Source organism: Manihot esculenta, chromosome 9 (genome assembly GCF_001659605.2).
Source record: "Manihot esculenta cultivar AM560-2 chromosome 9, M.esculenta_v8, whole genome shotgun sequence".
In the NCBI taxonomy this organism is placed as follows: domain Eukaryota; kingdom Viridiplantae; phylum Streptophyta; class Magnoliopsida; order Malpighiales; family Euphorbiaceae; genus Manihot; species Manihot esculenta.
Genome location: NC_035169.2, coordinates 33,972,573 through 34,098,758, shown reverse-complemented (window position 1 = coordinate 34,098,758; position 126,186 = coordinate 33,972,573). Strand labels below are relative to the sequence as shown.

The 126,186-nt window shown below is 35.9% G+C and overlaps 18 protein-coding genes and 1 long non-coding RNA gene across 31 annotated transcripts in view; 7 read left to right on the top strand and 12 right to left on the bottom strand.

Moving 5' to 3' along the window:
• The first annotated feature begins 27,386 nt into the window (after positions 1 to 27,386).
• On the top strand, positions 27,387 to 29,029 carry LOC110622593 (GATA transcription factor 5). Of its 2 annotated transcripts, none has more exons than XM_021767154.2 (3): positions 27,387 to 27,531; positions 27,648 to 27,794; positions 28,123 to 29,029. In XM_021767154.2, exons 2-3 carry the CDS (start codon positions 27,651 to 27,653, stop codon positions 28,855 to 28,857), a joined length of 879 nt encoding a protein of 292 aa, XP_021622846.1. In that variant the 5' UTR covers positions 27,387 to 27,531; positions 27,648 to 27,650; the 3' UTR covers positions 28,858 to 29,029. The 2 variants fall into 2 exon arrangements, with proteins under 2 accessions (XP_021622846.1, XP_021622844.1); XM_021767152.2 differs by having other exon boundaries at positions 27,406 to 27,558.
• A 3,649-nt stretch (positions 29,030 to 32,678) lies between these two features.
• LOC110622592 (glucan endo-1,3-beta-glucosidase 8) lies at positions 32,679 to 36,465 on the bottom strand. Its single transcript, XM_021767151.2, has 2 exons — positions 35,076 to 36,465; positions 32,679 to 33,857 (listed from the first exon to the last, which is right to left on the bottom strand). The coding sequence occupies exons 1-2, from the start codon at positions 35,402 to 35,404 to the stop codon at positions 32,750 to 32,752; spliced, it is 1,437 nt and encodes a 478-aa protein (XP_021622843.1). The 5' UTR covers positions 35,405 to 36,465; the 3' UTR covers positions 32,679 to 32,749.
• A 2,580-nt stretch (positions 36,466 to 39,045) lies between these two features.
• Positions 39,046 to 53,454, bottom strand: LOC110622632 (CCR4-NOT transcription complex subunit 3). 5 transcript variants are annotated; one of them, XM_021767218.2, is made up of 16 exons: positions 53,148 to 53,454; positions 51,446 to 51,577; positions 47,988 to 48,125; positions 47,236 to 47,286; positions 45,865 to 45,954; positions 45,641 to 45,787; positions 45,335 to 45,445; positions 44,560 to 44,634; positions 43,255 to 43,992; positions 42,332 to 42,499; positions 41,485 to 41,665; positions 41,262 to 41,407; positions 40,040 to 40,318; positions 39,816 to 39,950; positions 39,542 to 39,723; positions 39,046 to 39,304 (listed from the first exon to the last, which is right to left on the bottom strand). In XM_021767218.2, exons 1-16 carry the CDS (start codon positions 53,238 to 53,240, stop codon positions 39,238 to 39,240), a joined length of 2,733 nt encoding a protein of 910 aa, XP_021622910.1. In that variant the 5' UTR covers positions 53,241 to 53,454; the 3' UTR covers positions 39,046 to 39,237. The 5 variants fall into 5 exon arrangements, with proteins under 5 accessions (XP_021622910.1, XP_021622912.1, XP_021622911.1 ...); XM_021767220.2 differs by having other exon boundaries at positions 43,255 to 43,950; XM_021767219.2 differs by having other exon boundaries at positions 41,485 to 41,662; positions 53,148 to 53,453.
• A 2,032-nt stretch (positions 53,455 to 55,486) lies between these two features.
• Positions 55,487 to 59,221, bottom strand: LOC110623422 (myb-related protein 2). The gene is made up of 7 exons (XM_021768365.2): positions 58,542 to 59,221; positions 58,241 to 58,457; positions 58,075 to 58,151; positions 57,544 to 57,601; positions 57,363 to 57,447; positions 57,207 to 57,276; positions 55,487 to 56,635 (listed from the first exon to the last, which is right to left on the bottom strand). Exons 2-7 carry the CDS (start codon positions 58,449 to 58,451, stop codon positions 55,874 to 55,876), a joined length of 1,263 nt encoding a protein of 420 aa, XP_021624057.1. The 5' UTR covers positions 58,452 to 58,457; positions 58,542 to 59,221; the 3' UTR covers positions 55,487 to 55,873.
• Positions 59,222 to 59,270: 49 nt separating this feature from the next.
• Positions 59,271 to 62,524, top strand: LOC110623423. Of its 2 annotated transcripts, XR_006352063.1 has the most exons (3): positions 59,271 to 59,659; positions 60,987 to 61,211; positions 62,089 to 62,524. It is a non-coding gene; the product is annotated as an uncharacterized LOC110623423 (long non-coding RNA). The 2 variants fall into 2 exon arrangements; XR_006352062.1 differs by lacking the exon at positions 60,987 to 61,211.
• A 3,791-nt stretch (positions 62,525 to 66,315) lies between these two features.
• On the bottom strand, positions 66,316 to 68,435 carry LOC110622094 (NADPH-dependent aldehyde reductase-like protein, chloroplastic). The gene is made up of 2 exons (XM_021766476.2): positions 67,982 to 68,435; positions 66,316 to 66,870 (listed from the first exon to the last, which is right to left on the bottom strand). Exons 1-2 carry the CDS (start codon positions 68,377 to 68,379, stop codon positions 66,462 to 66,464), a joined length of 807 nt encoding a protein of 268 aa, XP_021622168.1. The 5' UTR covers positions 68,380 to 68,435; the 3' UTR covers positions 66,316 to 66,461.
• A 4,267-nt stretch (positions 68,436 to 72,702) lies between these two features.
• Positions 72,703 to 76,030, top strand: LOC110623026 (protein SINE1). Of its 2 annotated transcripts, XM_021767847.2 has the most exons (3): positions 72,703 to 73,025; positions 73,575 to 74,892; positions 75,367 to 76,030. In XM_021767847.2, coding segments are annotated over exons 1-3 (1,800 nt in total). In that variant the 5' UTR covers positions 72,703 to 73,023; the 3' UTR covers positions 75,847 to 76,030. The 2 variants fall into 2 exon arrangements, with proteins under 2 accessions (XP_021623539.1, XP_021623538.1); XM_021767846.2 differs by lacking the exon at positions 72,703 to 73,025 and having other exon boundaries at positions 73,033 to 74,892.
• A 125-nt stretch (positions 76,031 to 76,155) lies between these two features.
• LOC110623027 (protein NDH-DEPENDENT CYCLIC ELECTRON FLOW 5) lies at positions 76,156 to 77,951 on the bottom strand. 2 transcript variants are annotated; one of them, XM_021767848.2, is made up of 3 exons: positions 77,385 to 77,949; positions 76,836 to 77,312; positions 76,156 to 76,502 (listed from the first exon to the last, which is right to left on the bottom strand). In XM_021767848.2, the coding sequence occupies exons 1-3, from the start codon at positions 77,889 to 77,891 to the stop codon at positions 76,308 to 76,310; spliced, it is 1,179 nt and encodes a 392-aa protein (XP_021623540.1). In that variant the 5' UTR covers positions 77,892 to 77,949; the 3' UTR covers positions 76,156 to 76,307. The 2 variants fall into 2 exon arrangements, with proteins under 2 accessions (XP_021623540.1, XP_021623541.1); XM_021767849.2 differs by lacking the exon at positions 76,156 to 76,502 and adding an exon at positions 76,556 to 76,734 and having other exon boundaries at positions 76,766 to 77,312; positions 77,385 to 77,951.
• Positions 77,952 to 78,481: 530 nt separating this feature from the next.
• Positions 78,482 to 80,160, bottom strand: LOC110623028 (photosynthetic NDH subunit of subcomplex B 2, chloroplastic). The gene is made up of 3 exons (XM_021767850.2): positions 79,679 to 80,160; positions 78,888 to 79,328; positions 78,482 to 78,787 (listed from the first exon to the last, which is right to left on the bottom strand). Exons 1-3 carry the CDS (start codon positions 80,102 to 80,104, stop codon positions 78,593 to 78,595), a joined length of 1,062 nt encoding a protein of 353 aa, XP_021623542.1. The 5' UTR covers positions 80,105 to 80,160; the 3' UTR covers positions 78,482 to 78,592.
• A 558-nt stretch (positions 80,161 to 80,718) lies between these two features.
• Positions 80,719 to 85,838, bottom strand: LOC110623409 (T-complex protein 1 subunit theta). The gene is made up of 13 exons (XM_021768347.2): positions 85,499 to 85,838; positions 84,489 to 84,751; positions 84,239 to 84,385; positions 83,981 to 84,142; positions 83,635 to 83,712; positions 83,333 to 83,466; positions 83,018 to 83,090; positions 82,863 to 82,940; positions 82,628 to 82,750; positions 82,316 to 82,410; positions 81,961 to 82,170; positions 81,339 to 81,396; positions 80,719 to 81,030 (listed from the first exon to the last, which is right to left on the bottom strand). The coding sequence occupies exons 1-13, from the start codon at positions 85,644 to 85,646 to the stop codon at positions 80,965 to 80,967; spliced, it is 1,635 nt and encodes a 544-aa protein (XP_021624039.1). The 5' UTR covers positions 85,647 to 85,838; the 3' UTR covers positions 80,719 to 80,964.
• Positions 85,839 to 87,423: 1,585 nt separating this feature from the next.
• LOC110623142 (YTH domain-containing protein ECT1-like) lies at positions 87,424 to 92,144 on the bottom strand. Its single transcript, XM_043960021.1, is given in 8 exon segments — positions 87,424 to 87,867; positions 88,080 to 88,223; positions 88,340 to 88,552; positions 88,637 to 89,197; positions 89,199 to 89,210; positions 89,549 to 90,094; positions 91,148 to 91,224; positions 91,836 to 92,144. Coding segments are annotated over 8 exon segments (1,869 nt in total). The 5' UTR covers positions 91,891 to 92,144; the 3' UTR covers positions 87,424 to 87,606.
• Positions 92,145 to 92,902: 758 nt separating this feature from the next.
• Positions 92,903 to 95,329, bottom strand: LOC110622183 (ADP-glucose phosphorylase). Its single transcript, XM_021766605.2, has 3 exons — positions 94,727 to 95,329; positions 93,893 to 94,183; positions 92,903 to 93,495 (listed from the first exon to the last, which is right to left on the bottom strand). Exons 1-3 carry the CDS (start codon positions 95,210 to 95,212, stop codon positions 93,229 to 93,231), a joined length of 1,044 nt encoding a protein of 347 aa, XP_021622297.1. The 5' UTR covers positions 95,213 to 95,329; the 3' UTR covers positions 92,903 to 93,228.
• Positions 95,330 to 99,035: 3,706 nt separating this feature from the next.
• LOC110621920 (glutamate dehydrogenase 1) lies at positions 99,036 to 102,107 on the top strand. The gene is made up of 9 exons (XM_021766220.2): positions 99,036 to 99,686; positions 99,769 to 99,882; positions 99,996 to 100,217; positions 100,376 to 100,450; positions 100,655 to 100,771; positions 100,886 to 101,136; positions 101,268 to 101,343; positions 101,428 to 101,514; positions 101,615 to 102,107. Exons 1-9 carry the CDS (start codon positions 99,579 to 99,581, stop codon positions 101,798 to 101,800), a joined length of 1,236 nt encoding a protein of 411 aa, XP_021621912.1. The 5' UTR covers positions 99,036 to 99,578; the 3' UTR covers positions 101,801 to 102,107.
• Positions 102,108 to 102,682: 575 nt separating this feature from the next.
• Positions 102,683 to 104,566, bottom strand: LOC110622385 (putative H/ACA ribonucleoprotein complex subunit 1-like protein 1). Its single transcript, XM_021766869.2, has 4 exons — positions 104,378 to 104,566; positions 104,058 to 104,206; positions 103,841 to 103,956; positions 102,683 to 102,983 (listed from the first exon to the last, which is right to left on the bottom strand). Exons 1-4 carry the CDS (start codon positions 104,511 to 104,513, stop codon positions 102,812 to 102,814), a joined length of 573 nt encoding a protein of 190 aa, XP_021622561.1. The 5' UTR covers positions 104,514 to 104,566; the 3' UTR covers positions 102,683 to 102,811.
• A 1,186-nt stretch (positions 104,567 to 105,752) lies between these two features.
• On the top strand, positions 105,753 to 106,531 carry LOC110623431. The gene is made up of 2 exons (XM_021768373.2): positions 105,753 to 106,137; positions 106,243 to 106,531. The coding sequence occupies exons 1-2, from the start codon at positions 105,973 to 105,975 to the stop codon at positions 106,345 to 106,347; spliced, it is 270 nt and encodes an 89-aa protein (XP_021624065.1). The 5' UTR covers positions 105,753 to 105,972; the 3' UTR covers positions 106,348 to 106,531.
• A 424-nt stretch (positions 106,532 to 106,955) lies between these two features.
• Positions 106,956 to 109,734, bottom strand: LOC110623430. Its single transcript, XM_021768371.2, has 3 exons — positions 109,352 to 109,734; positions 108,231 to 108,299; positions 106,956 to 107,816 (listed from the first exon to the last, which is right to left on the bottom strand). Exons 1-3 carry the CDS (start codon positions 109,649 to 109,651, stop codon positions 107,199 to 107,201), a joined length of 987 nt encoding a protein of 328 aa, XP_021624063.1. The 5' UTR covers positions 109,652 to 109,734; the 3' UTR covers positions 106,956 to 107,198.
• Positions 109,735 to 112,511: 2,777 nt separating this feature from the next.
• On the top strand, positions 112,512 to 117,630 carry LOC110623571 (adenylyl-sulfate kinase 3). Of its 4 annotated transcripts, none has more exons than XM_021768564.2 (7): positions 112,514 to 112,722; positions 113,390 to 113,541; positions 114,453 to 114,641; positions 115,625 to 115,743; positions 115,828 to 115,912; positions 116,977 to 117,023; positions 117,160 to 117,630. In XM_021768564.2, the coding sequence occupies exons 2-7, from the start codon at positions 113,418 to 113,420 to the stop codon at positions 117,259 to 117,261; spliced, it is 666 nt and encodes a 221-aa protein (XP_021624256.1). In that variant the 5' UTR covers positions 112,514 to 112,722; positions 113,390 to 113,417; the 3' UTR covers positions 117,262 to 117,630. The 4 variants fall into 4 exon arrangements, with proteins under 4 accessions (XP_043816380.1, XP_021624256.1, XP_043816381.1 ...); XM_021768566.2 differs by having other exon boundaries at positions 112,516 to 112,722; positions 114,492 to 114,641; XM_043960445.1 differs by having other exon boundaries at positions 112,512 to 112,722; positions 115,625 to 115,912.
• A 1,157-nt stretch (positions 117,631 to 118,787) lies between these two features.
• LOC110622297 lies at positions 118,788 to 124,026 on the top strand. Of its 2 annotated transcripts, none has more exons than XM_021766764.2 (13): positions 118,788 to 119,154; positions 119,359 to 119,421; positions 119,546 to 119,632; positions 120,287 to 120,382; positions 120,702 to 120,797; positions 120,936 to 121,001; positions 121,103 to 121,193; positions 121,523 to 121,590; positions 121,691 to 121,756; positions 121,842 to 121,892; positions 122,125 to 122,189; positions 122,618 to 122,704; positions 123,723 to 124,026. In XM_021766764.2, the coding sequence occupies exons 1-12, from the start codon at positions 118,993 to 118,995 to the stop codon at positions 122,676 to 122,678; spliced, it is 972 nt and encodes a 323-aa protein (XP_021622456.1). In that variant the 5' UTR covers positions 118,788 to 118,992; the 3' UTR covers positions 122,679 to 122,704; positions 123,723 to 124,026. The 2 variants fall into 2 exon arrangements, with proteins under 2 accessions (XP_021622456.1, XP_021622455.1); XM_021766763.2 differs by having other exon boundaries at positions 118,789 to 119,154; positions 120,284 to 120,382.
• Positions 124,027 to 124,502: 476 nt separating this feature from the next.
• The window catches only part of LOC110622298, a 2,396-nt gene continuing 712 nt past the window's right edge, over positions 124,503 to 126,186 (bottom strand). The window contains exons 2-5 of the mRNA XM_021766765.2: positions 126,055 to 126,186; positions 125,264 to 125,549; positions 124,894 to 124,971; positions 124,503 to 124,783 (exon numbers count right to left, since the gene is read on the bottom strand). The exon at positions 126,055 to 126,186 is cut by the window's right edge and continues 100 nt beyond it. Of these exons, the coding sequence (XP_021622457.1) occupies positions 124,724 to 124,783; positions 124,894 to 124,971; positions 125,264 to 125,549; positions 126,055 to 126,186 (556 nt within the window). The 3' untranslated portion in view covers positions 124,503 to 124,723. The remainder of the gene's footprint in view (positions 124,784 to 124,893; positions 124,972 to 125,263; positions 125,550 to 126,054) is intronic.

The following is a 126,186-nucleotide window of genomic DNA, read 5'->3' as shown; positions in this document are numbered from 1 at the left end:
GAAAGCAATAAAAATAAGGCAAATAATAAAAATAAAGAGAGATAAATAATAAGAAAGATCTAGTTGAATAATTGGATCCACTTTAGTTGTTGGGATTGATCATTGACACTTAGTTTCCTTTGGGTTGATTTAATAGATTAGTTATGGAGATGGAAGACGCTTCTCACCATCATTATCTCTCCTTATGATTAAACCAATTAGGGAACGTCCTCTAATTAATTACTAATTAATAAATTATCAAGGAACGTCCTTGGGCCTTAGGCATCAAAACAATTGTCAATTGCATTAAGAAATAGAGAGATCCAATCCTAGCTACCCAAACGTATGGAGATAACGCTAGATCATACAATTTCCTTGGGTTTTATCCCAAGTATTCTCATGTAAGAATAATCTAAGCAATTACGGACTTAAATCATCCAAACTAACATATTATTACTTTGCAATCAAGAATCAATGTAGATCTAAACAACAAAGCAATATTGAAATCAAGCATGAAATTGCATAAATATTGAACAACCAAAAGTTAAACAATGTTTGATCAAGTCTCCCAATCCATAAAACAACCAAAGTATCACCTAATCTTCAACTAGAATAAAATATTTCAGCCTCTCATGGCTGAAACAAAACCAAAAATAAAAGAAAAGAAGAAAAGTAGAAGAAGAGATGTGAATTTCGTAGGTGTCTCCCAAGGGGAGCTTAAGGGACCTGTAGAGGCTCCTTATGTGGCTTTTTATAGTTGAAAAGTGTTGCCCAAGGTCATACTTACTGCCCAAGAGGTATTTTCTGCCCAAGTTATATCTGAAAAGGAAAGAATCGCGTTTTTCGGCTTTAGAAGGAAGGCTGCGCGCGAATGCTTTGCGGAAGAAAGTTGGTGCGCGCGGTTTGGTCTCAGAAAGGGAAAGAGGCGCAGATTGTGCTTCCTAAATAAGTTTAGATGCTGACCTTACTTCCTAATTAGTGTAGAGGCTGCCCAAGATGCTGCCCATACTCAACTTGTTGCCCAAGTTGTTACAGAAAAGGAAGGTGGCGTGCAGATGGCTTTCAGAAGAGGAAAGCGCGCAGATTGTTTCTGAATAGGAAGGATGCACGAATTTTGATCTTCAAAGGGGAAGATATGCTGTCCATACATTCCTTTTTAGGTGGAGCCTCTTTTGAAATTTGAATGTTGAACGCAGAAGAGGAAGAGCATCTCTTTGAGATCTTGTTGCCTAAATAGGAAGATATGACTGCTGCAGTGTGTGCACATCTTTGAATAAGGAAAGAAAGATCTGCACTTTGAATTTCAAATAATCTTCTGACTGAGCTTTCCTTGTTTGCTTTTGCTTTTGCACTTTCCTCATTTGGAAACTTTCCTTTTCTGAAAACTTTCCTTATTTGGAAACTTTCCTTTTTTGGCACTTTTTGGCAGTTTTAAGAGCATTTTCTCCAGATTGTCTCTTTACAACTAATATCTGCAAAACATAATTAAAACCACAAAATTAAGCAGAAAAGATGTAAATAAATATCAAGAATATAATAATAAAATGGACTAAAATATGCTCTATCAAATACTCCCACACCTAGCCTTTTGCTTGTCCTCAAGCAAATAAACATAGTCAAATAAGCTTTCTTTGCTACTTGATCCTTATTTCCACTTAAGCTCTTACTCAAGACACCTATTTTGAAGCATTGCAGTGAAGAATATATGCATGAAGATTACTCACCTTTCTCCTTGTTTCCTTTTATTTACCATGGTTAGGATTTATTTTCCTCAAGAGAGACCATACATGCACATTTTTGTTAAGACTTTTTCTAGCTTTCAGAGTGACTTGCCCTTACCTTGAAGTACTTTATTCAGGCCTTTGCACTTTAGATCTTGCTTGAAAAAGTCACCAACCTTTTTACGTGAAGGTACATATTTGTGATACCCACCCCCAGTTACTTAGTTGGTCACCTTTCCAAGTGGCTACTAGCTCTGTTCATAGTTGTAATACCCGGCTAGAATCCGGCATCGGGATTCCTGCCTTCCGGCGGAATCTAGGGTGTTGGATCTCTCTAGAAGGGTAGAATGTGTTTTCTAAAATGTTTTCACATGATTTCATGTTTTTAAATGAAAATGAATTGAGTTTTGAAGAGAAGAAGGCCAAGGAGGAAGAACCCAGGTTCGGCCGCCGAAGGTGATGTTCGGCCGCCGAACATGAGATGGTTTCGGATGGACTTTTGGCTTCCGAAAGTTGAGTTGGGCAGAAACCAGGTTCGGCTGCCGAACCTCAAGTTCGGCCGCCGAACATGGGGGACTTTAGGGTGCTGGTTTGGCCGCCGAATGTGCCTCAGCCGGTCGCCTATAAAAGGCCTCAGACCGAAAATGGGCGAGTTTTCCTCCCCATTCTCGTGCCCAGGTGAGTTCATGTCCTCCCTTGGTCGATTTCACGTTTCCCTTCAATCTTCTATGGTTTTTATGAGTTTCATTCTTGGTTTTGAAGAGTTTTAAGCTTGGATCAAGGATTTGGAGCTTGGAGACCCCGGAGCTAGTTTCCTCCACATCTCCAAGGTTCGGGTCACACCAACCCTCGATCTCCAAGAGGTTAGTGTAGATCCTTGCTTTTCCTTATGTTTAATGAAGTTTTAAGTAAGTTTTATAGAGTTTGATGGTTGAGTTTGGGTAGAAATGCATGTTTAAGGTTTATGTGGGTTTTATACCCAATGTATGTTATGTGATGTTTGTGTTGAGGAGTTTATGTTAGTTTATGCTCCTTTATGCTTGTGGGAGTGAGTATGCATGATTGGGAGAGAGTATGTGAGGATTTGGGTATATTTGAGTTTGGTTTTTGGCTTGGCAGAATCGGACCTGTCGTCCAGAGGGGACCAGGTTCGGCCGCCGAAAGGAGTTTCGGCCGCCGAACCTGCATGGGAGGCAGTCTTTAGGCTGCCGAACGTGCCCCCGAAGGAGGGACTTTCGTTTCTGTCCAGGGGTTTCGGCCGCCGAACCTGCCGCCGAACTTACCCGAGTTTCGTCTCTGGAAGGGACTTTCGGCCGCCGAAGGTGCCGCCGAAAGTGCCCTGTCCAGCCGTTTCTTGGGTGTTTCCTATGCATGTTTTAGTGATGTTTAGAGGGGTTTTTGGGGGTATGTTTATGAGTTGTTTAGAGTATGTTTGGCACCTCATTCGAGTCCACCTGTGTAGGATCGGACCCGAGGGACCGAGGAGGCCAGTAGTGCTAGCAGTTGCAGAGTCTGTCAGCGTCTGCCAGGAGGTGAGCAGAACTAAACCTAATCTTTTATTTTTAAGAAATCAAATGTCTAATGCATCTTTTATTTTAAGGAATTCACATGCCTAAAGCATATGCATGCATCATGTTTATATGTAATAGGATGATTGCACTAGTTTCACGAATATGACGCATTGCATAAATTGTTGTGTATATGATGTGATGGGTGGACCAAGGCGACCTCAATAGCCCACAAGTCTGTCAATGAGTCTTTGTCAGTCGGGCAAGTACATGTAGGAAAGCCCTATGAGAGCTCCTTCGGGGCCAAGTTTTTGACAGAGGGAATGTTGGGGTCATGTCTAACCCTGAGGGGAAGGACGTTTCGAGAACCCTCTAAAATCACCCGCAAGAGGAAGAGATTGCTAGCGTGAACTCAAGCGGGGAAGAAATGTTTGATGTGTATTCGTTGTGATGTGACGCATTTCATGAAAGCATGAAATAAAAGAAAGAATAAAATAAAATAAATAATGAATAATAAAATGAAATCATAATTAATGAACTGTTTTCTCTGTTTCTACTCACTGGGCTCTTGTAGCTCACCCCATTCCCTTAACCCCAGTTTTGCAGGGCCAGAGTAAGTAAGCCAGAGTAAGTCAGATAGAGCTATGGGAAAGAAGAGGTTCAAGCATGGGTTGCCATGTTTGGTTGTAATAGCTTAGCTATGTTTTGTTTATGTTTGAGTAAGGCTTGATGTGTATGTTTATGGTTATAGTGGATGTTATGTAAGGAAGTTGTTAAAGAGATGATATGTTATGTAATGCTATGTATGTTTTGTATGCTTGTTTAGCTTAGTAATGGACATGATAGATGGACTTGATGTATGGTCCTTATGTATATAAAGAATATGATGAATGGAAAGAGTAATGAGTATGTTATAAGAGATAGAGCCAAGCTAAGAAAAGTATGTGAGATGTATAGTATAGAGTTGTGTTTTGCCTAGTGTTGGTAAATCCCTTGGTTTTGCAGGATCAATATGAAAGTTAAAGAAATGTTTTAAGAATGTTTTCAAGTTATATGAAATGTTTTATGTAATACCCGGCTAGACTCTGGTATCGGAATTCCTACCGTCTGGTGGAAACTCGGATGTCGGAAGCCTCTAGTAGGGTAGAAACATGTTTTCATAAAATGTTTTAAAGCATTTCATGGTTTTAAGTATGAAAATTAAATGAGTTTTTGCATGAAAAGTCTTTGGAGGAAAACCCAGGTTCGGCCGCCGAAAGTCAAGTTCGGCCGCCGAACATGCATGCGTTTTGGAGGTACGTTAGGCCCCCGAAAGCATGAGTTAGGGAAGTCCAGGTTCGGCCGCCGAAAGTCAAGTTCGGCCGCCGAACATTGCATGGATGCGGAGGCACATTCGGCCCCCGAACGTGGCCTGGCCAGCCACCTATAAAAGGGGCACTTAGCCGAAATGGGCGAGCTTTCTCCCATTTTCGGCCACAGCAAGCTTCCGACCTTCCCTTTGCAAATCTTGTGTTCTTCCTCCAAATCTCTTCCATTTTCCTTGAGTTTTAAACTCACATTGCAAGTTTTGAGCATTTAAAACAAGTTTTGGAGCTTTGGGAACTCAGGAGCTCATTTTCGTGGATCTCCAAGTTTAGGTCGTCTTCCTCTCGATCTTCAAGAGGTAAGGGCCGATCTTAAGCTCCTCATGTGTTTTAAGTAAGTTTTAAGTTGTTTTATGGGTAGAAATGCATGTTAGGCTTTAAGTGGAGTTTATGGGTTTTGATGATGATTTGATCAATGTATGTTGATTTTGTGTGTTTGAAGTGTTGTAGTTGGGGTATTTGATAGTGTGAGACCCCTAGGTGTGATATATGGTGTTTATGCATGTTTTAGAACAAGTTTATGCATGATTTGAGAGTTGGGAGGCAAATGTGCATAGAGGAGCCAAAGTTTCTGCCCTTTGGCATAAACCAGGTTCGGCAGCCGAAGGCACTTTCGGCCGCCGAACATGGCTGGGAAGGCAGGCCTTTCGGCTGCCGAAGTTGCCCCCGAAAAGAGACTTTCGTCTCTGTCTGGGACTTTCGGCCGCCGAAGGTGCCGCCGAACATGCATGAGTTTCGCCTCTGTCTGGGAGTTTCGGCCGCCGAAGGTGCCGCCGAACCTGCCTGACTTTCGGCTCTGGAGGGACTTCCGGCCGCCGAAGGTGCCGCCGAAAGTGCCCTGTCCAGCCTTTTCTTGCATGCTTCCTAGGAGTGTTTTGAGGTGTTTTTAGGAGGTTTTTGGGGGTATGTTTAGAGTTATGTTCTTGTTGTTTGGTGCCTCATTTGAGTCCACCTGTGTAGGTTCGGACCCGAGGAACCGAGACCCCCGGTTGTGAGATAGTCGTTCAGAGTTCGTTGTTAAAGCTTCAGTCACCAGGTGAGTGGAACAACCCCTTAAGTTTTAAAGTAAAGTAAATGAATAAATGAATGAATCATAAAGCATTACCCATGCATCATTATGCCATGCAATATTTCAGGATGTTTGCATTAGAATTCACGAATATGCTGCATTGCATAAATTGATGTTGATGTGGATGGTTGTTGGGTGATCCATAGTCCTCTGATGTTATGTTATGATGATATGTTATGGAAGACCAGCGAGGCCCATTCTACGCCCCTGGCACTATGTAAGAGAAAGACCAGCGAGGCCCATTCTACGCCCCTGGCACTTTGGAATGTTATGTTATGTAAGAGAAAGACCAGTGAGGCCCATTCTACGCCCCTGGCATTTGGAGATGTTGAGGACTAATGGTGACAATACCATCCTTTATGTGATTAGCTGTGATGTGTTGCATTTCATGAAAGCATGAATAAGAAAAAGAAAGAAAAAAGTTAAATAATATAATGAAATAAAATAATAATAATAATAATAAAATGAATAATAATATACCTAAAAATGGAGGAATTAAAGCAAATGTTTTTTTTAGTTTCTGCTCATTGGGCTTTATAGCTCACCCCCTCTCCCCTAACCCCAGTCTTGCAGGTGCAGAGTAGATAGAGAAGTCAGCAGAGTAAGAGAAGTTTATGTAATAGCTTAGCTGTGGACATGGTTTGTTGGTAATGTAAAAGTATGAGATGTAATGTAATATAAGTTTGATAATGTGCTTGACTAGAGTCTGTTGTATTCCCTGTACACATGGTCTTGTATGAGATATAATGTTTTTTATGATGCCTATGTATTCCAAGCCTATGTTATGTTATGTTACCCCATTGGAGTATTTGATGAGGACTCCAATGAGAGGTTTATGTTATGTTTGTGCATGCACCGGCTAGGCTTGGCAAAGAAATGTTTGAATGAAAGAAAAGTTTTTAAATTTTATGTATGTTGTTGACCATGTATGGGATTAAACAGGTTCACAGGATGTATGTTTGGCTTGCTACGGGTTCTGGCGGCCTTAAGCCGACCTGAATCCTAGCGCCGGTAGCGGTCCGGTTTTCGGGTCGTTACAGAGTGGTATCAGAGCCCTAGGTTCATATGGTCGGACCTAGAGTGTCGGGCTCATAGATGTGATAGAAAGTCAAGCACAATAGGAAATCATGTCCACTAGGATAGGATGTAGAGTCCTGTCTAGAATGAAAGTATGATATGCCATGAGATATGCTATGTATATGATGTGGGTTCATGTGTTTCCACGTGAACCATTGGATGCTAATGTTTTGTTATCTGTGCTGTTTTCAGTAAACAGAATGCGAGGAACTCGTCGATCAGCTAGATTGACCAGAGTACCACCGGAGGATGAGGGCACGAGCGCCCGTCCTCCAGCATTGCCAAGGGCAATGTCAAGTAGGTCCAACAGGGACAGAGCAGTGGGAGACCCTAGAAGATCTCTGGATCTGGGTAGAAACAGATCAGTAAGAGGAACGGTTCAAGGAGGCAGGTCAGTGGATGTGGGAGAAGAGATGGATGTGGACCAGAGGAGGGATGGTAGTCTTGGTGTGAGCATGCCAGAAGAGGGCATGGGTGAGTCTCAGGGAGGCACTCAGGCCTCGGGGTTTGTTCCACCACCCCAATACCCACCTTTTTCACCATACCCCGGGTATTCGATGGGAGGTACATCGGATTACCCCAGTTTTAATCCTTACCCTTCTCACATGCCATACCCACCTTTCTACCCACAGTATCCACAGTACCCTATGTACCCACCTCCATCCTTCCATCCAGACACAACAAACCCTATCCCAGGGGATGCCGCACCTCCACCACCAGCAGAAACCGCAGTTACAGAGACCCAAAGACCTCAACCTACCTCATCTGGAGGGAGCAAGGCCAAGATGACCGACTATATGAAGTTGGGTGCTCCCCAGTTTGATACCGGTGATGATCCGTTTGTGTACCTGGAGAAGGTCAAAACAATTACAGATGAGATAGGGGCTGATGACAGTAGAGCCATTCAGATGGCTGGTTTCACACTGAAATGCAAGAAGGCACGAGAATAGTTCAAGAACTATGTGAAACCAAAGGTGGACAGTCTGTCATGGGAGGAGTTTGCGAATGAGTTCGCAGGATGGGCTTTCCCTGACAGTTCCAGGGAGCTGAAGGTGATTGAGTTTGAACAGCTGAAGCAGACAGATGAGATGGGTGTCGATGAGTACACCGATAGATTCTTAGAGTTGTTGCCGTTTGCTGGGCAACATCTGGACACAGATCCGAAGAAGTCGAGGAGGTATATCATGAGGCTCAATTCCAGGTATTCCTCTTTGATTCAGTCAGCTGATAGAGAAAGTTTCCATGCCATTATAGACATGGCCAGGAGAATGGAGGCTAGTGCCGTAATAGAGGGAAAAGTCAAGCAGTCAGTGGCACAGCCTTCTGGTTCTAAGACCCCAGGTGGGGGAAGGATAGACCCTTCATCCTTGAGTTCAGCTAGTAAGAAGTGGGGCAGTACCACTAAGAAACCAAAGAAGAATAAGTTCTGGAGCAAGATCAAATCAGGTCTGGGATTAGGAGGTGGCTCAAGCTCTGGTGCTGATAATGCAGTGTGTGCAAGGTGTGGTAAGCTACACAGGGGGGTATGCCGGTTTGGGACGACAGCCTGCTACAGGTGTGGGCAAGAGGGACACATGTCTTGGGAATGTCCGAGAGCAGTTCCTACGGCACAGCCCCAGCAGACAACTTCGGGTAGCGTAGCACAGCCAGCAGCTTCAGCCGCAACACAGGCTAGTGGCAGAGGCCGAGGGAGAGGGTCAGCCTCTTCTTCATCAGTCTACAGAGGAGAAGGTCCGTCAGCTCCAGCACGGATCTTCACAATGACGCAGCAGGAGGCAAACGCATCCAACACCGTGGTGTCAGGTAATATCATCATTGATTGTTCAGATGTTTATGCCTTAATGGACCCGGGTGCATCCCATTCTTTTGTTTCTCCGAGAGCGGTCGAGAGGTTGGGCTTGATGGTCTCTGGGTTAGAGTGTCCCCTATGGGTCAGCGGACCCAAATGTGACCCGTCAGTGGCAGAGTCAGTCTGCCAGTACAGTCCAGTTTTCATAGAGGGAAGATGCCTATCCGCCGACCTAGTGGTTCTAGACTTGACAGATTTTGACGTCATTCTAGGGATGGATTGGCTATCTACCCATGGTGCCACCTTGGATTGCAGAGACAAGGTAGTTAAGTTCAGATGTCAGGATGGGTCAGAGGTTGTCTTTAGAGGAGACAGGGGGAGTACACCTAGAGGTTTGATATCAGCCCTACAGGCTCGTAGGCTGCTCAGGAGGGGTTGTCAGGGTTATCTAGCTCATGTGAGAGAGCTAGACAGAGATGTCAGAGAGCCCGCCTCGGTGCCTGTGGTTAGAGAGTTCTTAGATGTTTTCCCAGACGAGCTGCCAGGTTTACCGCCTCCTAGGGAGATAGAGTTCGAAATAGAATTGATGCCAGGAACCAGACCGATCTCTATCCCTCCCTACAGGATGGCGCCAGCAGAGCTGAAGGAGCTTAAAGAACAGTTGCAAGAGCTGGTAGACAAGGGTTTCATCCGACCGAGTGCCTCACCTTGGGGTGCTCCAGTGTTGTTCGTGAAAAAGAAGGATGGATCTCTCAGACTTTGTATCGACTATAGACAGTTGAACAAGGTTACTACCAAGAACAAGTACCTGTTGCCTAGGATCGATGATCTATTCGACCAGCTAGCAGGAGCAGGTTGTTTCTCCAAAATAGATCTGAGATCTGGGTATCATCAGCTGAGGATCAGAGATGAAGATGTGCCAAAGACAGCATTCAGGACCAGATATGGGCATTTTGAGTTCCTAGTGATGCCGTTCGGGTTAACAAACGCCTCTGCAGCATTCATGGATCTCATGAACAGAGTATTTAGCCAATACCTGGATCACTTCGTTATTGTCTTCATAGATGATATCTTAGTGTATTCCAGGAATGCAGAAGAGCATGCCCATCATCTGCGGTTGGTCTTGCAGACTTTGAGGGAACATGGCTTGTATGCCAAGTTCTCTAAATGTGAATTCTGGCTGAGGAGCATTTCGTTCTTGGGGCATGTAGTGTCAGAGAATGGTATTGAGGTGGACCCCAAGAAGACAGAAACTGTGGCTAACTGGCCTAGACCCACTTCAGTGACAGAGATTAGAAGTTTCTTGGGTTTGGCAGGTTACTACAGGAGGTTCGTTCAGGACTTCTCAAAGATAGCAGCTCCTCTGACCAGGTTAACCAGGAAGAATCAGAAGTTTCTGTGGACCGACCAGTGCGAAGAGAGTTTTGAAGAGCTTAAGAAGAGGTTGATTTCAGCACCAGTTTTAGCTCTGCCATCTGGTAATGAGGACTTTACAGTCTTTTGTGATGCGTCCCATGTGGGACTGGGTTGTGTACTGATGCAGAATGAGAAGGTGATTGCTTATGCTTCTAGGCAGCTGAAGAAGCATGAGTTGAATTACCCCACACATGACCTGGAGATGGCAGCAGTAATCTTTGCACTCAAGATGTGGAGGCACTACCTCTATGGGGTAAAATGTGAGATCTTTACAGATCATAAGAGCCTGCAGTACATCCTGAGTCAAAGAGATTTGAATTTGAGACAGAGAAGATGGGTAGAACTGCTCAGTGACTACGATTGCAAAATCCAGTATCATCCGGGTAAGGCTAATGTTGTAGCTGATGCCTTAAGCCGGAAATCACTCGGCAGTCTATCCCACATCACAGCAGAATGAAGACCAGTAGTAAAGGAGTTCTACAAGCTCATCGAAGAAGGGCTACAGTTAGAGTTGTCAGGTACAGGTGCCTTGTTGGCTCAGATGAAAGTGACACCCGTGTTCCTTGAGCAAGTCGCTCAGAAACAGCATGAGGACCCCGAGTTAGTGAAGATTGCCAGGACTGTTCAGTCAGGCAAGAATAATGAGTTCAGATTTGACAACAAGGGGATCCTCCGCTATGGGAGTCGATTATGTGTACCAGATGACATAGGGCTAAAAGGAGACATTATGAGAGAGGCTCATAATGCAAGATACAGCATTCACCCTGGAGCCACCAAGATGTATCAAGATTTGAAGAAAGTTTATTGGTGGCCAGCGATGAAGAAAGAAGTGGCACAGTTCGTGTCAGCCTGCGAAGTGTGTCAGAGGGTGAAGCTGGAACATCAGAAGCCAGCTGGAATGCTTAACCCGCTACCGATTCCAGAATGGAAATGGGAAAACATAGCTATGGACTTCGTAGTAGGGTTACCGGCGACGTCCAACAGAGTGGACTCCATATGGGTGATTGTGGACAGACTCACCAAATCTGCTCACTTCATCCCTGTCAGGAGTGGCTACTCTGTGGACAAGTTGGCGCAGGTGTATGTGGATGAGATTGTCAGGCTGCATGGGGTTCCTGTTTCGATAGTGTCAGATAGAGGGCCCCAGTTCACCTCCAGGTTTTGGCGGAGTCTGCAGAATGCCATGGGTACTAGGTTGGATTTCAGTACTGCCTTCCACCCCCAGACTGATGGACAGTCAGAAAGGACCATCCAGACTATAGAGGATATGCTTAGGATGTGTGTGCTGGACTTTGGCGGTTCTTGGAGGCAGCATCTACCTTTGGTGGAGTTTGCCTACAACAACAGCCATCATGCTAGCATCGGGATGGCTCCATATGAAGCTTTGTACGGAAGGAAGTGCAGATCACCTGTTTGCTGGGAGGAAGTTGGAGAGAAGGCCTTGGCAGGGCCTGAGCTAGTAGAGATTACCAGCAGGGTGGTACCCATAATCAGAGAGAGAATCAAGACTGCTGCAAGCAGACAGAAGAGTTATGCAGACATCCGCAGAAGGCAGTTAGAGTTTCAGGAGGGGGACCTGGTATTGCTCAAGGTGTCTCCAATGAAGGGAGTGGTTCGCTTCGGGAAGAAAGGTAAACTAGCCCCACGATACATCGGACCCTTTGAAATCTTGCAAAAGATTGGGAATGTGTCGTACAAGCTGGATTTGCCTGCTTCAATGGAAAGGATCCATCCGGTTTTCCATGTTTCCATGTTGAGGAAGTTTGTGTCAGATCCGAGCAAGGTTCTTAGTGAGCCTGATGTGGAGGTCCAAGAGGATCTCACCTATGTTGAACAGCCAGTACGGATCATAGACACCCAGATTAGAAAGTTAAGAAACAAGGAAATCCCGATGGTGAAAGTCCTGTGGAACCACCACAACTTGGAAGAATGCACTTGGGAGACACGAGAGTCTATGCTCCAGCAGTACCCTCATCTCTTTTAAGGTTAGATCCCTATGTGTTGATGTGCTATATATGTATGTTATATGTTTGCCATGTTATGTGTTGTTTGGTGAACATTCGGGGACGAATGTTCTTAAGGGGGGGAGAATGTAATACCCGGCTAGACTCTGGTATCGGAATTCCTACCGTCTGGTGGAAACTCGGATGTCGGAAGCCTCTAGTAGGGTAGAAACATGTTTTCATAAAATGTTTTAAAGCATTTCATGGTTTTAAGTATGAAAATTAAATGAGTTTTTGCATGAAAAGTCTTTGGAGGAAAACCCAGGTTCGGCCGCCGAAAGTCAAGTTCGGCCGCCGAACATGCATGCGTTTTGGAGGTACGTTAGGCCCCCGAAAGCATGAGTTAGGGAAGTCCAGGTTCGGCCGCCGAAAGTCAAGTTCGGCCGCCGAACATTGCATGGATGCGGAGGCACATTCGGCCCCCGAACGTGGCCTGGCCAGCCACCTATAAAAGGGGCACTTAGCAGAAATGGGCGAGCTTTCTCCCATTTTCGGCCACAGCAAGCTTCCGACCTTCCCTTTGCAAATCTTGTGTTCTTCCTCCAAATCTCTTCCATTTTCCTTGAGTTTTAAACTCACATTGCAAGTTTTGAGCATTTAAAACAAGTTTTGGAGCATTTAAAACAAGTTTTGGAGCTTTGGGAACTCAGGAGCTCATTTTCGTGGATCTCCAAGTTTAGGTCGTCTTCCTCTCGATCTTCAAGAGGTAAGGGCCGATCTTAAGCTCCTCATGTGTTTTAAGTAAGTTTTAAGTTGTTTTATGGGTAGAAATGCATGTTAGGCTTTAAGTGGAGTTTATGGGTTTTGATGATGATTTGATCAATGTATGTTGATTTTGTGTGTTTGAAGTGTTGTAGTTGGGGTATTTGATAGTGTGAGACCCCTAGGTGTGATATATGGTGTTTATGCATGTTTTAGAACAAGTTTATGCATGATTTGAGAGTTGGGAGGCAAATGTGCATAGAGGAGCCAAAGTTTCTGCCCTTTGGCAGAAACCAGGTTCGGCAGCCGAAGGCACTTTCGGCCGCCGAACATGGCTGGGAAGGCAGGCCTTTCGGCTGCCGAAGTTGCCCCCGAAAAGAGACTTTTGTCTCTGTCTGGGACTTTCGGCCGCCGAAGGTGCCGCCGAACATGCATGAGTTTCGCCTCTGTCTGGGAGTTTCGGCCGCCGAAGGTGCCGCCGAACCTGCCTGACTTTCGGCTCTGGAGGGACTTCCGGCCGCCGAAGGTGCCGCCGAAAGTGCCCTGTCCAGCCTTTTCTTGCATGCTTCCTAGGAGTGTTTTGAGGTGTTTTTAGGAGGTTTTTGGGGGTATGTTTAGAGTTATGTTCTTGTTGTTTGGTGCCTCATTTGAGTCCACCTGTGTAGGTTCAGACCCGAGGAACCGAGACCCCCGGTTGTGAGATAGTCGTTCAGAGTTCGTTGTTAAAGCTTCAGTCACCAGGTGAGTGGAACAACCCCTTAAGTTTTAAAGTAAAGTAAATGAATAAATGAATGAATCATAAAGCATTACCCATGCATCATTATGCCATGCAATATTTCAGGATGTTTGCATTAGAATTCACGAATATGCTGCATTGCATAAATTGATGTTGATGTGGATGGTTGTTGGGTGATCCATAGTCCTCTGATGTTATGTTATGATGATATGTTATGGAAGACCAGCGAGGCCCATTCTACGCCCCTGGCACTATGTAAGAGAAAGACCAGCGAGGCCCATTCTACGCCCCTGGCACTTTGGAATGTTATGTTATGTAAGAGAAAGACCAGTGAGGCCCATTCTACGCCCCTGGCATTTGGAGATGTTGAGGACTAATGGTGACAATACCATCCTTTATGTGATTAGCTGTGATGTGTTGCATTTCATGAAAGCATGAATAAGAAAAAGAAAGAAAAAAGTTAAATAATATAATGAAATAAAATAATAATAATAATAATAAAATGAATAATAATATACCTAAAAATGGAGGAATTAAAGCAAATGTTTTTTTTAGTTTCTGCTCATTGGGCTTTATAGCTCACCCCCTCTCCCCTAACCCCAGTCTTGCAGGTGCAGAGTAGATAGAGAAGTCAGCAGAGTAAGAGAAGTTTATGTAATAGCTTAGCTGTGGACATGGTTTGTTGGTAATGTAAAAGTATGAGATGTAATGTAATATAAGTTTGATAATGTGCTTGACTAGAGTCTGTTGTATTCCCTGTACACATGGTCTTGTATGAGATATAATGTTTTTTATGATGCCTATGTTATGTTATGTTACCCCATTGGAGTATTTGATGAGGACTCCAATGAGAGGTTTATGTTATGTTTGTGCATGCACCGGCTAGGCTTGGCAAAGAAATGTTTGAATGAAAGAAAAGTTTTTAAATTTTATGTATGTTGTTGACCATGTATGGGATTAAACAGGTTCACAGGATGTATGTTTGGCTTGCTACGGGTTCTGGCGGCCTTAAGCCGACCTGAATCCTAGCGCCGTAGCGGTCCGGTTTCCGGGTCGTTACATTTTAATGGTTTGAAGTATGTATGGCCGTGAGGGAAGAAAGGGTCTCAATCCCTTGACCCAAAGCGGATATGTTTTTACAGCTAGCTTGATGACTCATCTAGTATGAAGTTCTATGTTTCTATACATAGGTCAAGCTGAAATAAAGAAAAAGTTTAAAGGTTTTCTGAAAAAACATAAGTTTTTATGAAAATGCTGATCATGTATGGGATTATACCTAGAGTTCAGGATGTCTAGAGGCTTACTACGGGTCTCGGCGGCCTTAAGCCGATCTGGATCCTAGTGCCGAGCAGTTTGGGACCGTTACAAGAGGTGTACTGATTTCCGGGCTGTTACAGTTGGTATCAGAGCTTTGGGCCTCATAAGTACGGTGTGTTGAGCAAAGATGCTCAAGGATTAGAGATATCCCACATCGGAAAGAGGTTGGTTTAGATGTCATAGAAGGGCAAGCACAATAAGAAAGATTCAGAGTAAGATCATGTCCACTAGGATCGGGTGGGGAGTCCCGTCTTGTTTGATGATGTGTAATGCCATGTGTGGTGCATGTGCATTTATGTTTGTATTATGGATGTTGATAGTCCCCTAGCTACGAAATGGCATAATATGTACTGATATGAGATGGGCTGAGAGACCAGGTATGGCCTTTGGCACAGTTGGTCAAGGCATGTTCTGCTATGTTGTAGGCTATAGGTGACAGGTTCATCCATGATATATATTGCATGAGGGGTCATGTGTTTGTCACATGGACCATATGATATGATGCATGCTATGTGTTATGATGCCATGCTATGTGATGTGATGCTTATGTGTACCGGTGCGCTTGTTGTGTTTTCAGAAGAGCTGAAGATGCAAGGTGCTAGTCGATCTGTGGAGTCAGATCCGTCTGAGTGGGAAGGTACGGAGACCTTTCCTCCCGTTCTGCCAGGAGTACAGTCAGATATGGTTGACAGTGGGGAAACATCAAGAGACCCTGGAAGGTCTGTTGATGTCAGCAGAGAAGGAGTGGTGCAGAGGAGGGACATAGGTGTGCAAGTGAATATGGATGAGGACTGCATGGGAGAGTCTAAGGATTCTGAGAGTTCAAGTTCAAGGGAAGTTGATCCCTCCATGCTGAGTACAGCCGCCAAGAGAGGTAGAAGGGGGAGAAGAACCCCTAAGCAATGGGGCAGAACTAGGAAGGGTAGGTTGTGGAAGAGGTTTAGGCTAGATGCTGAAGATGGTTCGAGTTCTGGTCGAGACACTACAAGATGTATGAGGTGCGGAGGGCCGCACAAGGGAGTCTGCCGTTATGGGACAACAGCTTGTTATAGGTGCGGACAGGAGGGACACATAGCACGTGAGTGTCCTACTGCACCTAGGATGGTACGATCCCAGCGGTTAACTCCAAGTAATGTGGCTCAGACCAGTGGGCAAGGAAGGGGAGCAGACACATCGAACACGGTGACGCCAGGTACGCTCACTTTTGAATGTTCTGATGTGTGTGTTTTTGTGAACCCTGGAGTTTCTCTTTCTTTAGTTGCTCTAGGAGCCGTCGAGAGGTTGAGTTGATAGCTTCTGGGCTAGAGTGTTCTCTTTGGGTCAGTGGACCCGAGTGTGGTCCATCGGTGGCAGAGTTGGTCTGCCGGTTCAGTTCTGTGTCAGTTGAGGGTAGATGCCTTCCACCCGACTTTGAGGTCCTAGACTTGATTGTCTGGACGTCAGTTTAGGGTTGGACTGGGTTTTTCTACTCGTGGTGCTATCTTGGTCTGCAGAGACGAGGTAGTCAAGTTCAGAGGATAGGATGGGTCAGAGGTAGTTTGTTGAGGGAACACAGTAGGGATGCCTAGAGGTTTGATGTCAGCCTGTCAGGTTCGTAGGGTGCGTAGGAGGGATTGTCAGAGGGTTCTAGCTCTTGTTTGAGAGTTTAGCAGTCAGGTTGGGGAACCAGCCTCAGTGCCAGTTGTTAGAGAGAGAATTCGTAGATGTCTCCCCAGGCGAGTTGTCAGGTTCACCATCTGTTAGGGACATGGAGTCGAGTATAGGAGTGGTGTCTGGACGCAGAACCATTTCTGTCCTTCCCTATAGGATGGCACCTGTAGTTGAGAGTTGTCAGAATAGAGGTGAGGCTTGGTAGATAAGGGTTTTATCCGACCTAGTACCTCACTCTGGAGTGTTCCAGTGTGGTTGTGGGAAAAGAAGGATGGATCCTTGAGACCTTGTAACGACTGTAAGCAGTTAAACAAGGTCACTACCAAGAGCAGGTATTCCCATGCAGGATGGATGATCTATTGGGACAGCTAGTAGGAGCTGTTTGTTTTCCAAGATAGATCTGAAATTCGGGTACTACCTGTGAGAGTTAGAGTTAGTTTGGGTTAGCAGTGAGAAGAAGCCAGTTAGTAAAGATGAGAAGAGAAGAGAAGAGTAAGGATCAGAGTAGCGCAGTGGAAGCGTTGAGTTTCAGAGGAAGTTGGGTATTGCTAGAGGTGTCTCCTATTGGAAGAGTGTTCTTAGGAGAACCGGGAGTTTTGACTCTGGCAGTGCCGTGTCTCTCTTTTAGGAGAGAGGTTTTTAGGTTTTGCTTGCTTGATCGCTTGCTTGTTTATGTATGATTGATGCTATGTTTCAGATGCCTGTTTGTTTGTGGAACATTCGGGGATGAATGTTCTTGAAGGGGGGAAGAATGTAATACCCGACTAGAATCCGGCATCGGGATTCCTGCCTTCCGGCGGAATCTAGGGTATTGGATCTCTCTAGAAGGGTAGAATGTGTTTTCTAAAATGTTTTCACATGATTTCATGTTTTTAAATGAAAATGAATTGAGTTTTGAAGAGAAGAAGGCCAAGGAGGAAGAACCCAGGTTCGGCCGCCGAAGGTGATGTTCGGCCGCCGAACATGAGATGGTTTCGGATGGACTTTTGGCTTCCGAAAGTTGAGTTGGGCAGAAACCAGGTTCGGCTGCCGAACCTCAAGTTCGGCCGCCGAACATGGGGGACTTTAGGGTGCTGGTTTGGCCGCCGAATGTGGCTCAGCCGGTCGCCTATAAAAGGCCTCAGACCGAAAATGGGCAAGTTTTCCTCCCCATTCTCGTGCCCAGGTGAGTTCATGTCCTCCCTTGGTCGATTTCACGTTTCCCTTCAATCTTCTATGGTTTTTATGAGTTTCATTCTTGGTTTTGAAGAGTTTTAAGCTTGGATCAAGGATTTGGAGCTTGGAGACCCCGGAGCTAGTTTCCTCCACATCTCCAAGGTTCGGGTCACACCAACCCTCAATCTCCAAGAGGTTAGTGTAGATCCTTGCTTTTCCTTATGTTTAATGAAGTTTTAAGTAAGTTTTATAGAGTTTGATGGTTGAGTTTGGGTAGAAATGCATGTTTAAGGTTTATGTGGGTTTTATACCCAATGTATGTTATGTGATGTTTGTGTTGAGGAGTTTATGTTAGTTTATGCTCCTTTATGCTTGTGGGAGTGAGTATGCATGATTGGGAGAGAGTATGTGAGGATTTGGGTATATTTGAGTTTGGTTTTTGGCTTGGCAGAATCGGACCTGTCGTCCAGAGGGGACCAGGTTCGGCCGCCGAAAGGAGTTTCGGCCGCCGAAAGGAGTTTCGGCCGCCGAACCTGCATGGGAGGCAGTCTTTAGGCTGCCGAACGTGCCCCCGAAGGAGGGACTTTCGTTTCTGTCCAGGGGTTTCGGCCGCCGAACCTGCCGCCGAACTTACCCGAGTTTCGTCTCTGGAAGGGACTTTCGGCCGCCGAAGGTGCCGCCGAAAGTGCCCTGTCCAGCCGTTTCTTGGGTGTTTCCTATGCATGTTTTAGTGATGTTTAGAGGGGTTTTTGGGGGTATGTTTATGAGTTGTTTAGAGTATGTTTGGCACCTCATTCGAGTCCACCTGTGTAGGATCGGACCCGAGGGACCGAGGAGGCCAGTAGTGCTAGCAGTTGCAGAGTCTATCAGCGTCTGCCAGGAGGTGAGTAGAACTAAACCTAATCTTTTATTTTTAAGAAATCAAATGTCTAATGCATCTTTTATTTTAAGGAATTCAAATGCCTAAAGCATATGCATGCATCATGTTTATATGTAATAGGATGATTGCACTAGTTTCACGAATATGACGCATTGCATAAATTGCTGTGTATATGATGTGATGGGTGGACCAAGGCGACCTCAATAGCCCACAAGTCTGTCAATGAGTCTTTGTCAGTCGGGCAAGTACATGTAGGAAAGCCCTATGAGAGCTCCTTCGGGGCCAAGTTTTTGACAGAGGGAATGTTGGGGTCATGTCTAACCCTGAGGGGAAGGACGTTTCGAGAACCCTCTAAAATCACCCGCAAGAGGAAGAGATTGCTAGCGTGAACTCAAGCGGGGAAGAAATGTTTGATGTGTATTCGTTGTGATGTGACGCATTTCATGAAAGCATGAAATAAAAGAAAGAATAAAATAAAATAAATAATGAATAATAAAATGAAATCATAATTAATGAACTGTTTTCTCTGTTTCTACTCACTGGGCTCTTGTAGCTCACCCCATTCCCTTAACCCCAGTTTTGCAGGGCCAGAGTAAGTAAGCCAGAGTAAGTCAGATAGAGCTATGGGAAAGAAGAGGTTCAAGCATGGGTTGCCATGTTTGGTTGTAATAGCTTATCTATGTTTTGTTTATGTTTGAGTAAGGCTTGATGTGTATGTTTATGGTTATAGTGGATGTTATGTAAGGAAGTTGTTAAAGAGATGATATGTTATGTAATGCTATGTATGTTTTGTATGCTTGTTTAGCTTAGTAATGGACATGATAGATGGACTTGATGTATGGTCCTTATGTATATAAAGAATATGATGAATGGAAAGAGTAATGAGTATGTTATAAGAGATAGAGCCAAGCTAAGAAAAGTATGTGAGATGTATAGTATAGAGTTGTGTTTTGCCTAGTGTTGGTAAATCCCTTGGTTTTGCAGGATCAATATGAAAGTTAAAGAAATGTTTTAAGAATGTTTTCAAGTTATATGAAATGTTTTAATGGTTTGAAGTATGTATGGTCGTGAGGGAAGAAAGGGTCTCAATCCCTTGACCCAAAGCGGATATGTTTTTACAGCTAGCTTGATGACTCATCTAGTATGAAGTTCTATGTTTCTATACATAGGTCAAGCTGAAATAAAAAAAAAGTTTAAAGGTTTTCTGAAAAAACATAAGTTTTTATGAAAATGCTGATCATGTATGGGATTATACCTAGAGTTCAGGATGTCTAGAGGCTTACTACGGGTCCCGGCGGCCTTAAGCCGATCTGGATCCTAGTGCCGAGCAGTTTGGGGCCGTTACAAGAGGTGTACCGGTTTCCGGGCTGTTACAATAGTCTTTTGACCATTGGAACAATCTTAGATTTGTGCTTTTGAGGTCTTTGCCTTTGCTGAATTTTCTTTCTCTCAATGATTTGGGCAAATCAACACCAATTGCTAAATCAAGCCACATTAAGTTCATTCACACAACTTTCAATTTATTCTCATCAATTGAGGGTCATCAATATATTTTTCACCATGGCAAGCTCAAAGATTCAATTCAAAAGACAATTCTCAAACATGAATATAACTCACTGCAATTGATTCAACATAAGTTTAAAGAGTCATAACATCAATGGGGTCATGGAAAGAAAAACTCATCCAACATAGTCTATATGATAAGTAAAGCATCTCAAAAAAAATGGAAACAAAAATAAATAATAAAAAAAACTGTGGCTATCTGTGTGTGTTATTGAAAGCAAAAAAGAAAAAATTTCAACTAATGCAAGCAAACTAAAAATCAAAGCAAAATAACTTAAAAAGTAAAAATTCAGAAATGTGCACCCCCACACCTAAATCATGCATTGTCCTCAATGTATAAGAAACATAAAAGAACAAAGGAAACTGAGTACTCCCCTGGGTGTGGTGTGCATGGTGCGATCCTTTTGATCAAGGCTCAAGTAATAGGGGAAGGGAAAAGAGTCCCAACTGCATTGAGTAGAAAGTGTAGCACTCTTTGTGATTTGGTCATAGCCCATCCTACTTTTTCCATGTACTCATGAAGTAACATGATTAGCTTCTCCTCTTTCAGATGAGGTGTGCCTTTAGCCCTTATGTTTGCATTTTTGAGCACTTCCAACTTCAATTGATATTTCTCCATGGGTGGCTGCAATTTGGCATTAAGTTCAGGCAAAATAAATTCTACCTTATCTGGAGGTTTGGGCAGGCATTGATCTGCATGCTCCTTTGGTTTGGGCCATTGGACTACCATTTGTTCCTCCTGGGCATGGACTGTTTGCATTGGAAGGATGAAAGGAGTTTCAGTTTCCTCCTTCTGCATAGGACCTAACTGAGGTGGAAGACTGATTTGTGTTGGAAGCTGAAAGGACGCGCCTGAGAGGATTTCAGGTACTCCTTCTTGCGCAAGATTGATCTGCAATGGAAGAATGAAAGGGGTTTCATGCGATGGAAGCTGAAGAGGTGCAACTAGAAGAGTTGCAGGACTGTCCTGCGGTCCAAGCTGAGGTGGTTCAGTTGGAGTTCCTTCTGACTGCGCAAGATTGATCTGAAGAGGTGTGATTGGCTCTCCTTTGTTCTGTGCGTGTTCGCAGTCCACCTGTTGGATGTAACAGTTAGTTTCTTTCAGTTCTGGCTCTTTTTGGCTCTCTTCCCTGAAAGGATCATTGTTTAGTATATCATCATGATTTGTATAAAAAATATTTTCACTTAAACAATCAATGATATCTAAATTATCAACAGGTTCTGTTTCACCAGTTTGTTTGGACAAACAGTTTTCTGGTTGTGTTTCTTCAGCAGCTTGTTCTTGAACTTGTGAACTTTCATCATCATCCCATACATCTTGAAGCTCTTCCTCTCTTCTTAACATGATCGCATTTAATGAGGTGGCCATTTGATCCATCTGCTGTTGCATCATTTGCAAAGTCTTTGCCAACTCACTAATGGCGGGGTCTGAACTTGGAGGTGCTGGTTGGGCTTGGTATCCTTGATAGTCCTGGTAGTCATTAGCCTCAGCGTAGCCATAGTTCGGTTGGTCTCCCCAATATGGACTGTATGTGTTATAATATGGATCATGCCTTGGCTGTTCATAGTATCCTCCAAATGTATGTCTAGACTGGTCATACTCATAACGTGTAGAACATTGATTAGTTGGATATCCTACGTATGCATAATTCCCACATGGTGTTGGTAGCTAGGATGCTTGAACCTGTTGCACTATGTCTATGGCAAGGTCTTTCATAAAAGATGTCAGAAAAGAAAAATCAGATCTACTTACCTCATCCATGATTCAGATGTGCAATTGAGATGTTTCAGAAGATGGTTCTGCGCAGAGTGCTCTTTTTTTTTTGTGGAATTTGGTCCTGAAAGAAAAACAAATAAGTTAAATCAATTCCCCGGCAACGGCGCCAATTTTTGACTCGCGGTTGTCGAAGCCGGTCAAAAATAACCTTTCTGGTTATCAACAATTTACAACTGCAGATAGTGGTGAAAGGATCGAATCCACAGGGAATTGAAGACTTACCTATTTTCCTTATCAAGACCAATAAAATAAACTGAAACAAAAATAAATTGCAAAAGAAGAAAACTGAAAACGAGATAAACTGAAACGAGATAAAACTGAAACGAGATAAAACTGAAATGAGATAAAACTGAAACGAGATAAAACTGAAAACGAGATAAACTGAAATGAGATAAAACTAAAATGAGATAAAACTGAAAGAGAAATAAACTGTAAGTAAAATGGGGGGTTTTGAGATTGATTTAATTAATCTAAAATTGAAAGCAATAAAAATAAGGCAAATAATAAAAATAAAGAGAGATAAATAATAAGAAAGATCTAGTTGAATAATTGGATCCACTTTAGTTGTTGGGATTGATCATTGACACTTAGTTTCCTTTGGGTTGATTCAATAGATTAGTTATGGAGATGGAAGACGCTTCTCACCACCATTATCTCTCCTTATGATTAAACCAATTAGGGAATGTCCTCTAATTAATTACTAATTAACAAATTGCCAAGGAACGTCCTTGGGCCTTAGGCATCAAAACAATTGTCAATTGCATTAAGAAATAGAGAGATCCAATCCTAGCTACCCAAACGTATGGAGATAACGCTAGATCATACAATTTCCTTGGGTTTTATCCCAAGTGTTCTCATGTAAGAATAATCTAAGCAATTACGGACTTAAATCATCCAAACTAACATATTATTACTTTGCAATCAAGAATCAATGTAGATCTAAACAACAAAGCAATATTGAAATTAAGCATGAAATTGCATAAATATTGAACAACCAAAAGTTAAACAATGTTTGATCAAGTCTCCCAATCCATAAAACAACCAAAGTATCACCTAATCTTCAACTAGAATAAAATATTTCAGCCTCTCATGGCTGAAACAAAACCAAAAATAAAAGAAAAGAAGAAAGGTAGAAGAAGAGATGTGAATTTCGTAGGTGTCTCCCAAGGGGAGCTTAAGGGACCTGTAGAGGCTCCTTATGTGGCTTTTTATAGTTGAAAAGTGTTGCCCAAGGTCATACTTACTGCCCAAGAGGTATTTTCTGCCCAAGTTATATCTGAAAAGGAAAGAATCGCGTTTTTCGGCTTCAGAAGGAAGGCTGCGCGCGAATGCTTTGCGGAAGAAAGTTGGTGCGTGCGGTTTGGTCTCAGAAAGGGAAAGAGGCGCAGATTGTGCTGCCTAAATAAGTTTAGATGCTGACCTTACTTCCTAATTAGTGTAGAGGCTGCTTAAGATGCTGCCCATGCTCAACTTGTTGCCCAAGTTATTACAGAAAAGGAAGGTGGCGCGCAGATGGCTTTCAGAAGAGGAAAGCGCGCAGATTGTTTCTGAATAGGAAGGATGCACGAATTTTGATCTTCAAAGGGGAAGATATGCTGTCCATACATTCCTTTTTAGGTGGAGCCTCTTTTGAAATTTGAATGTTGAACGCAGAAGAGGAAGAGCATCTCTTTGAGATCTTGTTGCCTAAATAGGAAGATATGACTGCTGCAGTGTGTGCACATCTTTGAATAAGGAAAGAAAGATCTGCACTTTGAATTTCAAATAATCTTCTGACTGAGCTTTCCTTGTTTGCTTTTGCTTTTGCACTTTCCTCATTTGGAAACTTTCCTTTTCTGAAAACTTTCCTTATTTGGAAACTTTCCTTTTTTGGCACTTTTTGGCAGTTTTAAGAGCATTTTCTCCAGATTGTCTCTTTACAACTAATATCTGCAAAACATAATTAAAACCACAAAATTAAGCAGAAAAGATGTAAATAAATATCAAGAACATAATGATAAAATGGACTAAAATATGCTCTATCAGTAGGGCTGCTAAGCGCGCTAGGACCTCAAAACCTGTGGAAGTAGGCCCTTCCCCTCTTATTGTTAAAGGGAAAAAGGTGGTGGAGAACCTGACTTTTGCCCCTAATAACGAGTTGTTGAATGCTGCCGAGGTCGGTGCTGACTCAACACCGGCCTCTAAAACTGAGATGTTGCATAGCAGGATGTTCGGGGGAGTTCTAGATGCCTCTGACCCTCATCTTCTGGCCCTTGTTAGCCATTTGGCCTATGCCACTAAGTAGCAGGCAGCCTTTAGCTCGCACTCCATAAAAGCTCTTGGGGACAATTTGAGAGAGATGCTCCTTATGATAAGTTGTTTGTTTGTCTAATCAGTACTTCTAAATTTGAGGTTTTCCTGAGTTTCTTTTTGTGGTAGTCTTTAGGCATGTATATGGAGATTGATGCCCGGAATCAATCTCTTCAGGTCTCCATGGATAGCCGAGATGAGAATCTGCTTGCTACTACTATGGTCTGTGAGCATATAATTAATCTTAAAGGGAAAGTTGCAAACATCACCAAGCAGCTGGGGGAGTTAAGCGAGGAGGTTGCCAAGTCATCTCAACAAGCCTCTATGGCGGAGTCTCAATGAGATGAAGCTCTCGCACAGTTGTCTGTTCTGGAGGAGACTCGCCGTCAACGAGATGAGGCTTGGACTCAGCGCGATGAGGCTTTGGCTCATGCTACTATTCTTCAACAATAGCTCAATAAATACGTTGACGACCTGAAAAGCATGACTTCGGCAGTAGAGAAATCTCAACTTCAGTAGCAGCGACTCCGCCAAGAGGTCTTTGTTCTAGAAGAGAGGTGTGCTTTTCTATTGTGGGATACCAGGGCCACTGAAGACAGAGTTCAGTAGGCATACGAAGAATGTCTATAGGAGTATAAGGGTTCAGAGGAGTTGCACTTGAAGATTTACAAGGAGGCATTTCAGATGTTTGATTTTGGCTACAATTAGGGCCTCAAGGTTGCCTGTGATGCCCCTTCCGCTTCATTAGCTGACTTGCGAGCTCCCGAAGTTGACTTTGATGGCAAGGAGGTCCGCTATGGAGAGGATGACAACCTCCTCCCTAAGAACTCCCTTCCTTTGCCTTCTACGAAGCAAGAGGCTAACCCTTCTAAGTCCCATGTAAATAACGACTTAGTTAGCTCTGCTCCCCCTTTCCTTACTGCTTCTATAACAAACTCTAATGGTGTAGAGAAATAATGAATAAATTTACTTTTAGTCCGTTTTGCTATTTCACTTTCTTCTTGTCGATTTAAATTTTATTTGCACTTCTGCACTTTGACTGTATGTTATGTATGCTATCTGTGAATGGTACTAAGTGATTTGTTTGATAGCTACTTATTTTTACTGGCTTGGTGTACTTGACTTCTGTTATTGGAAATTATCTGGACTTAATTTTGTTTTAATTTTCATATTGAAAATTGTCTCAATTTTCATGTCCTTAGACATTTTTATTTTTTTACCACCTGGACCTTTTACTAGGATAGGTTTTGAGTTTCTTTAACCGGATTGGTTTAGCATCGAAGGTCGATGCTATTATCTTAGGCCCCCAGCTCCATCAGCAGCTGCTCTTTCAACCTTTCCAGCTTCTGATCTACCTTTGTGTCCTCCCTCTTAGGCCTCTTCTCTAGGCAATAATGACTCCATTCTAGCTCTTTACTTTCGTATCTCTCTGCAAGTTCAGAGAAATAACTCTCTGTTCCATCATTTTCGATGAGCTTCCTTTCTATTCTGCCCCTCATTCGAGCCACTGGTTCATTCCTCCGACTTGCTTTCACATCTCCCTCTCTTGTCCTCCTCCTACTTGGTCGGGGAATCTGGTAGTTCAGCATGGGTTGGGGCTCGCTAAGGTTGAGCCCTTCTCATATGGGTGGCTTGTATAATAAGGTATTGAGCCCCCTTTTTTATAATATCTAGTTGAGCTAGTGGATAGTGCTTTGTAGCTAGAGGGCCATGTTTTGATGTTCTTGGTCTTACAAGAGGTTCGAGGCATGGTCTCGATCGAGCTTGGTGAGGGATTTAATTATGCAGGTGATGGGTTTACTAGTGTTTTTGGGCTGGAAAATGAGAACAATGGACTTTCCTAAGTCGAGCTCAGGTAGTTCTAGGTGATTTCTTTATGGTATTCGCGGGGGTTTGCCATGTGGATTTCAGTGGGTGAATAAGAATGAGAACTTCGGTGACGATAAGATCTCCTTTGTTTCACAGACATCGCCAATTGATGTCTCAGATTCGAGAATGGGTCTGGGCTCAGGTATATTTTTTGTAAGCTTGGTTTTTATTTCTCCTTTGTTCCCTTTTATTCCCTTTCTTTTTTGTCATTGCAGGCATGTAAACATCGTTCTGTATCCGTACTCCTCTACCATATTCATGCTGCCAACATGTACGGACGTACTGTGTCCTTTTCTCTTATCAGGCGACTATTTAATTCCATACGGCGCCACTTGGACAAGATCCCGAGCATCGCGGGGTTTGTTTTCTACGGAGGCTAACGAGTATTTAGGGATAGAATGTCTCGGGACGGTTCAAGTCTTGTCCAGCCTGTGTGGATGGGCCCTAACCCAATATAGGCTCTAGTAGAGCCTTGACCCATTTCTTTTCGCTTGGGTTGCCTCAGGTCTAAGCATTCAAAGTTTGATGACGGGTAGTCATCAGAAAAACTTTCTCAATTGCCTTTCATCACATCATTAGGGCCAAAGGAAAGCAGCTTCCAGAGAGATCAATACCAATGAAAAAAAAAAAAGATATATAAACTCATCGATAACCCTTAAGTGCCAACGAGCTACATATCTACTTTCTACCTTTCTTCTACCAATCATCAAAGGAAAAGCACAAACTAAAATTGTCATTATTTAAAAACTAAAATCAATAAATAAAATAGGCAATTAACATTAGATGAGTATAAGACGTTCTCCCTCTTTAAAAAATCTCCTTTTTTATCATAAAATTTATTAATAATAGATGAATTTTAACTCATTAGTACTGAGAGTTATTTATAAAGCTATCTAATCTATTAAACACAAACAACTTTTTTTTAAAAAAAAAAAAAAAAAAAGGCTAAGACTCCCAAATTCTATGTCACAAAACTAGGATATTAACCAAGAGTTCCTAAAAAAAAACAGTCAAATTAATACTTTGCTTTTATGAGCATATTAAAATCTCTTCCTTCTTTTTTTCTTTCTATTGGAAATCCCATACCGTCATGTTCCATACGCGTAGTCATCCGTTCCCAACTGATCCATTTAATCCTAAGGCCTTCACTTCTCCCCTCCCACTAAAATGCATTCATTATTTTTTCCAATTTACTACAGATATCAATGGCTAAGAGCACAGCACATATAAAAAAAGATTGTCATATTAGCACATTAGTTTAAAATTGATAAATAAAAAATATTGTTATTTAAGTTAATATTTAAAAATTTTATATTATAAATTAAAATTTTACAACAATTACATACTTAATCTAATAATAAATATATTTAAATAAATTTAAGAGATCTACTATTCTATACTCTAATTTTCTATTCCCCTTTCAAAACAGAAAAATTTTACAACAATTGCTTAGGAGAATTTGTAAATTAATTATACTTAAAAATAAAAGTTAAGAATATAGAAGTAGTACAAAATATATATAAAGGAAGCTGTGGTAAACAGATGGGTGAGAGAGAGAGAGATAGGGATGTGAGCTTTTGTCTTCGTGATTGAATATTAACTTTGATCTTTAGCTTTATCTGCCGACAGAAACCCCGGCCATAAGGGTCCAGTGCGACAGCTTCGCAGTTAGCAGCACTGCATATTTTCTTTTGGTTCTTCTTTTCCCTTTTCCCTCACTTTTTCTTGCTTTTTCTCTCATAATTTCCTTTGCTGGTTTGTGGGTTTTCTTCCCTTTCTTCAGGCCATGGATTTTTACCGGAATGTGACAATTTGCGGCGAATATCACCAGCAGGAGCAAGTCCTTCCATCTCCTTCTCCATGCTCTAAGCTTGGTACTGCTATAGCACCTACTAGCCCTCTTGATGACCTTTTCTCTGCTCAGAATACGGTTGGTGCTTGCTTCCCTTCTTTTCATGTTATCTCTGAACTCAGTTTTGGACTTATTCGCCCATAGTTTTTGCAGAGTTCCGGTTACTGTTGCAAGAAATTTCCTTTTCTTTTTGTTTGTTAGTGCTGCGGTGTTCTAGCTAACACAGGAACTAGAGAGTCTTTCTTCTTGTTCTTTTCTTGCTTGCTTGGCTACAGGAATCTTTGCTGGTTTAAATCCAGAAACTTGAAAAAGGAGAAATCTTTTTACTGGGTTTTATCTGTTTCTTGACATGGCAGATGGTTTCAATTTTCTTTTGCTAATGTTTCTCTTGTGGCTTGTAACGCAGGAAGTAGATGTTAGCTTAGAATGGCTGTCAGTGTTTGTGGAGGACTGCTTATCCAGTACAGGAAACTGCCTCCCAGCTCCCACAAGCAGTGTTCAAAACAAAATTATTACTCCAAACCTACCAAAATCCTCGCAACGGAAGCCCCTACAGAACTCGCAAGCTTCCTTGGAGAGATTTGTAATTCCAGGCAAGGCAAGAAGCAAGAGAAAAAGAGTCACAAGTGTGAAGACCAGAAACCCATTATCCAGCTGGTCCCAAATCCTCCATTTTCCGAGTTCAGATCCTCCTTTGCTCCAACAAGCATATTGGTTAGCTGACTCTGAACTCATTATGCCTCAAAAAGAAAGAACCACCAGCAACAGCAGCAATACAAAGACAAGAGATAGTGAAGAAGAAGAAGAAGAAGAAACAAGAGAGGAGGAGCAAGAACAGGTTACTGGTGTGAGTAATAATGGCAAGGAGGGTGTGGCCATTTTGGAAAGTAGCAGTGGGCAGCAGCAGCAGCCAAGGAGGTGCAGCCATTGCCTAGCACAGAGGACCCCACAGTGGAGGGCTGGACCATTGGGTCCAAAGACGCTGTGCAATGCATGTGGAGTGAGGTACAAATCAGGCAGGTTATTGCCTGAGTATAGACCAGCCAAGAGTCCTACCTTTGTGAGCTACCTGCACTCCAATTCTCACAAGAAAGTTATGGAAATGAGAACGGCTGGCTCTGCTGTCTTCAATTCCTATTGAGCAGTCACAATTTTCATTCTCCAATGTATACCAAAAACAAGTTAGTTTAGTTAATTTTCTAATAGAAATTAAAACTTGGCAGAAATTCCAATCCTTGTTAATTTTCTTGGGGCTTAATTATTTAGCTTTTTTTTATATATAATATTAATGGGTTTTCCTTTCATTTTGATTATTGCTGGTTTCTATAAACTTCTCTTCCACTTGCAATTTCTCTTCTCCTTTTAAAATAAAATATAATTTGCAAAATATTTTTAATATTATGAATAATTAAAATGCATATTCCTTGCTTGGAATCCAGGCAAAAAAAGCAAAGGTGTACAGACTACAATATTTGTTTTTAATATCTTTTTCCAATCTGTCAATAACAGTTTAATTTTGTTTTGATTGGTTTTCAAATTTCATTGCATTTTCAAAATAATAATATGGGAACCAGGTCATAGGAATAATTAGGAGGCAGTCACGTGACATTATCAATTCTGCTTTTTTTTTTTTTTTTTTTTTTTCTAATCCTCTTTTTCCTCAATTCAAACTTTCATGCACCACCACCTCCTTCAAATTTTCCCTCCCTCCTGTTTTAGTAGTTATTGATATTTTTAAATTATTTACAGAATAAAAAATTTAAAATTTTAAAATATAATAAAAATTGCTTTAATTTTTAAATTGCAAAGCTGAAGAGTAGCAGTGTAGTTTTCCTTTTATCAATTACTAAGTGCAAATGATGATTTTATGTGATTATATTAAATAATTTATTAAAAAAAATAATGTTATAAATAAGAAGTTATTGATATGTGTGACACAAAAAGTTACCAAACTCAATAATTTAAGTCTCTATCAAAGTTTGGAACATATTTCAATCGATTGGCTCCATGCCCATGTTGTGTCATAATGCGATTTCTAGTTTCAATTGTCAACACAATTCCAATATTATTGCCTTTCATTTCTAACCTATAGCTCACCAAACAAGGAGAAGTGGTCAATGGGATCCAACGCCCTTATTTATTTGCTACTTACGATCTCAACACAATTTCAATAATATTTAAATTTTATTATTTTAATTCATTTAAATTTATACTTAATAAATTTATTGAAGTGCATAAAGTGTTTTTTATTAAATTTTATTAGTGTTTTATATTCTAATTTAAATTTAAAATCACGTATAAATAAATGCAAAGATAAATTTTTCAGATTTATTTACTATAAAATGCTGGTTGTAATTATTTTATTAAAATGTTAAAATTTTAAAATTAAATTAAAAATTAATAGATGATAAAATCCTTTTTAATTAAAAGAATGTATTTATAAAAAATTAAAGAAAAATATCATTATACTCCAACAGGCGATCCACGGAAAATTAGATTGAGCCCTAGCTCCACGTCTTCTTAAAACATATTAGGTGTATTACTTCTTCTTTCCACAAAAATAAGTTTATATAGTTATTATTATATATTAATAAAATATAATTAATATTATTAAAATAATAAATTTGTATATCTTTTTTAACATAACATTCATTATATTATATATAATTTTTTTTTAAAAAATGACTTATTATATTAATAAAATTCTATCATGCAAAAGGGATATAATCCCAAACAGAGAGGCAATTATACCAATAGATTCTTTAACCAAAATATGAATCTAGCCAAAATATGAACAGTTAAAATAGTATTACGACGAACCCATTTAACAGAAATATCAGTTCTAGAGTCTAACAAAAATTTATAATCATTCAAAATCAAACTTTACATAAAATAATTTAATAAAAATGCTTCTCAAATACCTATCTAAAACGTTGTATAAGATAATTTGACAAAAATATCCCTCATTCTTTCTCATTTCTTGAGCATAAATAATTAAAGTCTCCTGAACAAAACCAAGGAATAGAGTTTCTACGAGATAAAACTCGAATAAGGTTCCAAGACTGACGTCGTTCTTATGATTCTGGAAACTCATAATAATTAGTAAACCTCCATTGAACATTACCTTTCGAGACAATCGAATTAATAAAATTTGAAGAAAATATAACCACAGAAATAGAATAATGGCTATTCCACATTAACGAAGAGTCTCCTCTCAATCCTTGTTTATTGATTGAGAAGCAATCATCAAAATATAAAAAATTACGAAAAAATTACATATGAGAACTAAGAGTTTTTATTTTCATCAAAAATAAAATATCCAGCTTGTAATTAGGAACCAAATCTTTTAATGCAATAACTGTCCGAGAATGACTGACGTAAATCTATCAAAAAGGTCTGCATATTCTGAAAATTGATTAGATTATATGTGAGAAATATCCCCACCTCTGGAGCTCTTAATAGGGATAATAACATATTATTTTTTATTGATAGTCAATTCACCCAGATCATCTTTTATGAAAAGAGGAAAGAAGAAATTAGATTTAAAAAAAAAAAAATACGAGAGTATCAAATCACAAAAAGGACGAATTCATTATATTATATGTAAAATTAATAAATTTTATATTTTTAATGCACATTAATAAATGCACATTAGAAAATCAATAAATTAGATTTTTATTTTAAAAAAAAAGCCTATAACTTAGTATGGATAAAATACAATTTATAAATTTATTAAATTATATAATTTAAATTTTGACTCTTCTACATCTATTCTTGCATAGAAAAATATATAGTTAATGTAATTAAAATAAGATTTTTTTTTAAATTTTACTTTACATTATTTTATTAAAAAATTAAATAACTCATATTAATAGATTATTATTTTAACTAATAATTTTCAGTTTTTAACACAGAAAATAGAATGTTATTAATAATACTCTCTTCACCCATTTCTTTTTGAGATAGTAATTTATTAATATTTTCTATTTAATATGTATTGAAAAAGTATAATTTATTAGTTTTAATAATTATTTAGTAATAAGTAATATAAATGAAGAGAATATTAAAAAAGAAAATATAAAAAACTTTTTTAAATTCATGTGAAAGGTAACTTTGTATTTGATGGAAAGAATAATAAATAAATTATTATATAAAAAATAATGTAAGTAATAATTTAATTTTTTTTAGATGAAAATATTGAAGTGGAAACTAAATAATTGAAAATGTCATTAAATAATATGTCATTGGTAAAAATTTAATAATAAATATAATAAATATTTTTTTATTTAATAATATAAAAATATTAAATAATCACTCGCTAGTATTTCTTGATTATATAATACAAGATATTTATAGATAAAAAAAAAGATGTGAATGGAGAGTTTTTAGGGGTGAAAATAGTAATTTCATTAGAAAGGAATAAATCTAATTATTATATATCACATCCAAAAGAGGTAGGGTTTGTTGTGATGTTAGGTTTTGGATGGGCGCATAATTGAGGGAGGGGAAAATCAAATTATTTTTGAAATTTTGGGCCTCTGCCTAGTGAATTGGAGATGGGAGGGGTCCCACAAAAACATGTTAAAGAAAAAGGCTCCTTGAAATTTTGAATGAAAAAGAAAATCACATGTTTGGGTTGGTGGTTCCTACTGTATTTTTAAAATTCAATTATTTAATTATTATAATTTTAAAAAATAATAAATTAATTCATATTATGAGAAAGGTAATTAACCCAAACTGAAATTATAAGCAAACTGAAACAAGCCCAATTCTCGATTTGACGGGCTCAACCTTTGACCCGGCCCACACTTTACACCAAAAGGAACACAGAGAGAGAGAGAGAGAGATTTGTAAATAACAAGAAGCTACAAGAAATAAATTGAATCAAACCAAGAAGCTAGGAAATAAGTAACATTCTCTGAAATTTACTCAAAGAATAGATAATAAAGTAACCCAAATTCATAAAATAAAAAAAAATATATTAAAAAAGAGGCAAGTAAAATAGTACATCCAAGGTATCCGTAAACAATAACCTATAGCATGAAAAGTGTTAATACTGTGACAAATGCTAAACTCAACAGTAAGGAGCGCACAAGAGAGGCAGCTGAAGCAATCTGAATCATAAAATTACATGTCCCCTGTGAAAGATTCTGAGAAGTAACCATGGCCAGACCTTGAAAATTACAGGCCATGGGGTCCTGATTCTGTACCTGGAAGTACATGTTGAACGCATACGACGCATTCCCATTAGCATCCAAGACATTACAAGAGGAGCCATATCCGAGAGCTGTGCAATCTGAAAAAGTGCAAGCATAATTTATGTTATCTGCAAGCTTGCTAAGGTCCTTGGCATTTGGATTGAACATACACCATTTTGATGGTTGATACTGTACATTCTGTGCACCCACAGGAAGCTTGTTCTGACCCTGACCAGTGAAATCTAATGCAAATTTAGGCTGGCCATCATACCGAAAAATTCCCCAATGGCGCTCAAAATTTCCGGGAGCAATGCTCTTTGCATCCTCATCAAGAAGACCAAACAAGTACACTTCTATGAATCCAGGCCGGAGTGGAGTTCCTCTATTGCTTGCGAGTCGTGGTAACAGGCCGTTGTAAAATCTGTAGGCATAGTCTATAGTTGCACTCTTGTCCCCATCAGTCGGCCAACCTACCTCCCCGACTATAATGGGCATCTGTCCAAACCCTACTGCTTTGAGAGCTGAGACCAAGGTGTCGAAGTTGGCATCGAAAACATTGGTGTATTGAATCCCAGTAGCTTTGTCTACAATGGGTTGTGATGCTCCATCAAAGAAAGCATAGTTGATAGGGAAGTTGTCATTTCCATAGAGACTCAGGAAAGGGTAAATGTTCACAGTGAAAGGCGCATTGTTCTTGTTCAGAAACTGAACGATCTGGGTCATGACATCGCTGATATCAGTGCGGAATCTTCCAGCAGAGGGATAAGGCTGGTCATCGGGTGAGTTGTATATGTCGGCATTCAGGGGTACAGTTGCTTTTATAGAGTCTCCTAAATCAGCTTCATTGAGGGCATTTTGAATGTTCTGGAGTGCTGGGAAGGTCAAGTTTACGAATGTTCCATTGTAGGATGTGAGGAAAGGCTCGTTCCCAACTGCTACATACCTGCACCAGTATGTGGAACTCAATTGCAATGTTTCATTCTCAACAATGCCAAAAAAAGAGATCACTTAGAACAATTAGAAGCAAAGAATGTAAATGCTCCATCAGTTTGAATTATGTCATTTGACAGTTAAATCCTGTCGATGAATTATCGGCTCCTGTTTGATTGCTGAGTATATATATATATATATAATCCTGTTTCTCACATCTACAATAGAAGAATCTCCATTTTTACACATTGATGGATCATTGAGATTGAAATTATCTCTTGGAATAAGGAGGTTCATTCTCTTATTGAACCATTCTTTTCTCTGTTCTTTTCAATATGAGGTCCTCAGGAAAATAAATAAATTAACAAACAGCAGAAAAGAATCTAATTCTCTGACCTGTTTCTGAGTATATAAGAAAAGGTATGTGCTCTAAGAATATAGAACAAATATTAATCAAGAGTTAAATCAGAAATAGATTAACATTAAATGGGCCATAGAATGAAATATTAAAAATCACATGCATTGCATTAATGAGCATTAAATTGATAGAATCAATGATTAACTTTTCTAATTAACAAACGCCAACTGCCATCTTACGGCAGATTCAATAAACCAAGTCAAACAAGTTAACCACCTTTACTTGCTTCACAAAACAAATCTGAGATGAACATCTCAACTCCTATTATATTCAATAATAACTTAAAAGAGTGTGCATTTCTCAATAATAATATGGATCATGACATAATAAAATAAGGTTTTCTAACAAATGAAACCAAGAAACAGAGCTAAATGGATAACAATCTATGGAAGTCATTGAACTATTAGATTTTCTAGCACTAGCAATATCTGCAATTTGTATATTCAGACAAAAACCTATTTCATTATCCATCAAAACCCAGAAAAACCCATTACTTAAAACTTGTGAAAACACTTCACTGGAACAAAGAAATCAATCTCTCCAGAAGATCAATTTCTTATATAGGTAGACATGCTTTGGCCATAACAAATAAAGACACAAAAACATAATCAATTCAGATTAAAGATATTAACACAGTAGCTGTCAGCTTTTTCACAACAACTACTTTGGAAATTCAATCAAGTAACACAAGAATAAGAATAACAAACAGAACCATAAATCAGATAAGGAAATTAATTCAACTCAGCGTTAGTTTCATCAACACAGCAAGCTTTATACATAACTGCAAAGCCAATACAAAAAGCTTCAACTTACTTGATGTTAACGCCTCCATTGAAGTTGTAGATTGAGACATTCCTCTTCACAAAATCCTGAGCACGCTTATAATCATTCATCGCAGCGAGTTGGTCATTGGGTATAGCCACCATGACTTCAATGCCACTTCCAGCAAGTGCACTCATGGTGGTTCGGTCTGAATCAAAAAGCTTCACTTTTTGGACCCCATTGTCCTTTAACATTTGCACCACTGTTTTTGGTGGTAATTTGTGAGTGGCCTGGGTTCCCCAATTAACCCCTAGACCATAAACACGAGTTCCCAATAGGCCTAAAAGCAAAATCCACATTAGAAACCAAGAACTACCCATTTTAATGGAGACTTGAAGGAATATAGAGAAAAAAGAGATAGATGATAAAGTTGTGAAATTGTTATTTATTGATCAAACTCCACCCCTTTTCTCCCTTCTAGCTTTTCTGTTTAGGGATGAGAGTTGAGCGTTGTGTCAGAGAGGTTTATGAGAAAGAGAGGGAAAGCAACGGCTTTTGGCATGTGGGAACGCGGAAACAGCGAAAAGTACGAGATTTAATCCCACGGAATTGGCACTTTTGAGATCGAGATGTGTGTTGTTGTGAGAGAGATCAGAAGATCTCGATGAATATCCAAAGGGGGAAAAAATATGTATATTAAAAAGAAAAACAGAAAACAAAGGAGAGAAAAATGAACACCAGCTGAAAGAAGAGTCCTGATGACGTTGTATGGAAAACTAATAAGAGCCACTACCGAGAAACAGCCTTTTATGGTGTTGTAAGAGAGAGAGAGAGAGTAAATACATTAATACAGAACAGAACAGAACTAATCTAGATAAAAAGACACTGATAGAAACTGAAATTTTTAACAAAATTGAATGCTAAAACGGTGAAAATAATCGATTTTCGAAGATGGGTATTGAATTGAAGTTGAGAAGTAAAAGGTATTGAGTTTGAAAAAACAGGGGGTTTATGGACACAGCGGAAAACTGAAATGCTCGTCGGAAGCCCCACAAAGAAAACCGTGTATTTTGTTTGTGGTTTTTGATAAAAGAGAATCGGAAGATTTTCAAATCAAATGGAAATGGACAAGAAAGAGAGAATTTTTTGACAGTGAAAAGGTGAAAACAGGCAGAGAGAGAGGGAAAGGGCAATCACGAAACGACAATAAAACCACCAAGGAAATTGGCGCAAGAGAAAAGAAACCCGAAATTCTGAGACAGGTCAGAGATTTTTAGAAAACCCTTCTTAACGGCTAGATTTGATAAATTTATATCTCAAAATCCAAAAGGTTTAAGCTTAGAAAAGGTTTAAACTTTACTAATCCTCGGAAATGAAAGAATAAAATATATAACACGAAACACAGAGAAGAAAGCTTAGGCAAAGAAGCATTCTATAAATAAAAATGCTAACTTTCAAAGAAAACGAGGATGATGATTTGAAAAGTTCTTTTCTTTCATACTTGGGTTCAAGGATTCAAATCTTTTTTAACAGGAATTTACAATATAATCCTTATAGTATGTGACTCATTGGGTCAATTTTTAATTTTTAAAAATATTTAATAAATGGAAGCAGCCACATATGAAATTCTCACTCTAAATAATTATTAAATAATGGGATGTCCATTTATTTAATTAAGCTTTGAAAAAATAGTAATTAATTAAATTAAATCAAATTAAAGAAGATAATAACAAAACATAATGAGCTTTGAAATTGAAATATTGGGTGCTAATGACGTGGTTCCGACGCTGACAAGACAACTCAGTTTTACTGTTTAAGCAATAAGCAATTGCCCCACCACAAAGGTTATTATTGTCATTTAGACATTTTATTTTATTTTATTTTATTTTATTTTATTTTATTTTTATTTATTATTATTTATATAAGTGATTTTTAAAATTTGTTTTTATCATTTTCCATATGGACGGTGACCGACAGGCAGAATGAGATAAGAGATCCTTTGTATGTGCTGCTTTTTGGATATTGGGTTTGGAGTTTATTATTTTTTAGTAGGACTGAATTTTACATAAAAAATAAATTTAATAATTATGAAATAAAATATTGAATTTAATAATTATTAAGTTTATTGAAACAAAAATGCTTTTTTTTTTTGAATCTTCTAAAAAATATGGGATGGAGAAGTCTCTTTCAGAAGAAGATATGGGAGAGTAGCTTTCATACATGGGCATTGAACCCCAATCCCATGAGGCTTTGTTCACACCTTCCTTTTGGGGGATAAACTCATTATTTTAAGAATTTTTTAACACTTTTTATTTATGGATGTATAATATTTATTATAATAATTAATTAAAATTTAAAGAAAATTATATGCAAAGAAAAAGAGATTAATATAATGAAGATTGTTAGACCGTTCTTTAATGTACAATTAGTATTTCTCTTATGTTATTTTATTGAAAATCCATTCTAATATATACATTTTTTTCAATTTTATATTAAAATAATTTTTAATAATTAGGAAATCAGGGTTTAGCAATCTAAACTACAAGGCAACGAAAAAAAGAAGAAATTAATAAGGGTTCTCCAATTACTGATCTTATCTGCATGATTTGATCCCTCGTCGTTCTCAATATTTTTTAAAATAATATTTTGAAGATATGTGAAAATAGTTGTAAATATAATTTGAATTCTTTTCCTGCTACGTCATTTTTTAATGTCATTTAGGGAAAAAAAATCATAATAACAAAATTGGCACCCAAAAGCCAAGAGATTGGGGAAAGCTTGATAAACAAGACAACATCAATTGGACCGAAAGAGCTTTCCTCGTAGAGTTCTATTTGATTTTTTATTCTACTGTTTAAAATTAGCCGTGGTCTGACTCTGATCCAACATAGGATTAATATTAAAATAATTTTTTTAAAAAACATTAAATCGATATAAAAATAAATCATTTACAATGGTCATAATTCCCAAATGAGAAGGTTAAAGCGCTTATCCGGTTGATTAGAGATATAAATCAAGGTTATAAATTTGATTTCTACCTCATTGCTTTTAATTGAATTTTAAATGCTAGTTGACATGATTTAAAGAAAAAAAAATTCACAGATGAATTTATTCCCAACTTTTATTTATGAGTTTTTAGTTTTTAAATCAAATGACAAATAAAAAAAATTTAATGCATTGAACGAAAAATATAATTTCACTACTTTATGTAAACTCTAAACTGTGATATAATAAAACACTCCTATAACACTAACTTTTAGTGCTCACCAAGGAATTCCATGTGATTACGAGTGAAGATGTACGTCCACTCTTTTTATGATCACATATTTTTTTTGTTATAAAAACCTTTTTTTCCTTTTGTTGCACAGATTTAAAATGGTTATGTTGTTTTCATTAATATTTGAGATTAGGGTCTTTATTTAAAAAAAGAAAAAAAAAAAAACAATGAATTTGCAGATGTTTGACACGTAAATAAATCCCTGAAAGTAACCATCATTATCAGAATGCCACCTGTATGTTTTTTTCTTGTTATGTTGATTCTAAAACGAGTTAGTTTTAGGATTTCGTCATTTCTTATATATAACTAATTACACATTTTGAAACATTCTGTGTTCCAGAAGATATTGAAAGTGACTGCTTCAAAATTCTCTCGTCAAAACCTACCCTTTACTTTGATGAGATCCAGGGGATTACGCGGCTTTAATGTTTGTATGCGTGTTTTTTTTCCCCCCAAAGGACACTTATTTAGTTTAGGAGAGCAAATCTGAATCTGGAGACCCTAGGCCCTAGGGGATTTCTCCTTTTCAAGTCGTTTAGTGTAGGTTGCTTCATTTGTATACTTGCTTTTAACATGGTATTATTTAAATTCTGCTACCAAGATATTGTATATAGTATATTTCGTGTCTACCAAGGTTAATTATAGTTTAACAAATAACTTTGCGAAAAGTGTATTTTCCAAGAGCCTACCCCTGCGTAGTTCAGGTAGCAAGACCCTGCTAGGCTAGACCCGCCCCCTGCCTAATGGGAAAAAAGAGTTTTTTTAAAGAAGACTGGCTAGTTTCTGTTGTACAATGCTGACAAGAATAAATCACAATTTACACAAGTAATACTAACATATCCAACTAAAAACTTCTTGTAACTGTATAAAAAAAAAAAAAAGAGAGATGTGAGCTATGAATCTGATTCGGGTGATTGTTATGGCACGGTGCATCCTCTAGACAATAAGTTCATCTTCAAGATAGTTGTACTCAAAAGTGAACTCAGTCTTGATTCTTTGACACCTGAATAGAGAACAACAATCATTAGAACCACACAGTTTCAAAGGAATCTCTTTTCGTTTTTCATTTTTTTTTTGTCAAATGAAGAGAAAGAGGAGTTGCAATGCTTAAAAGCAGACCTCAGCATTCAAAAACATTATCTGATGTAACAGCTCTTTCATCCTCAAAGACACAAATACATGCAATTTTACCCAACAAAATTAACAGCTATGGATAAATAAATAAACGCAAGCAACGTACCATCCATGTTGGAGGTCATCATTGGCGATATGGAAATCAAAGTAAACATAAGTCCCCTGTTCATATTCATCAGTAGCAACTTTGGGTTCCTCGTGCCGTTGAAACCAGGTGTTGTATTTTCTGTGATATCTCCAGGATTGCTTCTTTAGTTCTTTTGCAGCCAAATATTGCTGATATGTATTCTGCAGAAAATAACCGACTTGAGAACAAGTTCACTGTGACTTTATGCTAGAAATCAATACCACATAAAAAATTAACCTTGTATCCACATCACCTGTTGGTAGTAGAATGCAAAGAATAAAGTATCAGTGCCATAACTATCCATGGTTAATCGTTCCCAGAATCCAGGATTATTTACAATAGGTGCCTGAACTTGAGGATAGCTGGGAGGTGTGGCTGCAGGGTGCTTCTGAAATAAAAAAGTGCAAATAATCTTCTCAGAAGCCATTAACGCCACAATTTAACAGGTCCAAAAGGAAAAGATAATGGGATCCATACCGGAGTATAGCTTCTAGCTCGTTCTGAGTCCTTAGGTTGTGGAAGTTTGTGATAAGCAGACTCAAGCATCTGCAAATTGTACAACTGATCATGCATTGACCCAGAATTCACAGCAGATCCACTGAGATTATCACCAATGGCACCAAGGTCGGAGACACTTCTCCGACCAATAACACCAAGGGCAGTAGAAGGCTGGCTGGATTGTATGGGTTGCCCAGGCGAGAGATCAATATCTCTAGGCACTTGAATAGGCTCTGCCAAAGAAGCAGATGTTCCTGTCTGCAGCAAAAAAAAAAAAAAACGAAAAAAATAAATTTAGACCACATCATCCAAAAAACATTGAAATGATGTTTATACAATATCACCACCACATTTCAAACCAATCATTTCTTGAACAAACAATCATTGTCAAACAAATACAACAAAAAATGCAATTCAATATCTTCAGATAGGCTTTGTTTTGGAAAATTCATTCACAAGAAAGGAATTTAATTAAATTCTTACACAATCCTACAATAATTTCTATTTCCTTTAAAATAAAAATTTTTAATGTTAAAAAGAATTGAATTCGTCAAATCCAAACAAAAAAGATATCAATTGAGTTGAATTCTTGCAAATACCTTAATTTTAAGCAGAAGGACAAAGATTTTGCCAAAGGACATTAAAATGGTAATGAAATATTGGTTTTAGAAATTGGTGTATATAAAAGTTCATAAATCAAGTACCAGGGATCAGCACCAACAGAATCAAAACATAGTCTGATACATTAAGTCTAACAAATTAGCAGCTGCGCCCATCAGCACCAAATATATGCCACTTCCAAATTAGGTAAAAGATTAAAAACATCCTCAACAGTTTCTTTTTCCTAATTGTGATGTGAGAAACACATGATTAATCCCTGAGACATACAGTCCATAACATTTCAAGCCAAGTATTACCTTCAATCCTAAAACAATGTCATGCGAAGCTACCAACATGTGGATTATTATTATTATTATTATTATTTATGCATTTGGCCAATAGCTCTGGAGATTCCAACAACCAAAACAGGAATAAGGTTGAAATTGATTCCATCAGATCCACCAAGGCAATTAAGTAACCCTTCCTGGGAGGATGGACAGGTACCCAAATTGACAAGAAAATTTCCATTGCAAGACTTATGAAAAACATCATTCAGCTTAATTTGGTAAAGCAGGCAAGATTGACAAATTATACTACAGACAGGTGTATCCATTGCATATGTAGCTTTCAGTTCATCCTCATTCACAAGATTTTTGCTCAGCCCAGATGTAGCAGCAGATTCAGGAATTGAATCATCAGGTAAATTCTGAGGTTGCTGCTGCTCCTCAGCTTTCAAATGGCCAACGTCTGTATTATCCATTCACAGCATTAATATAAGCTAATTAAAATAGTGTGCAAATTAATGTAAGCTAATTAAGTAGTACCAGCATCTTTTACACCACTTGACATCACAACTTGAGGACTAGACGGTTGATGGATGGAGTTTTGCTGCTGAATGGATTGCTGCTGAATGGCAGCAGATGTAACAGTACTGAGACCAGGTGCCTGAACTCCTAGTCCCAGACTAGCTTGAGAAGAGATGGATGAACTTTGAGAATTAAACTGCTAACAGTCAGAAAAGCAAGCAAAAAGGTATAAAAAAAAACTGAAGTTGAAATTATACAGGGAAGCTCAAAAGCAAGAATAAATTGGACCATCAAAAGTTGTACAAACAACATATCAACCACAATCATGTGTCAACAAGAGGCAGCATGATCAAATAAGTATTAACTACTTGCCTTTATATCATTTGATCAAAACTGTGATATGCCTATAATTTTCATATTCAATTTTATTTTGAAAAGTTAAACTCAATTCATTTCACATGAAACAAGATTATTGATTTGACAAAGAATGAGAAATAAGAAACAGTATTGCGTACGTGTGTGTGTGTGTGTGCGCGTGCAAAATTCTCAATTCAAGACGGATACTTTATAAGAAAAAATATTAATGGCTAAATAGACATATAGACAAGTGCATGGATGTGGTTCTCTGAGAATTATGAACCTCGTTTCCACACAACAAAGCATATTGCAGACACAATTAATCTAACTACACCAAATTTACAAAATGTGTACTTGGAAGAGATGACTGAGCTATGTTATGCAAACACTAGTCGAGCAGTTTGGAAACAACATTATATTCTGCCAGAACAAAGTTATCCACAAATTGTTAGGCTGGAAGAGCACGGATAATGGCAAGGAATTGAAACTCCTGTATAAGAACAAGCACCTGTTGCAATAAGGGGTTTTGTTGGGCAGAAAACTGTTTATGATTTCCACCAGCAAGAGGTGGCATACCAAGAAGGGTGCTATGACCTTGTTGCTGGACTTGCTGAAGGCGTTGCAAAAATTTCTCCCTCTGATCAGGTGCTATTTCAGTTCTTGCACGAAATTGCCCCTGCAATACAAAGTAGAAAATTGGGAAGGCGCGAGTCTAATAATACTCTTTACTAGAGCTTAATATTTTATTCAAAACAAGGAGCACATAACTTTCAGCAAGCTTGCATTCTCCACTTGTTATCTTTATACATTTCTGGTCCTTTGGATAAGCAAAAGATTTTCTTCATTTCTTCAGCTTATTTGCTTTGCACTTCGCACTCTCTGCCTCAGAATATTTTTTTTATCATTTCGATTAGGTTTTGTCTCCTTTCAGTTATTGTCTATTCAAGAACAGTAAAAGCAAATGCAGCATTGTCTATTGATTCAGTCAACAAGATGCTTCCCACTCTCTGCCTCACTATTTTTTTCATCATTTCGATTAGGTTCTGTCTCCTTTCAGTTATCGTCTATTGAAAAAAGCAAATGCAGTATTGGCTCTTGATTCAGTCAACAAGACTACAGGCCATATGGACCTTGTTTCACTTCTATTTTCCAAATAACCGTAAAATGGTAAAAGCTGCAATAATTGAACCCTTATAGTACTGGAAAGGCTTGGAGACACAGAGTGGGTAGAATTTCAGATGGAGTCAAGTTCTACAATGTTTTACATTAGTATATCCCTGCCACACATTTTATGTCTATCCAAAAAATAAATTCTTTCATTTATCAAATGAATTGTTGCTCTTGGGGACAGCATAGATTGAAAAGCATATGGTAACAAGTAAGGGTATAATATGCACTAGAGCAACATGCATAAAAATGAAATTTACTTACTGGCTCATTCTGATTTTGAAATGAACTTCCAGGTCTCCATTGCATGCCAGGGACCAAAGAAGGAGAAAATACTCTTCCACCTATTGCAGCAGCTTCACCAACATTACTAGAATCAACCATACCAGTTGCATCATTATTCTTGCCAGTCTGAGACAAGATCATTCGATTACTTAATGGAGAAGTCAAAGGTTGCACCATTCCACTACTAACAAGTCTATCATCTGTTGATAAAATACTTCTTTTTGCAATGTCAGATGCCGACGTTACTGCACTAAGAGCTCCATTGCTAGGAACTGCACCAGAACTAAGAGGGATACTAGATGAAGGCTGGCTAGGGAGGCTACCTCTAGCAATGCCCCTTGCTAATCCAGGATCAGCAAGAGCTGGTGAAGGCCGATGGACAGGAAAGCCTGCAATTTCTTCCTCCTTCCCAGAATTTCCCAGGGTTGCAGGAGAGGAAGGAATGGCAGAAGCTGCATTTTCCAGCACACCTCTAACGGAAATTGAACTTGGAAGAATTGAAGAGGCTGAAACACTAGAAAATATAGGAGCCGAAACCCCAACTGAAACAGGAGTTGCATGATTCATGGTTGGTGTTGATGCAGCAGAAGAACCAATAATACCACTTTTGGCAGGTGGAGTTCTGGCAACAATATCAGAATTACTATCCTGCGAAGCTGTATCATCAGCTTGCTCCTGAACAGAAGTAGCCTGTTGATGAGCAGAAGTGGCAATAGCCTGGACAGAATCATTAATTCAATGATTACAAGTTTTCTCAATGTCATGTGCAGACAAAACAGAGTTGAAGAAAAATTAGTGGAATCAATACTAAGCAATTAAACTAGAATATAATCTGGAAACTTAAATCCAAATTGAAATACAGAACATCGATCAATATACAAAAGAAAGAAAAGGCTCTCATAATTGTGAAACAGCTTCTGTTAAAAAGCAAGTGCATAGAACCATTAGCAATAACCTTCATGGCACACTTAATAGTTAACATATAAGACTAATGGAACAGAAAAATCTGAACCCCAACACAATGTTTTTGTTAAATAATAAAATAATAAAATAATAAATTAGAACAACAAAAAGAAAGGGCATAGTATGTGATTTAAGAAACTTTCTTTTTTCAATCCACAATAAAAAAACAACGGAGGTATGCGAGGCATATAAGTTACAAGCAGCTCTAATTTTATAATCAATAAATCTCAAGACACTCACAATCAAAGCTTTGATTTTCTCCACATTGAGAATTAGAAAGCAAAAGATAATAACATTCTCAATTCCACATAAATAACATACAGGCATTTGAGATGTTGATGTCGATGCTGATGCTGGTGCTACTAAATTAGTCTTCAAGCCATGAATTGGTGCACCCTGTGGAAAAAGAAAATTACAATTTGAGAAGTCAAGAAAAATAAGAAAAAGAAGTGGGATATATACATTTAGGGATGAAGAAAAAAATATTATGATTATTGACACAGCCCAAAAATAATTATAGAACAATATAATCATATTTCACTAGAACACTTGTTTCCTAACAGAGCAGACCAGCAAGTCTGAATGATATGATAAGAAGATGCTAGGGCTAAGGTTCCAGGATAACCACCAGCTTAAATGGTGAATGAATTGATTTTTTTAGATACTCAACTATAAATTGGACAGGATAGACGAATGGATCTATCTTTCTATTCATATATATTACTAAACTGGAGGATGGATGAGCTGGTTTAAATGCAATTTGATGAGAGTTTAAACATTCCAAATGGCTGGCCATCTTGATGACGTAAAATCCAACCATCTCTTTCTTTTTCTTTTAGCAAGCAGTGATTCAAGAAGCTATCAAAACCTGTTAATCACAATTATGTCGTTCTCTAGTTTGTATGCTAGAGGTAAACACAGTATATGTAATGTACGTCAAAACCAATGTACTGATGGGCCAGGACAGAGATGGGTGGGAGAGGGGTGGGCATGGAGCCTCTTCCTAATAGAAGGATGTAATGTAGTGTAGCATATCCCTCAGGATCACCAGCATGATAAAAGAGTTGGAAGAATCAACTGCATGTCATATGTTTACCTTGACAAGCCCAGGAGGACCAACTGTAACAAGATCTTCAAGAGACTCCACCTTGTCTAGTGGCAATGAGCTGTAAAGCTCGTCAACGTCACTAAATTCCTCAAAATCCTCCTATTGGGGAAGAGATTTTTTTGGGAATGGGGGGAGAACAGCTAATGGAGGTTAGACAAAAGCAAGCACATGAAAATATTTTGCACCAATAATAACAATAATTAAACAAAAACTGTTCAATAGATGTAAAACAAACTGTATGTTGCCAGAGATACAGTTCGTGTGCATCCATCGAACAAATTGAGAAATGCAGACCTGATTACGTTCCACATAGTCATCAAGAAAGTCTTTGACATCATTGACCTGCTCAGGACTCAATTCATCATTATCCAGTAGCCTCAAGATCAATTCTAACTTCATTATATGAGACTTGTGTCGTACAATAGACGCCTCCAAATGTGTCTGAAAGGTCAAAATGAACAAATGACTACAGAAAGAAACACCAATTTCAAAAATGCATGAGTGGCTTTCAGTAATACCAGTCTAGGCGGCCTTGTTTTTCCTTTCTTAACAGAGAGTCCCTCAATCTCAGATTCAAAGCTATCAATCTGAGATTCCAACTCCCCAACCTAATCAAGGAAAAATAATTACTTACACTGTCACTAAAAAATATAGCTGCTATAAGAACTATAAGAGATGTTAATTTGGTTTTGTAAACTGTAATTATGAGCTGAATAACAACCATAAAACAGATGAAGCTGACAATCCAAAAGAGTCCTTTAATATAATAAATTCTAAAGGGAGAAAAATTGTTACTCGTCAAATTTTTATACCATCCTGCCACTTGAATAACTTTGTTATAGTTGCAAATACAATGTGATGTTAGGGGTGAGCATTAATCCGTTTTCACAGTAATTTGGGTTGGTTGTTTCAAGAAAGTTTTCGGTTTATTTCAGTTGATTCAGTAAAAAAAGCAAAATAACTGCCAGTTTTCCTCCCCATGTAATCCACTGCTGTTTAAGCTAGGTATAAAACCCTTTCCCTTTCAGGAATCAGAAGGCATCTTCCCTTCCAGGGTCTGCCATCTCACTCTCATGCACCACTCTCAAACTCACCAACCTCTCTTTTAACATTTCTTCTCTTCTTCTCATTTTTACTCTACCACAGAATATGGAACTAAGTTACAGCCGACAGAGCCATTTGGCTTTCCTGCTCCAGGGGCTTTACTTTCCTATTTGGCTCTCATCTTCTGCAAGGGTTGCCCTCTCATTTCTGGAACATCTATTATGACATAGAGAACATCAACAACTCCAGATTTGTGCTGGGAGTTGAAGCCCAGATCTGTGGCAAACATCAAAAGCTCCTGTGGCGATGATCTGTTTGGCTCTCGTCTTCTATGTTGAAGATATGTGGCTCCTGTGCTGATAAGAACATCTCCAAATCCGTGGCCAACAAGCTTGCATTGTTCTTCAAACTGTAATTGTGATGTTGGGTTAGCTTGAAAAAATTGACTTGCTTATCTCTCGTCCCCAATCTGCTATTTATTGTGACAATATTGTTATTCTCATATCTCCAATCTAGTGTGCCTTGTATTATTATTGTTTTGATCTGTAAACTTTGATTGTGATGTTAGATTTGTTCAGAAAAATTTATGTACTTTGGTCATTGAAATTTGAAGAACTGATGGATCAAACCAAATCAAACTGATGTTTTTCAGTTTGGTTTCTCAAAAAATATGACTCGGTGGTTCCATTTGTTCATTTGAACCGATTGCACACCCCCTACATTAGTCAACAAATAGACTGAATACACAAATTACTATACTGCTACTAGATATTGAAAATTTCATGCTATCAGCTGAAACAAATGAGTTTTAAAAAAAGGGGGCTGTGATTTCAAATTTTCTATACCACATTGTTTAACCAATCCCTTGTCTCTGATTTAGCCTTCTCCTTTGGATCCTATCAAAAGAAGATTCAATTATTAGAATTTGACTACAACAATATTTTGACTACAACAATATATTTTCCAGAGGTCAAAAGTAATAAATTTACTTGATCTCAGAAATAACAGAGAAAGATGATGAGTAGAATCACCATGAAAATCACCCCACATTCAAAAGCCAATTTTTTAGAATTGAAAAAAAAAAACTACTCATTGAAAAAAATTAAAGAAAGAAAGCCAAGGCCAATAATCAACTAACAATTCTTTGGCAAATACCAAGACAATGATACTCACCAATCATACAAATCAAAAGAAAAAAAAATGCTTCACCCAGTTCTATGCAGTATGCCCTCAACATTGCCTGCTGATAAGTCATAACTCAATATCTCTTAAGTTCTGCTTCCTCTTCTTCCCATCAAAACCATAGGAAGACAGTGCCGAGTGACGGAGTGAGAGCCGATAAACCATATTTAGAAAAGACATTGAACAGAAAAAACCAAAAAAAAAAAATACTGTATACAAGAAAAGTCCTAAACTCTTTGAGTGGATCAGATTAAGTACCAACAGTCAAGGCAATAACATGAAATTAAGAGAATGTTATAATAAGTAGCAATTCCTGAAATGAACAAGGAACAAATCTGAGGCTTAGTCAACCTCATAATTACCATTCACATTGTAGCACTTTGATTAACAAAACAGTAAACTGTCCAATGCTTACAGTTTTTGGTTGTTGGCCCAGCCCTTCCTTAGAAAATGCCTTTGTTTTTGTTTCCTTCTCACAGATCTTAAATCTCTCCATTTCACGCTCAATAAGCTTTCGAGCATCCACTAAAGCCTGCTCGTAAGAGGCACTAACCTGCATGAACATGAACCAAATAAAAAAATAGTTGTCAACTTCAGAATCAGTAAAACACAGATCAAAAGAATGAAAAGCAGCCATCATATTTCATGATAATCAAAGTTGACAAAAGAACCAGACAAGTTCCTTGTATATTAACACTTGAGCAATTTAGTGCACATATAACAGGAAAACAAACAAAAATGTCATCGCCACCAGAAGTATCATTTTTTTAGAGGAAAAGAATATTCAGAGAAAAGGGTAAAAATTATAAGAAGAGAAAATTAATAATGCTAATTATAAAAACAATAGACAGCTGTGAATCTACTAATTAAATAATGAACTTCTAAATCATAAAAAAATAATCCATCTAGAGCTTGCTTCACAAACAGGCAGTTAACCAACAAATAACCATGTTCTTCCTTCAAATGAGTAAGTTTGAAAACTGGAATGAAGGGATGTCAAGAGTAAATAAAGATAGAAATAATCAACTATATTAGGCAAAAGACTCATATTGGCCCTTAAAGTATAGACAAATAGTCATATAAGCACCTAAACATTTTTTAGGATCAAATAAGCCTTTCAACTATTAAAATAGATAAATAAGTTTTCTAAATTTAAAAATAGACCAACAAGCCCTCGGTGGAGATATAAACCCTTTGAATTCTAAAATGGAACAATTAAACCCTTGAACTTTAAAAAATGAATCAAAAGAGATTGGACTATGACTTGCTTTCAATTCGAATCCAGGCATATATGAAAATTTTCTAAGGCATGGTCATCATCAATTATCTTGTGTATCTGATTTGCAATATCATGGTAGGCATCTTTTGCATCCTAGAGCAGATTGATGAAATGTTTTTTGTCAAATGGTTCAGATGGCTTATCTATGGGTTCATTGTCTTTGTTACCATGTTATTTGGACTTGGGTACAGGTGTCGGATATGAATACAAATCTATGTGTTGTGTACCCATATGGAAATGAATAAACATCTGTGTCTGAGTTGTTAAACTTTCCACACAGAAATACAAGGATATGGATCCAAATCTAGACACGAGTGCTCAGATAAGTTATGCAAATAAAATAAAAAATAATAATCATAGTCTAGATAAATTAATATGTTTATTAAAAATTTAATTAATATGATAATTTTTAACATAATGCAAAAATAATTTAAGATTTAACATGACATTATATTTTAAATAATTAAAATTAATAATATTCAAATTTTATAATGATGATAAGTTAATTATTTATTACATATTTTTTTAAAACATGATTGATTGCCACTCAACATATTAAAATAGAAAAAATAAATAAAGTTTCATGACCCATTAAAATTTTAAAGAAAAACAAAGAGTTACTTTCCACATTTTTTGTCCACAAGGAACCCTAGTGCCTTTGTAATTTCCCAAACCTCATTTAAGCCTGTACCTCTCCTCCCCTCCCCTTTCTTCCTCTTCATCTTTTTTCTTTCTTTTTTTCTATTTCTTTCTTTCTCCTACTAAGTCGCTAGTTTTGCTATCAAACTTCATAGAAGTTTATTGTACATATATTCCATGTTGCATCCTGTAAGGGTGACCACTTATCAGTTTAAACAGAAAAACTAAACAAAATCAATTTAATTTGACATTTTGGTAAATCGGTTTGGTTTTGTTTGTTATTTTGAAGACAGTTTTTCCTTTCGGTAAGATTATTAAGGTTAAAAAACCAAACTGAATCATTCTTGCTCCTTGATGCAATTGTCCTTCTAAACCCTATGTATTTAAGGCTTATTATTTGCATTTTTGTATTCTCAGCCAACTACCATTTCCTTTTTCTCCCCTTCTTCTTCTTCTTCTTCTTCTTCTCCTTCTTCAAGCTCTCCTAAACTGCCATGAAAAACTCTTCTTTTTTCATTCCTCCTAAAGAACTACCAACACCCAACAGAACCGCTTCTCTTCTTTGGTTCCTCTCTTTCCTCTGCAAAACGACTGCCAACAGAACCCACATGCCATTAATCACGACTCATGAGCGGATCCAACAATCTACTCGATCTACAACATCTCACCACAGTGATGCACCAATCAATTTATAGATGAAAAGTTCGATTTCGTTTACATTGGTCCGATTCTTCTTCTTCTGAACTTGTCAGGCTGTAACCTCGTAGGGTGTGGCATGGCTATTCAGCGAGTCCAAATACCAAAGCTTCGTTATAGTCAATACATCAATTTGAAATAATCTAATGAAACCTAATTTTGATTATTAGGTTGAGAGGTGCGCAGATAACTTAAACTTGCATACATCACCAAAAGGATGTTACTCATAAATGGATAAGGTAAAATATAAAAAATGATATGAATTGGAAGAAAGGGTTTATTTGATATATGTTTAAAATTTAAAGGGTTTATTTGATATATTTTAAAAAATTGAGGGGCTTATATATCTCATAATAGCTTGATCTTTTTAAAATTTAAGTCTTATTTGATCTATTTTAAATAGTTGAACGACTTATTTGGACCTGAAACTAAGTTTTAGGGCTTATATGATTTTGGCTAAATAGGTGGTTTACCAATTACAGCATCCTCAAATTAAAAAGATTTCAACTTAGGCTTCATTTATACCATGGCTTATATATGTATACATATTCACTCAAAGAAATTGCTAGCATTTTGGAGCACTTAGAAAATTAATTCAAAAGGACACTGTTTTCATGGTCAAAAAGAAAGCTAGGCTACTTTCAAAGAAAATAACCTCCTTTTTTAAAAATAGTAAAAGATTTTCTAAATTTTGACAAACTCATTAAAAAGCACAGACCTATAAAAGAACCATAGAAACATATAATATTTAGTGTCCTAAATATTGTTGGCCATCCATGGCCATTAATATATCTCCATTATCAGTCACTCTTACTCATGACAACCACCATTTACCTTCTCCTTTTCTCATGTTTTCTTTCTTGCATTCAACAATAAATAGCAATAAATTCTATGAAGCTTTTATATTTCTAAACATTTCCATAGTTTTATATATTGAAAGAAAATAATATTTTTGCATGCATCCAAACATCTAATTTCTAATTGATTTCATTATAGCAACCATATAAAAGAAATTATGTTATGCATTCTCCACAAACAAGATATTTCTGCAAACAAGAAAAGCCTAAATAAAAAAATCTCAATAATAAGCACATGACATCTAGTGTAAAGATCAAATTAACTGTCATTATTGACATATAAATAAGACTAAATCATAGAATTACACCCAAATATATCTCATGAATTCAGGAGTTCCTTTCACATTATGCTTTGCATGCTTCAAACACATTGGACAAGATACTGAAACAAAGAGGACTGACCTTCTTATCCTTGATCTCACTAGATTGAATCCATGTTTTTATTTGATCCCTGTATCTCTGTAGCTTTTTTATCTCCTTTTTCAAATCTGCCTCAAATTTCTCTTTCTGATTTGCATTGTCCGTATCATAAACCTAAAGTAACAATAGGCATTCATAAACAACCACAGTTTGAAAGAAATAACCAACAAAGTCTAATTTATTTTGATGTGGAAATAAACAGAATGCCTAGCAGTTAGAAGTAAAAAGAGAACATCATCAACAAATTGACAATGACGATAACATGAGTATCATGGGCCAAAGGTAATAATGCATGTTCATAAACAATAAAATTTTGAAAATATAACCAGAAAACCCTCAAGTTGAGTAACTGAAAAGTAATATAAAACCTCAATCATAAAAATAGCAACAACAATGCTACTGACAAAGAAAACTAATTCATTGTGTAATAATTTCCCTAACAAAACTAGATGGTTTTTGCTAATTACAAATTGAGCATGCAACTTTAAAATTTCAACACAAGTTTTTCTTTCTTTCCTTTAGATATACATCACAATATTTTGTTAGCACTAAATTCAAATATAAAGTGCTAAGATCATATGCCAAGGCAAATAAAATTTTTACTTAATTTGTTCAGCTAATAGTTATTTTCTCAATTACCACAATTTTGTTAGCACTAAATTCAAATATAAAGTGCCAAGATCATCTGCCAAGGCAAATAAAATTTTTACTTAATTTGTTCAGCTAACAGTTATTTTCTCAATTACCACAAAAACCACTACTACGATTATTATCTATCAATAGTACCATTGCACTGCTGGCGTCATTTCCATCAAGATGGCTGGTTAACTACCACTGGAATCATCATTTTACAAAAGACTATCAATCTATCATGCAGCAACACCACCCCAATCCTACACCACTCTCACCAGTCAATACTAGTGCAGCCTTCATTTACTCTGCCACCACACCAGCTCCATAATCACAGACTTAATAATTACCATAATCACTGTGACCAGCACAGTCGCTATAGCATCATCATAACCAATTTGCTGACAAATTTTCTTTCATTCCCTTTTCAAACTCAATAAATCACAAGTTTTTCACCAGTTGTAGATTTTAGAGCTTAATCTTTCGGTACGAAAATAATTTAAGCTATTAAATACCAATTTTACCAATCACGACCTGAGAGATAAAACAAAAGACATCTAAAAAATAGTGAAGCGAGCCTCTACTGTTCCACACTAAATAAATTGAACAAGGCAAAGAAAATGAAGGAAAACAAGAATTTGCATAAGCAATGACTTCAAAACCCAGAAAGAAAGATCAAAATAAAAATTCACGTTGCATTGCATGCACATCGCTTTCTCTAGGTAATAAAAAAAAAAGGTTAATTGATATTAAAATGGGGAAAACAGACATTAGACATCCTAATTCGAGCAAATGCTTACTTTAAGGGTAAGAACTAAATTTAGATACAAAATTGTTCATTATAGTCTGATTTCCAGCATTTTCTAAGCGACCAAACAGATGTTCAAAACAAATTAAAAATATAACAAAAATGCTAAAGCAAGACATTTGCCAGAGTCACAACTACTAAGAGAAGTGATTTTGGATGCTTGGATCGATGATTTTCTGGAAAATTCTATTCAGCCAAAACATAACCAGAAAAGGAAAAAAAAAAAGAGAGAGAGAGAATGATTACCTTGTTCCAGATGCTGTCGAAAACATCGACGCCTTCTTGGACCTTCTTCAGAACGCGATCAATCTCGCCTTGTAGCTTGCGGCTTGCTCCCATTGTGGAAATATAAAATGTTTAAGAGAAAAAGCGGGTTTTATCATCCAAAAAGAGAAGACGTCCAGTGGTTTGCTCTTCTTATTTCCGATCAGCTTGCACAGTACTGTGTTCTAGGGTTTCTTATCTCCGGCTGGGTGTGACTATTAACAAAAGACGGATATGGAGATGCACGTAGAAGCAGTTGGAAGAGAGATGGGAGTGCTAGGCTTGTGACTGTGAGTTGCGACGGTGCTCCTTGGGCTTTTTACGATATTTGGGCTTCCGGCTTTCTGGGCTCTTCCGTTATTGGATTTTGATTTTGGATTTAGTGGAACTTTTTAAATTCATGGGTTCAGATTAATTTCACTTACCGTGTCTCTATTTTATAATTATATCAATAATGTTTTTCAACTTTAAATTGTATTATTATTATTTTTATTAGAAAACCTTATGAAGTTTCATTTGAATATTAGTAGTATTTGCTATCACCGGTTTTACTAAAATATTTCTCTTTCACTGTGGATTCCTCCTTCCGCCCTTTCTTTTTAGTTTTGTTTTGCAGATCCGACATTTTTTAGAAAGTTTTTTTTAGGTTATTTACATGTTAGATTTCTTTGATTATAGGTCTAAAAAGTATGTTTAGAGGGTATTGCATGTGGTGGTTGAAACCTCCATAGAACTGTCTCTCTTTGATCTATCACAAAGAATGACGAATCTTCTTTACTTTATTTTTATTTTACCAAACGATAAAAATCCCTCCTATCTTTTTTATTGAATTTATATCTTAATGTTTTCTATGCTTATATGTTATTGAAATCTCTAAATCTTTATTCTCTATGTCTTATCTCCAACTAAGACTAGTTAACGTTTAAATCATAAGATTTAAAGAGTTACATAAATGAGCACTTCAAGACTTAGTCTGGTGGAAAGTGCATCCTGTAGTTTTGAAAGGTCTAAGATTCGACGAGTCACATAAATGAGACACTAAAGAACAACCTCGTTTAGACTATCTTACGCTAGGTTTAATTTATTTGAATTTTTTGGCCTGTTTTAACTTATATGAGCTAAATTAGGTTTTGGGTCCTAATGTTTAAAACCTTTCATCTTTATATATAGGCCGAAACTTTTTATCAGTGCAAACTTTATCATTTGATAGAATATATATTATTTATTTTTATAACTTTTGTTCATTTTATTTTTAATATGTATTAAGAAAGATAATTATTTTAAAAATATTAAATTTTATTAAATACTAAAAAAAATAAAAAAATTTCTTAAAATTAATTAAAATTATAATAATGAAAAGTGAATAATAATTTTAAAATAATTAAAAATAAAAATTGGATAAAAATGATGACAGAAATGGATGCTATATTATATATAATTTTCAATAATATTATTAATTTAGATTTGCAATCACCCGTGACTATGACTTTCAAGGGATAGGAACGGATGTAGAAATTATTAGAGGGATCAATTTTATTTTTGGAGGGATAATTTCAATTTTATTTAATTCATAAAAAATATTTATTTATATGTATAAAGTTTTTAAAGTAAAATTTAATTTTAAATAGAGAAAAAAATATTACAGGTATAAAATTTTATAAATTAAATTAATTTACTCACTATTAAATATTAGCTTTTAAAATGTTTTAATATGAGTTGTCTAAATTATTATCTATTCAAAAATACTATGTGATTTTAATATTTTGATCTATATTTAATTGAATAATTTTTAAAAAGAATAAATTAATAAATCATTTTAAAAGTTTAAAAATCGAATAATATTTTTTAATTAATAAAAATTATATAAATACTATTAAATTTTTAAAAAGTTTAAGGGGTTATGGCCCTTTTGGGTCCGTTGTTGATAAGGTAGCTGTACTGATTTGTTTTTACAAAGATTATTAATTTTAAAAAAAGTAATAAAATGAAAACCATTTTTTTTCCCAAAATATGGAAAATGAATATCAGAAATTTGTATCAGAAGAAATCATCGTGCTCACTTGAAAATCTGTAATCCTTCTCCTTGGTCATCCAACAGCCTTATTCTTCTAAAAATAAAGGCTTCGATCAAAATGAGAGATGTAGCTAAGCATGCGTGTGCATTAATCCTTTTCCAGGTAGATGTATTTCTAATCGTTTTGCATCATCTTTTAAGCTGCCCATTCATCCCTAGCAGAATTTCATCGCTCATTTGCTTACCTTCAAGGGTACGCGTCCTCCATACTTTCCACTACCATGCATCACAGACAATAAGCGATTCATAAGAGAGAAGAAATTTCTGAGCATTTATTTTATGAACAATGAACTAGGATTACTGGATCAATTTGAATGTGAACTTTTGATGATGAAATAAGCATTTGGGCAGCTGTTTTTTTTTTTTTTTTTGGCTATTCATTAACTCTCAGTGACATATAAGATAGCATAAGTACATATGTTGGATCCATTCACACAACATGGTTCTAAAATGCACTCTACTTCTGTCCAACTTATTTCATCGAAATTGAATCGATTGTTTCCAGGCGGCTTGGTTTGGACAAGCACACAGCAGGTTTTCATGTTGACCTTCCTCCTGCTCTGATGTAAATGCAGAATTAGATGCCTCATCTTCTGAAATATTCTCATTAAGTGTAATCTTCCAGTGGACCACCTCAGTTCCAGCTAAAACCATTCAAGTCAAGCTGCTTGCAATTTGAAGCAGCATCAATTTCATCGTGGGAATTGAGATCTAGTTTTGTTGCAAAGTAAGGCAGTCTATATCCTGTTGAGATATTATCATGCTGTAACTTAACTGAATCTGTCCTCTTGTTAGTCTGGTCGGGGAAATTGTCATCATCATTCCTTCCCTTGTATCTTTCCTCAGTAAAGCTAGTACTTGCCTTGCCGCTTTCTCCTTGGAGTCCAACTCTCATGGCCAAATTACTGGAGCTTCTTTCTGTAGAAAAAATTCTGCTTTCTGTATTGTTTCCCATTGGGGAAAGGAACATTTTGCTATCTCTTAGGTTTTCAACCCACTTGAGTTCAGTTGGATGTAGCATGTGATCTTCTGCCATTTCTTTTGACTCCAAGAAAGCGTTGCCGTTATAGGGTCTCAAACCCATTCCAGTATTGTGTGTTTCTTGTTCCTTTTGGGATCCTTCACAGGAGGTCAGGCAGCTGTCAATTGAACAATCTGTGGGTGGCGTTGTTTGTGTTTGCTGGGGGCAGAGACCCTGCAGTTCTTTCAGCTCTGAAAATGCTGAATTCAGGCACTGAGCGGATACCTTGGATACTAGTTCAGACAGTTGAACTTTGGCAGCTTCAAGTCCCACCGTACCTAAATTCTGCCTTCCAAGAGTTTCCTGTGCTTTCTCTAGCACTGCTTGTAGGTATTTTCCTTGAGCCTCTATCCGAAGCTGCAGATGTCGTTGTACCTGGTTCCGCCCAGAAAAATTATCAGAATGTGTAAATCGTATGCCACAGAGATAGATCATTGATGATGAATTAATTGATCAGACAACGTAGTAACAAAACAGGTTAAGGAAAATTTTTATATCTAGAAATACTAAGTTTCTTTAGGATTTCTAAGGAAAAGAAACTTGTGAACTGCTAAATCTACGCCCATCTTTGTTGCATGTTTGACTATACTAGGTTTCTGATTTACACACACACACACACACATATATATATATTATATACGTTTCTAAGGAAATGAAACTTGAGTAATCTACTCCCACCTTTGTGGCTGTTTGACTATATTTCTGATATATATATATATATATATATATATATATATATATGAGATGGTTCTTGGGGGATTACTATGAGGATATAGTAGCTTTCTTCAGTTTAAATGGAAAGCATAGAAGCAGCTATGCTTCAACTCAGCTATGTTTCTGAGAATTATGTTATTGTGCTTTTAACATCTGAGAAAAGTGAGAAATTGCTCATAATGAATAATTGGCTTTCTTTTGTTTTCAGCATTTTGAGCAGTGAGCGCTGTACCTCAAGCTGCTCTTGTAGTCTTCTCTGCACTTCTATTTGCATTTGCAGTGCTTCACTGATGTGTAAGTTTCTGTATTTAAATAAGCATAATCGTTAAAATGTTTTGCAATGTGAGAAAATAAATGAATGATTATAAGTCAAACCAAGTCTCCATACTTGTTTGTTTGGGTTCCAATGCTTAAATTGTTTAAATGAGTAACATTTGCTTCAGACATTCTATCAACTGCCACAGCATTAGCACCTGTATCAAGTGAGTTATATTTTAATGTTAACCAGTAAATTATTGAAAACATGAAATATTTTAAGATAACTTTATGACATTTGCAACTTTACTTACCGATTTTGCTGCTCCTACTAACAGCTTGTCCATGGAGATTCTTGCTGAGTCTGTACTTCTGTGGACCCAAAGGAGGAGTTAGCAATGTATATATGTGAATTACAACTAATAAATCAAGACTAAATTATGCTAGAATTATTTAATGAAATTATTAAAAAGAAAGGGTGCATTTGGCTGCTATCTCTGTCTTCTTGATGATTAGGCTTCCTGGCTTCCTACTAATTACAAATGAATCTCCAAGGCACAAGATTTAGCTGCCTCTTCTTTATTTTTTCCCATTTCTTGTAATAGTAATAGAAAATGAGACACTGTGTACATTACAACAATAGAAAACAGTAAATTCACCTGGCTGTTTTGCTTCCTATCCTATAATAACAGAAAGGCCATTTTCCTTTATTTATTTTTATTTTTACTTGATTGGCCAAATGACCAAATATTGTAGGACTTGAATCTGGACAATGAGATTTGAAAGCTATATCAGCTGTTACTGATAATATTTCCAAGTAGATACTGTAGAAGGTATTCAATTACCTGTAGATGACTCTTTAGATGATACAAGGTAAGTCCTGGAATCCCCATAAGTTTCATAACTGTTTTTGGAGTAGCTTCTGCAAGGAGAAAAAGCAATAGTTGAATATGTGGAGCTTACCATTATTTACTTGTGTTTAGGATTTTTTAGTTTTTGTAGTGTACTCACTGTCTGCTCCTCCAAGCTGATTGACTGCTTCTATGAACCGCTCATGGAGATCTGGTGTCCATTTTAGTCGAGGCTTTGCATCAGTTGAAAGGACAAGTCCAGAATCTCCAGGGCCATTGCCACCTTGCAGCAATAAATGCCTTTCAGGAGGGATTGGCATTCTTGAGGAGGAGTGGATGCTCTTTCCTTGGTGTTGGTGATGATGATACATCTCTATCTATTAAAATCCCACTTCAAGTTTAGCTTGAAGTGGAAGCAGTAAAAGTGTACTAATTGTGATAAAGATCAGTGGTGTTTTTACCTGATTTTCTCTCTCTCTCTCTCTTGATCCAATCTGCTACTCCCTAAAATGCTGCACTTGATTATGCAATGTTCTTGGAGGACAATCCCACGTCCTAATACTTGTAGGCAAAATTTTCTTCAACTTCCCTTGCCTCTCTCCTCTCTTTTCTCCTTTGGTTTATGCTCACAAGCCAAATATGCTGAAGCTGGCTTTTATAAAGCCAAATGGGGCTGGGAAGCCAGTGAGGCATAGAATCTTGGATAGGTTTGATGGAAGACCTGACCCAATCTAATATTCACAGTGACTTGAAAAGAGAGATTGCTTCCTACTTTGCTTAATTGTGGGGCCTCTCCTCAAACTCCACTTTCTGTTATAAGTGCTACCTACTTGAATTCCTCATCACATTAACTCTTCAAATGCATTCACAGTTTGCATTTATTGATCCCCCTGAGTTTTTTAAGTTGTTTGCATTCGGATTTGTCCGTGGAGCAAAAGCAAGAATCTTATTCCAGGATATGAGAGGAATTTTTCTGACTTGGATTAGAGGAATCCACTATCTCGGGTGTTGAGACCTTCACCCTCTCATTCTCATGGAAGATTCTCAGATTTATTATATCTCTGTTTCTCTCCTTGGTCTCAGAGGTGGTTTTTCAGTTGTCAATAGTGAAACTAATCTTATTATATACTGGGTTTTAATTGAATGTTAACTATACCACATGTAGCAGATGGGTTGTTTTAACTGGTTATATTGAAGAATGTAGAAGATGATTCTGTTGACTGGAGCACCTGGAAACTTTGGAATTAGATACAAAACAAGAAAAAGGGAAAACAATGGTGAAAAGATGCTTGTCCTTGGAAATTGTTTGAAGGCAAAGAATGGAATAAGGAATACATTCTCTTTTGTCTCCTTCAGTAAGTTTGGTACTTATTCAGCCCACATAGTATAAAATAAGATGGGCCAAGTTCTTTTTCTTCTTCAATTGGCATAGGGCAGCCGGCGCTGCACCTACAAATCCTAAGCATCTGGGACCCAATCAAAAGAAAAGAGAAGTATTGTACTTGCTTCCATACTAACATTTGATGAAGGAAAGACAATTCTCGCCCTTGACTCCTGCCTCAATTGGCCAGATTCTCTTGTATGAATCTATACACTCATATTTCCCTACTTGATTATTGTTTTATGTTCTTCTGATTCCATATTTTCTTTTTGTCAAGACTTCTTAAGCATTGCTATAACTTGTCATTGAATGACTCTATGAATTATGAGCTGATTTGTGTTGTTTTTTATAATTTTGCATGGATTTACTCAGAACATATGGAGAATATATGCATCACACTCGCCTAATAATTTTGCATGCATTAAACACACTCGGTGTTTCACATTCACTTGTACATCTGAAATGTTTTTGAACAGATACACCTTTGATTTACAAACCTATATCCCTGCATGATGTTCATTTTACTAAAAGGCGTGCTGCTTATACGAAGTATTAGTCTTTAGCCTCTAGAGGATCTGATATATCAGCATACCTCATATATTATGAAATGCTATGTTGGAATGGTGTGTAATTAATTTTTTGGACTTACATTTCCAAAACCCATGCTTGCATTAACAGCAGGTTCTTGATACTTATGCTGTTGTATTAAATTTCAAAGAAGGATATGTTCTTGTGGTGATCAGGAATTATACACTGCCCATTTAAATACACAGAATATTATCCATATGATCAACAGCTAATGCAGAATACATTCGTGCTTTAAGCAAAGGAGAAAAAAATCTTTAATCTTACATAATTCCTCACAACACAAATAATATTTTTTGACAAATGAGGACATATTTGATATGGATATAACTGTTTATTGGGTGCTTGAGAAACATTTGAAACAACCATACCAGTATTCATAGAAATTATAAGATCTTATTAAACGACAGAGCAAGAAAAAAAAATCTCACTACTTGAACAAAATCTTAGTTCTAATCGGCCTTTTAGGAAGATCAGTTGGAATCTGATTTATCAGGATAGCTTATGCAGTTCAGGAGAATCTATGAAAAAAGCCTCTGGGTATAGTATTAAAGTGGCATTCCTAAACAGTTCGCTGGCATGTGGATAGGAATAAATTGCAAGAGGCATGATTGGGTACCTTGCAGGTTACAAAAATCAAACTACTTGTGCTAAATGAAACAACTGTGACCGCTTGCGAATTCAGCTAGAATCTTGATGATATTGTAAATTGCTAAGCTAAGATATAACAGGTGATGGTGTATATCTGCATAAGCCAAGTAAATGGATTAACATTATTTGATGATCTTTCCATCACAGGGACATAGTGTATGAAATTTTCAATGTCATATGAGTAACTAAAAGCTACTATTTTTTTTTTAATCTCCTGTATAGACAAAGAATTTAAAATGTAAGAATCCATTAAGGTAAACGTTATTTAATTGTGTTAAATTTGGGTCAGGCCTAACTCACCCCAAAAGCTAGCTCAAGGGAGGATTGCCTATGACTCATATAAGGGGCACATTACCCTTTTTCACAACCGACGTGGGATTCAACGCACCTCTCACGCCCAGACTTTTTTACTGGTGCGTGGCACATTTATGGGGCGCCTAACATTAGATGGGAGGCTCTGATACCATGAAACTTTGATGAAAGTATATATACTACTTACAAGAGTACACACTAGGTAAGAAAATAAATTAATTCCCTAATTATAGCCTAATCATATCTCAATCATATCACACAATCATATCCCTAATCATCACTACAAATCTAGGCTATTTACAGAAATAATCTCAACAAATTGGATAGGCACTGTGTTAAAAAGTCATTAGTTGTTTTTCTCATATGTATGATTTACTTTGTCAGAAACTAGTTTAAGTTAAATACTCCATGTTTCATCATGTTTTACACTATATATAATTGTTGATGAATGTGATACACATTGCAAAATCTGTATGCCTAGCTGTAAATAGTATAAACATGGGTGTTTTTAACTTTCATTTCATGTCTCTCAAGGACTCAAATGATCTTGGCAATGGTACATGCAAAGTACTCATCTTTCCCTTGATGTGGCCAAAGTGCCCTTACTTGTGTTTCTTACTGACAAGTCTCTCTCTCTCTCTCTCTCTCTCTCTCTCTCTCTCTCTCTCTCTCTATGTATGTGTGTGTGTGTGTATGCACGCGCAGACATGCATGTGCATGTGCACTTTTGCTCGTACAATACAAAAAAATACTTAACATTTAACTTTCTGTTATCACCTTCCTCTTTCTAGTATGATATTCTCCACTTTGGAGGTGAGGACTTGGTTTTTTGTTCTTCGTTGTACTTATATTTCCTTTTATGGATTCTTTGTTATTATAATTTGTAATTTAACTTTGAGGAAGAGAGGAAGCTCTGAAAAGAGAAACACATCATATGTTAGAGAATCATGTTAAGGACTAGTCAATCATAAGCAATGATACATGTTAGACATTTACTGGTTGCATTTTTTTGACCATGCATGCTATGGCATTGGATGAAATAGAAAGTGAGAAATGACCACGGAATGTATTCCTTGTAGGAAAAAATAAAGGTAGCAGTGGAAGAAAAGCTGTTATAGATTCTAAGAATGGGAATCTTAGAATCTAACTCAAAGTGAGGCCAAGGAGTCATTCTCAAGTCAAGAATTTTGTTATTCCTCTCTACCCAAAGCCACAAAAAATGGGTTCCCAGTTCCCACCCATCTTTTTTTTTTTTGCCCCTTTAGCTTAATATAGTGAGATGCTCTACAGGCATTCATGATTAGTGTTGTGTCCCTATAAGTTGAGAATATTTTCCCTGTTTACAGATTGCTTAGGTTCATTTGAGATGGGGTTTGCAACGAGTAGGTACCATTTTGCAACTGTGTTCTGCCACTAACTAGTACTCTGTTCCTAGTACTCTGTTCTGTATTATTATCTATCCCACTTGTAAACTAAGTTCTGATTTTTGTCCTCTTACACTTTATTAGGCATTAATACCAGCCAAGTGAACTGCTCAATCTAAAGCATCCAACGACATGGATGCTTTAAAATGTTCCTCTGTTTTGAATGTGAGGATAAGCATGTCTAAATATTATATTAGTGAATCACTTAATTCATAACCACTTGAATAGATACTAAGGTTTTATTCTCTAACATGCCTCACATGAGAAGAAGTAATTCAATTTGAATTGTAAATTCTGTTTGATGAATATTTTGCAATATAATTATTATAGAAAATGAAATGATACATATCATTTGAAGCAAAATGATTGAAATAGTAAATGTAGACAAAAATTTCGAATCAAAATATTCAAGTGGGAAGAGAAGCAAAGAATATCATAAATATATATAAGAAAAGAAAGCAAGATTTGTTTCCATGCGTAACAATTTTCATACAAATAGAAAATCATGATTTGCGAAGAATATGATTCGAAAAGGGATAGGCTTTGGAGGCTGAGCTACCTAATTAAGCTAGGATTACCTCCTCTAGATGCCGCCTTTCTTCTCCCTGTCCTCTAATAATTCTATGTCATTTTTAGCAACTTAAGAGGAAAAGGAAATGCCTCCCCTTCTATGATTCACTTTTACTATTAATTTTTTAAATTTTTAAAAAATTTACTAGTTCATTTTCATTTCATAATCTATAAAATATATAAACCGATAACCGTTGGATCTCATACCCGCTTAGACTGAGTCAGGACCCATAAAAGTAGATCAGTCACCGAGCTCGGAACGCCCTTAGGCAGGCCTGTCCAGCGGTTTCGGCCTGGGCTCTGACATGCATACCAGATCGGGTCGTCCACGAATCCAAGCCCGATAAGAAGGAAGCCGGTCCGATGATGGGACATGAGGAGAAACGAGCAGGCACCGTCCCTTCGCAGCCCTATTCGCATGCATACTGGGGAAAATTAAATGGTCGTCTGATATAAGTAAGGTCAGGTCGTCCACGAGTCCAAGCTCGGTAAGAAGGAAGCCGGTCCGATGATGGGACATGAGGAGAAACGAGCAGGCATCGTCCCTTCGCAGCCTTATTCGCATGTATACTGGGAAAAATTAAATGGTCGTCTGATATAAATAAGATGACTGACAATACTGTACATACGAGTCTGTCCGACAGAGATGGGTGTCACAGAGAGGCCGTGAGTCGTCATTAGCAAGTTAGAAGAAAAGAATAAAAAGGAAGGAAAAGGGACCCTTTGCTTAATTTTTAAGTTGACACATACATACCGTAAACTCTATTATCTAGATTTCAGAACATCATAAACGATTTAATTGAATGATTTTAAATTAAAGATAAACTAATTAATTGGATAAGAATTTAGGGGTTTGAAAGTAATTAAATCTTACTAATGATGTTGGATAGAAGATTGTTTTTGTGATGAAGTGAAGATGAATATGCTGCTTTTATGCACTTCACCTTTGCTTTACAAGTTCATGTATTCCAAAATCATCTTTTTTCAGGTGGAGCAATTTGGCACTCTTTTTCTAATAGAATTTTTTTGACATTTTCCCTCAAACATTCTCCTCTTGTTTTACCCAATTAGAAGGGTAACAAGTCAATGGCAAATCAAAACTAACCACAAAAAAGTTTTTACTGTTTGATTTGATTTGATTTGGTTAAGATAAATTATTGTAATTTGTTGAAATCAAATAATTTATTATTCAAGCCAAATGTCCATTAAACTTTTTTTTTTTGTGATTTACCCTTTACTTTTTCAAGAATATTTCTTCAAAACCACTAACTTTAGAACATTTTCTTTTACCTTTTAGGAAATGTTCCTCTATACTGAAAAAAAAAAAATTAATCTCATTAAAGAATATTTGGGATTACTAAATAGAATTAATGTCATTAAAGAATATTTGGGATTACTAAATAGAATTACTCCAAGTAATAAGTTTTAAGAGTTTCCTTTCTTTGAGAATCAGGTTCTGACTCTAAATATTTTATATTATTTATTGTGCATATATCTAAAACTAATGCAGGAAAATGTGATTTTTAGATCGTTCAGAAATAATATTTAATTTTAGTTTGAAAAACAATTTTTGGGATACATTGCACTAATAAATGTGATTAATATTATATTTTTATATAACTCAAACTTAAACTTTTAAAATCTGGCCAAATTGGATTCTTTTACACCCTAATGCACAGTGAAGTGGGTCCCATAATGAATTGTTGATATCTCCAAATATAAGAATAGAATTTCAAGGAAAAGTAGAGCATAATTCCTTCCTTGTACATATGCGAGTGCCTGCACAGTGCTTTTTGGCAGAAAAGTAGATTCCAATTCCACAAAACAGACTACTATAACTACTACTATACATATATATAGCATTAGAGGAACTAAGTTGCATTATTAACCATGAGCCTGTTCAATAAAAAATCTAAGAATTCATATCATATCATACCATCTCCTGCATAAAATATATAAGTTGCAGAAGCAGATCCCATGTTAGTTTTGTGGTTCACTTTAATGGGTACCTAGGACTATAAGGCCTTCCTTTATAAAAGTCACCCTCTTCCCAAACCATCCATTTCATGTTATCATTCCAACTATAGTTCCAATTGGTGAGTAAACATAAAGGGTTCTCATGTTCTAACACACTCTCTTTCTCTCTCATAAACTTTCTTCAATAGTCAAGCTTGGAGATGTCCATTTCCTGCATATATTCTCACCCATTTTCTTTTGTTGGCAAGCGGGAGGTGTTGACATAAAAATGGTAGAGCCAGTGCACTCAAGTTCTTTTTCTGGTCCAACTGCATCTTCCTGTTCTTTTTCTAAAATAATAATAACAATAATAATAATTTTTCCTTCATCTGAATTTGAAATTTGCTGCCTCCATACATCATCCTTTTCTTTAATGCTAAAAAAGAGATGTACAACATTAAAGTTCTCAATTCCATTTCAGTTAAATAAAAGAGAAGTGCAAGTGGAACCAATATCATTGGTGTGCTTACCCTCGCCAGGCCAGAATATCCAGGGACCAAAAGGGTGCTCATAAAAAAACTTTTCATTCCTCCGAAATAATAAAAAGCTATAAAAATTTAAGAACTATGGAAACCTTATTTATAATATTTTAAAAAATCTTTAAAAAAAAACCCTTACTTTACCGTATCTCATAACAAACAACGAATTAGTTGCCTGACGAGTGAAGAACACATACAGATCTGTGGTAAGAGAAGGGATCTGCATTAATTGAGACCCAATGAACAAAAACAAGCCCTGGAAGCAGGTCCGCACCTGTTGTTATTTGGACATTGAACCTAGCTTGGCAAAGGCAATATCAAGTTATGCAAAAGGCACGACATTTCATTTCTATAATTTTCTACTAAAATAGCCAAAGTTAAGCATATATGGACAGATGGGTAAATACAGGGAACCCATTGATAAATGCTATCCCCTGTGTTGGCACAGAGCATATGTGCATGGAATAGCTGTTGGAAGACTCAGATTCCTGTCAATCACCAGGGTGTGTCCACATTATCCACCTCAAGAACCCAGAGAAACAGGCATATTTCAAAGAGTTAAATGAGTTCGAACTTGCTAAATCCATTATAAGACAGTTTGCTTCCTTCCATTGGCTAACAGAAGGCAACAGAGCTGGACCAATTCAGCGCTACATTCTTAGAACCTGTTTCCAATGGCTCACATGCTTTCTAGCAAGCAAATGCATGTAGTGGTGATACAGATTCAAATTTGAATCCTTATTCCATTGATCTTTTCATGAAAAAGATTATTCAACAGATATAAAAACTACCATTACACGAGAAGACTTGAGAAAACTAACAGGAAATAATATCTTCATTGAAACTGCTACAAAAACAAGATGGATTACGATAACCGGTGGAATTACATTTGTAATGAAATTTTCGAATCTCAAAGCTATTTTCCAGGCTAGTGCAGTATTTAGTATGGCGGCATAGTTTGTCCTAAACATAGCCGCCATTGACACGAATAACCTGTCCGTTAACCCACTCACTAGCATCAGTAGCCAAGAACCCAACAATAGGTACAATGTCCTTGGTCTCACCAAGCCGGCCTAGTGGACACTCCTCTATGTTCTTCTGAATTTGCTCCTCAGTCTTCCCAGAAAAATACATCTCTGTAGCAATAGGACCTGGAGCAATGCAATTTGCCGTAATCCCTGTTCCCTTGAGTTCCTTTGCTAATATCTTTACCATTGTCTCTACTGCTGCTTTTGAAGCTGCATATATCCCAAACCCTGGCTTCAATCCACCCACCATAGATGATGTTAACAATATAATTCGGCCACCACCACCGCGCTTGAGCCGATTTGCTGCCTCTTTACAGCACAAGAATGCACCTTTAGTGTTAACACTGAAGATAAGGACATTATTAGAGTTTGCAGTAAAATGAAAAACAAGTAGATATTTGAATTGGCTCAGTAAAGAGTTTTAATTTGGTAGTTACTGATTACATAGCAAGTCCTACGAAAATCAACTCTTCTCTATGTCCTCACATTCAAAACCTTTCTAGTTCCACCTTCATCTGTCCATTGAAATTGAAAATTCCCACCTCTATTCTTCCCTGATGATGAAATTGTTTCTCTGAAAAATTATTTAGAGGGGGTTACTCTTCAGGGCTTATTATTTTGACAACTATGCAAAAATATGACTATATTCAATCTTCCTAGGTTAAGGCTACAAAAAGCTCAAGGTCATTCTGTTTTATCTCTATGCTGAATGAGAACAAATTCAAACTGTTAATCAATCACACTTGAGTCTATAAATTATTAACAGTTGAAAAAGCAGCTTTATCTAAAATTCAGTTTCTTTTTGCATTTACCACCTTCCCAAGGCCATAACTTGGCTCAATTTAACAACCAAAGGACACGCATGAGAACTTGGTTTCTATAATTCAAAATGCAAAAATATTGTAAATCATCAATTAAATCAGCTAGCTACAATATGCTTGGTTGTTGAAACTAAGGCTGTATTTCGTTAAAATGAATTCCATGTTTTATATGTTTTGTTTGAATTTTTTTTAAAAATAATTTTAGGAATTAAATTCTATGAGATTGTTTTAACTAAAACCAAATTCCACCAAAAAAGGTGTAATTTCAAATGAATTCCCCAAAACTAAAACACTAACATTTTTCTAAAATCCCATGTCTTCCACAGCTCTCCCCCACCCCCTCTCCTACCTTTCAAATAAAATTCTAACTAGAATGACTTCTGCATCTCTAGTTTACTTGAACTAAATAGGGTATAAACTTTCATTTCTCAAGAATAAAAAAAAAATAACAATAATAACAATATATCCTATTTCTTCATTTTTCACTCTCCAGTTTCTATCCATGTTTAATTAGTGACGATCCAATTCCTGACTTTCAAAACAAACCCATACTCATCAATCAAAGTACACCCAACCGCAAATCCAAACAAAAAAAAGAATAGACATAATTTTGATGGTTGGTTCACTGGATTACCTGAAAGTAAGGTCAAAAACCTCCAAGGGAGTGTTAGCGATGGATGGATACTTGGGATCCAACACTCCAGCTGAGTTCACCAAGACATGGGCTGGTGCGCCAAAAACCCTCTCAGCCACATCGAAAAGTGTCTTGACATGGGTTGGATCGGAGACATTAGCTTGAACTGTTATGGCACGAAGGGAATCGCTGTGAGGAGAAGAAGAATTGATCTCTTGGGCTAAAAGCTCAGCCTGGTCCCCGTTGGTAGAGTAATTAATGACAATTTTCGCTCCCAGTGAGGCCAAGTGGACTGCTATGGCTTTCCCAATGCCACGGGATGAGCCAGTGACTATGGCGACCCGGTCTTGGAGCGGCAGAGACGATGGGGCTGTTGGATGGGAACTCGAGGCGTCCATTGACAGTGAGATTGAAATTTTTATGGACCGATCGTTTCAAAAATCTTAAGTTTTGTTTGGTTATCTTGTATAAAAAAAGAGAGATTTATCGTTAAGTATTATAATAAGTCATTATATTAATAATAAGTCACTTCCCACGTTTTCAGAAATATATCAGAACGTATTTTTTTTTTTTTTATCATTCAAATAATCTTTTCATTTTTTTATTAAAAATAAATAAAAAAAAATAAAATAAATTCAATTTTATTTTTAATAAATTATTTTATTTAATTTTTAAATATTATAATTATTAATAAATTAATTTTTACATTTTTAAAATTTTATTAAATCATTTTTATCATTCCTCCTGAAATAATTATTTTTTATTATTTTTTAATAAAAAATAATAATTTAACTTTTTACTATAATTTTAATAATAAAAATAGACTAAATTAAATAAAAAAATTATTTTATTAATAAAAAATAAAAATATTGTAATAGATTTTTTTAAATTAAGTGACTGAATTATTAATAATTATAATATTTAAATATTAAATAATAAATTTTATAAAAAAATATTTTTTTTTCTTTTTATGAAAATCAATAAAAACATATTGTTGATTTTTGTAGGAAATATTTTCTTCAATTTTAGTATTTGTTTGGCGTGAATTCCGTAATTTATTCTTTTATATATTTGTCGTAAATTTCTATATACTATTAACGCCGACTCCTACAGTCATTTTTTAAGGATTATATCACAATATAAATTATTAAACTTTGTAATTATATATTTAGTTGGTGATAAATTTATCTAAATAAATTTAAAAAATTTTAATTTTATTTTTTTAATTAATTGTATTATAAAAAATATATAATCTTAATGAAAAATAATAATAATTTAAAAACAAAATTTTAAATTTTTATAGAAATTAAAATGTATAATATTTATGTTTATATTTTATAAATTATTAAAGAATGATATATATTTTTATAAAGCAATTATCTTTTAAAAAGTAGTATTAAATTAACCAAAAAATACTACTTCAAAAATTAATGCTTTATAACGTACTTGTGTAAGTAATAGATTATTTTTAATTAATAATTGTGTTATTAATTTAATATAGTATATTGTATTAATTTAACAAAATTTCTGTAAAATAATTACTTGACAAACATAATTACCACTTTATATAAATTTATAATATAAAATATACAATTTCTATAAATTTTAATTCATTTCCCCAACAAAATAAGTTTATTTTTATTTTTAAATCAAGTAACAATAGAATTTTCAGTAATTAAATAAAAATATTAAATATATTAATTTAGTTAATTAATTAAAAATAATATTTAAAAATAGAATCCAGCTTTATTTTGAATAAATAATTTGAAGATTTTATTTTTTTTAAAATTACTATTAATCTCTATGTTTTATCAATTTTAAAAAATATATTAAAATAATTTTAAAATTTTAAAAAATATACTAATTAATCTCTCTATAATTTTTAACAATTAAATATTAATAAAAAAATTAAAATATTCTGATAAATTAATTAGCATATATTTTACAAATTAAATAATTATTTAATAAATTTTGTCATATCATAATAACAAAAACATAAATATTTAATAGATAAAACTAATAAATTTTTTAATATTTTAATAAATTTTAATATATTTTTTAAAATTAAAATATCAACTAATAATATAAAAATTAAATAATAAAATTTTCTATTTTTTTAGCTCATAATTGTGTCATAATTAATAAATATAATCTTTTATATATTTAATCTCTAAACTTTCTTAGGACCAAATTTAGAAGTCTTCTAAAATTGTGTAAGCATGATATAACCATAATTTGATTAACATTAGAAATTCCTAAAACACTTACTTCTCTAAGGCATTTCATCAAACAATACATGTAATATAATCATGGATAAAAGAAATAGCAATGAGCGAAATTAAAATCTCAATACAACCTAATAAGTGAACAACTCAGAAAACTGTCTTTGTCAATACAATCCAATAAACCTCAACTTCAGCGACAGAAAGAAAATAAATTTAACAAAGAAGTGAGGATTGATTGAACTCATAAGCTAAAATAGCACGATAACGAATCAAAAGCAGTCATGGTCGTACCTCAAGGCACTAAAACCATTTTGTCACGCTTGCCAAGCCAATGGCACTTTATCAGTGAAACTCTTCATGACGACCCAAACTAACTCTTCGGTCATCGGTTTCTCGCTTATGGGAACCGCTCTCTTCTTGGATCAGATAGAGGCACAAGAAATGTGGGGACATCAAAGCAGTAGACTCCATGTAAGGATAGGATTGAGTTGTGAAACGTGCTGGGTGAAGGAAGATGATTTAAGCGTGGAGAGTTGCAACGAGTGTGGTGATAGATTCAGTGGCATTTCTCACTGCCTTTTGCAGAAACAAGAGTTTGCGATTAATGCTATGTTTGGATAACTTTAGGCATAAAAGCGAAAATAATATTTATTTGTTGAAAAAAAATTACACTTTTCCATGCAAAATCTCTTTCTCTTCTATTTTTTTTCTTATCATTTAGATAGACAAATATGAATAAAGGATTTGAACTTGTTATCAATTAGATTATTAACTTTTAAAAATAAAATAAAACACCGGTTAATTTAGAGACTAAATAAAATTTTTAATAAATTAATATATAAAAATATTTTGAGATATTTATGATACTCCTTATAATAAATTATTAAAATTATGAATCAGTAAAATATTTTTTAATTGTTAAATAATAAATTTGATTATGTAAATAAATAAGGAGTTGAAAATATTTTAATTATTTTGAAATTATTTTAATGATGCAATACAATAGTTGATTTAAAAAAAATATTTCCTAAACGTACAATTAATATTTAAGGAGGGAGGGACAGGAAAATTAGCCAATTTTTTTTATTCACCTGCCATAATATAATTAATAAAAACCTACCTCTCATCATATGTTATCAGGTTATACTCCCATATCATATGATTTTTCTACAATTCAAACTCATAGGAGCGAGTTAATCTCATGAATGTTACTGCAGAAATAAGTTAAAGATTGTGATTTTTTATATCAGAGTGGACGAAAATGAAAAAAAAAAATGAATTAAATTATATTAACTTTTAAAATTTTAAATTAAATTATAAAATAACGTAAATTTCTCTCTGTAATTTCTTTGTATTTCGATACTTTCGTATTTTTCACTTTCTTAAACTTAATTTATTCTTTTCCCTTTCGATAAAGAAAAATATGTTGTTGTCCCTATTAAGAGTTACAGATATATTCTGATCGTTATTTATGATTTTTATACGGTGGAATGTTTCTCGCATACAATCTAATCAATTTTCAAAATATGCAGATCTTTTTGACAAATCTAAGACGGCAATTATCAGACAGTTATTAGATTGAATGATTTGATTTCTAGTGACAAGCGGAATATTTTATTTTTGATGGAAATAAAAACTCTTAATTTTAGTATGAAAATTTTTCACAATTTTTTACATTTTAATAGTTGTTTCTCAGTTAATAGATAAGGTTTGGGAGGAAACTTTCGTGAATGTGGAATGGTCTGTTTCTGTGGTTGGCTTTTTTTCAAATTTTATTGATTCAGTTGTTTCGGAAGATAATATTCAATGGAAATTTATTGGTTATTATGAGTTTCCAGAATCGTAACCACAACGTCAATTTTGAAATATCATTCGAGTTTTATCTAGTAAAAACTCTTTTCCGTAACTCTATTCAAAAGATTTTAATGATTTATGCTCGAAAAATAAAAAAAAAGTATTTTTACTAAATTATTTTATGCAGGGTTTGATTTTAAATAATTGTAAATTTTTGTTAGACTACTCTAATTGCTCATATTTTAGTTAGAAAATCTATTAAGTATAATCGTTTTTCTATTTGAAATGATATTTTTTTATTTGGAATCATATCCCTATTTGATAAAATTTTATTAATATAATCACTAATTTTACTTTAAAAAAAATTATTCAATAACTATTAAATTTTTTTATTACTAACATTTATATGTAATAAAATAATATATATCATATTATTATATCATCAATACACGGTATCCTTAAATATGATTGCAATAAACTTTTAAAATTTTAAATTAAATTATAAAATAACAAAAATTTTGGATTTTCGTATAAATAGACCTAACTTTTAGAGAGAAAAAAATATTTCAAGGGTAAAATTGTCCAAGCATACAAATATGGGTGGAGCCTACTGAGAAGGGATAGCGGCGGAATTACAGAGAAAGATTTGAATTCCAACGTACTCCCACTGCATAAAAACAAGAAAGCCGGGAAAAGAAAATCGCTTAGGACAGCCCCTAAAATTACGGGATTTAAAATTTCCTTTTTAGATCCTTCCCACTAAACCCTACACAGTGCGTCACACACTGTTACAGTCAAGAAGCACAATTTAGTTTAGGTTTTCTTCCAAATTCTTCATCTTTTTGTCGCTTGTTCCTGTTTTCAAGTTCTTGAATCTAGAATCCCCTGTTTCTTGGTTTCACTAAACAAAGATCACAGAGGAGTAAACAGAGCATTTCCTGGAAGAATAAGAAAAAGCAAGAGGCGGGTCTGTGTAATTGTGTGCTTTACTTTTGATTTTTCTTCCATTGCTTTGAGACAAAAATGTAAGTTACTCATCTGCTACGTTTGAGTTCTGTGTGCTGCGGTTCTTTAATTATTGTTCCTATTCTTGTACATACTAAATTCATTTATGTTAGTATTTGCCGCATGAAATTTCGATAAACCCATATGCTAATATGATCCTCAGATTTTTTAACTTCAACTCACGGAAAGGAAGATTCTTCTGAGCTTGAATTTGTTTTTGTCTTTTGATACTTATGTCTGTTGATTTAACTACCAATGTTGAGATAAATTTTCCTACTTTTCTCTTCTGTTAGCTTTCTGTGATTTCTGTCAGATAGAGGTCCTTTATTTTTGGGTTCTTCTCATTGAATATTCTTGTTGTTTGCCATCTGTTTGGTTCTAAGAAAATGAGTTGGAAAGATTAAATCTTGCATTTAGATTTTCCATGTTGAAAATTCCCAACTTTTACTGAATTTGGCATTAATTTGTTAATGTAACCCGAGTTAACTAATGGAGTAATCCCCACTTCAGTAACTCAGATGTAGAGACTACATGTTATCTGAATAACCCATTGGGATGTTTGTTCTCAGGCAAAAGATGGGTAGAAATCTCAGTCCAGTTCTTCGGCGAGAACTGGCAAACCTGGACAAAGACGCTGATAGTCGTAGATCGGCAATGAGAGCACTGAAATCATACGTAAAGGGCTTGGATTCTAAGGCAATTCCAGTGTTTCTTGCCCAAGTTTCTGAAACCAAAGAAACGGGTTCTTTGTCTGGGGAATACACTATCTCACTCTACGAAGTTCTTGCCCGTGTCCATGGAGTCAACATCGTTCCTCAGATTGATAGCATCATGACTACCATTATCAAGACTTTAGCTTCTAGTGCAGGGTCTTTTCCTCTTCAACAAGCATGCTCAAAAGTGGTACCAGCAATTGCAAGATATGGCATTGACCCAACAATGGGGGAGGACAAGAAGAGGCATATAATTCACTCTCTTTGTAAGCCTCTTTCACAAGCTCTCTTGGGTTCACAGGAAAGCCTAACTTCTGGGGCTGCCCTTTGCTTAAAGGCTCTTGTGGATTCAGATAATTGGCGGTTTGCTGCAGATGAGATGGTAAATAGGGTGTGCCAGAATGCAGCTGTTGCTTTGGAGGACAAATGCACTCAGACTAACTCACATATGGGCTTAGTCATGGCTTTGGCTAAGCATAATGCTTTAACAGTTGAAGCATATGCAAGATTGTTGATACAATCTGGATTGCGTATTTTGAATGCTGGTGTTGTAGAGAATAATTCTCAGAAAAGGTTTTCGGCTATTCAAATGGTCAACTTTTTGATGAAATCTTTGGATCCAAGAAACATTTTTTCAGAGGTTGACTTGATAATTAAGGAGATGGAGAATTGCCAGTCTGATCAGATGGCTTATGTAAGTGGGGCTGCTTTTGAAGCTTTGCAAACTGCAAAAAAAATATCCACAGAGAAAGGGTCACAATATGACAGGAGTCCTGGTTCAGTTACTGGTTCAAACTTTGGTAGGAGAGAACACAAAGGAAGGACCGTATCTAGTTCTGGAACTCATTCTCCAGCATCTATATCACCCGAATCACAAACACTTGATTCCTTTATTGAATATGACTCTTTGGCTGAGTCACCCATTTCAACTATGGAGATTTCTCACAATATGGAGTTTGACTGTCACAGTGTGAACCGAAAACTTTGGAGACATGAAAATGAAGGGATAGATGTATCTCTAAGAGATGGCTTCTTTTCAGATTTGGTTCATAGGAGTCCAATCCATGGTGCATTTTCTGGTCACTGTGAACTTAGTGAAAACACTGAAGATTTTGCAGGATTCTTGCCAAGAACTCCGAGAAACGGACTAAGGAGTAACACTCCCAGTCCTCAGGTAATTGTTTCTGACATATGTTTTGAGCTGCTTGCTTGCTTCTCATATTTAGTAAGAATCAGATGGAGATGATGAATTTTAAACTGAGTGCATAATATATAAGTGAGTTTCGATGCTAGTTTTTCCATTGAAAAGTAGAAGAAAAAAGATGCTTAAACTTCTAGTAAGGTTTTTTTAAACGCAGTTCTGAAATGATGCTTAGGATTAGTTTCAAGGGTATCCTTTACCTTTCATTTTCTGGGTTTTTTATGAAATGGATGTATTTCTTGCCAAATGCCCTTGGGAGCAGCACAGCTTATAGCTGGAAACGGTTGCCGATATGGAAACAGTATTCATATATTAGAGTTTACAGCTCAGTTGCTTATTTTTACTGCTGATATTTTTCCATAGTAATATAGTATTACTGTTACTGTGTTTCTTCTTGTGCTTCTTATTAGAGTTTACAGCTAATATTTGCTTCTCTGTTTCTTTTAGAGGTCATGTTCTCGTATCGATGTTGACAACATTAACATCTTCGCAACTCCAAGAAAGCTCATTCGCTCTCTTCAGGACCCCAATGATGTGGATTCAGACCTCTCTGAGAAAAAGTTTGGAAGTCCACGCTCGACTAAATTTGATTATAGTCCAAATATGAAGTTCAATGAAAATGGATTTCAGCATAATGGGGGATATGAGGTTGAAGATAGTAGAAACTCATATGTTGGTGAGGAGCAATTCCAATGCACTACTGAGTCAGTGTCATCAACAGATGATGTTCTAGTTGATAGTGACATGAAAGAGTCTTCCGAATTGGTTAATGCATATAAAGATAATACTCCAATGTTTCCCAACAGAAAGGCCAATCAGAAGAAATCTTGTACGTTGATTTTTGGCCTGTTATTTGCTCTTGCAGTTTTTACCTCATTGATGTGGATTGATGGTAAAAGAGAAGGCCAATATCTTGTTCCAACATAGTTAAGTCCTTGTTGTCTCCGAATCTTCTAGTACTGCATTAGTTCAATGCTGAGAATCCTATGTTTTTGTACAAAATCGAGGAAGTTCCAACAATTAGTTGGATATCTATATGCTTCACTTTGAAAATTTGTTTAGCATGTCTAAACATAATTAGTTCGAATGAATTTGGAGATGTTTTATTCAAGTTTGAATTATTGCTACAGGGTGAAGGGGAGAAATGCACAAGCATCTGCACAAAAATAAATTGACTAAGGGATGGTTGAGAAGAGAGCACTATTTAAAAATTTGATGAGTACTTTCAAATATCAATGGAAGAAATAGAACTCTCTTATCATGATATTAGCTGCAAAATTTTCATTCTATATAAGATGTTTCTGTACATCAGCAGGTTCATGTTGCATTATTTCTCATTACAAACAAGCCCAGTCACTATTCTCTATCATATTGAGATACATTATTATTCAGAGATTAGGATTATGTAAATGTTGCTCACCTGTCCAAACATCTCCAGGATGCAAGACTATTGGCTTAAGCATGGCTGATTGTCCTACACATATGAATGAGTACCTGCCAAAGCTTTCATGGCTTGAGCCGGGACTACACATGTATAGTTCATCGAACCCATTCCTTGCTATGATAACTGAGTTTCTTCTACCCTGTTTAGTAACGAGAAGAGAGAAAAAATTTGTCATATATTTAATGGAAAATAAGATTACATGAACTTTGTTGTGTATATCTGAGCATTTTGATTAACGATTTCAAAGCCTAAACTCTTTTCTGGATGAACTAGTTACAATTCTTAGGTAAGGTAGAAACACAAAATATTTTTCTTGAATGGACATTCCACCTAAATGAACCCTCAACAAAAGTCAGAGTTGAGATTGAAAATTTTATGAACTGGGAATGTCAATGTTTTGACTTTTAGTTTCAAGCACTTGTCACCTAATGAAAAAAAAGGAAATGAGCTCTTGAGTGATTAAGAAGAATACCCTGTCAATGATTGTGAAATCCCGTGGAGCACTGGTGTAAATCCTGCTCATCTTCCCAGTTAAATGCTTGTAGTTATCAGTCTCTTCACACTCTATTTCTTCTTCACTCTCTATTTGGCTGCTGTTCCTTTTATCGAAGTCCTTTTGATTTCTTGCACCCCAGCTAGATCCTTTGAGCCTCATAATATCTCTTAGTTTCCCAAAACTATCTGCACTCTCTTGGTCACTGTCAGGAGGAACTATGCTCAAGTTTGACAAGAACATTGGCCTGTCAAAGATATTTGATCCCTCTAACCCATATGCATAAGTCGCTTCTGGAGAGCTTACTGTTAGATGGCTTAAAAGGGATCCCATCAACTGGATCGACCAAGATTTTGAGTTCGAAACTATGAGCTTAGAGCTTAAGGTGTCTACTGCAAGATTCATAATGTGTCTTATTTCAACCATATTCTCTGCATCTGTGCTTATCAGTTCAACCTGCATTCCACATAACTACAAGCATAAGAGAATAACCTTTCAAAGAATTGACAAGATTATATATAGACAGACCTGAATAGATTCTTGAGGAGAACCTCTAATAGAATGAACAGTCCAAGTGCTTGGAGACCATGAAGTTCCACAATCACTTTCAAAGTTGAAGGCTAAAGATACTCCGCCTTGTATGAGAGGATTGCCATCTTCCCCCTCCGAGACAGTGGTCTGCAGAAGTTCAATTGTGCCCCCATGCCACATATGTGCCTTGTATGATGTGATTAGGCCACTTGGAAGCATCAGGGTGGCTGCACTACCATTCTCCAGTCTCATCTTGGCAATGCAGCTATCGCCGATTTCTTCGAAATTGACTCCATGCCCACTAAATTCTTCCTCCAAGTAGTCCACATTGATTGGTTGGTATGGGATTGAAGCTACAGAAGTAAGTGGGAATTCTCTCTTCTTGTTACTGTATTGAAGAGAACGAGAAGGAAGGTGAGAATGAAAGCAAAATGGATGTTTAGTGGGAGGACTTGCGTAGGGGATAGATGTAAAGTTCAGTGAAAATAGAGAACTGGAAGCCATAGTTAACTCTTCTTTTCAATTGTGCATTAAATTAGGCATAAGCAGAAGATAGAACTGCATACCTTATGCACATAATATAATAAAAAGAAAAGGAAGAACTGGGGCCCACTTATCCAAGCCTTTCCTGCATTTGGATAACTCAGCTAGTTCTTTTGGTTGGTTGTAATTGAAAACTACTTAGATATTTTGCATGTATATTTTTCTATTTTTTCTTTGAATTTTTTTGAAAATTACTTGTCTTCATTTCCAATTTTGTTGGCCAAGCACTCAACCTTATCCTGTCAGATAATAGAAAGAAATTACTTGTGTTTTCTTTTACCTTTTCATTTTTACACATTTTGTTGCCATTTCTTTCTGTGTATTACAAATAATAAATACACCATTGATGCTGATCATGCCTGCAAAACCAATTTATTGATTTCTAATTGGTTTTCAACTACAAATATGTTGCAGCTAAATTCAGGCCTTCTCTTTCCAAGCAACCATGGAACTTGAATAAACTATTACGTGTACAAATCTCCAGCCTTCTAGTTCAACTTGGGATTGGATCAAAATGGCCATTAAGGAGCAATGAACTATAATCACATCTCTTCAGAAAAACTAACTCTGTGATTTTATTATTTATTTTGAGATGAAGAAACCAATCAGACAACCAAGGAAACTTTAAAAAAAAAAGATGAATATTTAAGATTGTTATATAATTACAAATTATCATGCTCAATAACCTGAGCCCCTCTCCAATCTTCACCTGGTTCCACAACAACAGGCACCAGCATTGCAGCAGGGCCAGTGCAAACAAAATACTCCTGACCATACTTCTCCGATAAGGAACCTGGGCTGCCTATGTATGTGTCTTGAAAACCCATTCGAATCACCCTGAAGAAAAGCTCAAGTCCCTGAAACAGACGAAAAGGGTCACAAATTCTCGTTGTATAATATCTGATCGCTTAAACATCAACAGAATGAATGGTTTTGATATTAATGTCGAAATCATACCTGATCAAGTGTTTCATATTTTGAAGGTGGGGTGTTATAGATTGCTTTTAGTCTCTCTTGTGGTGGAGCAGCATAAACTCTACTGAACTTATTCTTCAAAATTGTAAAGGGTACATCTTGAACTGTCCATGTGCCTGGTTTGTCCTCATTCTCAGAACCAAAATCAAACAATCCTGAGGACTCAGATTTCATGGCTTCACCAGGAGATAAAATTTCAAAAGGAGAAGATAAAGGAGGGAGTGGACAATAGGAGCAACCCTTGAATCCTTGGATTGCTGCCTTTCCTCTCTTCTTGAATTTGAGATGACTTAGTATAGCACTAGTTAGAGTCACAGGTTTCCGGCCATCGTTTTTTACTATCACTGCTGTAGCAAAGCTCACTGGATATAGTGAGACAATGTATGTTATATCAAGAGTTCCACTGGTACAGCTCAATTCCACCTGCAACAAACCAACAAGACAAGGCATGAACCAAATTGGATATTCATCCTATTACTTACTTGGCGACTAAAACAAAGAATTCATCCATTAATGAGGGTTTCATCCACAATCATAGGTTGAGTCTACTGTGAATGTCAATTGATTAAGGCTCATGTTTCTGAGAATTCGGTAGGATGCATAAGGGGATAAGAGCCTCAAATTGTAGTTTCCTGAAGTTTTGGCCACCAATTAACACAAAAATTAATGGCATCAAACTCTCAACATCCTCCCCAAAAAGAACCAATCAATACGAGGGAGTGGACTGATTCCAAGAACAGTGAATGGAATGAACAGAGAAAAAAATCAAATACCTGGAGAGCATCAATGGCATCGGAATCAACATCCTTAACAGACCACTCTGAATTAGTAATGAGTGAGCCTTTAGAACCAGCTTCAGAGGCATCATTGATGACTAAACCAACCCCACCTCTTGCCTTTCTAGAATCTTTCCCAGGAATAGTGTAAAGAAGCTCCTCAAAACCTTCATCTTTCCAATAAACTTTTGGCTTGTAAGAAGTGACATGAGCATCAGGTATCTGTAACCTTAAAGAGCTGCCATTTCTGACAGTTAGCTCAACAACAGGAACGTTGTTGGATTCGGAGAATTTGATACCTTTTCTGCCGAACTTTTCTTGAAGAATCTCCGGCGAAGGGAGAGTAGTGGCGGTTGCAGTAGATGATGTAGCTGCTTTTACTATGGTGGGGCTGGGGAGAGAGAAGGAAAAAAGAGAAGCCATGGAAGAGAAAGAAGCACTCTTTAACAGCTTCCACACACAGGTAAGCTCATCCTTACTTCATATATATATGTTCAGTGACTCTTTTTAAATTGGATCTACCAAAATTCTATTCAAAACGGTACAATCTACTTATGAAATCATCATATTCGATATTAATATTTAAATACATTATAAATTCCATTAAAATTTAGTTTAATTTAATAATTTTTATTTTAAAAAATTAATATATATATATATATATATATATATATATTCGAAATTTCTTCAATATCACCGCCAAGGATTTTGATTTTAGTGTTGCAATATCTTTTATTAACCAATTGAATCTCAATACCACCAGAAAATATTAACATAAATCTATTTATTTTTCACATATAGTAAAAATATAATTAATTTAGTTAAAAAAATTTATATTATTTTCATGTATTTTTTATTCTTAAAAACTAATGAATCTCCTTAAACTACAAGAACATGGCAAAATTTTAAATACATATCATTTTATGCTCCGAATTTAAGTACACGTCAGGTTTTCTCATAAAAATCAGCCGTAATAACAACTTAGACAGACCTGATTGGTGTGCTGCTACAAGAAAGTAAAATTCATCAGCAAAAAATGGCTCAAACTCAAAGCACCCACTCAAACAAATTGTTCTTTTGAAACAACAGTGCTCATACAAGTAACTTCCAGCCTACCATCTCAACCGATCATCAAATGAAGTTGGATTAGAAGTAGCATATACAAAGGCAATGATGTCAACATTTCTTTGTAGTAAACAAAATTGTAGCAAAAGACACAAGAACGAAATTCTGCCCATAAAAAGATACAAGCAAAGACCAAAGTGTTATGGCTAAGCGTAAAACTAGTCTTCATCCATCCCTGCAGCTGGATCTCTCTTTGGACCACCAGCTGGTTTTGCCATTATAATCTGTAGACAGAACGGAAGAACTATTAAACTTAAGTTTCCAATTCACATTCATGATCAATCTCATATATGAATTCAAAGTCATTGGCAACAAAATTAACCAATGAAAGCTCCCAGCAACAACAAAAAAAAAGTCTCAGTTAAAAAGAAGGTTAACAATCAGATGCTGGTTGAAAAACCAAAAGAATTGGTTCGAAATTCCCATTTTTTTAAAACCAAGTAAAACAAAACTTACCAAGAACCAACAATATTAGGAATAAAAATGTAATGTGAAAGAAAATATGTAATAATTATAAAAAAAAATAATATACCTGGTCTACTCGCAATACAGTACAGGCAGCATCTGCAGCATATTTGAGAGCAAAAAACCTGAAAATTTTTTTTATCCAATTAGACATGGTATCAACACCAGAAAACTAATAATTATCACAAACCTAGAATTTAAATAGCCTATATGGATTACAAAATTGAAACATGCTAATGATTTAGTGGGCAGACCCCATCCCAAAATATGTTTCAGAATTCTTATTGCTAAAGAAATAGCCAAGCCCTCCAACTGAGGGTTCAATGGCACACTTCCTGCACCCAAGTAATATCCATACAGAGCATGAACCCATTTAATTTAATATATTTTAGTTAATATATCTATATAAAAATATATTCTAAATCACCGTACTTGTACCAAACCCGATATTAAATGGGTTCAGGTAATGAGTACCCAATATATAATATCTGAAACCAATCCAAACTCACCATGGCTATTAATTTCTATACCCGAACATGTTCTATTAGGGTCAGTCGGATCGGGAACCCAAAAATACCCGATCCGCAGCCATCCTTCATAAGCAATGGATCATAGAAATAATAAAGCGAACAGAACATTGAAACATTTTGTAGGAATTTGTGATATATGAAAGGTAAAAAGAAACATACTTTGTGACGTAAAGGTCCCAGATATTCATGGTTGACATATCCTTGCAAACACCTTCTTCCAAGTCTATACCTACTTTGGTATTTCCAGATGCATGTTCAGCATAAAGAGACGATATGATCTCCATTGCATTGAGGCCAGCATTCTCAGCCAGTGTTTTAGGCACCATCTCAAAGCTCTCAGCAAATTTTGCAATAGCGTACTGATCCAATCTGCAAGGTGAATGTAATACCTTATCAACAAGAAGGCCAAGCATTGTCCTCTACAGTATAATGAGAATCTTAATGCCCCAAAACATTTGGAGAAAGACCACATTTCCATGTCCAACAATACAAATAAGTGGAGGAGACATATTACCCTGTTTCTTTAAAAGAGAATTCCTTGAGTCTTCTAGCCAATTCAATTTCAGTAGCTGCAGCTCCAGGTACTATACGACTGTCCCTACACATAGCCTGACAATAACAGGAATAAGGCATGATTAGTAACTTCCCTAAGTTAAATAAAAAAGAACAAATGGAATTCCTGGAATTTGAACACAAAATGGAGTAGAAACTTCTTAAAAGTTAAAAACAATAAAGAACAGATGAAACCATATTCAAGGTTCAGAAACATGCAAATTGAACTCAGAGAAATGGAGAATTGTTGGGTTAAATGTCAAGTAACAACTACCTTATAGGTGTTAACTCCATCATCAACAGCTCTTTCAAGGTCCTCTAGTATACTATCAGTGCTTCCCCGTAAAACCACAGTGCATACAGAGTTCCCACCCGCTTCATTTTTTACAATAGCGACCTACATACAATCATCATGATTGAGAAAATGCAATAAAGAAGCAACAAGAAAAGAAAAAGAAGCCTGCTAAAAAAACATGCTATGATTAAAAGGAGGGCATGTGCATACATACCCTAGCTCCACCAATTTCCTCAATGGAAATGGAATCTACATATCCCAAGTCATCTGGGTTTGGCTGGCTCAGTTTCAACTGTCCCAGAATCAACGACGTATTAGGGTACATCAAAAAGTACAGACAAATAAATATAAATTTGAAATTAAGCTTACAATAGCAACAGCACCCGTGGTGCGGCAAAAGCGTCTCAATTCAAATTTTGAGCTAATCTTCAAAACCATGAGTCTGAAATTGAGGATGCAGGAGATCAGAATAATCAAAATAGAATATTATGGAAGTGGCAAACAAATAATTGAGCAACCAAACAATGACACCATTTATAGTTGAATCGGATGAGTAAGAATGGGGCTTCGATTTGGCCAATTAGCAGTCCCATAATACATGCAAAGCGATCAAAAGGATCATGCAGACAACTGGAAGGAGAAATAGGAAAGCAGAACACAGAAGTGCAAAGAAATTTGACAAACTTGTAACGTTCACAAAAATGCAAAGCCATTTCGCCAACAGCTGCTCCACTAACAATTACTTTGGCACCAGAATCTGCAACAGCTTTAATGAGCTCCTCGACTTTAGCTTCTTCAGTTTTGGCATAATTCTCTAGCTGCAAGAAAAAGACAGGACAGGAACTTATTAACACATTGTAGTTGCCACTAAATTTATTAATTTGTTTACTAAATGCATATCCTCCTAAGAATATTAAACAAAAAGCAAACAAATGGCAAAGCAAATAGAAGGACAAAAACTATATGTCAATTTCCTCAACATATACCTGCTCAGCAGAGTGAATTAGAACAGTTCCCTTGGTTTCAGTTGCTGAGGTATCAACACCGCCAGCAAAAACAGCAACCTATGCAAGTACAATATAAAAATTAAAATTTAGAATTAATATTAAATCCTTTAAAAGCATTGGTGTCACAGTGTCTTGACATCAAGTCCAGAAGAAAATTTTAACAGTGACAACTTGAAGAGTACATAACTAAAGCAGAGAATCTATAGAATCTGAGAATCACAAACCTGCAGTTGACCCATTTTATGGTTAAAGAAACTCATGAGGAGTTTCACCTAGAGGTTAACAGCAAAAAATGTAAATAGAAAAATAGCTACTCAGTACTCACCTTTGCTTTCTCCACTCTCTTTATAGTACCCACAGTGTCATTCTTCAATATCATTCCACGAACTATTGTACAATCATGCAAACCTCCTCCCACAAGCTTTGCAACCCGGACATTATCCACATTAAAGTTTGCTGGGTTCTTGGGACATACTTGGATGCATGCCTGTAATACAAGATAAACAGGTGTAGAGACAGAATATTATTTCAAACGTATAAGACAAACACTTGAATTTGAGCAAGGACTGTGCCATATACTTACATCAGCAATAAGATTACTTAAAGTGTCTTCTTGTCCAAATTGCTTGCTAGCAACTGCAGCCTTCATCCTAGAAATGACCTGTTCCTTATTCCTTACATCCATTGTGTCCGAACCTTTCTCCACCAGTTCATCCAGGATTTCAATTGTCTACAGTATTTAATTTAAAAAAAAAAAAGAGGAGTTAAGCCAGGTACCTTTATACACAGATTCATCAACATAGTAAACCGATCATATAAAGTACTTAGCAAACCTTGTTGATTCCTTTGTTGTATCCACTGATGATCTCACTTGGGTGCAGGCCCATCCTGATAAGCTCCTCTGCATTTTGAAGGAGCTCACCGGCAAAAGAAATTGTCAAGTTAGCTCCATCACCAATCTCCTCTTGTTGAGCCTTGCCAGCTAAGACCAAAATTTTGGCAGCAGGATGCTGAACCTCAAGCTCATTCACAATAGTGGCAGCATCATTGGTGACAAAAAGCTTGTCCAAGTGATTAATAACCATCTTATTCATGCCTTCATACAAAAACATTAAGAAAAACCTCAAAACCATTCCTACTAAGGGATTTTTACAACAAAAGAAGAGGATTTCATCCAGGAGCACTCACCAAAGTTTAGAAAAACATATAAATGGAAAGGAAATATAGAAATTAAAAAAACACCCTGGATTCTCCTTGGTCCCAAAATGTGTTGATTTAAATCTTGAATCCAACTCCCCTTCCCCGCTTCTTTTTAATTGTTCTTTAGGATGCAAGGGAGGGTATTGAAGCAGTGACCCTTTCAGCTAAGATTTTCATAAGTCTACCCACCTATACAACAACCCTGTTTGGCACCTCTCAATCAGAGATTGGAAGGAAATGCCACATTGTTCACTAAAACTAATAATTTTTTACAAAAATAAAGATTCACTAATTTTCCATCTTTTATTTTCATAAATATGACCATATAAAACAGCTTAATATCAGAATGCCTTTCTACTTGATTTAGAAGTCCATTTATCCCAAATATCTCAGAATACGATACATAAACAAGATTTAGCAAAATAGACTCGTATACTTCAGAATATAGACTATAAGTTTCTCGAGAAAAAAAAAAGCATTCACTAGTATTCACTGAATCAGCATAACCCAAAAAAGGAATTAAGGGAAATTTTCTCGATCCAGATTTGAAGCAAATAGCAGTTCAAACCCAAAATCCACTTCAAAAAGAACTAATAAAAATATCTCTTAAGGGAAGACTGAAGATGGAGGGAATAGAAAGTACCGTTAGGGCCAAGAGAGGTGCGAGTGATAGTGGAGAGCTGCTTGCAGGCATCGATATTTTTTAGGACAGCTTCGTCAAGCCCCGAAAGATGCTTGTGTCCCTCTTTGAGCATGGATTGTATACCATACGGCTGCATTGAGAACCCCATTTTCACAATCTCTTCCTCTGTAAAACTTGATCAGGCTCTGATTGCTTCTTCTTGTTCTTCTTATTCTTCAAACTTGCAGGATTAAGAGGGATAATCTTAGAAATGAGTCCCTTGCCACTGTCACTGTGGCTCTCTGTATAAAGAAACCAAGGAAGTGCTAACCCAGAATACCCTAGAAGGCTAGAAATCTGGCTTCCTCATTATGCTGTTTTAAGGTCGTAAATGCAACGACGTCGTTCTGCTCGGCATAAATAATAATTTTTAATATGTTTTTTATTTAATAGGCATTGAAATGCTATATAAAATTTAGTATTTCAATTATATTAATTATATTTTTTTAATTTATATAAAAAAATATTTAATGATAATATATATATTTACAATTACAACTGCCGAAAAAAAAAAAATATTTCCAAACAATATCACAATTAAATTTAAATTTAATTACACGACATTCACTAAATATTTTCTATTAATATAAAGTAATATTAACTATTTGAAAGATTTTAAATTAAAGGAAAAAAACCATTGAATGTGTTTTTAGAAATATATAAATTAATTAATAAATTTAATTTAATCGAATCACAAGAATAAAATAATAATTTTCAGAATTACAAATGAATGAGAAAGAGTCTTGAAACTACAATCCACATGGGAGGGGCAATGGCCCCTCACAACTATGTAAAATTTTTATTTATGTTCATATAATTTTTTAATTTTTTTTAAAAAAAATATAATTTTGACCCTCCAATTTTATAAAATTTATACACATATCTTTATATTTTTGTTAGAAATATATATTTTATTTTTTAAAATTTTGAAAATGTTGTTATGGGCATTATATTTACTTTTAATCCTTTTAAATTTAATTTCAATAAACTGCTATAATTTTTACTTTTTTTAAATATTAAAATTATTTGTGATTTTTAAAATTAAAAAGCTTTCTTTGAACTTTAAATTATGTAAGTTCTTTTACTGCCACTACTATTTTTAATCAATAATTCATAATTCTCTTATTTTAAAATAAAAATTCAAAAATTTTAATTAAATATAATAATGTAAATGGATTTATTTTATTTTTGTAAAACAAATCAATCCAAACAAATAATTATATTAAAAAATAAAATAAATTTTAGTAAACAGTTTTAAAAAATAAAATTTAATAAATAGTTTTTCTTCTTGAGGTCCAGATCCACAATTTTTTAACAGGGAAGATCATATGGCTAACAATATTATGAATCAAATTAATTTTTTTTAACACTTGTTCAATTTTCTTTTCCTCCACTTCTTAAACTAAAAATTTTATTTTATTTATATTTATAGAAATTAAAAAGAAAAAAATTTGTTGCAATATTCCAGTCCCAATTGACTTTTTTTGTTTAGATATTATCATTAATATTTCAAAAATACATATAATGCTTACATTTAGTACAAAATTTTATTATAATTTGTATTATTTTATTTTAATTTTTTTTATTATGATTGATCCCCATGAATTTCCTGCGGCCGATTTTTCCTTTTTCCATTTTTTATTCTCAATAAAAAATAACTGGTTTTAACACATTCAAATATACTGGAAATGATGAATAGCAATTAAAGCCACTGCCCACAAGCATACAATTAAGGATTTTCCCCACCATGACAGAAACATAGCTCTGCACAACAACTATGCACAATTATATATATGTATAAGAGCAAACAAAGAGGCAAATGCTATTTAGGAGAGAATTGCTTAAAATTTACTCCAACCCAAAAGGAAGAACAAGAAGAGAGAAGGTGGTTTAAATATTTAGAGGTTCTGAAATGCCATTTTGCCTTAACAAAGCTATAGAATAGCACACAAGTCATTCTGATACACAGCATGAATCCATCCAAAAAGGTATAGCTAACCCATGTGAGTGCTGACAGGAATTAGCAAACTCAACACAACTAAAAATCTACCCTAAAAATCAAATGGCAATTAGCAGGCACTTGCAACCACATGAGGAGCAACTCTTTTTTCAGATGACGCATCAGACTCGGCAGAGTTCCCAATTGCTACATGCAATCCATCTTCTTGTAGCAGCTTCACATCCCCATTCAACTTCCCTAGTTCGATTGCTGCTGCACCCACTGGTTCCTTCAATACACTATTGAAAGATTTTTGTGGACTCTCTTTTTCCATTATTATAAGCCTCGCTTTATTGGCAACCGAGTCATCGCCAGGTTTCCCCTCAACAACCTTTTTTTTTAAGAAGAATCAGTTGCAGGTTATCAAAACGAATATTCGGGGATCAAATTTGGTGGAGAAAGAAATGTAAGTAAAAAGGTTTGACATCTTAATTTGCCAACTATGGGCTATTTATTCAACGGAGAACGAGAATAAACCAACATACTTGAAGGAAGGAATAAATTAAAAAGACTCCAAATTTAAGGGAGATCAGAACATGCTACCTGTTTTTGAATCTTTTGCTTTGCCCTTTTCTCCTGCATAATCCTTTCACGAGCCGCATAAAACCCAAAATCATCCAGGATGGATGTCTTGCCTTTATGACCTTTGAAAATTTTAAGTATCTGAATACCTTTGTCCAACATAACCTACAGAATCCAGCAGTCATGCACAATTAGAGAATAATACTGAAACAATTAAAACAAACTAGAAAAAAAAAAAAGAGAAAAACTGCACCAAAGAACAGAGGAGAGGAACCAATCACCTCTTGTGTGTCCCTACTATTAGTGACAGGCTTGTTCTCATTATTTTCAAGAGTTATGTGCCTCAAAGAACTATTTGGTACATCCTTAATAAAATGCCACTTGACAGGAAAGCAGCCAATCCACTTCTCCTGTTGCCAATACCCGACTGTTTTGTTAAAATCAACTGCCCCTATCATCTCTGCCAAACCAACAAATTGCCCACTGGCATTGACCTGGAAGTACAAAAAGTAAATAAATAAAGCTCAGAGGAATGACAAAACATACATGGTAGGTAATTCTAAAATACTCATACTTACAGAGAATAGTAGAAATACAGGACAGCTGCCAGGAGTTTCTTTGGCTTCATGGTAAGCTGCATCCAGCTTCTTATTTCCGTTAGGTGTGCTTGCCCACACACCATACTTGATACATTTATGAACATCATCCTCACTGTATGACTTAATAATAAAAAATTTTGCATCAGAGTAATCCTCAGGAAAATCCTCCCTGTTGTACTGCTCCTTGTCTGGCATTTGATGCAAACCATCCTCCTTGTTATCCTCAGTAAGTGACAGGTTTTGCCCCTGGACTGATTGAGGAACAGGCCCCAACTCTGTTTGGTTATTAAAGCCCTTGGCCCTAGGTCCTCTGTTCAACTCACTTAAACCTTCCAAATTCTCATTGCCATAGCCACGGCCCCTAGGTTTGTACTTATTATCAACAACCACCCATCCATGTCCATTTGTCCATGAATTACCACCAAAGGATCTAAAACCTGCACCAGCTCTGTATCCATATTGGCCATACATTCTGTTGTTTGGGTACACGTTCATGAGTCCAGAAGCTTGGCCCAAATCAGACATTGGTCTTGTAGCCTGTAGGGTGCAAATTCTGAGATTACATCAATAAAACAACCTTAATGAAATGGTATTAGAAGATATAGAATGAGAAATAACAACCACCATCAAATATCAAGGTCAAGGAAAAAACTGTTAATACAAGCAGGAGAATGCATAGAACACAATCAAATTGGCAAAACTTGTGATGATAATGATGATATATCAAAAGCTATAAGCCTCTTCATTATTTTACAGGCTCAAGTTGAATGGTTTTACTTCAACAGAGAATTAAAAAGATTGAATAGCTATACGAAAAAATTTCAAACATGGATCAAAAACAAAATGAATATTTGATAAGTTGACTTACTAAAGCCAACTGTTGATACATACCAGTGGTGAAGAGAACCCAGTGCTAATTGCATGTCCAGGAGATCCATTAGGAAACAAAGAGGCATCTAACCATGGGAATGGTGACTGAAACACATCGCATCCATACCTTGGGTCTTGATATTGATAACCAAGAGAAGGAAATCCTGTTGGTAAACCTCCCCTATTATAGGGAACATTTAAACTTGAAGATGAATTTTGATTACTTGATCTGAACGGTTTTGGTCCATTAATTCTATTTACACTCCCAGTATTCACTGTATTATTGGTGTTTGCTGCAGCAGTCCCAACAGACAAAACCCCTTTATCAGCTGCAGCAGAAGTTGGAACCTCTGCTTGGGAAGCACTAGCTGAGTTAGGCGAATAAAGTGTGCCAGTTGAAGTTGGCGCCTGGTAAAAAGGAATAGGGTATGAATACTGTTCTGTTCCATATGGCTGGCCATCATTTCCTGCTGCAGGTACAGTAGAACTTGGTGAAGGATATGCTCCAAAAGGAGCATAACCATAGCCTTGATGGGATATAACAGCTTCATTAATGCCATACATGCGCTGCCCAATGGACAAGAAACCCATCAGATGCAATCTCTGACATATGAATATCAATAATAGTCCTTCAATGCTTTGCTAAATGCTCTTGCCACACACATGTACCGTTTATGTGCGCACGTGAAGCAAGAGAGAGGTGGGGGAGAAGGGAGATGACCACATTATCAATTGAAACACAGTTACAACCCAATAGTAAACTTTACAAAAATATAAAAGATAAATATCATCAAAAGACAAAAGTCACATATGCTTAAGAGTGAGCACTGCAAGAGCATAAATGTTACTGAAACATCACCAACTTTAAAACTTCAAGCACAATTAACACTCCATTCTTAAGTGCAGGAGAAGATAATCACTGCTGTGTATGAAAAATGATGATGTACTTGAGACTAAAAGCACTAGAAGAAGAAAAAAATCTAATTCAATCTAGTATATCAATACATCACATTCAACTCAACCACCAAAGAGAAAAATAGTGTGAAAAATACTACTACAACCTTTTCAGAGAACAAGGTCAATTCTTCCTTAAAGCACTCATGGTCTATGGACAATCTAAGCATTAATAAACATGCATAAACAAGAGGCAGAAATGAGGAGAGACATCTCAACCTCATCTAGAGTAACATATCTAGAGTACTTGTTCTACCCATTATCATGCGAACATAACCTGAAGAAGGATGAACAATTTGCACCAGAATGTTACTTGGCCAAAAAAAAAAAAAGCAAATTGCCTAATTAATCAGTTTCATGAACTTAAAATTTTAGTTTTTCCCATTTTGAAGAGACCTTGTTCATTGTTGGGAAATAACCTTAAACCCAATACACGGCTTACCTCCATACTATTACACAAGCAATGTGTACCCATTAGAAGAATAGTAGGCATTTAGGTCCACATGAAGAGGGGTCGTAGACTAATATAATGGCTTGGCTGTATTAGTAGCCAAGTCACTTGATCCATATTGACTGGTAGAGAGCTATACCAATCAATTTACCATGTAATCAGACAATTGATTAAGGTGGGGAAATTGGTTAATAATCATAAAATAACCTAGTTACCTTCTTTGTAGGTTCAGGAATTTCAGCAGTGTTGGTCTGAGAATCTAATGACAAATTCTCCATCACATCTGCAACCTCTGTAACAGTAACAGTGAAGGATACAACAAACCACAAATCAATCAATTCGATTCATAATTCCTTATTTATTTAAATCCATACGCAATTACTTGTTATCCATGTTTAGCAGAATGGCACACAACAACCAAAACCTTAATCACAAAACGTAAGTCTCCATCTACTGAAAGCAATCTTAGCATGATCAGTAACAAGTAGCCATCCAAAACTATAAAAAACCCAACTGAAAAACAACATCAGTCAAAATGTAGCCCACAAGACCAGCGAACATATTTGGATCAACCAAAACACCATTAAGCAATTAGCATGGAAAAAAAAAATCTCTACACGCGTATGCATATATTTTGCATCTACTAACACATAAAAATGTTGAATTTGAAAATATATAATCAAATTCTAAGAATATGCATTAATTTTATTTATCTAAACAAAATAACAAAACCCATATTCCTGAAAACAATCCACAAAACAATTCTCAATCAATCCCCATAAATACAAAAAAATAAAAGGTCAAGAACCTTGACATACACACCCCACGAGTGCATATAAGTTATACACAATACATATACGTATAAGATAATGAAAATCGAGATTCCAAAAAAGCAAAGAACACCTAGAAGAAGGAAGTTAGTAAGGATACGATCAGAAGGAGAAGAAACAGCTGCCATGAAGATGTCGATGAGCTGCAGATAGAGAAAGGCAAAGAAAAAAGAAAGAGAAAATCTAGAATTTAAAGCAGGAGGAGAATTTAAGAGGTGGGGATTTTGGGGGAAAGATCAAGAAAAAAGGTGGGGGCAGGAGAGCTAGAGGGTGCTTGGAGAAAGGGTAGCCGCCAAAACCCAAGGCCTGGGGTTTTAGAGACAAGCATCAAACAGTTTACTTATATGGAGGAAACACAGCGTTTTGAATTGCGCCACGAAGCTCCACTTCCAAATGTGGATTTTTTTTCAAATAAAATCTATTTATGAAAAACTCTAGTTTCTTCCATCTAGACCTGGCCAAAGGCCCCTTTCGGTTCGGGCCAGTGATTCGATTTGATTTATGATTTAAAAATAATTTCAGCTTTTTTTCAATTTTAATATGATTTTATAGCCATTTTCAGAGCTGAAGGGACCATCACCACGTTCAAAAGCCTATGAATATTTTAGTATTGGGCCTCGGCCTCATATGTGGACATGTTTTTAAGCGAGTTGAAATTTTCAAATTACTGCAATAATCACAAATTTAGTTTTTGATCAACGGCATTTAAGTTGTATCAAAAAGCTATGATTCAAATAGTCTCCATGATTTCTCTCAATTAAAATCAATTATATTAAAACGTTTGTTATTAGTGCCAGGCAGTTTATGCTATGTGGTCACAATTGCTGAAATTGTTCTATTCATTATCAATTATGCAAAGGTTGAAAATGAATGAAAATTATAACTAAACCATAGATGTTGGTCTTTCTGTAAAAAACAAAATTTATGGATGAATCTTAACAATACTGAAATTATTTATAAATTGTAAAAGCTCAGCAAAAAATAAGTAAATAACACAGAGAAGGCACTTTCTGTGCTGTGATGAGGAAAAAGGAGAAAAAAAAAAAAATGCTGCCCTCGTTCCATTTTTCATTTTTTCTTTTAAAATAGTGAGAAAAAATTGACTTGTAAAGTAAAAAAAAGATCAAACAAAAAAAGAAATTAAAAGAGAAAGGGGGATTATAAAATGTATAGATACCAGTATACCACATTGTTTCGACAGATTTCACCTTCTATTCAGATACTGATGGTCAGATTTTAATGATGCTCAGGTATTCTCCACTTAGATTTTTCTCTATCTTGCATTTATCCTAATATTCTGATGCTCTCGCCGGAAAGAAGGTATCCCCACGCAGGGGAAAGCTCCGCCACGGTGCAATCTTTTAATCACTGTGCCTAAACTTCTGTTGCAAAACATGACAAAAAAATGTTTTCAATTTATTCTACATTGACATCGGATGCAACTGGTGGAATCAAGAGTTGTTGGTTCAACCCCCATTTGGAAGATCAACTTCTCTCAGAAGTTTTGCTGCATCTTCAGGAAATACAGGATTTATGTAACAACCAGTTCCAAGTTCAAACCCTCCAATACCAGTCAATTGTGGCACTATCTGTAAAAACCAGTGAGTATAAGGTAACTGTGATTCTTTAATCCGAAGTGGAGCTGTCTGGATCATGAAATTGAATGGTGGATTATTCAATTGTAGAGACATTTTTTTAAGCATGAGCTTTAGCAAACCCGCAAGATCAACAGCCTGCAGAATTGTAGAATTACAAGACATGATCGCTAATATTATCAAAAATACTATGACACAGTCAATCAGGAGAAAAGAGATGCAATTTGCAATGATGCACAAAACTAGCACTAAATGAAATACCCTCTTCAAACCAAAAGCAAGTATAAATAACAATAAAATTATTTAACGAAGGACAGTGCAATCTACAACTATCGTCGTGATCTATTCCAGGTTCAACCAAATCATACTTTGTTCTTGTCATGGCAATGTACATGAAACTTAGAAAATTTGAGTTGCAAAATCACATTCCCCCAACCATGTCCAGAATAAAAAACATAGTACCATCTGAGTTCATTTTGAAAAAAATAATCAATGAAGCAATTAGCAGCAACTATAATCAAACACTGATGTTTACCTTTTCACACTTTAATTCATGGAAATGAGAACTATGATCCCGGGGAATGATCCATATCTCAAACGGAAACGTGGCAGCAAACGGAACAATTGAGAAAAAATGAGTTGATTCATCAATTAAAAGCTTTTCAGTGTGAACTACACATAGACTACATTTCCCTGTCTTATCGAAGTATTCCTTTGTACCATCAAGTCGGGCAGAAACAGAAGGAGGTATAACGGGAAGGGCCATTATCTGACTGTGAGAGTGACTCAGTGAGGCACCAGCAGAAGCACCATGATTCTTGAACACCTTAAAGCACAAAACTAAGTACAAAGTCAGTTTGAATTGCTAATTGATGGAAACACAAGATCAAATTGCACATTGATATGAAAATGACAGGAAAGCACCACGCCACTGACACATGCAAGTTTGCACAAGCAGAGAATATCTCATGGGTTTAAGAGAAGTTGGAAACATTTGAATGAAGAAACAGTAAAATATTTCATGGAGTTGCCAAGAACACAGTGAGTGCTGAAATTACAAGGTGTGCTTGGTACAAATTTTCAATTTTCCAGGAAAACATTATAATGAAACACAGGAAATGCAAGATTCCTAAAGTCTACCATTTAACAGTATTTCAGAAACAGAGGTGCATTTTCTAAATTCTTCAGAGGGAGTGAGGGAGAGGAAATTTGCAGTACCCAAGCGTGCTCCCTGCTTCCCCATTATTAATTAGATGTAACTAAAGCCAATATAAGAAGTCCAAATTCATTGATATATATTGCGTGAATCTGAGTTCCTGAATCCAAACAAATTCTCATTTAAAAACACAAGTTCAATAAGTACATAAACCTGAACGTATTTGATGGATTCAAAGCTCATAATCTGCTCAATCCTCTTCTTATACGCGAGCAAAACATCGCCAATCTCTCTTGTTTCCATATCGCGAAGCTGCACAGAGTGAACTGGAACCTCTATCACCACATCATGGAATCCAAACCCGCTCAACATGCGACCGGGAAAATCCAAGCCAAGGCTTTGCTCAGATGAGTTATCAAGGTTTCTGCTCAACGCCGGGTAAAGATTCTCGATGACCCGGACCTTCCATTCTGGGTTTCCCGGGTCGGGAGGAAACCGGAAGATTTCGGGGGCACACTCATGCTCGTTGCCAATGCAGAAAGGGCAGGTATTGTTGCTAGGATTAGGGTTTTCAGGGGTTTTGGATTTGAAATCAGACGGTCGTTTAGCTCGGGCGGGTGAGAAAACGATCCACCGGTTAGTGACAGGATCGTGCCTGAGTTCGGGGCTCCGAGTTTGAGGCGGAGCTGGTGATGCCATGTTTCTGTTGTCTTCAGCTTGGGTGTTAATATCTTCTTGCGATGAGAACCGCTTGCTCTTCGAACTTTGAAGGTAACAACTGATCGTCTGTTTGGTTGGACGGAAAATGTGGAAAATTACAAAATAGTACAGTTAGAACGCAAATAATATCTGGCCCCCGAATTTTGAGGAATTCAATTTTATGCCCCTACTTTTCAATTTCTCCTAGATTTAGGCACATTAGGAAATTGTCAAAATTATTAACATGTGAAATATTACCATGAATGGCTTTAATAAAAAATATTTTTGTAGACTCAGTCCAAACAATTCAATGATGCATAATAACCGTCTATTACAGTATTATTTATTTCAATTACATAAATTTATATCATTTGTTTCTAAGATTGATGGTGCCATTTTGTTTTTGAAGAACTGAATGGTAAAGTTGGAATTTCTCTGGCTAGTGTAGGGTTGCCGGTATTGCTGATTACGAGTTAATGACGATTGCAGTGTTCCTCTTCCGCGAAATCATTTGTTCAGTGCTAAGTGTGTGTTTGGCTTCGTTTATTTATTGAACTTTTTATCTGTGGTGTGTGGGCTTTGTTTTAGACGTGCAATTTTCTTTGAATTGTAATGCATTAATTTTATTTGGGCCTTTTTAATGTATGATGTCTTGCATTGTAAAAAAAACTAATAATCATGCCTTACCTTGGTAATGCTAATGGAATTTTTTAGGGCAAAACATTGACATTACACCCATTAAGGCTTAATTTGTGTCCAAGAAACAACATCATCAGAAGCAAAGACCGTTTCAAGCCAATCACCACTGAAGTTTTCAGTCTCAAACAGCGATGTTCAGTCATAGTCACTGACTTACTGACCACAATACCTTGAAGATCTCGAATCTCTAGCGATAGATTGTCACGGTCCTATTGTGAACAACACACAAACAGTCCCAAATCCGTGAGAATCATGCCGCACTTAGTCTCTCCAACACCAAGTCTTGAACACATAACTACAAAGAGTACTTGAAGATGGAAGCTAAGTAAAAAAAAGGAAGCTGGAGATCACATAGAAATAGAAGGAAGAAAAACTTTGTATTAATTACAGTGAAAATGATTTACAATTGGATTTCGACACTCTCACTCTCTGTATTGAGTTCTTCCCTCTACCCTTGTGATTGTTTAGCTTCTGTTGTGTTATACTTTGAGATGTCAGTTCAACTGTTTTGTTAGACTACTTTGATGTAGTGTAAGGTTGACTTAGCTCTAGAGGAAGACTAAGTGCCACGTAGGTCTTTGAAGATGTACAATTTGACTAGTTCACTTGCAAGGGACGTACAAGTGGTATTGAAGCATGAAAGAAGTAAAGATGGTGGAACCAGTTGAGCAAGCTGTCCATAGAGGCAAAGGTGACTTCATGGATGAGAAGAAGGGAAAGAGAAGGGAGATATTCCTTCTGTCAGATGCTTCTTATATGAAGGCCCACATAGAGTGAGGGATTGCCGGAAGAGAAGTAAGCTCTCTGCTCTTGTGGTGGATGAAGGTGTGAGTTGCGTTGGTGGAGTCTATGAGTTAGTCGTTGGTCTTCATGTAGTGGCCATTAAGGAGGAAGGCCGATCCACCAAAGGAAGCAAAGAGGGGTCAGTTGTTTGTGGACTTGAAGCACGATGATGATGAAGCGGTGGTCCCATGTGTGAGAGGAGATGAGGTTATGCCAAGGCTTCACAAGAGAAGGCAGCGTCGCTCAAGAAGGAGTAGAAAGAGGTGTTGAGTTGAGGGAGGTCGACACACCTGGCCACATCGGAAAGGAGCGTGTTGAGGACATGCTCGGAGGGACCATGTTTTCGTGTGAAGGTGAGTCACCGCTTATGAGTAACAGGTGATGAGTGTTTTGATGGGAGAGCTTAGTGAGGCCAGGAGTGCCAGGAGCTCGGAGAGGCCAAGGAGTGCTGAGGAGCTCGGAGGGACCAGAGAACGCCTAGAAGCTCAGAAGGGCTAGTGTGCCTGGGATGCTCGTAGGGCTGATGGAGCCTGGATGCTCGCAAGGCAGGCCAAGTTGTCCAGAAGTTCAGAATGCCTGAAAGCTCAAGATGTCCGGAAGCTTACAAGGTAGAAAGGAAAGTCCAGAGGCTTGAAGACTCGCCAAGGCTAGAGAGCTCGGAAGCTTGGAAGGCTTGTACGGATGGAGAGCATGAAAGCATGGAAAGCTCACAGGTTGGAGTAGCCCGAAAGCCTAGAGACTCACCAAGGCTGGAGGAGCCCAAATGCCTGGAAGGCTGCGGGGCATGTGTAGCACGGAAGCCCAGAACTTGCAATGCAAAATCAAGCAGGAGCACGGGGTGAGGCGCGCTAAGTGTGAAGACCCCACTGCGACACGAGACAGGTTCGTGTAGTCTCCTGTTTCTCCACGAAGGATCTAGAATGGGCCATTTTCTGAGGACTTCTTGAAGCGTCACTCTCGAAGGAGGCAACTCAGATATCTTGGGGTGATGGAGCAAGTGGAGGAAGCTGATTGGGCCACTTGCCCCTCCACGTATGTGGTTGTAGAATTTTAAATTTTTTAAATTGTTTTCTAGATTTATTACAACCACATGTAAAAGAGGTGGGGATGATTATAAATAAATACCCCACTATCCTCTCCCACTCGAGCCTTAGAAAAGAAGCTTAGACGTTTAGAAGCTCACAGCTAGGGAGGCACGCACTCACACTAGGTGGAGAGAGTGAGAGGCAGTGTGTAGACGAGAGTCCCTTTTCCAAAATTGTCTATATATTCCTTGTAAAATTGTAATGTGATTCTTGTACTTTTATTGGGTGAATGAAAACTCTTCCTTTTTTAACTCTTATATTTTGAGTTTTCTTTCTACCCATTGTAATTGTTTAGCTTCTATTGTGCCATATTTTGAGATTTCAATTCAATTGTTTTGTTGGATTATTTTGGTGTGGTGTAGGCTGACTTAATCTTAGAAAAGGCTAAACATTGCATGAGTCCTTAGAATTGGACAATTTGATTAGCTCAGTTGTAAGTGGCGTAATATGATGCGCAATATTTTTACTTTCATCAAGCAGCCATGCGTTATTAATGTTATTCCCTCACTCAGTATAATATTTATCTATTTTTTCATTTTCAATTATATTAAAATATTATTTAATTTTATATAATTCTATTTAATTTTTATTATTTTCTATACGATTTATTTATTTATACTAATAAAAATTTAAAAAATCTCTCCATATTTAATTATAATAGTGATTTTATTATTTTAATAAAATTTAATATTTTTATTTTATACTAAAAATTAATATAATTAAAATATTAATAGAAAAAATTATATTTTAATTAAATATTATTTATTAAATATGTGAAAATATAGAATGAATAAAAATTAAAAATATATATATTTAATTTTTTAATTAATTTATCTTTAGATTTTATTAGCCTTCCAAATATTTATAAACATTTATGGATTAGGCATAATAAATTTTAATTTTTCACTAACTAGCCTCTTAAATTTTAATTGGTTCATAATAATGTAATTTATTAAAGGATGAGTCTAATATAAGTTCAAACTCATAAGAAATAAATTTAATAATCGTTATATTAAACAATCATATTAAAATTTATGCAAAATTCATTAAAATTATATGTAAAAAGTATATGTATTTATATATAAATATTTAATTTAATTATTATTAATTTCATTTAATATGACCTTATCCATTTGCCTTTCGCTCGGACATGGATCCAGCTCACACCTATCACCTAGAGTTTATCTTTAACTAAACCCACGATTTACATCTGTTTCTCTATATTTAAATTTCCTCAAAAAAATGTTTTCTTTTTCTTACCCAATTAGTTAATCAACATGGATTAGGTTTTTATCAAGTTTCATGTGATATTTATCTTGGAAAAGAAAATAAATTTATTTTCTTAGTGTTCTGGTAGTAATATTTAAGTAAACAGTGTCTGCTTGCCTTATCTTTAATTAATAAAAAATTGCAATTCTTGTTGCCTTGTATCCTTGAGATTCTAACCTTCCATTTTTATTTGTCAAGCTGCAATTTTCCCAATGGAAATTGGCACCACTCTACCCTTAAAATGGCTGATCTCTGCTTTTAGTCCTTAGGTTTTTTATAGCATATTGCAATTTTTTAATGGTGAATAGTTATCTAATGCCTAGGCTTCTTAATTTTAATCATTTGATTATCTCTTCTGCTTCTGTCTCCCACATGTATTCTTTAATTTTAAAAGTTATAATTTATAAATATATATATCACACCATCTCCTGTGTTGGGAAATGTGTTTTTGCCATCTTTATCTACAAAGTAAGAGACCTTAATTACTCTGCTTTAGTTGTTGATACAGCTTTAGGAGCAGCAAATAAAACATGAATGCATTAGCAGCAACCAATAGAAACTTTAAGCTGGCAGCTAGGCTGCTGGGGCTTGACTCCAAGCTTGAGAAGAGTTTGATTATTCCATTCAGAGAAATCAAGGTGATTATACAGAGGAGTTGGGTATTGATTTGATTCATTAATTTGCACCTCTAATATATTTTTGAACAAAATTTTTTTGCAGGTTGAATGCACCATACCCAAAGATGATGGGACTTTGGCATCTTTTGTTGGGTTCAGGGTCCAGCATGATAATGCTAGAGGACCAATGAAGGGTGGAATTAGATATCACCCAGAGGTTGGTAGAACTGGAAAACCTTTTGTCATCTAACCTGATTGCACAGAACTTGTTTGACAAAAGTTCTAGGCACCAGTATTTTTGGCTGTGATATTTATAATGGGTGATTATAGGTTGATCCAGATGAGGTGAATGCATTAGCTCAACTCATGACATGGAAGACAGCAGTAGCAAATATCCCATATGGTGGTGCTAAAGGTGGGATAGGATGTAATCCAGGGGAGTTAAGCGTATCTGAGCTAGAGCGACTTACAAGAGTTTTCACTCAAAAGATCCATGATCTGATTGGAATTCACACTGATGTTCCAGCTCCAGATATGGGAACTGGACCCCAGGTTGAGCTTTCTAGTCTCATCTTAATTGCACATTTTTTAATTCGCTTAATTACCAGAAAGAAAGATATGAATGAAACTAATGTCTATGTTTTAGTTTGAACGACTCGAAAATTGTGCTGGTTCTGATGTTAATATATTGTTACTGTGTGATTGAACAGACAATGGCATGGATACTAGACGAATACTCCAAATTCCATGGCTATTCACCTGCAATTGTGACTGGAAAACCTACTGTAAGTACATAATATATGGCAGAACCAACTCTGTACTATTATGCAATCTTCATTCGTTGTAGCCTTTGGAGTTTTTCCTGCTTGTTATGTGTTAATAAATTGATTTATGCATTTGTTTTCCACTTGATTCAGTGTATTGTCAATGTAACTTGTTGCTCTCTAATTCTATAATCTGAGAGCCCTTTCATTTATTTATTAAATTAGGATCTGGGTGGATCTCTAGGCAGAGATGCTGCCACTGGGAGAGGAGTCCTCTTTGCAACTGAAGCTTTGCTTAATGAGCATGGCAAGTCCATATCTGGACAACGATTTGTCATACAGGTTCACTTTCTATACCATAGTTGGGTCATACACTAAAGAAAGACACATTGTGCTGCAGGCCCTTCAAAGGGTAAAACAAAGTTCCCTTAAGATGACAGGTGTTTTTCTGCTTAGGGTTTTGGTAATGTGGGTTCCTGGGCTGCCCAACTGATCAGTGAACAAGGTGGGAAGATTGTTGCTGTAAGCGATGTCACTGGAGCTATAAAGAACAAAAATGGTATTGATATTCCAAGCCTACTCAAACATGCCCGTGAACGCAAGGGTGTGAAAGGATTTCATGGTGGGGATCCCATAGATCCCAAGTCAGTATTAGTTGAGGACTGTGATATTCTCATCCCAGCAGCTCTTGGCGGTGTCATCAACAGGTTTACATCTCATACCATCAATCTCTTCTTCTCCTTAGAGAAACAGAATGTAACTGAAAAAATTATGAGCAAACCAGTTGCAGCACTTGGACTAATCACGTGCATTTTCCTTTACTTTGGCCTGGTTGAAGGGAAAATGCAAATGAAATAAAAGCCAACATCATTGTTGAAGCTGCCAATCATCCAACTGATCCGGAGGCCGATGAGGTTGGTTCTTGACACGTTGAGTTTGGTATTACAGTCACATACACCAGAATCCTTTAACGCCACAATTATGATCCTCTTTTACAGATTTTATCAAAAAAAGGAGTTGTTATTCTTCCAGACATATATGCAAACTCAGGAGGAGTTACTGTTAGCTACTTTGAGTGGGTGCAGGTATCAAACAACTTCTTTCTATATTAGCTATAACTATCTGAAGCTTATGCCTGTGGTTGCCTAGCCAAATTGTGCCAATAATTCACTCTGTGCATTGCAGAACATCCAAGGATTCATGTGGGACGAGGAGAAAGTGAATAAAGAGCTCAAGACTTACATGACTAAAGGTTTCAAAGATGTGAAGGAGATGTGCAAGACCCACAATTGCGATCTTCGTATGGGAGCCTTCACTCTTGGAGTTAATCGCGTTGCTCGAGCAACTGTTCTTAGAGGTTGGGAGGCCTGAGAATGCTGCTACTCTGAAAAAAAAATGGAGGCTTCAACGTGGCTCCTAATGCTTGTCCAGCAATTTGGTATTCCCTCGTGCTTGCTTGCTTGCTTGCAGGGGAAACTATGACCAAGGTTTTTGCTATATGTATTTTTTTTCCTTTTCCACCTGAGCTCTTACTCATTAGGTGATTCCCATTGCTTGTATTGTCATTCAAAGAATAGAGAGGGATGCCTATTCTACGGTTTAAAAGCATTTGAATTGCTTTGATCATAATGAATCTCGTCTATTTTCAACTTATAACTAAAATGGTTGGACCTTTTAACTGACCTGTGCAGGTCACCAGGACAGAGGACAGACTTTATAGGCAGCAGTGTAATTGAGGGTTGAATTGTTTGACTTCAGTTCAATTTTTCCTTCTGAATATCAATAATCTCAAGCTTCTCACTTAAAAAATAAATCTTTTTTTTTAGCTAAATCTCTAATAACCGTAAATAACTTGACTCATTTATAACTTTAATGATTTTCAAACCGAAAATAATAAGTATAAAACTAAATTAAATAAATATATACACGAGTTAACTTGTAAATATGTTAAACAAACAAGCTCTTGAAGTTTTTATATCTACAAAAGTTAACTTGTAAATATGTTAAACAAACAAGCTCTTGAAGTTTTTATATCTACAAACTTAAATTGAACTTGTTTATTAAATGAATTCAAAATTAAACTTGAACATTGCTCTTCAAAAAATATGGATTGAATCAAGATAAACTTTTATTCTCAAGTTTTTATACACTCTCTCAACTCCTGTCAAATACTTTTAATAGGAAGCGACGAATTGTCATATAACTCTCGAACTATTCATCATTGATCTTTTAGATGTTAGAAAAATACCAATAGAGGTGCAACAAAAATGGCTTCATTAACAACATTCAAATTAGTACCCAAATACAGGTGGCTTTTTGTCTGTTGCACCTTGCATTGAAAACTTCGAAAGAGAAAAGCACCAATAATATAACACAGTTCTCCTAAAACCTCCCTCTGCCCCTAAATCCACCACCACGGCCACCTCTAGGAGGTCTACCTCTGCCACCTCTTGGACCACCCCTGCCTCGAAAGCCACCACCTCCACGGCCCCCACCTCTACCACCGCCTCTGCCTCCCCCACGACCACCTCTTGCAGCAGCTTGTGCCTGTCCCCTGAAACAATACCATAGAATGAAATTTGATTTAAATTTTAATCAACAGGGGACCAAGGTCCAAAAATAACTACAACAAAACAAACCAGATTCCATCACATTGAATGTCAGACATTGTACAAAAGAAGTTAACAACTAATATAGATCATATGATCAGTTGGTCGTGTATGTAGGAGCCTAGGACATGCACAAGGTGAGAGACCACAATTTCAAGAACTGAATAAATATACTAATCAGAAAAAGAATTTGGAAACAGAAGCCATGAGACTGAATACGCTCACTTTAACCAACAATAGAATACTTAAGCAGTGCTTGTAAAATTTCCTCAACTGCCATAATATTAAGGAAATTAGACTACAGACAAAAAAATAAATATAAAAGCTCCCGGATTCATCCTACACAGGAAATACAGTAACATTGACTTGTAGAAAAATTACCAACGAACTCATGATATGGGAAAGTCATGTTTGAACAAAATTCAGCCAACGAATAAAGGGCAGAATTGTTTCCCATCTAATACTACTTGAAGGATATACCAATGCAAAACGGTAACAACCTTCACAAGATGGAGTATACTTTCCAGTACAACTGCTACTAATCATGAATAAGATCATTAAAGGTGTACAAAAGCTAGCAAAATGTCCATTGTTGAGCACGTTAGACTTCAAACTCACAGTTTCATTATTCTCAAGTCGCTTCACTGTTCCTCTAACTGAGGTAACCACTCATATTTCCATTTCACTTCTTACACTCTTGCATATCATGCATAGGTTTGAAGACTAAAAAGGGAACAAAAAGAAAAGAGCAGTAAAGCAAGGAACTCTATTCTGGAGTAATATAAAAGTGAACTGAACATACTTTGGTTGAGGAAGAAATCTGGCAAGAGGTAAGAGCTTATTTGGATCAATGTAGAATTTGTCCCCAGGAGAATACGAAGTTGCTACAATGCCTTCCATCATCTTGATGGAAAAATACTGCAATTAAAGAAGACTTAGGAATAGAAAAACAAAAATCTGCAAACACACAGATAATAGATATTGCAAATATGAACACAAGACACAGGTGAAATACTCACAGATTCGTTGATGGGACCAAAAATTTCGTCGACTTTCCCTATCTGGGTCTTGTTTTGTAGAAAGATTGGGGCATTAAAGTACGGTATTTTCTCATTGGTGAGCTTTGTCACTGCATCACCCTCACAGGCGTGAAGAAATGCAGAAATTTCTGCAATAATAAGTGGGAAAAAAAGCCTTGAAGAAAAAAAGAACAAAAAAAAATTTCACAAAATAGCTTTGTTTGTTAACTTATGGAAGCAACCGTTTGCTCATTTTCTCACCTATGAACTGAAAAAAACAATAAAGTGAACAGGTTATATAAGGTAAAAAAGGAACTAACCGACGACTTCAGAAGGAGGCCCCTCGTCACGGAACCCACCACCCCCACCACGGCCACCGCCACGACCACGGCCACCTCTGCCACCCCGGCCCCCGTCTCTTCCTCCCCTAAAACCGCCACCTCTGGGTGGCCGCATAGTTCACTATTTTTGGCGTGAACTACAATGTAAAAGTAATGCAGGAGTTGCAGCAGAAGTGAGGTGAGTTTTCTCTTTAATGGGAATTAGGGTTTAGTTCAGTTGCTAGGGTTTAGGGTTTCATTCCTGCTCCCAAGATGACCAAAATCTCCCTCCAGTTTCGCTAATTGGGTCGGGTCATTGGATTTTGAACATCGGACCTATTGAAGAAACCCAATTAAGTTTTAAAGTCTAAGCCCATATCATCTTGTGTGATTTTTCTAGGCCCATTATTAATATTTATTACTGCTACTAATTTAATTTTAGATAATAAAAAAAATAAATCTATAAATTTTACTCTTGGAAGGAAAAGATATTCATATTCATGAAAATAAATTAAAAAGTAATAATATTTTTTTAAAAAAATATATAATTCAGTCTTAAATACTAAGAAAATAAAAATTTTTACATATATAAAACGCGAGTAAAATGAGTAAAATTTCGAGTTCGAGTCTTTCCATCAATCTGAGATATTGAACTGAAAAAGAAAAAATTATTTTTTAGTGTAACCGATTAATTTTGTGAGATTTTATAATTTTTTAATTTTTTAAAAATATTTTTTAAAGATTTAAAAAACTGCTCAATTATTGTGCATGTATCAAAGTCATCTAACTAAGAAGATCTAACTAAGAAGCAGAAGAAGAAGGGGAGGAAGAAAATTTTGGTTGAGATTAAGAAATTCCTAGTTGGCTGCTACTCTGTCAACCATTATGTACATTGAAAAAAAAAAAGATTTTGGTTGAGATTAATAAATTCCTAATTGGCTGCAAATTTTTCAAACATTAGTTTATTTATTTAATTCCTTAAGGACAAGTGGAAGTGGCCAGCACTACCATATCCATTTAAAGAAAAAAAAAAAGCAATTAGTTGATTGAGTTTTTAAAAGAATTTATTGCTTTTTCTTATTTTAAATGAATATATCATTATAATTTTGTAAATCAATACTGTTAATTAATTTATTTTAATTTTATGCGAATATTTAATAGAATAATTTATTATTTAGAATAGAAAAACTCACTAAATAGTATTTTAAAAATACATTAAAAACTTTAACAGCTATTAAAAAAATTTATTAATTAATCATTTATTAATTTTATTCTCTTTAAAAAAATTGACCATGTCCATATTTATCTGGGAGAGTAGGTGCAGCTGCCATTTTGACTTGGTAAAGCAATTCTATTGAAGCTTGTATAGCCAAAAACGCGTTTCCTTTTCTATGAGTATTCCAAATTACACAAGGACACCCCATTCTAATTGCTACAGCCTTTTTATCACCTCAATTTAAGCTAAGGCTCTCATTCTTTTTGGCTGTCTTTGTCTTGCTGCCCATCTCCTAAAATACCACTTTTTTTTTCACCATCTCCTTCTCTTTCTTGATTGCTGTGTGAGATAAAACACCAAGATTTCTACAAAGGTAGATATGTGTCCTCTGAGGTTTATCTTGGTGTTTTTCTCTGCAGTTTTGGCCGGATACTTTGCATGGAGATCTGTGCGGTCGTCGCCGGAGATTGATAGCATCAATTCTGATGATTCAACTGTTGAAAGGAAACCATTGAATCATAAACGAGAATTCAATGTCAAGAAGGTATGTTTGTTCAATCTTGCGTTTCAAGATTTTTTCTTTATTCTTTGCTTGAGTTTCCTGGTTTTCTTGAGCTGTTGATTCTAATTTGGATGTTAATTGATCCAGATGATTCAAAATGGATTCTGGGTATTTGTCGATATGGCCAGCGGAAAGTACCTGTGGAGGAATGTCAAGGAGATGAGGAAAGATGAGAAAGTTAAGAGCTGCTAGAATTTGATCATTTGTAATTAAACTCTTTTTCTTTCCTCTTCTTTCTTTTTTTTTTTTTTATTTTTATTTTTTCCCTTTGTTGGAACAGAGAGAAATTGGGCATGATGGGCAGGTACTTGTAATTTTCAGTGCAGATTTCAGAAGATGCAAATGTAGTTATTTCAGTTGAGAATCCTTCTGAGTTCATCAGTTCAAAAAAAAAAAAACTGAAACTTTGTTCATCAATTTATTAATGCTGCAAAAGTTATCCTAGGGCTCAACTGATAATCCCTAGGCACATTCCCCTGCAAATCGATTTCTGAGATAATTTCAAGGAGCTCTATCACTTTTGCGCTGGTACTGTGTTCACCTGTTGATACTCGAATAAAATTGACAAACTAAATCAATTTATAAAAATTTTGTTCTTAGAGGATTTGAATTGAATTTTATTTTCCTTAATAGATTACCATCACAGTGTAAATCTAATTGCAATGTAAACATCTACTGCGATTATGGGCATTACCTGCAAAACCCACTCTTCACATAATTCAATTTTTCAACAACTATCATGTTCACTAAATTGAATCGATAGTTCTGCATTCTTAACCATTTCTTTTTTGTAACAAACAGATTGAACATCTCTTATTTTATTCATTACCACAGCATATGTACAACAGATAGCAGAGAAAAACAAATAGGTAGCCACATTAACACGTCCTCATATATGCACAAGATATCTGTCGCTTGATCATGTTTGTTCATCTGATTTAACATTTGATAATCCTGTGTGCATATGAGGTTGTGCGCACGAGAATCACTTCTAAAAGTAATATAACAACCAGGCGCAGCGGCAGCACCAAACATCAACAGCTTCAGTTCAGGTCAGCCTGCAGCTTCATAGACATATACAATAGTGTAAGAAGAGCACCTTGTGGGAGTGGGGCATACCTCGCAAGATTGGAACCAACCCACATAGCTACCACTATCAGAGCAACCATGCTACTGCTGGTTTTCCCGCAAGCCCAACTTGCAAACTGGAGACATATAATAAGCAAAATCCCACCTCTTCCACCCAAAATCCATGCAATTAAATAGCCAATCTTATACCCAGGATCCAATTTTCGGTCAAATAAAGCCATTAGACTGCTGAAGGCAATAGATATTTGAGAACCAAATAATTGAAGTAGAAACAGAGATATGAAGACAGATCTAAGCAATTCACTGAAGGGGCCTCTTTCTTGATCCAAGTTTCCTTCTTCAGCCACCTCTTCTGTGTCGCTGTCAGAAGAAGAGTTATCTTCACTTGTATTATAACGTTCCCAGTATCTTTCACGCTGCATTTTCCTCCTCAATTCAGCCCATTTGTAGATTCTTAGCCCATCTTCAAATTCATGACTATAGGATTGTTTCCTACCATATGAACTGCCTGCATTTTCTTGAAATTTAAGCATTCGATCATATCGAGTCCTTGATACCTCATGAGAGAGTACCTGTTCCAAAAGAGGAGTTCAATAGAAAAGAAAATATACATTTTTGAAGCATAGTTAATATCCAAAGCCTAAAACGTATTCATTTTAGAGTATCTGTTTCAAAGAAGAGTTTAATGGAAAGGCAAGCACACTGGCTTGATGTGTAGTTAAGGTCCAAATGCAAAACACATTACACGGATGTGTACATAACATTTATAGAATGACCATTCCTGGATATAGTTTACCCCCTTCTTTGTTTGTATTCAAAACATAAATTACCATCTCGCAATGAAATTAAGTTTTCAGTCTAATATTCTTTGTTTGTATTTCCAAACATAAATGGCACCATCTCCCGATCAAATTAGATTTATAGCCTAATAAAGCATTATGTGAAATACACACCAAGAAGATTATTAGGAAATAGGAATTGCTCACTTCATATGCATGACGGATGCTCTTGAACAGCTCACTAGCTCGTGAATGCTTGCTGACATCAGGATGATACTGCAATAAAAAAGCAAGAATACTTGTAACTCGATAAATGAACAAATTAATACTAAATACAAATCACTCATCTCATATCAAACTATCATAGATGTAAAGGAGAGTTGACTACTCAGATATGGGTAGTAATTGAACAATTATCCCTGAAGAATTATCCCATAAGATACAGAGTACAGGCATAGAAGTGGATGATCTCTCAGAAATTATGAACAGGAGGCCAGTTTATGCCATTTTTCATTTGAAGAAACTCGCTTGCTGATTTTCTTTATGCCATCTTGCAATGGCCAATTGGTACCAGTTTTTCTAACATCCAACTTTGATATGATCTCTTATCTTTACTCCCAGTTCAGACAACATATATACATATGTTTGAGTGTAAATGTTGTCAAGTCTCAACATCGATATGTACTCTAGAAAGACAACTCATGAGTACAAAGAAACTCTTAAATTTCAGGTTTCAGCAATTTGACAAATCATGGGGACTTTTCAAATTTCAAAGTATAAACAACATCATACAGTGTCTCAATATATTACATAGATTGATATGTTCAAAGATATTCTCAGTGCCTCTAGAAAGAACTTGTGTAGCTATAATTACCAAAATGCAATATTTCAATTTCAGGCACTCCATTATGAAAACATCATGCAGATCCTCTAATGACCCTAAAACTAATATATTGATCCATTATCTAACAAATGTATTAAAGAAGCCAAAGTCTTAAGATACATCCATAGGGAGTGTGTAGGCTGTCTAGCTCTAGTTTCTTGTATTTCACTCTTGAGATATTTTTTCACACAGCCTTGCGACTAACTAGCTTAATTCCTTAGCTTGATCAGTGGCATGCTACATCCAAATATTCGAATTCAAAGGTTAATAACCAAGCAGAGCACGCAATCATTCATGAAGAATCACAGTGGTATTTTGTTAAAAGACCAGCAAATCTAGAGATACATGAAGTGATGATAAAAACTAAAAAATGAATTTTCTATCAATTTCCAACCTAGACTTGTTAACTCGGCTACCAAACACAGTCCATACAGTTAGAAATTACCTTGCGAGCAAGAAGGCGGTAAGCTCGTTTGATATCTGCGGAGGAGGCGGTTCGAGCAAGGCCGAGCACCGCGTAGTGGTCTTGCTCGCTGTTGAAGGCCGCCCATGACGATGATGCAACCACGACTGAGCCCCACTTACGGAGGCGGGATAAGCGGTTATGACGGTGGGCCCAGCCCCATGCTGGACCAATTAAGGAATTGAAACCTGCAATGAAGGAGGAGGCTGATGATGAAGACGATAAGGCACCGGAGCCGTCGAATGCGGTGGGGATGGGTCCCACCAGGAGCTGCACCTGCATTATAGTTCATGCATAGGATTTTCTCCTTTTTCCAGCTCGTTTCTCTGGAAATCAAGTGACGCACACTCGAGTAAGAGTGTGGGTTAAGCCCATGAAATGGATTGGGCCTCAACAAAAGCCTCAACAAAAGCCTCAACAAAAGCCTACAACTTGTTTTGTTCCTTTTTCATTTATCTCTTAAAAATTAAAAACTTATTTTTTAAAAAAATTACCACCAAAACAAGAGTCATCATTTGGTGGATTTAGTTTAAAATTGAATTAAATTAAATAAATTAAAAATTTAAATTTAAATATTTATTAAATTGAGTTAATTTAATTAAAAATCAAATCGAATTAGTTTGATTCAATTTGATTCAATTTAATTTGATTAGTTTCAATTTTTAATAAACTTTTTTTATACTTTATTTTTAGTATTTTAAAATTTAATTAAAATATTTTAATTTTAATATAATCTAATTTTTTATATTATTAAAAAAATATATTATTATTACTAATTAATTTAATTTAATTTTTTCGATTTTTTTTATTAAAATTGAATCGAATCTAAGTAGATAAAAAATTTAATTAAAATTTTAAATTAATTGATTCGATCGATTTTTTTAATTTAAACTGAATATTGCTGCGTCTGAAGTTTTAATTTATTAAAATTGGATAATACTTTGTAGTTAAAAATATAATTTTTAATTAAAAAAAATTTAATAATGTAATTATAATTTAAAAAATAGATTATAAAATTATATTTATATTTATCATAATTAATGTGTTATGCTTTTTGGATTCAAAAGTTTTATTTTATTTTTATAATATATATTTCTATTAATGGGTTAATTCTTTTATACATGGATTAACTTTTATAGAAACACTTAAAAATAAATTATTAATTTCTATAATTAATTTAAATTTGCAAAATTTATCACCACGTTTTTGTCATGTTCCCTCTCACTCTCTCTAATTCTCACTTTATTTTCTCTTTTTCTCTCTTTTTATCTGTCAAACTTTATCTATATTTCTACCATAATTCTCACTTTCCTTCACGACCACGAATAAAACGCAAACCACAATAATGACGATAAAATTGCAAATAAAATAATTTAAATCATATAAAAAAAATCAAATCTTCAAAATTACAAACAAAAAAAACTCGTTATTGTCAAATGAAGAAGATTAGTTATTGTCAAAATCAAATTTAAATGTTAATTAATTCAAATTTCTAAAATACAAAATTTAAATAATTAATTTTCTAGCACGTGAAAAAAGTTGTATTCAGTTCAATTGAAATAATGAATAAATAATTTTTAAAACAGTGCTGAAAATTATATATATCATACATTTAAAATTAATTATCAAAAAGTTAAATACAAAATTGATAAACAGGAAACAAACTAAAATTAGAATGTGGTCAAAATAGTAAAAGGAAAAATTTTCAAATTAGAAAAAAAAAAGTATATTCTAAAGTGAGAGTGTCATCGTCATCCATCACTACTCTGAGTAATTTGACAATGCGTGCAAATTAAAATATATAAATATATTTTTTTATTTACTAAATGTATATATCCGAGTGCGTGTAAAATTATTTTTATATTTTATATGAAGCTGGAGATTTATTATATAAATTCTCTATAAATCATATGCCACGTACTCCAATTATGCAATTAAAAGTCCATGTCAGCTCCACTTGGTGCATTGGGACCCACTCCTCACCCGAATTTATAATTACAATTATGCAATCCTCCTTATCCCAAATATCGGTCACCTACATGCTTCGAAAACCCAAAAAAAAAAAAAATATTCCACATGAAATTGGAAGGCAATCCAGTCTCATTCATTACAATAATTAATTGAATTGAATACTGTAAAATTATTAAGTATTTATTACAATTAATAATGATAATAAATTAAATAATTAATTAATTTTTTAATAAAATTAACTAAACAGGATATAGATAAATTTGTAATTCATTAAAATAAAAATATGGTAATATTACACACAAATGGAAATTTAATTATTCTAAATTTATTGTTGTTTTTTATTTTTATACTATAATTAATCTATAAATTTACTATTATAATTTTATTTATTTTTATTTTTAATATAATATTTATTAGTTATTATTATTTTTTAAAATGAATTAATATTTAATAAAATCTAATATTATTAAAAATTTAATAAAAAATATTGTCGGTGTGAAAAAGTAAATTGATAAAAATTGTGGGAGGGAGTATAATTTTATTTTTTGTTTATAGATCTGCGAATAGCGATGAGCATTCGGTCGGTTCGGTTTAAAACCCAATCAAACTTAATAAATCGAAAATCGAAATTTTAGTGTTTATGAAAACCGAACCGAACCGATTTTGGTCAGAAACCGAACCGAACCGGTCTGATTCGGTTCGGTTTGATCGGTTTCGATTTTTAATAATTTTTTTATTTTTTACACTTTATTTTTAATATTTTAAAATTTAATTAAAATATTTTAATTTTAATATAATTTAATTTCTCTATATTATTAAAAAAACATATTATTATCACTAATCGGTTCGATTTGATTTTTTCGGTTTTTTTTTGATAAAAACCAAACCGAAATAACCGAAATTTCTAAAATTAAAAACCGAACCGAACCTAAATATATAAAAAATCGAACTAAATTTTTAAATCAGTTCGATTCGGTCGGTTTTTTCGATTTGAATCGAATACTGCTCACCCCTGTCTGTCAATGATATTGCTCATGTTCTAATAACGTCGACTCATTCTACGTATATCTCTCCTAATCATATTGTTTTTTTGTTTTCTTTCGTTTAAATTAATGAAGTTTTCTTCATATTTAAAAAAAAATAAATAAATATAAGAAAAAAGAGATCCAATATAACTGGCGATAGAAACAAAAGGTAGAGAGAGCTTGATGACTCCTGATACTCCGCCTCATTTAGTCATCCGTCTGCTTCGGCGCTTCGGCCTTCTTTCTGTCACATAAAGCACCTCCGTTTCTCTCTCAAGCTCATATACAAGCATATTACGACGCCCTCTCTCTCTCCCTCTCAACCTGAATTACGCGGATTTTTCAACTCTTTCTCTGGTATTTGTTTCTTCCTCTTTTCTTTTTCTTAGTGTTTCGACTTTCGAGGTTGGTTTCCCGTGATGTGTGCAGCTGATTTTGTTCTATTAATGGCTATCTCTTTTTTGGCTCGCAATAGTCTCTCTTATTAACGTACATTTTCTTAATTTTCCAATTTTAATTATGTGATCGTTTTAATTGTTAATGCTCCTTTCTTGATAGTGGGACACTGGGTTCTGCCCAACTCCAAACAATAAGGGTTCTCAATGGGCATTCAGATCATGATCTTATTTAATATTTAATGGGTATTTGAGGTTAACTGCCGACATAGTTGTATTAATATGACAAATTTGTATTGTGAATCCATTTAGAAACCTTTTTTTTCTCTATCTCTCCGAAGTTAACCATTACAGATTGCTTTTGGTTTCGTATTTGATGTGGATTAGAGTGAGTATCACACTTTACTTATGTGGAAGAAGGGAATGTGTCAATTAAAACCAAGAAATGATACATGTAGACCTGAGACTGAAACTTTTATGGTTCCGTTTGAAGTATAACATTTGGGAATAAACTTTCGAGAATTGATATATTTAACATATGTTTTCTTCAAGGCTTGTCATTTTCTTTTTGTTGCTTCATTATTTAGTAAGTTGTTTTCGCTGTTGTTGATTTCATTATTTAATTGTAGAGATTGAACTCAAGAAAAAGCATCTTCTATGTCTTCTTTGGGGAACTCTACAAATATATTTTGGCACGAATGCCCAGTTGGGAAGTCTGAGAGGCAGAAACTACTTAATCAGAAGGGGTGTGTTGTATGGATAACGGGCCTTAGTGGATCAGGTTTATGTGAACTCATTTCTTATTACTCTCTGATACATATTAGTTACCCAGCAGTCGAGAATTAGACTGTTTCATCAATTCAAAATACTTTCTATTTTTCACTAAAAAATATTTTAAAGGTCAGTCAGATAGTTGAATATTTTTTATGGGCTTTGTTTCCAGAATATGTGCATTAAAGTAGTTTTTTTCAATTTCAAAATATAACCTTTGGTTATGTAACCATTAATGTTGTTTCTCATAACTCACAAATTTAACAAGGGCTTACTGTTGCTTGTTTGCTTTAGAAGTGTAGATTACAAGTCACCCTTTCAGCCTTGGTGACTATATTGTTATATAAAAAGAAATGCTCTCATTGACCTAAACCTTGTGGTTCGCTGAATTGGATGCACCTCTCCTGGCTTTTGCTTTCCTGTAATATAGATGTCATGAATAAAGTTGAGCATCTAAAAATCTTCAACATTTGGTGTTGCTATTGGGCCTTATGGGCTGGAATTGGAATTTGAATATATTTGCATCCTGGAGCAGCCAAAGTACCTTGTCAAATAAAGGAGGGGATAGATGAATGAGAAGAAATCCCTAACATCTTAGGCACCACATGCAATGTGAAGTTGTTGAACTCATAAGGTTAAGATGTGGAGTGGGTATACTAACTCAAAATTTCTCCTTCACTATCTTTTGTGTATGTTTTTGTAAATTGTAAATAAATGTTAGCATATTATGGTGGCAATTTGCTAAAAATAAAATTCCTTTGTGAATTAATCATCAATTTTCATAGTCCACATAACTATCAAGGAAGTTGCAGTCTTACTGTGCTCTAAGTAGGTTGACCTGGCTATTATGATTTATGTTTCGCTGAATGTCCTTTATTAGTAGAAAACTTAGTTTCTTCATACTTGTTGTATTTTTTATAGGTGCAGTACCTCTTCACATACCTTTTATCAACTTTTCAGGGAAAAGCACACTGGCATGCTCCCTAAGCAGAGAACTACACTCTAAGGGGAAGCTGTCCTATGTTCTTGATGGAGATAACCTTCGCCATGGACTAAACAAAGGTCTGGGTTTCAGTGCTGAAGATCGAACTGAAAATATTCGCAGGGTTGGTGAGTCTGATTTTATATCATAACAAGATATTTTTGAAGTTTATGGCCATGAAATTTAATTTTATTTAATAGAAGTTTCATTGTCTCCAAGGTAAAGGGCAAATTTAGACATTTATATCAAACTTGGTTTGTGTACATCCATACATAATGGAAACTTTATGCAGCTTTCTGTTGATGGATGACTTACATTTCACTTGGAAGAGACTGATGAAAGTCCTGATTTAACTCAAAGTTGTAAGAATTTGGAAGGTTTTCTTAAATAAACTAGTAAATCAGTTCGAAGTGATCATTCAACTGGATTTATACATGGTTATGAGCACTTCTTCTAGCATAGCTAAGTTCTATTCTCTGTGTCTCAGTCATGGTATTCTATGGAGAATGGAGGCACCTTTGAGTAGCTGTTACAGAGTGGAGGAAGCTAAACATGGCTGGCCATTCCATCAGTTTTCTAAATTTGATTTATGGCGCCTGGATCTATCTTCTAGTTTTTCAAATTACAAATTTCCAATGTTCCATGTTCCATATTTTCAAATTGCAATATTCAAGTAGCAATAAAAGTTGAAATTTGTAATAAGAAGGAAAAATGATTTTTTTTTTTTTTGTCAAAGTAGGATTACATTAACTGACAAACAAGTTCCAAAATCTATTAGCTTTCTATTTGCTCAAGCATTGCAGATGTATGCAAATTGTTGGCTAACAAAATTAATTTCAACTAAACATGTTTTAGTTGTAATGGGAAGAATAAGGTTATGATGAAGTTCCATACTGAATAAATTATTAATGTCTCAGCAAATTTCATCCTAACAGTTAAAAGAATTATATTGGTTGTGAAGAGAATGAATATACCAAAAGTTTATGGTCATAAGAAGGTTAGCATGTGCTTAATTTCACTTTACTACAAGATGTGATAAGCTTAATGCGATTTTTATTCTCTGATGCATTTTTGTGTCAAGTATAATTAATTACATATTTTCTTGTTTTAGGTGAAGTAGCAAAACTCTTTGCAGATGCCGGTTTGATATGCATTGCTAGTCTGATATCACCATACAGAAAAGATCGGGATGCTTGCCGTGCAATGTTGACAGATGCAAACTTCATTGAGGCAAGGTTCCTCATTAATGGCTCTTATTATGACTCAGCAAATTTTCTTAAATATGGAAATGCCAGGTTTTCTTGTTCTGTACAGGTTTTCATGAATATGCCTCTGTCATTGTGCGAGTTGAGAGATGCTAAAGGCCTCTACAAGCTTGCACGTGCTGGAAAGATTAAAGGTGTTATCTTGAAGTATATCTTGATTGTTGCTTTGATATAATGACATGAGATTGTTGCTTGTTTATGCACCTTCCCCTGTAAAACCCACATTAATAAAACTAGAAAGATAAAGATTAATGAAAACTCACCTTAATGAAAGAAAGGATGTAAAACATAAGGCTAGTGTGTCATCTGTGTAACAGCAACTGCATTGTTACTGCACATTTCAGGCAAAAAAAGGAAAGATAAAGAATTAAGTTAAAGTGGAAAATAATTGCAGACTGGCTGAGGCATATTCCCTTCCAAAGTCAAATGATGACACTTTTACTTGTATTTAAGTTTCTTATACTCTCAATTATGAGTAGAAGGAATTCATGAATAGAGGAGGGATTGTGTAAAAGAGTGAAGAATTAGATCCTTTCCTTTTAAGATTTTTTAGCATACTTTAAAACTCCCTGCCTATACACCATCCGATCTCAAGAATTTCCCAACTTAATTTCTGACAAAGATCAGGGTTTCTTGGAGCATGGATTGCCCCAAAAATACATGTGGAAAACAGGAACAAGGTTATATGTCTAGAAATTTGGCACAAAGTAGGACAAGGGTCGGCTTCCTGGGATCACCTAGTTGGAGCAATATATGATATATAGAATATGGATCACTTTTTGGGATGATGTAATGAAGTATATGCTGAAAACTAGAAACGAACTAAGAATAATCACAAGATTTATAGTATTCTGTATGTATAATAAAAATTTAAATTAAATTGCAAGGTTAACTACTTCAATTATCAAAAGCATCCAAGTCTTAAATTTATAGCATGATAATGAAGAAATGATCTGAGATTTGTATAATGTATATGGTTTGGTTCTCTACCTATAATTGTTTGGATGCTAACTTTGATGTTTCAAATCACTGTGATCCATAATTTACATCGTTTGATAAAGATTGCAATTCACCAGGGTTTAAGCAATTTCTGGTGATACTAATCAACAGTTAAAGTGGCTACTAGTATTTCCTTCTGTTATTTGATGAAATGTGTTCTAGATTGCCGCACCTATAATGTAATCATTTTATTTTGCAGGATTTACTGGCATAGATGATCCTTATGAACCACCATTGAATTGCGAGGTATGTAGTAGTTAAACCGCCAGAGCTCCAAAATGTCGCAATAAGCATCTTAAGTGAAAAATAACATGAATTTCACATACCTTACTGTTATGTTACCATGCATGTTGAGCCGAATGTGATTTTCCTTTTCATGCAGATAGAAATACAAGAGAAAAATGGAGTCTGCCCCTCACCATTTGCCATGGCTGGACAAGTAGTGTCCTACTTGGAGGACAAAGGATTTCTACATTATCAGTGATCAACTCCACTAATTTTGCACCATCATTGTCATAATGTCGTCACACAATTAATTTATCATGTGTTTGCTGTCCTATCCATTTTAACACTGCCTGGCTAAGGGTGTCAGCAGGCTCTAACTACTTCACGAGGGATATGTTTGGAATAGATGATACATGTTTCAAATAGTACAGTTTGGTTTTATAGACTGACACTGCACTGTTAATGCTGTTGATTCATAGAGACTTGTTCTCTTCTCTGGGTTCACTGCAAACAACTCATTGTTCTGATCAAAATTTTCTTCTTTAGATATTAACTCATCCAGATGGTTATCAATCGTGTACATTACATTGATTATGAATGTAAGTTACTACATAAATTTCGAATTTAACTGATGCCCTTTTGTCTTTCTGCATTTTTTCCACTTTGTGTTGTATTGCTACCAGCCTGTTAAAAAGCTTGGTAATGCTAATGCATAGCAATTAGATGGTGTTCGCCCAAATGCAAATCCATCTTTAAGGCCTACTTCTTCAATGTTTGAGAGGGATTTTCTTAATAAGAACAAAAAAATCCTTTACTGAATCTTGTTTCTAATAAGAATTTTTTGCTTGAATTAGCGATATAGGATATGGATATTCAACTGTGTCACTAATCATTAATCTCTCTAATAAAAAATCTTACTAACTAAAAAGAGTAAGGCTGAAATGTCAAATTTATTCTTGTGAAATATACTAAATTTTAACTTTCGTCTAAATTTACTCATGAATTGTGGAGCCTTATTTGGCTGTAAATTTGACTTCTTGCTGAGACCAGGTGTGAATTATCAAAACCAGCGAATCAAGACCCGATTAAAAAAGTTCGAATTGCCACGACGAAGTTTCTTGTCTTTATTGATCATGAACGTTGCGTAAAAAACGACCCATCATCATCGATTACGACCTAAATGACTTTTCCTATCCGGTACAGCCAACAGAGAGACCGAAAAACAAAGAGAGTCGGAGACGGAGAGAGATGGTTTTGAACAGCAATTTGGTGGTGAGCATAGCCAATGTTTCGGCCAATCTATGCCAATACATAGCATGCAATCCAGAGCGGCTACGCAGCCACGAAGTCTTGAATCTGCTTTTCTGCTTCCCTCTCCACCATTTGGGTCGTCTCGCTCTCTCTCTGTGGACCTATCTCTGCTACAATCCCAACCCCGCCAATCTCTCTGATTTCGATTTCAACGACGACGATAATGATGATTCGCACTCTGACTGAATTCTTGCATCAGTTTCTTAGATAACCCATTTGTTTTCTTGTAATTTTGTAATGTTCTGAAAGGAGAGTTAAATGATTTTATATGAAGCGATGGGATGTATTGAATCTGGATTTCAGATATGCATTTCTAGTGAAACAGGAATCTTTTTGTTTCTTGGCTTGTCCATGAATGAAACTAGTAATGTGTTTGCCTTTGGGGTTTTGTTATCCTACTCCTGGTTCTGGATCCGAATAACCAGATTCGGGTTAAAAAAGAATTATAATTTATTAATTGAAAAATCAAAATTCATATTTAACCCGACATAAAGGGCAACACATGAAAAACTACAGCTTTTTCCCGTCGCTCATCTGCTCCATTTTCAAACCTTCAGAAGGCAGCTCAGCTCAATTGGAAAAAAAGGTTGGAATAGTAATTGAATTTAATTACTAATATTTAAAGGGTCGTTACGTGGCGTTGTCGTCGGTTGGTTGTCTCCTTTTGTTGCGTGCAGCAATGAGGACTACGGTGGTGCCGTGCTCATTCCCTATTTTTAGCCAATTAAATGTCAATAAAACCCACCTTTCTCTTCCCCTATTACCAATTTGCCACCCCTCTTTCTCTCTCGGTCATCGTCGCTCTCTTGCCATGGCCTCTGCAACTCAGCAACCAACTCAGGTTTTCTAATTTTTGTTCTCTAAGCTTTTTTCTTTTGACATTTGATTGATTGGGTATTAAAATCGGGTTGAGATTTTGGTCTTGTTATATTTAAATTGATTGATTGATTTCTTGATAGTATAAGCTTTAAGCTTTACATTCCAGCAGGTTATGATTTAACGCTTATAAATTAATGGGTTTTTAAGTTGTTCAATTTTTCATCAGGCTGTGTCCCCTGGGGATGTTAATAGTGATGCCAATGTGTTTCAGTTGATCCAAACTCACCAGGTAGGTTCTCTTTCCTTGTAAATGCTTAACAAATTAGTATTGATATATCCATTAATAGTTTTACTCACATGTGAACGTATGTATGTAAATTTCCCTGAGTGGTCTTGAGTTTGGCTGATTGTAGGAAAAGGCTGCTAGACTTCCTCCAGTTGAGGAAATTAGAACTGTGCTTTATCACAGTGTCCGTGGCATGCTTTCAACTTTTTCTCAGGTTTGTTGTGCTTATGCTGGTTTACAGATTTCAACTTATTAATCAAAAACAAAATAATGGGATTCCAAATTTAGCGACATGACTGAAGGGTGATGAACCGATGATCATGATTTAGTACACTAGTTTGATATGTGACAGGAACTATTAATGTCAGTGAAGGGCTAAACCATTTTGGTGATGAGTGAATAGTCAACACAAAGTCAAGAGTGCCAAATTTGGGCCTAAAACATTGCTGAAAGCGAAAGATCACAGATATTTGGATAAGATATGGTCGCACTGTGCATGAACTTATCTAAATTGAAGCCAATATGGACATCGAAGGGGTTGAGTCAGAAAAGTGTACAAGTCATTAATCTAAGGATTGGTATTGTACCATATGGTGGATGTAAATCCTAAAAATATCTGGGTTTGTTGAGTGTTGAAATTTGGGGACTGATGATGTACCAAATGGCAATCCTTTTTTTTTGTGTGCGTGTCTTAAGAGATGCGCATTATTTGGACTGGTAGATACGTTTAAAAGATCTACTTCTACTGGGGATAACTATAATTGTTATAAATTGCACATTGCTTTATACTAGATTGTGGCATTCATTGCTTGGGCTGCTTCTTTTAACTGTTTACTAACTTAAAATAAGTGCTTTTGATGACTAGAAGCTTGAGGGTTATCCATCAGGATCAGTGGTTGATTTTGCATGTGATGTCAATGGAACTCCAATATTAGCAGTGAGCAGCTTGGCGAATCATACAAAGGTTTTCTCTTAATAGCTGTTATACAAAAAATGATACTTGTTGAATGCATTTAAGAAAAAAAGTCTTACAACAAGATTGGTTGATATATTTATGTTTGGTTTCCCGAATTTGTTGAAATATCCCTGGAAAAAGTTCTATTGTGTGTGCGTAATAGATATGCTGGATAACGTAGTTGTCCTAGTCAATTTCTCCCTGTTACCTTTTTTCTTATATTTGTATAACTAAGCAAGCTACTCTTATGAACTTATTATTTTAGCCTTTGATATGGGAAACTTGGTCCTGTAAGATCCTATGACTGTCTGAAACTTGCTTTCCACAGGACCTCTTGGCTAATCCCAAATGCTCATTGCTTGTTGCTAGAGATCTGGAGGATAGGACTGATTTGGTAATCACCCTGCATGGAGATGCTGTTTCTGTAAGTCATTTTTATCTCCATTTCCTCATATGTTTATCATCTTAAACTTGTTTTGGCATGTCTTTTAGTGTCATGCATTTTCTATTTTGTAAGAGGGAATTAATATATTTGAAAATTCCGTTTCGATGAATTATTTAGGTTTCTGAGAAGGACAAAAGTGCCATTCGTACTGCATATCTGGCAAAGCATCCTAATGCATTCTGGGTAACTTGTCTCCTCTTATTCTTCAGAATGCTTTACTTTTTTTTGGCCAACACCCTTGCTTCATATCAAGGTCAGGACTAAATCATCATGTAAATATGAAGGTTGACTTTGGTGACTTCCAATTTATTCGCATTGAACCAAAAGTTGTGCGATATGTGTCAGGAGTTGCAACTGCTTTACTTGGATCTGGAGGTTTGTGTTGTTATGATCATTTCACTAGTTATAGTCCAAAATTTTTCTGGTGTGTTCTTGACAGTGACTTCTAGCATTCTTGAGGTCACTTCACCTAAGATACTCCCTAATGCTTTTGTTCCTGCATTTAAGTGCTATATTTATTTTTTGAGTCCCTTAGATATTACTTTACAGGATTTACCGTGTGTGCCAGGCACATGCACCAAGCTACTCCCAGATGTAGGCAACTGTTTGTGCATCCGGGCACACAATAATTTCTCATTAGTAAATTGTTTTTTACCATCCTTTACCACCTTCCTGTCTTATCTATGTTATTCTAAATGTTGCAGAATTTAGCAAAGAAGAGTATCAAGCTGCTAAAATTGATCCAATAGCTCAGTTTTCTAAACCTGTTGCAGTATGTTTTCCTCATACAATAAATGCATGCATGCTGAATATGTTTATAAATTGTAACTTTTCTCCCCCTTATTTCTTATTGGCTTCTTTTCTTTTATCAGTCTCATATGAATAGAGATCATGCTGAAGATACAAGGCTCATTGTCCAATATTCAACATCAATTCCGGTAATTTGTTATGTTATTAATTATTTGCTTTATTATCTAGGAACCAACAATTAGATGAAAGTCTGGTTTAAATGTTTTTCTTCAGGTGGATTCTGCCTATATACTAGACATTGATAGTCTTGGATTCAATGTTAAGGTATTGCTCATGTTTAACCATCGGTTTGTGTGCCTGCTTTGTGAGTATTTTAATTTGTTTTCTGCTTCCAGCTTATGTATTTCCTTCTCTAATAATCGGCATAATTTGATATGAACTTTGTTTCTTCTAAACTGTTTCACTTCACTACTACTTTGTCATTTGGTCTGAACTCAAATTTAACTGTTCCGTTTCCCCTCTGGTCAATGCTTTGGCCTCATATTGCTTCTTCTAGGCTGTTTATCAAGGAAATACTTACAAGCTTCGGATTCCTTTTCCTAGACGTGCAGAGGAGAGAAAGTAAGCACCTCAACCAGCAATTCTGGTCTCTTGTGAAAGTTGTATAATTTTTTTATGCAAGAAATCACATCAACTGTTCCTCTTTAACTTCTGCCACTCTTCTGCCATATGATATGTGCTGCTAGATTGTCATCTTAATGTTGTACTTCATACGTAGAGCTAATTATTGCCAACTTTGCTGAAGTTAATATGAGGATATTTTTTTCTATTGGATGCTATTATCAGGATTTAATTGACTTCATATGTATATATTGAAATCCTGCAGTAGTTGAAATCCTTGTGCTGCAAACTTATGAAGGGCTTTCTGCCCTACACTTCCTTTGTCAAAATCCTTCTGTCATTTGCAATGACTTTATATTGTGAGTTAATTGTCCTATTTGACTTCGATTTCTTTGTTTCTGATTAGCTTGTTTTCTTTTACTTCTTAGGGATGTGAAGACTCTAATTGTGGAAATGCTTGAAGCTGCTAAGTCTCAACTCTCAAGCTGATACAGTGCTGAAAAAGGGACCAAAAGGTGCACTTATCACTTATCTATATAACCATGCAGGATGATTTTTTTTAAGTATTTTATCAGTTTCTTATCAATAGAGTTTGTCATCTTAACTCTTAAGTTAAAGAACTTGCTATTCTGACTTCCTTATAAGCAAACCATGTGCTCATGTTGGACATTCTAACTTAGCTATTATAGTTTTTCAAGAATAAGGAGTCTTCTCCTTTTCTTTTTCTTTTAGGATAAATTTGTATTAGGTCCATGTATTTTGTTAGAATTAATCAATTGGTTCCTTCTTTAAAAATCGAATTACAACATTGTTATATTTTCTAAAAATTAAATTCTTCAGTTCCATTAGATTTCTATAAAATGAAAAATAGTCACTTATTTTAGCCTTGGTCAAAAAATGTAAATAGTATAAATAGTTAAAATTACAGGGACTAGGTAGCATGAGTAGTTAAAATTAGAAGTACTAAACAAGGTAAAAACAAGTTGATTAATATTTTTTTAATAAAGAAATCAAAGAGTTTGATTTTATAAAATAAAGGGACGTTTTAGTTGAGTTTTTTTTAAAAAATAGTTAATTGTTAATTTCAGCAGACTTCAGGGACTTTATAGTGATTTATTCTTTCCTTTATCTTTCCTTGTTTTTGGGAGAGAGGGAGAAAGAAAGGAGGGGCGGGGGATTGTAGGATATGGATGACAGTATTCTGAAGTTAAACAATTCTATATTTAGAACATCGAACTTAAGTTTATTGCATGGAACAAAAGTAAAACATAAATGAATTGCTTTCTTTTTTCCTTAGAATTTTTTATAATGGTATTCCCTGTGATCTCTTACTTGTGTTCTTGTGCTTGGCTTCCATTCTCCGTAGCATATAGGTCCTGGTTCATTCTGTGGACTACTGTTAATATACAATGCATCTACCTGTTTTAGCCATCATGCCATGTGAAATGAATTGTGATTTGCAGTGACTCATCATACCTATACTCTGAAATGTTATCACTTAGTAGACACTTACTGACTTGTATGTTTCTGTAGGTTTCTGCAGTACATCACAATCCCAGCCTAGTTTATAACTGATATGAACGACTATAGAATTCTGGAAGACAGACAAAATACACATAAACAGTTACCTGGGTCTTGGCGGCATGCTCCTCGTACATACTATGGACATTATACTTGGCCTACTCCATGAAAATGTTTGATTGCAAACTGTTGTAAAAATTTGTATAACCAGAAGACTAATATGCATGTTTCTGCTGCTCTAATTTTTTTTTTCCCAAGGTGAGAATGTACTGTATCCCCTCTGGATTTGCAATAAATGGAGCTGATAATTGAGATACGTGGACTTGTGCTTGGTAATGGTTTCTGTTTTAAGCAAATGGAGTCTGCAGAAAAGTTTTCAGGTGACATGATCATTTTGCTAATTAATCTCGTAGAATGTCAAGGCATGTGACAAGCAAATAATAGACATCGCTTAGCTCATTATATTCACTGGAGATATGATTCCTCTTAGATTCTGCGTGCTTACTCATGCGGCAGACAGCCTTTGCCAGTGCTCGCAGTGCCATTTCCATTTATGCACATCACCTGCATTATAAGGGCGATATAGTTTTGGCTGAACCATCTTATTTGGCTAAATTTGAACCTATTAAAATATGATTTTTATCACGTGCATCTGAGGGTGCATATCCCTGAAATTATGGCCCTGTAAAGAAGCTAGATCGGGTTACTGTATTTGGCATTCACAGACAAAATTTGGCAATTAAATAAGAGGTCGTTTATGGGAATGAGAAAATATAATAGGGAAACAAATAGTAAATGAAAAAAGAAATTATTTTCTCACTGATAAAAATGAAGCTTAGATCTGTACAACAAACAAAAGCAGAGACCTCTTCTTAGTGCTCTCTACCCTCTCTTCTCCGACTCTAAACATCTTCTATTCATCACATTACCAAGATCTCCAAACAAAAAAATTCCAAAAATTTCTAAAAAAAAAATAAGAAAGAAAAGTCTCTGCTCCTGTAATGCAACAATTTTCATTCTGAATCACTTTCCATACTTCCCATGCTTCCCATGGCTTTCAATCCTCTTGGTCTCTGTATCAAATGTCAATAAAAAGGCATCAAAAGAGAACCTAAAAGAGAGAATATTATTTTATTAAAAAAAAATTGATAATTCAGATCCAAGAGAGCATCAGATGAAATACCTTCTTAGAACTCTTCTTCTCTCTCACTTCATACCTCTCTTGGCACATATCAGTCAACCATGCTCCAGGACTCACCAACTGTATCACCCACCAAAAATTCCAAAACAAAAAACAGAGAGAGAAAAAGGTGAAAAATGATTACAACCCAACATCAAGCACGTACAAGGAAAGAAAATAAAAAAACCATTGAATAAAACCCAAAATAAATCAAACCCAAATCAGACCCCCCAAAAAAACCCAAATCACAGAAAACAAAATTCTTCCATTTTTTGCTTGCCCACCCATAAAAATCCTTGTAAAAAACTTTTCTGACAGAGAAGAGAGCCTGGTAACAGAAAGAAAAAGCATTTGTCAATTATCAGAGACTTACAAGCAAGCTTCTTTGGATGATCTTGGCCCTCTTTTTGGGCCGTTGAGGAAGCTTACAACCTTTCATAGCCATGAAATCCTCCTCTTTTTCTTTGCTTGACAGTGTGATATATAGCTTTGGCCAAACATGTCCTTTATCCTCTCCATTGTTACAATCAATTGAAATCTTCCCATTTTCATCCACACCCACTGACCCTCTTGTGGTGTAATACCTATCTTCTTTCTCCGGCGATGTCGATTTGCGGTTCTCAGTTACACTCGACCGGAGTGTTGCTGCCTCAGAATTCCTGTAGCAAACAGATCTGGGATGAGTTAAGATTTCCTATTTCTATCGTTGTTTTTTAGCCATATTTGTTATGATTTGGGATCTGAAAGCAGCACTTTTAAATTTCTCTTGTTTTCTTGTATTTTCCCATCAACCAAACAGGTGATTGCAAGAAAGTTCCGACCTTCGTCACTTTCTATATTCGCGGAATTCTCAACTGTCTGTTTGGTTGCTGAGAACAGGAAAACAAATCAGAATTAGGATATTGAAACGACATAAATCATACATATTGAACTTCATTTTCTCTTTTCTAATTTCCTAAGCAACCAAGCAGAAAAGAAACAAGAAACCTCTGCCAACCTCATCTTCTGAGAGAATTTCCCTCTCTATCTATTTGGTTGCTGAGAAAAAGAAAAGATAAACGAGTCCGAGAAAATAGTGGATTAAGAGAAACACCATTTTCCGAGTCAGAAACTGGCTCTTTTCCCCTCGGCAAGGCAACCAAAGAAACTGAACACCAATCTAACCTGGTAATACGATTGGATTGAGGAAAAGTTTCTTTCTCTGTAACAGGAGAAACGATGCGTCTATCAATCCGAGTTGTGATTTTCCTGTGAAACACACCATCGGATCTCTGTGAGATGATTTGAGGGCCTCTT

Coding starts and splice junctions, on each gene's coding strand:
- LOC110623028 (XM_021767850.2), bottom strand. CDS start 80,104: ATGGCTTCTCTTTTTTCCTTCTCTCTCCCCAGCCCCACCATAGTAAAA. Junction 79,329..79,678: donor ATGCCATTGATGCTCTCCAG/GTATTTGATTTT, acceptor GGTTTGTTGCAG/GTGGAATTGAGCTGTACCAG. Junction 78,788..78,887: donor AATATGAAACACTTGATCAG/GTATGATTTCGA, acceptor CGTCTGTTTCAG/GGACTTGAGCTTTTCTTCAG.
- LOC110622094 (XM_021766476.2), bottom strand. CDS start 68,379: ATGGACGCCTCGAGTTCCCATCCAACAGCCCCATCGTCTCTGCCGCTC. Junction 66,871..67,981: donor GTTTTTGACCTTACTTTCAG/GTAATCCAGTGA, acceptor CCTTATCTTCAG/TGTTAACACTAAAGGTGCAT.
- LOC110623431 (XM_021768373.2), top strand. CDS start 105,973: ATGTGTCCTCTGAGGTTTATCTTGGTGTTTTTCTCTGCAGTTTTGGCC. Junction 106,138..106,242: donor GAGAATTCAATGTCAAGAAG/GTATGTTTGTTC, acceptor TAATTGATCCAG/ATGATTCAAAATGGATTCTG.
- LOC110622592 (XM_021767151.2), bottom strand. CDS start 35,404: ATGGGTAGTTCTTGGTTTCTAATGTGGATTTTGCTTTTAGGCCTATTG. Junction 33,858..35,075: donor AATGGAGGCGTTAACATCAA/GTAAGTTGAAGC, acceptor ATACTGGTGCAG/GTATGTAGCAGTTGGGAACG.
- LOC110623409 (XM_021768347.2), bottom strand. CDS start 85,646: ATGGGGTTCTCAATGCAGCCGTATGGTATACAATCCATGCTCAAAGAG. Junction 84,752..85,498: donor CACCTCTCTTGGCCCTAACG/GTACTTTCTATT, acceptor TTTTGTATGAAG/GCATGAATAAGATGGTTATT. Junction 83,091..83,332: donor CATTTTTGTGAACGTTACAA/GTTTGTCAAATT, acceptor CCTCAATTTCAG/ACTCATGGTTTTGAAGATTA.
- LOC110622297 (XM_021766763.2), top strand. CDS start 118,993: ATGAGGACTACGGTGGTGCCGTGCTCATTCCCTATTTTTAGCCAATTA. Junction 121,893..122,124: donor GTCTTGGATTCAATGTTAAG/GTATTGCTCATG, acceptor TGCTTCTTCTAG/GCTGTTTATCAAGGAAATAC. Junction 122,190..122,617: donor AGACGTGCAGAGGAGAGAAA/GTAAGCACCTCA, acceptor TTTACTTCTTAG/GGATGTGAAGACTCTAATTG.
- LOC110622385 (XM_021766869.2), bottom strand. CDS start 104,513: ATGCGGCCACCCAGAGGTGGCGGTTTTAGGGGAGGAAGAGACGGGGGC. Junction 103,957..104,057: donor TTGGTCCCATCAACGAATCT/GTGAGTATTTCA, acceptor CTTTAATTGCAG/TATTTTTCCATCAAGATGAT. Junction 102,984..103,840: donor AGATTTCTTCCTCAACCAAA/GTATGTTCAGTT, acceptor GTATTGTTTCAG/GGGACAGGCACAAGCTGCTG.
- LOC110621920 (XM_021766220.2), top strand. CDS start 99,579: ATGAATGCATTAGCAGCAACCAATAGAAACTTTAAGCTGGCAGCTAGG. Junction 100,451..100,654: donor TTGTGACTGGAAAACCTACT/GTAAGTACATAA, acceptor TTATTAAATTAG/GATCTGGGTGGATCTCTAGG. Junction 101,137..101,267: donor CTTGGCGGTGTCATCAACAG/GTTTACATCTCA, acceptor GCCTGGTTGAAG/GGAAAATGCAAATGAAATAA.
- LOC110623571 (XM_043960445.1), top strand. CDS start 113,418: ATGTCTTCTTTGGGGAACTCTACAAATATATTTTGGCACGAATGCCCA. Junction 113,542..114,452: donor AACGGGCCTTAGTGGATCAG/GTTTATGTGAAC, acceptor TATTTTTTATAG/GTGCAGTACCTCTTCACATA. Junction 117,024..117,159: donor AACCACCATTGAATTGCGAG/GTATGTAGTAGT, acceptor CTTTTCATGCAG/ATAGAAATACAAGAGAAAAA.
- LOC110622632 (XM_021767218.2), bottom strand. CDS start 53,240: ATGGGAGCAAGCCGCAAGCTACAAGGCGAGATTGATCGCGTTCTGAAG. Junction 45,446..45,640: donor ACTATGTGGAACGTAATCAG/GTCTGCATTTCT, acceptor CTTCCCCAATAG/GAGGATTTTGAGGAATTTAG. Junction 44,635..45,334: donor GTCCTCCTGGGCTTGTCAAG/GTAAACATATGA, acceptor CTTTTTCCACAG/GGTGCACCAATTCATGGCTT.
- LOC110622183 (XM_021766605.2), bottom strand. CDS start 95,212: ATGGCATCACCAGCTCCGCCTCAAACTCGGAGCCCCGAACTCAGGCAC. Junction 94,184..94,726: donor AATCCATCAAATACGTTCAG/GTTTATGTACTT, acceptor TTGTGCTTTAAG/GTGTTCAAGAATCATGGTGC. Junction 93,496..93,892: donor ATGAATTAAAGTGTGAAAAG/GTAAACATCAGT, acceptor ACAATTCTGCAG/GCTGTTGATCTTGCGGGTTT.
- LOC110622593 (XM_021767154.2), top strand. CDS start 27,651: ATGGATTTTTACCGGAATGTGACAATTTGCGGCGAATATCACCAGCAG. Junction 27,795..28,122: donor TTTTCTCTGCTCAGAATACG/GTTGGTGCTTGC, acceptor CTTGTAACGCAG/GAAGTAGATGTTAGCTTAGA.
- LOC110623026 (XM_021767846.2), top strand. CDS start 73,561: ATGTTTGTTCTCAGGCAAAAGATGGGTAGAAATCTCAGTCCAGTTCTT. Junction 74,893..75,366: donor GTAACACTCCCAGTCCTCAG/GTAATTGTTTCT, acceptor TGTTTCTTTTAG/AGGTCATGTTCTCGTATCGA.
- LOC110623027 (XM_021767848.2), bottom strand. CDS start 77,891: ATGGCTTCCAGTTCTCTATTTTCACTGAACTTTACATCTATCCCCTAC. Junction 77,313..77,384: donor CTCCTCAAGAATCTATTCAG/GTCTGTCTATAT, acceptor TGTGGAATGCAG/GTTGAACTGATAAGCACAGA. Junction 76,503..76,835: donor ATTTCACAATCATTGACAGG/GTATTCTTCTTA, acceptor GTTACTAAACAG/GGTAGAAGAAACTCAGTTAT.
- LOC110623422 (XM_021768365.2), bottom strand. CDS start 58,451: ATGTATCATCATCACCAACACCAAGGAAAGAGCATCCACTCCTCCTCA. Junction 58,152..58,240: donor TCAGCTTGGAGGAGCAGACA/GTGAGTACACTA, acceptor TTCTCCTTGCAG/AAGCTACTCCAAAAACAGTT. Junction 57,602..58,074: donor ATCTAAAGAGTCATCTACAG/GTAATTGAATAC, acceptor TTGGGTCCACAG/AAGTACAGACTCAGCAAGAA.
- LOC110623430 (XM_021768371.2), bottom strand. CDS start 109,651: ATGCAGGTGCAGCTCCTGGTGGGACCCATCCCCACCGCATTCGACGGC. Junction 108,300..109,351: donor ACCGCCTTCTTGCTCGCAAG/GTAATTTCTAAC, acceptor TTTTTATTGCAG/TATCATCCTGATGTCAGCAA. Junction 107,817..108,230: donor GCATCCGTCATGCATATGAA/GTGAGCAATTCC, acceptor CTTTTGGAACAG/GTACTCTCTCATGAGGTATC.